Source organism: Saccopteryx leptura, chromosome 10 (genome assembly GCF_036850995.1).
Source record: "Saccopteryx leptura isolate mSacLep1 chromosome 10, mSacLep1_pri_phased_curated, whole genome shotgun sequence".
In the NCBI taxonomy this organism is placed as follows: domain Eukaryota; kingdom Metazoa; phylum Chordata; class Mammalia; order Chiroptera; family Emballonuridae; genus Saccopteryx; species Saccopteryx leptura.
The window spans coordinates 8,128,574-8,237,369 of record NC_089512.1 but is presented as its reverse complement, the minus strand read 5'-3'; the positions used below and the strand labels follow the sequence as shown (position 1 = coordinate 8,237,369).

The following is a 108,796-nucleotide window of genomic DNA, read 5'->3' as shown; positions in this document are numbered from 1 at the left end:
CCTCTCTCTGACTCACTGTCTCTGTAAAAAAAAAATTAAAAAAAAAAATTAAAACATAAACATATATATTGTGTAGTCTTTATTCAATGACTTATCTGAAGTTCTTATATAAGTCTTTTTCTGCTTATATTGTGCCTCCACAACCTGTGTTCTACATGTGTGCCTGTGTGTGCATGTGTGTATGTTTAATCTTTGGAGCTCATGTACTAGAGCTTGTGAAATGCTGTATTGCTGGGTAAAGGGCACAACCAGGGCAAATATAGTAGATTTTGTTGTTGTTGTTCTACTAGGTGTTTCAGCTTGGAGCTAACTTTTACACTAATACCTCAGCCTGGTGGTTCCTGGACCACTCAGTGTAAGTTTGAATCCCCACCCTGTGCATGGTTACAAATTCCCATAGGATCTGTGCCCCTCATCCCCGGGCAGTGTCCTCGTTATTTCCCCACGTCAGTGGTGAAACTTTTTCTAGCTCCCCTCTTCAGAGATGAAGCCTTCAGGATACCAGCTTTATGCAGGCAGGGAGTCCCATTTTCCATTTCCTCTTGGGCACGGGTCAAAGTCTTATTTCTCGGACTGCGGTGGACCTATCAACGCTCAAGGGTAACCTCCTCCCACACACCTCCCCATCTCTAGCAGCCACAGCCAGCTCATGCGCTGGCCACTCTGGTTCTCACCTCTCCAGCTGCTGACAGTTCCCTTTCTTTCCTGCAAATTTAGCTTTGCATTGAAAAGAATGTTATATTTTAACCAGCATCTGTTTGTAGAAGGGTCATCTGTCACATCGTGGAACTAGAGGTCCCTTCATGGGTGATTTTGATAGATTAGCTCAGCAGAAACCACTTTCTGGAACAACAGGCCCAGTTGAGTGGACACGATGCCCCCAGCTCCCTGTCATGTTGGAAGCATCTGCTCCTGTGAGGAGTTTGTGTGGAGGGTGATCTACCAAGCACCATTCTGGCTTATTCCTGCGGCTCTGCCCAGAGAGATGATTACTTGTTTCAGTTTGTGCCAAAACTGACCAGGGAGGCCCCTGTGGTGACAGATGAGCTAGAGACAAACGTGACCAGCTGCCATTGCCAGCAGCCCCCACCTAGGACTGGCGGGCCAGCAACTCTACGGAGGGGTGCCCAGCATGCCAGATGCCACTCCGGCCAGTGACGGGAGTGAAGGGGAGGGGGATTATCAGTACCACCAATGTCTGCTTCCTGTGGCCCCGGCAAGATGATGCATCCCCTGAGCACCATGTCCTGTTTCCTGAAATGCTCCCAAAGACCCAGGAACCACAAACAAGTCCTGGTCAGAGCAGGGACTGTCAAGAAGGGAAAGAATTGGAACTCTCTGCCCAAGGCCTCAAATAGCGGGGAGGGGACCAGGCCCTGGGCATACCTGCCTCTTTGGCCCCAATCCAGAGAAATGTAAGAACTGACCAGCAGGCCTGTGGTGCATACCATTGTGCTGGTCAGTGACAGTCCCCATGTGTGTCACCCGGGGAATGACTCAGGAGACTTCAAAGCTGCTCTGGAAAGCCTTGGCATAGCAGAAGCCTCTAAAAGCTGTTTTAAGACCATTATGTATTATTAGTCAATGAAAGAAAGAGAAAGCAGCTGGTACACCTGAAACTAATATAAAATAATACTGAATATAAACCGGAGTTGATAACATTTTAAAGAGAGAGAAAAGGAGCCGGCAGAGGCCTCAAGGAAAGCCTCTCTACTTTCTCTATTTTTTTTTTTTTTAATTTTTCTGAAGCTGGAAACGGGGAGAGACAGTCAGACAGACTCCCGCATGCACCCGACCGGGATCCACCTGGCACACCCACCAGGGGGCGACGCTCTGCCCACCAGGGGGCGACGCTCTGCCCACCAGGGGGCGATGCTCTGCCGAGACCAGAGCCACTATAGCACCTGGAGCAGAGGCCAAGGAGCCATCCCCAGCGCCCCGGGCCATCTTTGCTCCAATAGAGCCTCGGTGCGGGAGGGGAAGAGAGAGACAGAGAGGAAGGAGAGGGGGGAGGGGTGGAGAAGCAGATGGGCGCTTCTCCTGTGTGCCCTGGTCGGGAATCGAACCCGGGACTTCTGCACGCCAGGCCGACGCTCTACCACTGAGCCAACCAGCCAGGGCCACTTTCTCTAACTCTAACGAAACCCCATCCATCTGCTCACTGACAGCCTGAAGAACAGAACGATGGGGTCTTGGATTGGACAGACGCCACCAATCCATCTGGTGCAGGTTCTGCAGGCTCCTCATCAGACAGCCTCCCACTGTGGGGCCCCTGCTGCCAGCTTCACGGTTGGACTGCTTTCATGTTAAGGCTCTTCTAATTTTGAGATTAAAAATCTGCCTTGCAGCCATTTGGACCTAGACCCAGTCCTCTGGTTGCTGAGGAAGCAGGGCCTCCCACCTCCCCTGGCTCAGGAAGACAGAGAGGATGCTCCGAGGGGACCTCTAGTCCAGGGAGCTGGAGAACCAGGGTCCCGCAGACTGGCTCACCCCCAGGATGTGCACGCCGGCAAGGAAACAGGCTGACCGGCGGGACCCAGGCCTGCTGGGAGGAGCCCGGCGGAGCCACTGGTCCACTTTCTTACTGAAGGTTCAGTGTTGACCCCATGTGCACATAGGAAAGACATTGTCCCAGACAGGAAATAAGATAAAGTTCTTCTTCGATAAGCACTAAACATCCAGACTACAAAGTTATTTTATCTTGTCCCTGCATATAAACAGTGCATTTACACCGAAAGTGTTCTGTGAAGATAAGGAAGGGTGTCCTTTGCAGGGTGTGCCCCCTGGCAGGCAGGCAGGCCATTGTGTCTTCCCTGGGCCGGGCCCCAGCCTTGGTGGAGACCGGGTGGAGCTCCGTGCAGGTGGCCCAGCAGCTGCACGGGAGCGGGCAGGAGTTGCTGGGGGTCTTCTGCTCGAAGGCACTGGAGATGAGTCCCTATTTTCTATGTGCCTGCTGGAGGCCCATCATGCATTTCAAGTAATTGTGCTGGACACAGAAAAGGGGAGAAAACGGGAATCGATTAGGAGGTGTGGACTTAACAAGGACTCAGCAGCCATGCCACTTATATCCACCCCATCGTTCTTCCTGCAAACACCAGTGTCAGGACAAGAATTCCCCCGGACTAGCCCCAATTCTGTGAGAAATAATGTTCCATTCTTTCATCCTAAAGAAAGCATGTAAAACTGCTTTAAGCCCTGGCCAGGTAGTTTAGTTGGTTGGAGTGCAGTCTGGACATGCCAAGATTGTGGGTTCAATCCCCAGTCAGGGCACATACAGGAATCAACCAATGAATGCATGGATAAGTGGAACAGCAGATCAATGTTTCTTTCTTGCCCTTCCCCTCTCTCTCTAAAATCAATAAAAAATAAAATAAAATGGTGTGGTAGGCATATTTCAGAGAAGACATGCATGCCCTGGCCAGATAGCATCATCCTGAAGTGCACAGGTTGCCAGTTCAATTCCTGGCTGGGACATATAGGAACAGATCCATGTTCCTGTCTCTTTCTAAAATTAATAAAAATAGACATTAAAAAAAGAAGACATGCATGTTTCAGGGGCCCACTTGAAAATTTGTAACAAAAAATTAGGTTCAAATAGAAAAAAGGGTTCTTCTATCTCCAAAGGGGTGGGGGCCTGTGTACACTAAAGGGCCCTCTTTCTGTAAATGAACTAGATGTTCGTGAATCCTACTCTTTTTTGCACTGTGAGGCTCCCAGAAAGTAGGAGGAAACTGAGCTGAAACAGAAACAGTGGGCAGTGAGTGAGCAAATGCTAAAACCAACTTGGAATATGGAGATAAATCTTAGATTCCCCACAGGGCTGGGGAACTGAAGCCAGAGCTCTCCCATTAACTGGAATTCCTTTTATTCCCCCATTCTTTATTGCAGTAAAATACAGATAACACAAATTTTACCATCTTACTTATTTTGAAATGTACAGTTCAGTGGTATTAAATACATTCCTAATGTTGTACATCCATCACCACCATCCATCTCCATACTCTTTCCATTTTGTAAACATAAAACTCTGTCCCCATTAAACAATTACTCTCCATGCCCCTCCCCCCAGCCTCTGGCAACCCATTCTGCTTTCTGTCTCTATGCTTTGACTACTCTGAGCACTGTATCTCATATAAGTGGAATCGTTCAGGATTTGTCTTTTTGTAACTGGCTCGTTTCACTTAGCGGCTGCACCCTTTTGCATTCCTACCGACTGCACAGGGTTCCAGTTACTCCACGTATTCACTAACACTTGTTATTTCTGTTCTCTGACAGTAGTCATGGGTGTGAGGTGGTATCTCACTGTAGTTTTGATTTGCCTTTCCCTAATGATTTGTGATATTGAACATCTATTCATGTGCTTATTGTCCATTTGTATGTCTTCTTTGGAAAAATGTGTATTCAAAGTCCTTTGCCCATTTTTGAATTGGGTTTTGTATTTGGGTTGTGGAGTTTCAGGAGTTGTCGATATATTCTGGATACTAGTCCCTTATCAAGTTGGAATTCCTTTTTCTTTTTAAGATTTTTAAAATTTGATTTTTAGAGAGGAGAGAGAGAGAGAAGGGAGGAGGAACAGGAAGCATCAACTCGTAGTAATTGCTTCTTCTATGTGCCCTGACCGGGCAAGCCCAGGGCTTTGAACCGGTGACCTCAGCATTCCAGGTTGACACTTTATCTACTGTACCACCACGGGTCAGGCTCAAGTTGAAGTTGGGGTTTTTTTTGTATTTTTCTGAAGTGAGAAGCAGGTAGAAAGAGACAGATCCCGCATACACCTGACCAGAATCCACCCAGCATGCCCACTAGGGGGTGATGCTCTGCCCATCTGGGGCATTGCTCCATTGCAACCAGAGCCATTCTAGCACCTGAGGTGAGATCATGGAGCCATCCTCAGCGCCCGGGCCAACTTTGCTCCAATGGAGCCTTTGGCTGGGGGAGGTGAAGAGAGAGAGAGAAAAGAGAGGGGGAAGAGTAGAGAAACAGATGGGCATTTCTCCTTTGTGCCCTGGCTGGGAATTGAACCCGAGACTTCCACATACCAGGCCGATGCTCTACCACTGAGCCAGCCAGCCAGGGCCCTCAAGTTGGAATTCTTTTTTTTTTTTTTAATAGAGACATAGAGTCAGAGAGAGGGACAGACAGACAGGAACGGAGAGAGATGAGAAGCATCAATCATCAGTTTTTTGTTGTGACAACTTAGTTGTTCATTGATTGCTTTCTCGTATGTGCCTTGACCATGGGCCTTCAGCAGACCAAGTAACCCCTTGCTCCAGCCAGCGGCCTTGGGTCCAAACTGGTGAGCTTTTTGCTCAAACCAGATGAGCCCACGCTCAAGCTGGTGACCTCGGGGTCTTGAACCTGGGTCCTCCACATCCCAGTCCGATGCTCTATCCACTGCGCCACTGCCAGGTCAGGCTGCTTATGTTGAAGTATTAATCCCCAATGTGATGGTGGAGTTATCCCAATTTATCCACAGGGGATATGCTTTAAGACCCCTGGTGGATGCATAAAACTGAAGATAGGACTAAACCCTATGTATGTATACTATGTTTTTTCCTATACTTAAAGGAAGCACATTACGGCTTCTCTTTGGCATATCCAAATTGCCAATATCACTACTCTTGTTCCTTGGGGCCATGATTAAATATACAAGGATTACTTGAACATAAGCACTGCAATGCCATGACTGTTGATCTGATAACTGGTATGGCTACTAGGTGACTAACAGGTGGGTAGCATATACAGCGTTGAGACTCTATAGACAAGGGGATGATTCACGTAGGCTGGCTCAGCACTCACCAGCCATGTCCAAGCCTGGCCACGGTCTGTGGGACCCCTGTTGTGCCCAGCCCAGCCCCCAGACTCTGGAACTGGTGGAAGATAGCCCCTGACTCTGGGTGACTCTGCATATCCCTGAGCTGGCATATTCCCCCTGCACCTCTCTGAAGTAGAGAGTGTGATCCTGAGTGTCCTGGCAATGAGATCTGGGAGGCCCCGCCTTCCTGGACACGAAGCAGCCCTGACTTACCTTCTGTTCTGTCTTGACTTTGGCGTTGTAGAAGGAGATGGAATCAGGGCCCTCAGGCAGCATCGTCTGCTGCAGCTGGCTGAACTTGTCCTGGTCATCTTCTCCCTAGGGGAGGCCCGACTCAGGACTGTCCCTTTCCCTCAGCACTGTCAGGATTCATGCCGACAAGGCCCGTGGAGAGCATGAGGGCAGCCCCTTACTGGGTCTGCAATCCCCTCCCGTGATAGCTCACAACCTCTCAGGCCTCTGCTTGCCAGCGTCATCACAGACACCCTGTAACTGCTGTCTGGGCAGGATGAGCCACGCAAAAGGGCAGCAGCAGTAAGTGGGGTCATCTGTGTCCCCATCCTTGATAACTGGGCACAGACCTGTAGCTTCCCACCTGCTTGGGAGCAGCTCGTACACTGCCATGTCCGTGGGGAGAAGAGAGGATGGGGGCACTGCCCACTGCCCCATGCTCACCCATCACCCCCACCCCTGCCCGGTGCTACTCACCAGAGACACAATCCTGCTGACAGGCACCATGCCCGGCCGGATGCTGCTGCCCGGCTTCAGTGCCACCTGCATGTCCTCAGGGATGAAGAAGGACTCATTGTACCAGATATCAAACTCTGCAAGGAGGAAGGGAGACAACAATATGAGGTGTAGAGGAGTCCCTGAGGAAGCAAGTGAAGGTTGTGTATGCCTGTCATGGGTCCGCCTTCTGTCACTTCCTGTTCCAGGGACTCACTCTTTCCCATCTCTGTCTCCTGCCATCAAAGTCGTGGAAACAGATCTCTAAAGCCCCTGCCAGGCCCCTGCCTCTGCTAGGAAGCTTTGAAGTTGCTTCTAGGACCCAGGTGGCAGCCAGCCCTGTGCCTCTCAGAACCTCAAGTGGCCGGCCAGCCTTCCCAAAGGACGCACCGGTGAGCAGGCGGTGGCGACACTGGTCCACCAGGTGCTGGCAGTACTGGATCTCGGCCCTGAGGTCGCACAGGCCCTGATACTCAGAACGGTACTGCTTCTTGAGGTCTTGGAGCTTCAGGAGCAGCAGGAATTCCTCCTCGTCGATGATAACCAGCCCCTGTTTCTCATACTCACCTGTAGGGAAATGCAGGGGCGGGGAATGAGGTGCCCCGCTGCAGTAAGGGGGGACGGCAGCCCAGGAGGGGAGCGGAGCGTGCCGGCCAAGTGCAGGGCGGGAGACGAGAGGAAAGGTGGGCAAAGCACAGGGTGGCCAGGCGGCCAGGACGTGTCTCACGGGAGAGGGAGCTCAGACCAGAGGGCCACACTGGCATTTCTAGGACAGACAGGAGGGGTGGGCAGGGGAAAGCATAGAGATGTCTCATGCTCCACACTTACTTTGATCTTAAACCCCATTAGTCAAAAATACTCAGTAGCACCTTTATTATACAGATGTTTACCTTTTCTTGTCAGTTATATACATGGACTGCCATCACTGGCTAGTTCCCCAAGACACTTGGGCAAGGTTCCTTATTAATAACAGTGCATGTAAACCCAAATTTATTTATTTACTTATTTACTTTTTATTTCAATTTTAACTTATTAGATGACAATCGTTAACCCCATATTTCAAATTATCTTCCTGATGATTTGAGCATTCATCAGCTACTTATTTTTTTTATGACTGAGAGAGGGAGAGGGACGGATAGGGTCAGACAGACAGGAAGGGAGGGAGATTAGAAGCATCAATTCTTCATTGTGGCACCTTAGTTTCTCATTGATTGCTTTCTCATATGTGCCTTGACTGAGGGCTCCAGCAGACTGAGTGACCCCTTGCTCAAGCCAGCAACCTTGAGCTCAAGCTGGTGAGCTTTTGCTCAAACCAAATGAGCCCGCGCTTAAGCTGGAGACCTTGGGGTTTTGAACCTGGGTCCTCCACGTTCCAATCTGACTCTGTATCCACTGCACCACCGCCTGCTCAGGTTCAGCTACTTTCTTGTTAGAGACAACTAGGTGTGTGTATCATACTGAGTAGCTATCAGAGGCTCCAGGACTTTCTGTTAGAGACAATTAGGTGTGTGTATCATACTGAGTAGCTATCAGAGGCTCCAGGACTTTCTTGTTAGAGACAATTAGGTGTGTGTATCATACTGAGTAGCTATCAGAGGCTCCAGGACTTTCTTGTTAGAGACAATTAGGTGTGTGTATCATACTGAGTAGCTATCAGAGGCTCCAGGACTTTCTTGTTAGAGACAATTAGGTGTGTGTATCATACTGAGTAGCTATCAGAGGCTCCAGGACTTTCTTGTTAGAGACAATTAGGTGTGTGTATCATACTGAGTAGCTATCGGAGGCTCCAGGAGGAGAGGAGTCAGTTGTGCTATTAGTCATCTCCTCTACTCGAGGTCACTCTCTTTGTATGGACCTTTTAAAGCAGTAGTCCCCAAACTACGGCCCACGGGCCGCATGCGGCCCCCTGAGGCTGCACTTCCGGAAGGGGCATCTCTTTCATTGGTGGTCAGTGAGAGGAGCATAGTTCCCACTGAAATACTGGTCAGTTTGTTGATTTAAATTTACTTGTTCTTTATTTTAAATATTGTATTTGTTTTTTTACTTTAAATAAGATATGTGCAGTGTGCATAGGAATTTGTTCATAGTTGTGTTTTTTTTTATAGTCCGGCCCTCCAACGGTCTGAGGGACAGTGAACTGGCCCCCTGTATAAAAATTTTGGGGACCTCTGTTTTAAAGTCTGTCAGTTCAATGAGGATAGTTGGGTTAAGACAAAAGAACATGGCCTGACCAGGTGGTGGTGCAGTAGATAGAGCGTGGGCCTGGGACACTGAGGTTCAAGGTTCAAAGCCCTGAGGTCACTGGCTTGAGCGTGGGATTGTAGACATGACCCCATGGCTGTTGGCTTGAGTCCAAAGGTCACTGGCTTGAAGCTCAAGAGGGAAAAAAGAGACAGTGATTTGTTTTTCCACTTATTTATGCATTCATTGGTTGATTTTTGTATGTGCCCTGATTGGGAATCAAACCCACAACCATGGCATATCAGGGTGATGCTGTAACCAACTGAGCTACACAGCCAGGGCCTGGCATGAGAAATGGTCTTAGTGACAGTGATTTCCTTGGCCCTCTGGTATACCCATTCTCATTTCTTTCCTTGGTTCTCATGCCTTGACCAGCACCCCTACCCTAATCAGACCACTATAGGCAGTGAGGAGAGCACACCAGGACGGAGGTACCTTGTGGGGGTCTCCAGCTACCCTTCTACCTGGAGAAGCCTCTACAAAGCCATGGCAGCAGTGCATCGAGATGGGAGGCCTAGCACCTGGTTCTGAGATAAAGCAATAATGGGGGGCCCACAGGAAGAAGCTGGCGGACAGGGAAGGACTGAGGCTCCCCAGGGCTGCGCAGGGCCAGTGACCCAGGGGTAAGGGACATACCCAGCAGCCCCATGTGGCCTCCCTCCAGCTCAGTCCTCCAGTGCCCAAGGCTGTCCCATTCGGAGCAGGATGACTCGGGTCCCGCAGGCCCCAGCCATCTTCCCATCACGTTCACCTTGCTTCTCCCTCAGTGACTTCTGGACGTTTAACGCCTCCTTGGCCGCGTTGATCTCGCGCATGATGGCATTGATGCGCTGTGTAGTCTCGCTGGCCCTTTTCCTCCGCGTGTTCAAGATGGCCTTGTTTTCTTTGAAGATGCGGTTGATCTCGCTACCTCGTTCATTCTTAAAGTCCTCAAAGGCCACAGGCTTGGGGGGTGGGGTGCTGGGCCTGAAGATGGGGAGGGGGCAGCAGCTGTCTTGGAGCCACCAGGCAATTCACCTTTCTTCCCTGGGGCTTTGTGAGCCCCACCTCCCCGACGGGAGCTACCCTGTGGGGCTCATTCCCTCATCTCTGTGTCACTCAGCACACTACGCGCACGCACGGGACCTCTGAAGAAAACAGGGAAAGCAAGGGAACGTGTAACAAACAAAACAAAGCAGACCCCTCACTACCTGTCGGCCACCGCACTTTGGCGTATCTCTTTCAGGGATTTCTTTGATAGATTTTTAAATGTTTGAGGTTGTGCGGCATATATATATAATTTTACATCTTACTTTTTCTCTCAGAGCATTCTTTTTTTTGTGGCAGAGACAGAGAGAGTCAGAGAGAGAGACAGACAGACAGGAAGGGAGAGATATGAGAAACATCAATTCTTCGTTGCGGCTCCTTAGTTGTTCATTGATTGACTTCTCATATGTGCCTTGACTGGGGACCTACAGCAGACCGAATGACCCCTTGCTTGAGCCAGTGTCCTTGGGCTCAAGCTGGTGAGCTTTGCTCAAACCAGATGAGCCTGTGCTCAAGCTAGCGACCTCAGGGTCTCGAACCTGGGTCCTCCACATCCCAGTCCAACACTCTATCTACTGTGCCACCACCAGGTCAGGCTCAGAAGATTTCTTTTTTTTTTTTTTTTAATGTATTTATTTATTTATTTTTTACAGAGACAGAGAGTGAGTCAGAGAGAGGGGTAGACAGGGACAGACAGACAGGAATGGAGAGAGATGAGAAGCATCAATCATTAGTTTTTCATTGCGCGTTGCAACACCTTAGTTGTTCATTGATTGCTTTCTCATACGTGCCTTGACCACAGGCCTTCAGCAGACCGAGTAACCCCTTGCTGGAGCCAGCGACCTTGGGTTCAAGCTGGTGGGCTTTTGCTCAAACCAGATGAGCCCATGCTCAAGCTGGCAACCTTGGGGTCTCAAACCTGGGTCCTCTGCATCCCAGTCCGACGCTCTATCCACTGTGCCACTACCTGGTCCGGCAGAAGCATTCTTTTGTGCTAATAAAACCTCTTCAAGAACTCTAGTTAGTGAGATGAGAGATTTAGTGCTGGGGCAGGGTTAGGGACTCATGTGCACCTGACTGTGAAAGGGATGGATGGAGGGAAGGAAAGAAAGATGGACACATGATATAATAAGTACAGTAATATGCTAATTGCAAAATCAAGGGGTAGTCACTTTTCCACTTTTCTGGATGTCTAGAAATGTTCATAAGCAGGGGTAAAAAACAGTCTTCACGTACATCCTTGTACACTTCAAGGGCAGAGATAATATTTCACTTAGAGCCCTTTTCCCTAATGTTGGCTATTCAGGTGTTTCCAAAAAAAAAAAAAAAAAGGCTTTTTAGCTTTTCAAAGTAATGATGCAATAAACATCTTCTTGCATAAATCTCTGTCTACATTATTTATATATAAATTATCTAATTATTCCCTCAGGATAGATTCCTAGAGACTCAGTTACTCACTCGCCAGGGAAACGGTGTAGCTGGAGGAAGGGGCCTAATACCTTGAGAATGCTTTGCTTTTTGAGTTTCTTATTCCAAAAATATATAAATTTAATCACTAAAATAAGTGCTATCTGTCAGGTCTAGGATGATTCCGTGTATACTTGTGTATCCCGGTGGCTCCTGACGTTGGGACGTTTTGGATGCTTAGAGTCCCCATGTTTCTTCTTTTTGAACCGTGCTCCTAGTTTTTGCCTGTTACCCCCTATTTTATGCGCAGGTGCTCTCTGCGTGTTGAGGATCACACTCTGGTTATGGATGGTCTGGTGCAGGAGCCAGCGTTAGATGGTTACCTGAGCGGGCGTGTTTCCTCCTTCGGGGAGTCCGAGGGAAGGGTTTCAATGTTGGAGGTCTCCCGGTCCCGCAGAAGCATGTCTTTGACATCCCCGTCCTTGGAGCTTGGGGTCAGCTGAGTCTTGGAGGGGGAAAGATCCATGTCCTTGCCGCTCACAGGGCTGCTGGCACCTTCTTTTCTTGCCCAGGAGCTGGAAGGAGAAAGTAGGGAGACACCAGGGCTCCGTCATGGGCGGGGAGGTGGCCGCCATGCTGACTGGAGTGGTGTTCTCAGCCCTCATACATTAGAAGCCCCACCCCACTCAGCCTCTATCTTGATCAGATACCTAGGCCACAGGATAAAGAGTATGACCCTAAGCCATGCAGATAGGGCAAAAGAGGAGAGCATCCCCCCCCCCTTTTTTTTTTCCTGAAGTTGGAAACGGGGAGGCAGTCAGACTCCCGCATGCGCCCGACTGGGATCCACCCGGCATGCCCACCAGGGGGCGATGCTCTGTTGCAACCAGAGCCATTCTAGCACCTGAGGCAGAGGCCACAGAGTCATCCTCAGCGCCCGGGCAAACGCTGCTCCAATGGAGCCTTGGCTGCTGGAGGGGAAGAGAGAGGCAGAGAGGAAGGAGAGGGGGAGGGGTGGAGAGCAGATGGGCGCTTCTCCTGTGTGCCCTGGCCGGGAATCGAACCTGGGACTCCTGCACGCCAGGCTGACACTCTACCACTGAGCCAACCGGCCAGGGCCCATTCCCCTCCTTTTATGAGAAGAAGGAACGCTCCCTTTAGCGTCTCAGGAGGAGACACCTGGGAAGAATGGGCCATCTCCAGGTTTGAAAGCATGAGGACCTGTGGGGTGGACCATAGGCTCTCAGGAGCCTCGTGACTACTGTGCTATCAGTCACACAGGCATCTCTGGGAAGGAGCGCACAGCCTCCAGCCAGGGCAGGTCCCATTGGTCTGTGGACCAATGGGGAAGCAGGACAGGTCTTCCTGCTGCTCTGACCAGTCCACGGCCTACTCTCCCCACCTACACCAGTGCCCATGCCAGCTCCCAGGAAAGTGGCCGCCTGCCCTCTCCAAGTGATGGCACACAGGCCCTCCCTCCCAGAGAGGCACATCTGAGGCCTGAACTGACAGAAGGCTGCCCCCAGGTCTTTCCATTGACTCCTCCTCTTCATTTTCTTGCAACAAGTGTGCTGGGGGCTGGAGGGTGAAGCTCCCTCCATCTGTTATTGCGCTGACTACCTGGCAGCAGAACAGAGAGGGCTGGGGTATCGCTGCCCTTCCTGGAGTGCGGGAGGCGGCAGGGGCATCAGCAAGCCCTGCTGCCCAGCTCTACAAGCAGTTTCGGCCTGCATCCTTTCACAAGTAACAGTAACAACAGACACCTATCCTCGTTCCCAGGTGCAGGGACTCCATTCACTCACTTGTCCTCACGACAACCCCAATGACTTCGATGCTATTATAATTATTCCCACTTCAGAGATGAGAAACTGAGGCACAGAGAGGCTCTCATGCCTCACGCAAGGTGACCAGGTGACCCCTTGGGTGAAAAGGCACAGAGTAAGGGGGCGAGCGTGGCATCACCTGCAGAACCTGTTCTCTTGTCCACTGTAGAACACACGAGTGTGGCTTAGTGAGGGTGGCCACTATGTGAGCCTTGACCCTCTTCCCACCTGGCACACTCAAAAGAGTCTAGCCTGAAAGGTGAATTTGGGTTTTTGGGTGGTGTGAGTGCTAGTCAGCTGGGAGGTGGGATTTCTCCATGAAACTCTACAGGGCGACTGCTGGCCTGGCTTCTCACTTCAACTCTCCTGCTCAGCAGTGATTCGGCCTTGGAAGTGACTACCCCTCTCTGAGCCTCGATTTCCTCATCAATAAAATGGAGGTGTTAGCTCCCCTCTCCTGGGGTTGCTGTGTGGACCAGGGCGGCCAGCCTCAGCCCAGGTCCCACAGATGTCACAGTGATGACATGCACTGTGACCACATAGTAGCTCAGATGCCAGGGGGAAGAGGGAGACAGTGTGCCCTCCCTTCCACCAGCTCAGGAGGGCCAGGTGCTGGCCAGGCAGAGCAGCAGGAAGGGCACTTACCTGAGCTGCTCTCTCAGCGCCTTCCTGGACTTGGCCTTCTTCCCGGGTTTGGCAGAGAAAGCAGCGACCCCGATCCCGAAGCCTTGGCCGTCAGGCTCGCCCACGAGGTGACCGTCAGCGTCCATGAGCCCTGCCTGGGTAGAGGCCAGACGCAGGGCTGAGGGTTAGAGCGAGGGTTTGGGCCCCTTGGGGAGACAAGTAAATATGGGCTCAGGTGAGCATGTCTAGCTCGCATCAAGATGTGGCTGCCGCCGCTGCTGCTGTTGGCTGCAGGCTGTCCCCAACAAATCTGTCTCTGCCCAGCCCATCAAATGGCCACGTGCCACATCAACTCCGCTCACTGGTCTGGCATTTCATTTCATACCTGAGGATCCTAAGGCCTGTTCCCAACCCAACTCCAGGCATTGGTTTTGTTTATTATTAGCCTTGTTTCCAATTTTGGAGATCATTTTTAATCACGTATGGTTACTCTTGCAGAGGTCACCCCATACTCATCCTGGTATTACCTTTCTCTGTGACAACCCTAGATCATCTTTATGCAGGACACTTGCTGCCTGTGGAAAGGTCTGGGGATAAAAATCTGACGTGAATGCTGTCAGCAAGAGGCAACCGTGCTTACCTTCTGGACAGCAGAAATGGTTGCAAAGTCATTCTTGTCTATGAGGGTGTACTTCCGGCGCAAATTGGATTCCACTTCCTGTTCCTGTTGGCTTGGGAGAGAGAGTAAGAGAATACTTCATATCTGGGGCCACGCTGAAACTACTAGAAAAGAACTGAGTACGGGAGTTAGATGTCGTTTGGGTGTGGCCCCTTGTGAAGGAGCCAGGCCCTTACCATGAACCATACCAGATAAAAGAAGCTCATTCTATGTCCCTGAATCCCCAGTGTACACACCCCTTGTCAAGCCCCCAAATCTGCAGGGCCCGCCCTATGTGCCAGGCACATATGCTCCAAGGTGACTTTAACAGGACTGTAAGCCTGCACTGGGGTGGGCCACACTTCCCCACCTGAGTTCTGTCTCTAACAGGCCCTTTGGAATCATGTGACCAGCTTCTGTGACATCACCCAGCACAGGCCACTCAGGCTACAGGTATGTGTGTACTCAAATAAACCACAAATGCCTCCTGAGGTGGGGCTGGGGGAACAGGGAGTAATCGTGATGTCTTGGCCATGTTCAGGGCATCCTGTCCAGTTGGTAACCTCAGGAAACATCCACTAGGACGGCCTCCTCTCTGAGTGGCCCTGGAATGGAGGGCTGTCCACCAGGCTGCCCCCTGGAAGGGAAGGGCAGGAGGATCTGAGCTCAGGGGCAGCGACTTTCAGGGACACCGGGGCCCAAGCATATCCCGAGGACTCTGAGCTGTAAGTCAGGCGGGTAGGGAGGGTCCCCTACCTCAGAACCACCCGGAACTGGTTGAACACCTCCTGGATCTGTCTGAGGTTAATTATCTGGAGAGAAGAGAGCAAAGCAGAAGTCAGACCACAGCACCAGGGGACCGAGGCTGTGTCTGTGTTGGTAGATGTGTTAGGACCCCTGCACTGGCCCGTTGACAATGTCTCAAGAACAGGGAAGCTGCAAACAGCCTCTCAACAAAGGGGCAGTACAAGCCCTTCTCAAGAACAGAGGAACACCTGGTAAACAGCTTTCTAACCAAGTGTTTACTGAGGCTATAAAAGTCACCTTTTCTAATGAAGATTTCTAGGAAATAAAAATGACTCTAGTTCTTAAAAATACAAAGAAAAGCTTGACCAGGCGGTGGCACAGTGGATATAGTGTCGGACTGGGATGCAGAGGACCCAGGTTCGAGACCCCGAGGTCGCCGGCTTGGGCGCAGGCTCATCTGGTTTGAGCAAAAGCCCACCAGCTTGGACCCAAGGTCGCTGGCTCAAGCAAGGGGTTACTTGGCCTGCTGAAGGCCCACAGTCAAGGCACATATGAGAAAGCAATCAATGAACAACTGAGGTGTCGCAACGAAAAACTGATGATTGATGCTTCTCATCTCTCTCGTTCCTGTCTGTCCCTATCTATCCCTCTCTCTGACTCTCTCTCTCTGTCTCTGTAAAAAAAAAAGTATGAGGAAAAAAATACAAAGAAAAAATTTAAACGTGTTGTCCTCAGTTCTCTCCTGCTTCCACAAGGTTCCACTGCACACCTTTCCGTGTGGGCACAGACGTGTACATGCCCGTGGCTGGAGGACAGCCATCGGCCTCCCCTCGTCCCTGTAACCCACAGGAATGACCACACCTTTCCGTGTGGGCACAGACGTGTACATGCCCGTGGCTGGAGGACAGCCATCGGCCTCCCCTCGTCCCTGTAACCCACAGGAATGACCACACCTTTCTGTGTGGGCACAGACGTGTACATGCCCGTGGCTGGAGGAAGGCCATCGGCCTCCCCTCGTCCCTGTAACCCACAGGAATGACCACACCTTTCCGTGTGGGCACAGACGTGTACATGCCCGTGGCTGGAGGACAGCCATCGGCCTCCCCTCGTCCCTGTAACCCACAGGAATGACGTCTGACCAAGGGTCAGCCTGGGGCTGCTCTTGCTGGGGGTTCAAGAAGAGCCCACCCCTCAGCTGTCCCAGCTGCCCACAGTGATGACAGGACAGGGGTCTGCCCATGCAGTTCCCTGATGAAGAATTGCTGGCCTGCACGATAAAAACAGAATTGCATCTCACTCCCTGATGCTCCTTCCCTGTGTGGCTTCCTCCTAGGCTCACTCCAACATGGGCCCAGGGGGTCTTCCTTAGAGACAACCAGCATGACTGTCATCCTTCACCGGCCTTATTCCACCTGCCACAGCCCGCACCGGAGGTGCTTCAGCTGCGTCCATCCCAGCTCAGTCACTCTTCCCACTTTGTAGGCGAGGTACCGGAGTGCGCGAGCTAGGGCATTTTGTGGTCACTCAGCAAGGAGAACGCTTCGCTGGGACTCCGTCCAGAGCAGCCCGGCTCCAGGACCTCCTGTGTGCTCTAGGCTAAGGTTAGGCTACTGGCCGTGCTGGGGGGTATCCACGACCTTTTACCCCTAAACACGTAGCTGAGGCTCTGGTGGGCTGAAGGGAGGCTGAGGCTGAGGGTCCGCCACCACCCACCCCATGCCCATTGCACCCCCGAGGTGTGAGGTTCCAAGGCCAGCACAGCGCAAGTCGGGGCGTGCCCGGGACAGGGAGGCCCAGGGCGCTGGACACGGTGCGGCCAGGGAGGGTTCCTTACGTCAATCTCGTCCAGCGTCCCATCCAGGAACCTCCGCACCTGGGAGTGGATCTCGGCAATCTGGTTTTCATCCATGGGGTCGTAGTTCACAAGGGGGCGGTTGGCCTTGGAGGAGGATCAAGATCATGTCCGTAAGCTCGATGCACCTGAGCCCCCGAGTAGGAGGCTGTCTGAGAACCGAGGTGGGGAGGTTGGGCACAGGCCCTGGTTCCTAAACCAGCCCCATGCCCTTCACCATCAGGTCCTGGCAGAGAGGGCCTGACTCACAGGACAGGTGCTCTGGTCAGCGACGGACAACTGAGTCACTGAGGGAAGCAAAAGCCCCCAATGTGGGCCTGCTGCTCCAAGCAACGGGGTTCTACTGGAGGATCCGAGGACGAGGGCCATGGGAGGGAGGGCTGTCTCTGTCTTGAGGCCCCTCTGGACCATGGGCATCAATCCAGGCAGACCACTGGAGGACCCCTCCCCGCCCCTGCACTGCTGGCTCCTGGCTGCTTCCCCTGCACACCCCGAGCCTGCCCCACCTCCCCTGACCTTGACTCATCGTGTCTGCCCCTGTATCCCAACCTGCCAGGCCCCATCGTCCCGCCTACTGCCCATCTCTGCTCCCTGACCATCGGATACCCCTGCCCATGAGGCAGCCCGGGCCCCCCAGTCTCTGTCCCCTCTGTCTCCCTGACTATTTGGCCCCCTACCCATCTGGCTCCTGTCCACCCAGTCCTTCTGCCTCCAACCCGAGTCCCTCTAGCATTCTAGTCTCTCCCAGCCCCTTACCAGGCTGTCATGGATGGCTAACTCCTGCTTGAGCAGTGCCAGCTCCTTCTCCAGGTTCTTGACCATTCGCTGCCAGGGAAGCACAGTTGGTGGGGGCAGGGAGGAGAGTCAGTGAGGCCGCCCTGCTTCTCCCACTTCCAGCCCACAATTCTCTACCTGCTCAGACACTCTAGCCCTTCCTGGTGATCCATGGCCTAGGATCTCAGCATCTGGACAATGCCCTCCCCACTGGTGACTATTTCCCAACTGGGCGAGTTTAGGGCCTGAGGGGCCTCAGCAGTCCCTGGCCTCCGCCTCTTGCAGCAGAGAGGACTAAGAACAGAGTAAGCACAAGCATCCCTAGAGCAATCTCAAAACCCAGCTCCCAGGAGCTCTGGGCACACTTCCAGCACACCAGGATAATGGTCCTCTCAGTGCAGCCCACGCCTCCAGGAAGCCCTCCATGCACAGCCGTACCTTCCGCCCTCACCCTGCCCAATCACTGCATAAACCCATCACCATTCCCACTGATCATCATGTGTGTCACCTCCAATTTTTGGCTGCTACCAACAATGCTGTAAGAACATCTCTGTACTTATATCTCTGGGTCCTTACAGGTTTCTGTAGGATAACACGGTGTCCTCTGTGTCTCTGCGTGATCTGCCTCCCATGACCTTTTTCCTACTGTGCTCCACTCTCCCACTAAACTAGCACACCACCAGCTCCGCCCTGCCAGCCCCGCTGCCCAGCACAGTCCTCTCCTAGGCATTTTCATGGCTCCCTCCTGCACTTCCTTCAAGGCTTTGTTCAAAAGCTTCTAAATTAGGCATACTTCAATCGCCGTATGGAAGACGGCCCCCAACGCCCACACCACTCTTTAAAATGTCGCTCTAATTTTGTCAAGGCACGTATCACCAGCATACCCTAGAGCACTGCTGTCTAATAGAACTTTCTATAATGATGGAAATGTTCTATATCTGTGCCACAAGCCACTTACAGCTATTAAGCACTTGCAATGTGACGAGTGTGATGAAGAAAGTCAATTTTAAATTTGACTTAATTTTAACTACTTAACCACTTGCACGAAGTGGGTACTATGTTGAACGAGCAAAGCTTTAGAACAAACCTATTTTGGTTTTTAAATGTTTTTAAAGAAAAATTGCAAAAAGATTAATTAAGTAATTTTTATAAATGTATGTTTAAGGTATACACATGATGCTTTTATATACAGATACATAATGAAATGAGTACACAGTCAATCTAATTAACATATGATGGTATCTCCTCAACTAGTTAGCATTTTTGTGTGTGGTAAGAGTATCTGAGATCTACTTTCTTTTTTTCCTATTTTCTTTTTTTTTTTTTGACAGAGAAACAGACAAACAGAGGAACAGATAGGGGCAGACAGGAAGGGAAAGAGATCAGAAGCATCAATTCTTCATCACGGCACCTTAGTTGTTCATTGATTGCTTTCTTATATGTGCCCTGGCCAGGGGGCTTACAGCAGAGTGAGTGACCCCTTGCTCAAGCCAGCAACCTTGGGGTCATGTCTATGATCCCACACTCAAGCCAGCGACCCTGTGCTCAAGCTGGTGAGCCCACACTCATGCCAAAGACCTCAGGGTTTCAAACTTGGGTCCTCTGTGTCCCAGTCTGACACTCTATCCACTGTGCCACTGCCTGGTCAGGCTGAGACCTATTTTCTTAGCAAGTTTCCAGTATACATTGCAGCATTATTGACTCTACTCACCATGTTGGACATCAGATGCCCAGAACTTATTCATCTTATTACTGAGCATTTGTACCCCTTGACCAACAACACTTCCCCATTCCTCAACCCCGGCCAGCACTCCTGGTAACCACCACTCTACTTTCTGCTTATATACTTGACTTTTCTATATCTCACGTGCAAGTTGGATTATCATGCAGTTTTTTGGGTGTGTCTGCTTTATTTCACTTAGCATAAGGTCCTTCAGGCCCATCCATGTTGCAAATGGCAGGATCAGGAATTGACCTGTTTCTTATGTGTATTATATCTGTCTCTCCCACTCCCAGCGGACTGACAGTTCTTCAAGGACAGAGATTGGTGTTTTTATTTGTATACTAACGCATCCCAAGTGCTTTAAAAAGTGCCTAGCTCATAGTAAGCGCTCTATAAACTTTAGGTGAATGGGTCAGTGATATATTTCCAGAAACAGAATTGCTAAGTCATTTTACAGTTGATAGATACTGTCTGAGTGCCTTCCGTGTAAGAGACACAAGGGACTTGATGCTGAGACCCTTCACCATAAACGACAGGGCTTCTTTTTTTTTTTTTTTTTTTTTTTTAAATTTTTTTTTTTTAATTTTATTCATTTTAGAGAGGAGAGAGAAAGGGAGAGAGAGAGACAGAGAGGGAGAGAGAGGAGAGAGAGACAGAGAGAGAAGGTGGGAAGGAGCTGGAAGCATCAACTCCCACATGTGCCTTGACCAGGCAAGCCCAGGGTTTCGAACCGGCGACCTCAGCATTTCCAGGTCGACGCTTTATCCACTGAGCCACCACAGGTCAGGCATGGCTTCTTTTAATTGTCAAAAAATGACCACTGCTGGCCGGTTGGCTCAGCGGTAGAGCGTCGGCCTGGCGTGCAGGGGACCCGGGTTCGATTCCCGGCCAGGGCACACAGGAGTAAGCGCCCATTTGCTTCTCCACCCCCACCCTCCTTCCTCTCTGTCTCTCTTCCCCTCCCGCAGCCAAGGCTCCATTGGAGCAAAGATGGCCCGGGCGCTGGGGGTGGCTCCTTGGCCGTTGCCCCAGGCGCTAGAGTGGCTCTGGTCGCGGCAGAGCGTCGCTCCGGAGGGGCAGAGCATTGCCCCCTGGTGGGCAGAGCATTGCCCCTGGTGGGCGTGCCGGGTGGATCCCGGTCGGGCGCATGCGGGAGTCTGTCTGACTGTCTCTTCCCGTTTCCAGCTTCAGAAAAAATACAAAAAAAAAAAAAAAAAAGACCACTGGAGGGCGCCCTTGACAGCTGGATGCAGAGACCAAAGCTGTGACCAGTCTACAGCAAGAGGTGGCAAAAGCCTGGAGTCCTGGATGCTCAGTGGCAATTCAGGACACAAAGCCTTATAGTCAAGGCACATGACCAGGGTCTATTCTGCCTCTGCCCCTCTTGGTAGCACAAAGATTGTCTCCTTAAGGTGGGTTTCCTATGAGGTGACCAGGAGAGGCTAGTTGGCCCCCTCCCAGCTGAGTGGTCTCAGCTCTAGAAAATGCCTCATGTCCCAGCTGGGGAAAGTCTGGCTGAACTGTTGGGGGTCTCTAGCTGGATGAGTCTGTCCAATGTGGCACAGAGAGCCAGGGTTAGACCACTGGGCCAATCAGGTGATTGAGAAAATGGGCCATCTGCTCCCAAGGGTCCCCAGCCTCCATGTCACACCCTGGAGCATGCATGCCACTTCTAAGGCCTGGCAGGTTTAGTGGCCTCCACTGACTCTCTTCTATGGACTGGAGAGAAGCTGCTTAAAAACAAAGGGCTGGAGCAGCAGAGCCCACGGAACAGGGTCTGGCAGCACCACCTGGCTGGCCAAGCCTTATAAAAAGCAGAAGCATTTCCTGGATGGGCTCAATGCCTTGGAAATAGCACAGACTCACAAAAGTTCCCTGATGCTCAGGTGCTTTCATCAAAACATAATGAGGGTAAGTCCAGCACCAGGCTAGGAGCAGCCCTCAGCCTGGAAAGTTTCCCTATTGCTACCCCACTACAGCCTGCAGGTGTACTTCCTCTTGGCAAAGGAGGGTACCCCAAGTTTCTCACCTCACAGAATCACAGCCTGACGGAGTGGGAGGGTCACCCGAGGTCATCAGTCCAACCTTCCTAGTTCACAGATGAATACCGAGGCTCTGAGTCTGAGCAACGCCCCATGTAGAGCTGGTGCCAGAGGTGGGTCAGGAACCCAGTCTCCTGCCTTACGGGCAGCCCCACCAGCCAAGGGAATTCGCAGGAGCTATTCCACCCCCTTGAAGACAGGTGTCAGTACTGAAGATGGTCCTGGGAACAAGCTGAGAGCACTGGCTACAGTCTAGGAATGGTGGCAACCAATATAATTCTCCATGTCTCTCTCAAGAATTCGGGCTTATTAAAGGAAAATGCTTATCATCAGGATTATCAGCACCTTCATCTTTCATGACATGGAGATGTGGTTGTCCAGGACCAACAATGCAGATTTCAGAACAAATATTACATTAAACAGCCTGACCAAGTGGTGGTGCAGTGGATAGAGCATCGGACTGGGACGCAGAGGACCCAGGTTCAAGACCTCGAGGTCGCCTGCTTGAGCGCAGGCTCACCTGGCTTGAGCAAAGCTCACCAGCTTGAGCGCAGGGTTGCTGGCTTGAGCAAAGGGTCACTCAGTTTGCTGGGGACCCCCGTCAAGGCACATATGAGAAATCAATCAATGAACAACTAAGGTGCCACAGCAAAGAACACTGGGGAACAATTTTCTTTTTCATTTTCTATTGCATGAGGTTTTAGAACTGTTTCTATATATTTCTGCATTGCTGATTCCAAATCTGAAATCCGTTTCTTTGTTGCATGCTCTAGTTTTTATGCAATTTTAATTTTTTTTGTTACAGTTAATGGCATGCATTTTTTAAAATTAATTTTAATGGGGTGACATTGATAAATCAGGGTACATATGTTCAGAGAAAACATCTCTAGGTTATTTTGACATTTGATTATGCTGCATTCCCATCACCCAAAGTCCAATTGTATTAAAAATATGGAACACTTCACGAATTTGCGCGTCATCCTTGTGCAGGGGCCATGCTAATCTTCTCTGTATCGTTCCAATTTTAGTATATGTGCTGCTGAAGTGAGCACGCATGCATTGGTTTTTAAATTGGAGTTAAAGGGCAACGACTCTTGGATTGAACATAACCACAAGGCAATTAATGTTTTACAAACATCACTTTTACATAATTATAGTTGTTTTTAAATGTAAAAAATTATTATCTGATAAAAACACCCTCTTATTTTGTTTTAAGATTGAATCATGGCTTCTTCAAGTAGGCGTAAATGTAAGAATAGTCCTGACACCTTCTGTTATATATGTGGCTGTTACACACTTCAACGTCAAAGGTGCAATATTTCATCATTTGTGACACATGCATGTATTGTCTATTTTCAAGTTCCCCTTGGCGATCAAGACAAGAATTGGGCTCCTCATATTGTGTGTCATGATTGTGAGGAAATGCTTCCTGACTGGACAAAAGGAAAATGCAAAGGAGTGCCTTTTGGTATTCCTATGGTTTAGCATGAACCTAAGGACCACAGCAGTGACTTTATTTCTGTCTGATCCATACAGAGGGTATCAGCAAGAAATAATGGCATATGATTGCATATCCTAATATTCCTTCAGCAATACGACCTATCCCACACTCTGAGACACTCCCGGTTCCAGTTTTCAATGGTTTTATTTCTTCTAAGGACGAAAAAAGTGAACATGGTGATCAAGTGTATTTTGATAAGATGCATGAGGAAATGGTTGTAGAATCTGAAGGGTCTTCTTCTGATGCCAAGCAGTCATTAACCCCTCAGCAGTTTAGCCAACCCGAATTGTATGGCTTAGTAAGAGATTTGGGCCTAGTGGATCAAAAAGCTTTGGTACATATATACTATGGAATACTACTCAGCCATAAGAAATGATGACATCAGATCATTTACAACAACATGGATGGAACTTGATAACATTATACTGAGCGAAATAAGTAAATCAGAAAAAACTAAGAACTATATGATTCCATACATAGGTGGGACATAAAAATGAGACTCAGAGACATGGACAAGAGTGGGGGGGTTATGGGGTGGGGGGAAGGAGAAGGAGGGGGTTGGAGGAGGGGAGGGGCACAAAGAAAACCAGTTAGAAGGTGACGGAAGACAATTGGACTTTGGGTGATGGGAATGCAGCATAATCAAATGTCAAATTAACCTAGAGATGTTTTCTCTGAACATATGTACTCTGATTTATCAATGTCACCCCATTAAAATTAATTTAAAATTTATTTTTTTTTACGGAGACAGAGAGAGAGTCAGAGAGAGGGATAGACAAACAGGAATGGAGAGATGAGAAGCATCAATCGTTAGTTTTTTGTTGCATATTGTGACACCTTAGTTGTTCATTGATTGCTCTCTCACATGTGCCTTGACCGAGGGCCTTCAGCAGACCGAGTAACCCCTTGCTTGAGCCAACGACCTTGGGTCCAAGCTGGTGAGCTTTTGCTCAAACCAGATGAGTCTGCTCTCAAGCTGGCGACCTCGGGGTCTCGAACCCAGGTCCTTGGCATCCCAGCCCGATGCTCTATCCACTGTGCCACCGCCTGGTCAGGCTATTAAAAAAAATTTTTTTTTAAAGATTTGGGCCTATCAAAGAAAGCAGCTGAGTAATTAGCCTCCAGGCTTCAAGAAAAGAATGTACTTCACTGGTCAGTTAAAGTATCCAATTTTCCAATTTCAGGAAGCGTGAACAAACTTTTGTGGACTTTTTTCTGAAGACAAACACTTTGTTTACCATCATGATATCAGTATAGTCTTCTCAGCCAGCTAGGTGTTACCACTTACAGTCCAACAGAATGGCGGCTATTTCTTGACAGCTCTAAACGGAGTCTGAAATGTGTTCTTCTACACAACGGTAATGTTTATGCAGTGGTTCCAATTGGTTATTCAGCTCATCTGCAAGAAGATTATAATGACATAAAAATTGTCCTCGACTTTCTGAAGTATGAGGAGCATAACTGGATCATTTGTGTGGATCTTAAAATGGAAATTTCCTGCTAGGACAACAGAGAGGTTTCATGAAGAATCCTTGCTTTCTGTGTTTGTGGGACAGCCGAGCTCAGGAGAAACACTGGACACAGAAGGAGTGGCCGAAATGTGAAGCTCTGGAAGTAGGGATGCAAAATATTGTGAATGAACCTGTAGTTAATTGAGACAGGATCATTTTCCCCCCACTTCACATCAAACTTGGCTTAATGAAGCAGTTTGTTCAGGCTTTCAACATATTATTTCTGTTTTTCCTGCCTTGTCTTTGAAGAAGATAAAAGCAGGTGTATTCGATGGACCTCAAATTCGAACCCTCATACGTGACAAAGAATTTGCCAGGAAGATGAATAAGGAGGAGAAAGCAGCATGGCAGTCTTTTGTGGCAGTTACAAAGAACTTCCTTGGCAACAAAAAAAGCAGAAAACTATGAACTTCTCGTTCAAAGGATGCTGTTGGCTTTCTGTGACATTGGATGTAACATGAGTGTTAAGATTCACTGCCTGAGCAGTCACCTTGATAAGTTTCCCGAAAATCTTGGAGCTGTTAGTGATGAGCAGACTGCTGCTGGAGCATCAAACGAGATTGTCCTCAACAAGTACACAAACACAAGAGCTACAAACACAAATTTTTGTCTGAATAGAATTTAAATAAGTTTTGTGCAAATTTTATGATTAAAATAAATGTTTTAATATGTTCTATTTAGAAATTGTAGACAAATTCTGATGCAATCATATATTTTAGTGTATTAGTGTATTTACTGCATTATATAAATTATTATGATGCCCAAGAAGACATTCTACTTCATTATGTCAAACTAAATGTCGAAAAATTTACAATAAGATGAAAACTTAAAATCTTGAATTGCAAAAAAAGTGTAGCTTACAGAGAAAAACTAATGTCAGATTTGAGATCAGCACACTAGAATTAGGTAAGAACAAGTGTTTTTGTGGATGCAACAAAAATTTTGTTCCCCAGTGGAACTGATGCTTCTCATCTGTCTCCCTTTCTGTCTGTCTGTCCCTATCTGTCCTTCTCTCTCTCTCTCTGTCCCTGTCAAAAAAAAAAAACAAAAACAAATAAAACCCTTAGTTATTCCTCGGTACCCACAGGGAATTAGTTCCAGGACTCCCCATCCCCATGGACACCAAAATCCCAGGATGCTCAAGTCTGCTACATAAAATGGCATAGATCAATGCATATAGTTGGGTCTTTGTATCCACAGACTCCCAATTGCAGATAAAAAAAATAAATTAGCCTGACCAGGCGGTGGCGCAGTGGATAGAGTGTCGGACTGGGATGCGGAAGACCCAGGTTCGAGACCCCGAGGTCGCCAGCTTGAGCGCAGGCTCATCTGGTTTGAGCAAAGGCTCACCAGCTTGAGCCCAAGGTCGCTGGCTCGAGCAAGGGGTTACTCGGTCTGCTGTAGAACCACGGTCAGGGCACATATGGGAAAGCAATCAATGAACAACTAAGATGTCACAACGAAAAACTGATGATTGATGCTTCTCATCTCTCTCCGTTCCCGTCTGTCTGTCCCTATCTATCCCTCTCTCTGACTCTCTCTGTCTCTGTAAAACAAACAAACAAACAAAAAACCTTAAAAAAAATTAAATTAAATTAAAATTTAAAAATTACATTAAACAGCAGGGAGGTCCTTCCTGGCAGGCACAACGCCCACCCAGCCAGTTTCACAGGTGGTAATGTGATTGTCCTGAGCTAAGTAAGAGAACATCAAGTACGAAAATAAGAAAAATAAATAAACTTAAAGCTACAGAAAAGGATAGCAATTAACACCATGAAACTAAATCGGACCACCCCCAAATCTGAACTTGACAGCATGCAGCCGTATTGGCAATTGTTTTGTTTTCTAAGAAATAAAACATTTCAGATAAATGTGAAGTCCCTGTGTACCCCAGCCCACGTCCATTCCCCCTGTCATCCCAGAGGGAACTTCCGGCCCCATTTGATTCTTGTTACTACCGCATGCTTTTTCTTCTACTGCACACACACATACACAGGTGGTACCCCTCTTAGGATGGTTCGGCTGATAATTTTTTGACATTATGATAGTAAAATAGCGATGCATGTTCAGCAGAAACCAACTAGGCTAAACTATGATGTTTGGTAGGTTAAAAGCACTAAAAAAAATTTTTCCCCCCATTAATTTGAGGTGAAGGGAAGAAGGAGAGAGAGAGAGAAGCATTAACTCATTGTTCCACTTGTTTGTTCCATTTATTGTAGTTGTGCACTCATTGGTTGCTTCTCATGTGCGCCCTGACCAGGGATTGAACCCACAACCTAGGTATACCAGGACGATGCTTTATCCACTGAGCAACCCTGCCAGGGCCAATGCATTGTCCACTTATGATATTTCCAATTTAGGAGGGTTTATCAGGATGTAACCCCATTGTCAGTCAAGGAGCATCTGTATCCATGAATGATAATCAGTATCACTTTGCATGTTTCTTTCTGTTTTAAGGTTTTACAGAGGGAGGAGAGGGCAGGGTAGCAAGAAATAGCTACTCATAGTTGCTTCACTTTAGTTGTCCATTGGTTGCCTGTCCTGTATGCCTTCACCAGGCAAGCCAGGGCTTCAGAGCCCAGCAACCTCAGCATTCCAGGTTGACGCTCTATGGACTGCGCCACCACGGGCCAGGCTGCGTGTTTTAATTCTTGGTGTAGATGTTAGATGCTATAATTTGGACCACGTCAGTCCTCACGTGAGATCATCCATGCTCACAGTCCTCGTTTTGGCTCTCTCCCTGCACAAGTCATTTCTCTGCTTTCCTGTTAAAGACTACTGATCACATTCCTAACTTTTTTCTATTACAATAAGCAGTGTGAACACTGTCTTCTGTAAATCTCTCTTTCAAACAATTTTTTAATTCATTAATTTTAGTGAGAGAGGAAGGGGGAAGACAGAGAGAGACAGGAACATTGATTTCTTCCTGTATGTGCCCTGACCAGGGATCAAACTGGCAATCTCTGCGCTTTGAATTGATTTTGTAACCAACCAGCTATCTGGCCAGGGCTCTTCTGTAAATCTCTCTCTCTCTTTTTTAAAGATTTTATTTATTGGTTTCTTTTTTTAGAGTGAGAGAGAGAGAGAGAGAGAGAAAGGTGTGGGGGAGGGAGCGAGAAGCATCAATTCTTCATGTGCTTGACCAGGAAAGCCCGGGGTTTTGAACCTGCAACCTCAGTGTTCTAGGTCGATGCTTTATCCACTACACCACCACAGGTCAGGCTTGTGAATCTCTTTACACACATAGCTGAGAATGTCTCTAGACTAGATACATAGAACCGACAGATGGATCCGTAGAAGTGAGCAGAGTGCTAGCTTAACATTCACTGAGCATTTACAACATGAGAGCACTGTGCTAAAAGGTTCCCACCTACGATCCTATTCTTCACAACATGTTTTTTGAGAGTGGCTTCTATTACTCCCCAAGTTCACAAATGAAGAAACTGAGGCTCAGAAAGAGTAAGTCTCTTACTGAGGTTATACAGCTGATGAAGGACAAGCTGCTGAGCCAGGAAGGCCCAACACAGGGGCCGGGACAGCCCAGAGCAGGGGCCGGGACAGCCCAGCGCAGGGGCCGGGACAGCCCAGCGCAGGGGCCGGGACAGCCCAGAGCAGGGGCCGGGACAGCCCAGCGCAGGGGCCGGGACAGCCCAGAGCAGGGGCCGGGACAGCCCAGAGCAGGGGCCGGGACAGCCCAGCGCAGGGGCCGGGACAGCCCAGAGCAGGGGCCGGGACAGGGGCCGGGACAGCCCAGAGCAGGGGCCGGGACAGCCCAGTGCAGGGGCCGGGACAGCCCAGCGCAGGGGCCGGGACAGCCCAGAGCAGGGGCCGGGACAGCCCAGAGCAGGGGCCGGGACAGCCCAGTGCAGGGGCCGGGACAGGGGCCGGGACAGCCCAGAGCAGGGGCCGGGACAGCCCAGCGCAGGGGCCGGGACAGCCCAGCGCAGGGGCCGGGACAGCCCAGAGCAGGGGCCGGGACAGCCCAGCGCAGGGGCCGGGACAGCCCAGCGCAGGGGCCGGGACAGCCCAGCACAGGGGCCGGGACAGCCCAGCACAGGGGCCGGGACAGGGGCCGGGACAGCCCAGAGCAGGGGCCGGGACAGCCCAGAGCAGGGGCCGGGACAGCCCAGCGCAGGGGCCGGGACAGGGGCCGGGACAGCCCAGCGCAGGGGCCGGGACAGCCCAGCGCAGGGGCCGGGACAGCCCAGCGCAGGGGCCGGGACAGCCCAGAGCAGGGGCCGGGACAGCCCAGCGCAGGGGCCGGGACAGCCCAGCGCAGGGGCCGGGACAGCCCAGAGCAGGGGCCGGGACAGCCCAGCGCAGGGGCCGGGACAGCCCAGAGCAGGGGCCGGGACAGCCCAGTGCAGGGGCCGGGACAGCCCAGAGCAGGGGTCGGGACAGCCCAGAACAGGGGCCACGACAGCCCAGAGCAGGGGTCGGGACAGCCCAGAGCAGGGGCCGGGACAGCCCAGAACAGGGGCCACGACAGCCCAGAGCAGGGGTCGGGACAGCCCAGAGCAGGGGCCGGGACAGCCCAGAGCAGGGGTCGGGACAGCCCAGAGCAGGGGCCGGGACAGCCCAGAACAGGGGCCACGACAGCCCAGAGCAGGGGTCGGGACAGCCCAGAGCAGGGGCCGGGACAGCCCAGAGCAGGGGTCGGGACAGCCCAGAGCAGGGGCCGGGACAGCCCAGAACAGGGGCCACGACAGCCCAGAGCAGGGGTCGGGACAGCCCAGAGCAGGGGCCGGGACAGCCCAGCGCAGGGGCCGGGACAGCCCAGAGCAGGGGCCGGGACAGCCCAGCGCAGGGGCCGGGACAGCCCAGAGCAGGGGCCGGGACAGCCCAGCACAGGGGCCGGGACAGCCCAGCGCAGGGGCCGGGACAGCCCAGAGCAGGGGCCGGGACAGCCCAGCACAGGGGCCGGGACAGCCCAGCACAGGGGCCGGGACAGCCCAGAGCAGGGGCCGGGACAGCCCAGCACAGGGGCCGGGACAGCCCAGAGCAGGGGCCGGGACAGCCCAGAGCAGGGGCCAGGATCCTTCATGACTGAGCTGGTGGTCCTCGAAGTGCAGCCGCAGAACAGCAGCAGCAGCAGGGTCACTGGGGGACTTCTAGAAATGAGAATCCTCAGGCCCCACGCCAGACTGACACCATCAGGAACTAAGGGGATGGGTCCAGGGACCTGTGGTTCGACAGGCTCACAGGGTGATTCTGATTCCTGCTCAAGTCTGAGAACCAGCTCCAAGCTCTGTTCCCTCCTCAACCTCCAAACCATGGCCAAGTCCCACAGAGCCAGAGGGACTGTCATTTTCCTGCAGGACTGAGACTCTGGAAAGTTTAACTGGTTTGTCACGAGCTGAGGGCATGCACATGCTCCTGTCTGCAGAACTGTGATTCCGTAGCATTTTGAAGGAAAGCCAAATGATCAGTGCATGTGTCTACTTTACTAGATGTTGCCAAAATGCTCTCCAAAGTGGCTGTATCCATCTACTCTGACCAGAAATAGAGGCATTCCTGTTGCAGGACATCTCGCCGCCATTTGGCATTGTCAAAAAATTCTAATTATTGCTAGTCTTGGGTGAAATTCCACTAAGGTTTTAAATCACATTTTCCCAAGTAATGGTAATGCTGAGCATTCCCTCTAACTGGTCAGCTCTGCTTGCTGGGAGGGATTACTTAGTCTGGGAGGCAGGCGGTTCTGTGGCCACATACCCAGTTGAGTCTGAGACACGGTCCTCACTGCTTTAGCTCTGAAACAGTTAGCTTTGGGGAGCTTTCGTACAGAAACCCGGGGTACTTGGCAGCCCTGAAGCCCGACATGTGACCTGGGTGGAGGTCTGGCCTTGCCCTTTCACCTTAATGGCAGCCCCCAAGGGGGTGTCCAGGGACTCTGAGGACCCTGGCCTACCCCGGAATGGAAAGGGACTGACCCAGGATCGCATCTTTGGCTGAGGCAGGAAGGGAAGCCAGCTCATGTGACCCAGGCAGCAAACCCACACACCTTCCCCATGGTGAGAGGCCCGCCCCTAAGTCCCTGAGTACCTCAGCATCGTGCTTTTCGTTGATGGCAGGCTCAGTGGTGACCAGCTTCATCCTGCTTGCGAACCGCAGTGACGAGAGCTGAAGACAGATCAGACAGACCTCTATGTTTTTGGCCAATTGCTTATGAGCAGAGACATTTGCAAAACAGGTAAAAGGAGTCTACGAGGAATAACAAGTCCTTGCCTAGAGAGGCGCCCCCGAGTTGGACTGCAGGGTCTCCTGGGCCCACAGAGTGATGCCAGGGGGGTCTTGCCCCAGTCCCTCTGGAGGGACAGCCAGCCAGGGGCAGCTAGGGCTGGGCGCCCACAAGGCAGCCGCACAAGCAGGTGCTGGGGAAACAGCCTTCGTGCTGCCCACGGCACTGATGTCAGGGGGCTGGGCAGCGGCCTCCCTGCAGTGGGAGCAGTCAGCGGTGGCAGCAGGCCAGCCTGTGGTCCCAACCTCTGCCATGCTGGGCTGACTCAGGGCACGGAAACAGGGAAGCAGATGTGGAGGGGGGATGGGTCACCTAGAAGTGGCCCACAGGGAGGAATGCATGGGCTCTTTCTCGGGGCAATCTGGTCTGGTGGGTAAGAGCTCTGCCACTGGCCAGCGGTGACCTCAGACAGATCCTGGAGCTTCTCTGTCAAGTTGGGAGACCTGCCCTACAGGGTCGCCGGGAGCCTTGGTGAGGAGGTGTGTCATGTGCTCTGGGCAGAACTGGCCCACAGAGAGCCCTCAGGGAGAGCCTCAGTCATTACAGTTGAAGTTGCTCCCGCGTGGGGTGAGCTCAGACTCCCACTCCAAGCACAGAACTCCTGTAGACACATGGAGCGCCAACGCATAAAGCAGCACAATCCATGACAAGAACTGTTTTAAAGCATTTGGAGAAGAGAATCATTAGCTTCCACAACCCCAATATGTCTTTGTCCCAAGACCCCAAAACCCCTCTAGCAGCTCCTTGGGACTCTGTGGGCTCAGTTCTGGACATAGATCTCAAGCGGTGTGGGCCCAAGCTTCTGGGAATAGTAGGTACCAGGAGAGTTGCCTCCTCTTCAGGGACCATCTCTGGGGTGGGGATAAGGGCACAGAGGCCTGCCACTGTCTCAGAGGGCATCTTTCTCTCTCTTTTTTTTTTTTATTCATTTTAGAGAGGAGAGAGAGAGAGACAGAGAGAGACAGAGAGGAGAGAGAGAAGGGGGGAGAAGCTGGAAGCATCAACTCCCATATGTGCCTTGACCAGGCAAGCCCAGGGTTTCAAACTGGCGACCTCAGCATTTCCAGGTTGACGCTTTATCCACTGCGCCACCACAGGTCAGGCAAGGGCATCTTTCTCAACAGGCAGCCGAAGGCCCAGTGTTCATATGGCTCCTCTTGGGGTTCAGCCATGTTTTGTGACACCCTGAGAGCAGGGAGTTCCTGGGGCCGTCCTCTGGGGATGCTGCCTGCACGTATGGAGCTCCCATCCCTGGCCTCCCAAGTCCCAGGGCACTTAGCAGGAGAGCTTCCACTAGAAGTTGGGACAGCCCCTAACGCATGAAGCTGGGAGGCCCTGCCGGAGCACTTTGCTCTGCAGGGTCCCTGGAAACGATCTAAGTGGATTACCCAGATGACTGAAGCTTGCCCTAAACATCCACATTTTAAAAGCAAAATGCCCAGGAGAGCTTTCCAAACCTGATTACGGTGGCTGGCCCTTCCGAGGAAAGAGGGAGCCTGGGCTGGTTAGCCTCTGGTTCTCATACACTTCCCCCCTTCCTAGGTCACCTGTGTCCTGCCGCTGGGTGAATCTCCCCGAGTCACAACTCCAGCCACAGCCCTTTTCTACTCAAACCCTATGACAACCACAGTCACCTGCACAACAGCCAAGGCCTCAGCCGGGACAGCAGGGCCCATCCAGGCCCTGCAGCGTCGGCTTCCCCTCCGTCCTGAGCCCTCCCCTGCAGTGGCCAGATGGTCCTGGCATGGGCCACCCCTTCAGGCCCGCCAGACGCTCTGCCAAGAACACCGCTGCCTTCCCTACCACCGAGCCAGCTCCGTGCCCACCTTCCTCACCCCAGCTTCAGGACACATCCGCCCTTCCATCCCTCACCCCGCCTCTGAAGGACCCCTCCATCTGGGCCTCTTGTTACTGAGGGCCATGGTTGGAATCTCGGAGGCCCAAGGCCATGAACGAGTCATCTCCACCAGGCTGCTCCCCCACCATCGCCAACGCTTTTTATGTGGCAGATACTTAATATCTATCAGCTCATACCAGCTGTATAACCGTGCCGAGAACCCTGAGTTACTCTCAAGATTTTTAAACACGTGTGATTATAAAGAACAAGGAGTCAGCTGCCCTCAAGTCCGGCTCACGGGAGCAGCACCCCGGGGAGCCCAGTCTTGGTCCATCAGAGTCGGTTTTCAACCTGATCTTGCTCAGGCTGCCACGCAGAGCCTGCTTCCTGCTCTGCCTGGTCCTCGGCACGGCCTCCGCCCCTGGGTGCTTGGTATTTGGATTCTGGCTGGGCACCCCTCAGCAATTTGGGCTCAGACTCACCCCGGGATCCCTCCTCTCTTGACCATGTGTATGGCTTGTGTGCCAGCTGAGCCAGCTGCGAACCAGCCTCGCCCGGCCCTGGCACCCACCAGGAGAGATACCAACCTGACTGTAACTGGCTGTCTTTACGTACCGTCTCTTCTACCTGGGCAGCCTCTCCATAGATGTTTGTCACAAGGACCATATTGCAATTTCCCCCTGCAGAAAGCAGGACAGAAAAGGGTCATGAATCATGTGGGCTTTCCATCAAGAGGTTCCTTTGAGGATGATGAGGGTCTGTTAGGAACTGAATGTTTGTGTGCCTCCCAAATTCATATGGTAAAGTCCTAACTCCCAACTTGATGCTTTGGGGTTGGGGCCCTTAGAAGGTAATCAGGTTTAGATGAGGCCATGACGGTGGGGCCCCAAGATGATGCAATTAGAGCCCTTAAGAAGAGAGAGACCAGAGCTCGCTCTCTCTTTCCAGCCTCTTTCTCTCCTCTCTCTGCCATGTGAAAACAAAGTGAGAAAGCAGCCATCTACAAGCCAGGAAGAGAGTCCTCACCAGGAACCATGTCTACCAGACCTTGATCTGGAACTTCTGGCTTCCAGAATGGTAAGAAATGTGTTTAAGCCTCCCGGTCTGTAGTGTTTTGTTGTAGCAGCCCAAGCTGGCTAAGATAGAGTCAGAGGACAAACCAGCATGTTTGAGGCTGGGAGGCAAGAGGAAGAGGAAGAGGAACAGAAAGAGGAAGAGGAACAGAAAGAGGAAGGAAAGAGGAAGAGCTGCCAGATGTACCTCAAAGAGGAGCCGAGGGAATGGTGGTGGGAGGTGGCCTCCAGGAGGGGCAGGGGCAGGGTTTGCTCGTGGTAGCACTCAATTAATAATCAGACACCGCCTGACCAGGCGGTGGAGCAGTGGATAGAGCATCGGACTGGGATGCAGAGGACCCAGGTTTGGGACCCTGAGGTTGCCAGCTTGAGCGTGGGCTCATCTGGTTTGAGCAAAAGCTCACCAGCTTGAACCCAAGGTCACTGGCTCGAGCAAGGGGTTACTCAGTCTGCTGAAGGCCCGCGGTCAAGGCACATATGAGAAAGCAATCAATGAACAACTAAGGTGTCGCAATGCGCTACGAAAAACTAATGATTGATGCTTCTCATCTCTCTCCGTTCCTGTCTGTCTGTCCCTGTCTATCCTTCTCTCTGACTGTATCTGTAAAAAATATAAATAAATAAAAATAATAATAATCAGACACCAATGACTGTGTCATCAGGCCCAACACAAAGTCCTGGGACACAGGATGACAAGTCCCCTCTGTCAAGGAGACTATAGGGGAAGGAAAGGTCTTCAAGGCAGTGGAGGGTTCTGCCAGCTGGTTTAGGGATCAGAGGAAATGGGAAGGTATCCCCAGCAGAAGCTTAAAGCTCAGGCCAAGGTTCTGAGGGGTGAACAGCACGACATGTTGGAGCTGAAAGAAGGGGGCACTGTGCCTGATTCTGCCTCTTCAGGTGCGTCTGAGGTCACTGTGAAAAGGCTGCACGTACGTCTGTGCCACCAAGAAGGAGTACTCCGTTATCCCCAGCAGCACGTATGCCAAGGCCTGTCCCTCCTCCCTGTGCACCAAGCACACCCTCACCTAGTGAGTCCTTCAGGGCGTGTGTGAGCTTGCACTGCCGGAAGGGGATGTGGTCCCGCTTCTGGTCCGCGAGGGCGATGATGGCCTGCTCCAGGAATGACAGCGACTTGTTGATGTAGGTGGCTTCCTTCAGGACTCGGCCCTCAGACTACAAACCAAAGGTCAGCTCTGCTTCAGACCAAGTGGAGAGGCTGCTCACGGAGAACACTGCAGGTCTGTGGCCGGGCCAGAGCCTCCTTCCCAGAACCCCAGGGTTTTCTCTCAATGCCAAGGGATGGTATTCTGTCCTGGGCTAATAACATAGCGTACTAATACTCAAAGGAGCACTCATACAAATACTCAGGAGTGCTCGTGTGAATACTTTTTTTTTAGTTAACAGTTTTTTCATGTATTTTCCCTCTTGGGCATTTTAACATATCTTTTTTTTTTTTTTTTTTTTTTGTATTTTTTTTTTCTGAAGCTGGAAACGGGGAGAGACAGACAGACTCCCGCATGCGCCCAACCAGATCCACCCGGCACGCCCACCAGGGGCGACACTCTGCCCACCAGGGGACGATGCTCTGCCCCTCCGGGGTGTCGCTCTGCCACAACCAGAGCTACTCTAGCGCCTGGGGCAGAGGCCAAGGAGCCATCCCCAGCGCTGGGGCCATCTTTGCTCCAATGGAGCCTTGGCTGCGGGAGGGGAAGAGAGAGACAGAGAGGAAGGAGGGGGGGGTGGAGAAGCAAATGGGCGCTTCTCCTATGTGCCCTGGCCAGGAATCGAACCCGGGTCCCCCGCACACCAGTCCGACGCTCTACCACTGAGCCAACCGGCCAGGGCCTTAACATATCTTTTGAAGTTGCATATGTTAATTTCCAATGTTTGGCATTGGAATTTTAATGAGTCCAATCATAATAATCCTTCAGGCCCTGGACTGTTGGCTTAGTGGTAGAGCATCAGCCTGGTGTATAGAAGTCCCAGGTTTGATTCCTGGTCACAGGAGAAGCACCCACCTGCTTCTCCACCTCTCCCCCTCTTGCTTCTCTCTCTCTCTCTTTCTCTCTTCCCCTCCTGCAGCCATGGCTCAATTGAAGCAAGTTGGCCCTGGGCACTGAAAATGGCTCCATGGCTTCCGCCTCAGGCACTAAGAAGAGCTCGGTTGTTGAGCAATGGAGAAAGGCCCCAGATGGGCAGAGGATCGTCCCCAAGTGGGCTTGCCAGGTGGATCCTGGTAGGGATGCATGTAGAAGTCTGTCTCTGCCTCCCTCCTCTCACTAAATTTAATAATAATAATATACTCCATACATAAAAGTCAAAAAGACTTATATACATTACCTTGTTAATTAGCCACAATTCTGACTTTTAGATAGGGGAGAGCTTATTATCAAAAAAACAATCAGAGAGGTTAAAAGATTGATTTTAATATATAATAGAGCTAAAAATAGAAATCATAGCTTAATGCTCTTAGTCTAAGGAACTCTCTCTTTTTTAATTTGTTAATTATGTTTACAAATTAATATGTTAATTATGATTGACATTCAATATTATATCAGCTCCAGGTATATACTCTTGTGAATACTTATGCAAACACTCACACTTATACACAGAGAAATGCTAAGCACCAGCATGAAGCATTTACTGAGCACTTACTGCGTGCCAGGCGCCTTGCTCAGAATTTAGGGGCCATGCTCTCATTTAAACTTTACAAAAGTCCTGTCAGGTAGGACCTGCCTCTGTGTTGCAGGTCTTCCACCTCTGCTAATTCTGTCCCTCCAGCTCTTCAGGGTCAAGCCCCACGTGCTCTACCGTGCCTAGTTCAGGACTGTGCTCACAATGACGGGTGGCCCATGGGCATGGACCACTACACCAGAAACGGGGCCGTGGCTTGGTGAGAAGGAACCTCCTGCCCCCCACTTACCCCAGACTTCCCCAGCCTTTCTGAGCCGGCTAGATCCACCAAGTTAATTTTGGAAGTGATGTACTTTTCATCTGATAAGGTCCGCGAATGGGCCTATGAAACATCCAAACAGAGATTAGACTGCAGCTTCACAGGGAGAAGCTTCAGACTGGGCGGCACCATGGACTTGACCACCAATCCCAGGCTATTCAAAGAGCTCACACGTACCTCCACGTAGATGGTGAAAATGCAGTGCGACCTGGATGAGTTTTTGTTCATCGTGTGGGAGGCTATAATCCTATTGGTTTCTCCCTTAAGAAAAGGCAAAATGTGGACATTTTGAAAAATTTACAGAACAAGGCACTTGGGTCATTTTAACTATACCAACAGCTACACAAGTGATCTCATACCACTGCAGTCAGCTGGGCCTCCCAGGCAAATCTCACTTATAGACTAGCAGAATGGGAATGGAGTCTAGACCTATACTTTTTTCTTTTTTTAATTGATTTCAGTGAGAGAGGGGGAGGGGGAAGGAGGAGAAAGAGAAAGAGAGAGAGAGAGAGAGAGAGAGAGAGACAGGGACACTGAGCTGTTCCTGTATGTACCCTGACTGGTGATCAAACCAGCAACCTCTGTGCTTCAGGATGATGCTCCAATCAACCGAGCTATCCAGCCAAGGCCTAGACCTATACTTACACCCACTGCTAGGGATGTGTAAGTATGTATAGCTTTCTGAAAGGGAAGTGGCAAGAAGAGTTAAGTGCCTTCAAAATGTTCATAAAGCCTGACCAGGCAGTGGCGTAGTGGATAGAGCGTTGGACTGCGATGTGGAGAACCCAGGTTCGAGACCCCGAGGTTGCCAGCTTGAGCACAGGTTCATCTGGTTTGAGCAAAACTCACCAGCTTGGACCCAAGGTTGCTGGCTTGAGCAAGGGTTACTCAGTCTGCTGTAGCCCCACGGTTAAGGCACATATGAGAAAGCAATCAATGAACAACTAAAGTGCCACAACAAAAAAACTGATGATTGATGCTTCTCATCTCTCTGCGTTCCTGTCTGTCTGTCCCTATCCATCCCTCTCTCTGATTCTCGCTCTGTCACTGTAAAATAAATAAATAAATAAACATCTCCCCTGATTTATTAAAAAAATGTTCATAAATATTGAATTTTTTTTTTTTTTTTTTTTTTTTAGAGAGGAGAGAGAGTGAGAGAGAGAGAAGGGGGAGGGAGGAGCAGGAAGCATCAACTCCCATATGTGCCTTGACCAGGCAAGCCCAGGGTTTTGAACCGGCGACCTCAGCGTTCCAGGTCGACGCTTTATCCACTGCGCCACCACAGGCCAGGCAAATATTGAATTGTAATCAACCCCCCCATATCCAATAAGTAGGGAATGATCTATCTGTACAATGGAATGCTATGCAGGCAGGAAAAATGTTGGCAAATGGGTTTTGTTCTGTTGGTTTTTTTTTTTCTTCTGAAGTTGGAAACAAGGAGGCAGTCAGACAGACTCCGCATGCGCCCGACCGGGATCCACCCGGCATGCCCACCAGGGGGCGATGCTCTGCCCATCTGGGGCGTTGCTCTGTTGCGACCAGAGCCATTCTAGTGCCTGAGGCAGAGGCCATGGAGCCATTCTCAGCGCCCGTGCCAACTTTGCTCCAATGGAGCCTTGGCTGTGGGAGGGGAAGAGAGAGACAGAGAGGAAGGAGAGGGGGAGGGGTGGAGAAGCAGATGGGTGCTTCTCCTGTGTGCCTGGCCGGGAATTGAACCTGGGACACCTGCACGCCAGGCAACGCTCTACCACTGAGCCAACTGGCCAGGGTCTGGCAAATGGTTTTTAATAACAGAGAGGCAGAATCCAAAATCATATCAAGCTGACTTGGATACCACATTAAAAGAATCATACACCGTGACCAAGTCAGACTCACCCCTGGGATGCAAGGATGATTTAACATAAGCAAGTCAGTCAAGGTGATCCACCCCATTACCAGAATGAAGGACAAAATTCTATGATGGTCCCATCTAAGAAAGGCAAAGCATTCATAGAAGAAAGAATAAACAGATGTTGCTACCAAGATGTTCATATTACTTCTTGGTAGGGGTTTATAGGTCATTTTTACTTTTTTAAACAGGTCTGTTCTTCCATTTTATTTTATTTTATTTTATTTTATTTTATTTTATTTTATTTTTATAGTGTGCTATTTTAAAAAATTTGAACATGTACTATTTTTAAAAATTTGAGTCTTGGCCAGATGACTCAGTGGATACAGTGTCATACTGGTGCGCCGAGGTTGTGAGTCAGGGCATGTACGAGGAGCAATCAATGAGTGCACAACTAGGTAGAACAATGAGTTGATGTTTCTCTCTCTCTCTCTCTCTCTCTCTCTCTCTCTCTCTCTCTCCCTTTCTCAAATCAGTGGAAATGGTTTTTTTAATTAAAAAAAATCAATAATTTGTATTTTAAAGGGACAGCAGGCCCTTGCCTCTAATTCACAGGATTGGACCCTAAGACCAGAATACACTTAAAAGGAGGTATGGTCGAAATGGCTATTTTAAGAGAAAAAAATGCCCCTGAGAAATGCTATGAATAAGCCCCAAAGCAGTGATGCCATGGCCCCCTGGAGAGCGTGGAGCACCCAAAGAGGAGGGAGGTCCTGGGCTGACGCTCTACAGCCCTCTCACTGTAAACCTGTCCCCCAAATACAGTGACATCCACAGAGAGAACAGGGGTCACTTCACTTTTATCCTCCAGTCCCCTCTTTCTGAAGTGCCTTCTTTCCTGTCTTTCTGGTGTCCATTAAATAACCTCTGAAGGCCACAGTAGTGTCCTTTCCTCCATGAAAAGTCTGTGCTGATTGCCCTCACCCAGGCCCTCAGCCATCTAGGAGCCTGTCTCTCCTGGAGCACAGGTCACACTGTGTGCCCTCTCCCTTCCCCCTCCATAATGAGCTTCTTTTTTTTTTTTTTTTTTTTTTTTTTTTTTTACAGAGACAGAGAGAGAGTCAGAGAGAGGGACAGATAGGGACAGACAGACAGGAACAGAGAGAGATGAGAAGCATCAATCATTAGTTTTTCATTACTAGACCTTAGTTGTTCATTGATTGCTTTCTCATATGCGCCTTGACCGCGGGGCTTCAGCAGACCGAGGAACCCCTTGCTCAAGCCAGCGACCTTAGGTCCAAGTTGGTGAGCTTTTGCTCAAACCAGATGAGCCCATGCTCAAGCTGGCGACCTCGGGGTCTCGAACCTGGGTCCTCCACATCCCAGCCCAACGCTCCATCTACTGCGCCACCACCTGGTCAGGCCATAGTGAACTTCTTTAGGCCTCAGAATTGTCCTTCTACCGTCAGAGTTCTGCCAAGATCAAGCCCTAGAAGGCATCAAGGTTTGAGGGGTTATTGCTGATAACAAAATGCCTGGTTCAGCTCTTAATACGAGAAACACCCAAACTCGAGCTTCTGAACAAAATCCACTGAGCGCCTGCGTGCAGGGCCCTGCGGTGCAGCCAAACTGCCTCATCTTGATTGGTGCAGCCACCATGGAAAACAGTGGGGGGTGGTCCTCAAAAAAGAAAAAACGTTACTACCATATGACCCAGCAATTCCACCTCTGGGTATTTATAAAATAAGTAAGTCATGAGATACAAGGTACACCATGGTGACTATAATTAATAATATCATATTGCATATTTGAAAGTTGCAAAAAGAGTAGATCTTAAAAGTTCTCATCAAAAAATTGTTGACTATGTGTGATGACAGATGTTAACTAGACTTATTGTGGTGGTCATTTTGCAATATGTACAAACATCAAATTGTTATGTCGTATACCTGAAACTAATATAATGTTATATGTCAATTATTTTTGATTTAAAAAAAAGAAAAGAAAGGCCTGACCAAGTGGTGGTGCAGTGTGCAGAGTATTGACCTGGGAGGCTGAGGTCCCAGGTTAGAAACCCCGAGGTCGCCAGGCTCACCAACTTGAGTGCGGGGTTACCAACTTGATCATGGACGTGATCCCATGATTGCTGGCTTGAGATCAAAGGTTGCTGGCTTGAAGCCCAGGATTGCTGGCTTGAGCAAAGGGTAACTGGCTTCCCCCCATGTCCCCATGGTTGTCCCCCCCCCCCTAATGTGCAGCAGCTATGAGGAAGGAAGGAAGGAAGGAAGGAAGGAAGGAAGGAAGGAAGGAAGGAAGGAAGGAAGGAAGGAAGGCAGGCTGATCTCATCTGATTCTCATAACCTTTTGGGTTAAGGTACTGCTAGTGTCCCCACTTTTACAGATGAGCAAATTGGGGCTTGGAGAGATTAATGATTTGCTCAAGAAAAAGTCTTCCTGGCTTGAAAGAAAATCAATTCCAAGTCCTACACCTTTTGAACTGTATCTCAGCAGCCATACAATGGACTAAGTATTCAGAAATCTTCCTACAGCAAAACACCTGAAGATGACAGACAGAATATTTGAAATTCCCTTTTGAATGCATAGCTGAGACTGCAAGAAAGTAAGGGAAACACCCAGGAGTCCAGACACAAAGCAGGAGTGGAATCCCACCGGGAACTGCAGGCAAGAAGCACAGCTCTGGCTGCCCTGAGGACACCTGCAGAACAGGCTGTGAGGCAGCCCTTGCTGGATTTCTTGGAGTTTCTCTGAGCAATGAAATCAAGTTATAAAGATAACAGATCAAGAGAATATCTCCTTTTTCCAGCAGAGTAATTTGCTCTTCACATTCTAAGGGTGGTAGACCTGGAGTCACTTGTGTCCTCCCCTGACTCACTCCACTCCCCAACTTCTCCATCCAAACCATCTGTTCCCATTCAAAAGGTGATAAAAATCTTCTTCTCCAGAGCCAAATGCTTAGATTCCAAGGTAGAGACCTTTCCCAAGAGAGGATCTGCTTACAGTTCAAAACAAAGGCATGCTCTTTCTCATTCTCCCTCTCTGTCCCTACCTGCCCTCTCCCTCCCAAATCTTTCCCTACCCCCCCCACCACCACCAGAAGGGAAGAGGACTAAGAGTACCAGCTCCTACAGAAGCTCTGAGATGCATAATTTTGGGATTCCTCTGCAGTACTATGGACATCTGACATCCCTGCACCCCGCTGTCCCCTCTGAAAGCACATGCGACTTCCGCCGTCACTGTGCTGCTCTGTGAGAGACTGGAGTGTAGGAAACAGCGCTACAAGACTAGTAGAGCCACTGTTACCTCTGCTAGGCTCTGAGCGATAGAGACCTGATTTCTGATTCGGAGGCCTGGTGTTCCTGCTTGTGTATGTGTGTACATACACGTGTGGGAGGGGCCCTTCCTGGTTCTGGACTCAGCGCCTTGTAATCCAACCACGTAGGTGAAGTCAGAAAAGCTTTGGGTCTAGCCAAGGGAGGCATCTGATAACCCCTGCCCCTGAAGTCTGTGCCCTCTGGCAAAAGAGAAACAGAGGCAAATCTGCTGCAGAAAGTGGAGAGCAAGAAAACTACTTCAGAACAGGAATTATCTCTGAATAGAAGGGATAAAATAATGTCTCCAAGAGTTCACAATCGCCTGACCAGGCGGTGGCGCAGTGGATAGAGCATCGGACTGGGATGCGGAAGGACCCAGGTTCGAGACCCCCAGGTCGCCAGCTTGAGCGCGGGTTCATCTGGTTTGAGCAAAAGCTCACCAGCTTGGACTCAAGGTCACTGGCTCGAGCAAGGGGTTACTCGGTCTGCTGAAGGCCCAAGGTCAAGGCACATATGAGAAAGCAATCAATGAACAACTAAGGTGTCGCAATGTGCAACGAAAAACTAATGATTGATGCTTCTTTTTTTTTTTTTTTGAAAATTATCTCTGAATGGCGGTATATCACTAAGTTTTGTTTATTTAAATTTTCTGCATTGTTTCTTTCTTTTTTTTTTTTTTTGTATTTTTCTGAAGCTGGAAACGGGGAGAGACAGTCAGACAGACTCCCGCATGCGCCCGACCGGGATCCACCCGGCACGCCCACCAGGGGCAACGCTCTGCCCACCAGGGGGCAATGCTCTGCCCCTCCGGGGCGTCGCTCTGCCGAGACCAGAGCCACTCTAGCGCCTGGGGCAGAGGCCAAGGAGCCATCCCCAGCGCCCAGGTCATCTTTGCTCCAATGGAGCCTTGGCTGCGGGAGGGGAAGAGAGAGACAGAGAGGAAGGAGGGGGCGGGGGTGGAGAAGCAAATGGGCGCTTCTCCTATGTGCCCTAGCCGGGAATCGAACCCGGGTCCCCCGCATGCCAGGCCGACGCTCTACCGCTGAGCCAACCAGCCAGGGCCTGATTGATGCTTCTCATCTCTCCGTTCCTGTCTACCCCTCTCTCTGAATCTCTGTCTCTGCAAAGAGTTCACAATCACAACCTCACCCGAACACGAGTTTGGACATAAGTATATACTACTCATAAGCTCTGACATTAAGATAAATATTTGATTTAAGGAGGCCCTGGATTGGTAATGTCCCCTAGGTTCCTGAAAGGAAAACAAAGATACTAAGGACATTAATCCTTATTTAGTTCTATACAATAAATGCCCATGATTTAATGTTAAGTAGCGGGGAAAAAAGGGGGACAATTTAAACTACATAAAGAAAAAACTACACAGGAAAGAAAAAAAACACTAGAGGGAAATAAACTAAAATATACATTATTGTTGCCACGTGTAGAAAACAAATGAGTGAATTCTATTTTTTATTCCTATATTTTTTAGCACTACCTGAAATTGTTATAATGAGAATATATTAATTTTCATTCTGATTATCAAGGTGAAAAACAAAGAAGAAAGGAGTGAGGAAAAAATAAAAGAAAGGAAAGGAGGGAGGAAAGAAGAGAGGAAAGGTAAGAGGGAGGAAAAAACCCTTAGGCTCGATCATCTCACCTCAAAAAGGAGGCTGAATGCATCCTCCTCCTGGTTTGTGAGGTGGACCGACAAGCCTTTAATAGAGACCCCGTGAGGGTTTTCCACGATGGTCACTGGTGTGACTGAGGGTCCGATATAGGGCAGAGTGGACAGGAGATCAAACAGGCTCTCATTATAGATTTCCAGGTAAGAAACACGCACAGTGATGGTATGTGTGGGGCGTTCCTCGATCATCCTAAATACCTAGATGGGGAGATTGGACACAGTCACCAACAGCAGAGCTGCAATGACCAGCTAGTGTTAGGCAGTTCTAACCCCAGGGCGGAACACCAAGAAGTGCAGTAAGAAAATCCTTGTCCTAAAAGAACTGACAGTCTGGTCGGTGTGAAAGACCAGGTCATCATCATCAACAATGATTATAATTCTTGGTCCACTCGGTGATATTTATTATCGTCTTGTTTTTTGAGGCCTGACTCACAGCTAACAGTTGTACAGCTCCAGGGAGCAGAGGCACGAACAGAAAGGACTCTGGAGTGAAGATCTCCTGTTTTAGGGGGTCTCACCAGATATAAGCCTCTTTCACATCCATGAGTGCATCCCATGCTCCTAACTCCCTGTGACTGAAGCAGGGCAGTACCCATCTGTGGGATGTGCCAGACCATAAAATGATTTGTCTGTGGTCACTCAGTCAGTGTGGGAAGAAGCGAAGCCAGAACTCAGCCTTCTCCACTCTTGTTACCCTCCCCGGCCTTCTCAGCGGGTGACTTTGGAGTTGTCCTTGCCCCTCTCTGGACCTTAAGTTTCTGATCTGTCAAATGCAGGGTCGGGCCCGATGACCCCCCAGGTCCGATCCTGTTCTAACAGCCTAGCTCTGTGCTGTCCAGCAGGACAGACTCTAGCCACAGGTGTGTCTAGTTCTGCCGAGCACTCAGAGTGTGTCTAGTGCAAACGAGGACATGGATCTTAAACTTTGCTTAATTTCAATGAACTGAAATTGAAATTAAAAAAACTGATTCTAAACTCAGTTATTGGTAAACTCAAGTATGTTTGCAACAACTTGGTTTTATCAATCTTTATCAACTGGAAATTTTATGAAGGAGACACACAGATCAAGTATCTCTGGTGAATATTGATTGTCTGTATGGAAATGTGCCGTTAAGTGTAAAATACACACCGGATATCAAAGACGTCGTGTGAGAAAAAGAATGTAAACTGTCTCAATAACATTCGTGCTGACTACATGTAAAAATGATATTTTGGATATACTGAGTTAAATAAATTATATTATTACAATTAATTTCTCATGTTTTACTTTTTATTATTTATTTATTTATTTTTATTTATTGTCATGTTCCTTCTTATATGGATCCAAACTTATCCTGGACGATGAGTTCTGGGTTGCCAAAGATTTGCTTTTCGCACCTGTGTTTGTTTTTTTACTGTTTTAAACGTGGCTACTGACAAACTCAAAAGTGCATGTGTGACTTGCATTGTATTTCTGTTGGGCAGCACTGGGCTAGACTCCTCACGTCTAGGATCCTGAGACACGGAAGCTCAAACAGGACGTGCTGTAAAGTCATAGCGTGGACGGCTTATACCCCCGAGGGACACCCACACTCCTTACAGGAAGGACAGCGACATACAAGAAGCTCAAGATGCTTTGGGGGGAAAGCCCTTTGCCTCCCGTCGCCAGCGGGTCCTCAGAGAACCCAGGCTAGCGAGCCCCAAAGGAAGGCCCTTCCGTCCTGTCTTTTGCCTCCCGTCGCCAGCGGGTCCTCAGAGAACCCAGGCTAGCGAGCCCCAAAGGAAGGCCCTTCCGTCCTGTCTTCAGTCACACTTCCCAGACCCCCAGCGCAGACTCAGACAGACCTGGGGGCTGATGTCGCTCGGCTTCCTCCCAGGGCCCTTCCTGGGGCCGTGGGGATGGAAGCCGGGGCAGGCCCGTGAGGAAACGCCGCAGCGTCCATCCACATCCCCTCGTTAAGCCCAGGAAGGAACATGATTCACATGACAGGTTCGCAGAAGCCAGCGAGTAGGTCCCACTCCCTTTCACAAATGAGGAAGCAGGCTCGGTGTGGGCATGGGTGTGGGCCAGGCCGAAACCCGAACTCCTGGTTTCCTGAGGCCTCTGACACACTGACACACACCCAGCCCACCATGTGCATCCTGTCTCCTCTGAAGGCTGCAACTCAGCTATCCCAGCGGCTGGCTGGGGGTCGACAACATCTATGGGAGAGAGAGGGGATCTGTGTGGCGCCCCGCCCCGGCCCGCTCTCTACCTGCTGCAGGGCCCGAGGGAGGATCCCCCGGTGCTTGTAGCTCCCCGTTGCCCCCGTCATGGTGTATGTCTTGCCGGCTCCCGTCTGCCCATAGCACATGATGGTGCCTGCAAACATTTCAAAACACGACTGGGTGACCTCCAGGAAATTAGCTCTAAGGATGATAGCTCTCCCGGCCCCCCGTCACGTCCAGAGCCAGCCAGGCCCCTGGCGTGAAGACGGCCATCAGAAGCCGCCAAAAATATCAGCAATTCCTGCCATGGAGGGCGGGCGGGCAGGGAAATAGGAACACAAATGATCATGTCGTACTCGACTGTTCCCTCGACCAAGAGAAGATCTGAACCCAGGGTTCCGAGGAAAGCAGGGACTCCCAGGGAGTAAGAACGGGGAATTTTCCTGTGAAGATGGGGAGATAAGAGCGCTGAATTCCAGCGCCCTTCTTTAGTAAGCCATGAGCAGCCAGGGGCTCTCTGGGGGGCTAGTCAGGCAGGAGGCAAGAAGGGCTTTCAAAATCCCCAGGAAGAGATGGGAGTGGGAAGGGCATTTCCTGTTACTAGTGAGAGTTCTTTGTAGACTGCAAGCTCCCACAGGACCAAACAGGGCTGCTGGTTGATCCTATGCTACTTGCAGAAACAGCCCACCAGGACCAGGTCCTGATCCGGGCCGCTGCGCCCTCCGGGCCGACTTTCACTCACAACTCTCACATCCTTTGGGTCCAGCGTCACCGCCAGGCTCCAGGACACAACCACAGGTCACCCCGGGCTCCAGTGCCCATCTGCTCTTCCTCCCAGCTTGGGCGGCCTGAGCCAGATCCCATCCCCAAGTCTTCTCTGTTTTTCTCTGTGTTTTTCTGTTTGTTTTGCATCTGGGCATTTCCACAGCAGATCCGCCTGGGCAATGATGTGCCATGGAAATCAGTGTTTGCCTTTGCCTAACAGATGCTTTACTTCCTGGGATTGGTAGGTTTTACCAATTATAAGGGGCCTTAATTCAGCATTTGAGCTGAAAGTCAGAAAGAGTGTCTATTAACCCGACACAAAGGTGCAGGAAGGAGTCACTTCCGCTGGGACCGAGAATCCATTGTGGTTCCAGAGCCCCTGGGGCCCAAGACTTATAACCTCCCAGGGACTCAGCTTCTCTGTCTCTACCTCCTCGGACCCACATTCCCTCAGGGTCCATGGGGACCACACTTCCCTTACCACAGGGCGTGATTACAATGTCTGAGCATCTACACTCAAGGGACTTTTAAACAGACCTAAAAGTTGTAAACAGAGTACATTCTAGCCAGCAGCCACCATATGGGCAAAGTCTATAAACTGTGATATATTCTAAGGCTTTTTAAATTTTCAAAAAATTTTAAAACATACCAGAGGGAGAGGGGGTGGGAGAGAGGTAGAAGAGGGTAAAAGGGGGAGAAAAAAAGATTTAAAAACAATCTTACATGGAACAAGTTTATAAAAATTTCCTTATACTGTAAAGCTTTTTTTTTTTTAATTAATTAATTAATTTATTTATTTATTTATTACAGAAACAGAGAGTGAGTCAGAGAGAGGGATAGACAGGGACAGACAGACAGGAACGGAGAGATGAGAAGCATCAATCATTAGTTTTTCATTGCGCGTTGCAACACCTTAGTTGTTCATTGATTGCTTTCTCACATGTGCCTTGACCACGGGCCTTCAGCAGACCGAGTAACCCCTTGCTGGAACCAGCGACCTTGGGTTCAAGCTGGTGAGCCTTGCTCAAACCAGATGAGCCCGCACTCAAGCTGGCGACCTCAGGGTCTCGAACCCAGGTCCTTCCGCATCCCAGTCCGACGCTCTATCCACTGCGCCACCGCCTGGTCAGGTCTTTTTTTTTTTTTTTTTTAAAGATTTTATTTATTGATTTCAGAGAGAGGCAGGAGAGAAAGGGTGTGGGGAGGAAGCCATCACCCCACAGTAGCTGCCTCTTGAATGTGCCCTGACTGGGCAAGCCCGGGGCTTCGAACCAGCAGCATCAGCATTCCAGGTCGATGCGCCATCCGCTGCGCTACCACAGGCCAGGCGAAAGCTGCTTTTCATTTGTTAGGAAATCAAACTCTACTCCTGTTTTCAGTGATACATTTATATATAATCCTATACTAGAATATGAACGGTAGATTATGCTGATAAAATGAATGGAAATAGCTCCAAGCAGGTAGCCTCGAGAAAAATGTTTGGACTCCATTAAATTCATCATAAGGGATATGAAAGAGTGTCTTTGCCCTGGCCGGATAGTTCAGCTGGTTAGAGACTTGTCTGATATGCCAAGGTTGCAGGTTTGATCCCCAGTCAGGGTACATACTGGAACAGATGGAAGTTTCTGTCTCTGTCTCTCTCCCCCTCACCTCTCCCTCACAAATCAGTAAGTAAAATAAAATATACATATTTTTTAAAAAGGGCATTATCTTGAAAACTATTATCTGAGATATTTGAAACAGGATAATAGCTGAATCCCCATGACTGATAAAGAGCCAGGGTCATTCCTGTGAAGGGAGAGTCCAGGACATTGGACTAAGCCATGCCCACAATGTCACCAAGCAAATATCAAGAACACAGAGACAGACAAATAAACAAACCCAAGTTAGTAACCGAGGTTATATTTTATTTTATCCACCATATAATACTCGCACCTCTTCCTCCACAAGGGGCTCCACAGGTTCTTAAGTTAAACAGTTAATTAACTAAATTACCATTATAGCCACTGAGGGCCTGAGACACCACATCCTTCGCAACTGTCTCATAAACCAAGTCTTGGGAGGCGTTGTGGAGAACCCCATCCAGCTTGAACGACCAGTCTGTCTGCTGGTTATTGACAACTCCTCGTCGAGTATCCTTTTTTAAGTGAATATCAATGGTCTAGGGAAAGAGAGGGAGAGCGCGTGAGAGAGGGAGATAAACGGATGTTTGTTAGGAAACTGGGGTAAACATCAATCACCGACGGCGTGATCCGGTGCAAACAGAGGAAGCGAGCCTGAGGAAAACCAGGACTCCCATGTGTGGGCCGACAGTCCTGGTGGTTTCCTTGGGACGGGAGAAGGAAGCTCCTGCACGGAGGCCACACAACCCTTAGGCTGGCAGGGTCAGGAGACTGGAGCCCTTTCCAGTTTCGGTCCGTCTCTCCCTAGTTCACAGGGTGGTTCAGGTTCCTCGTCTATGATATGAGGTCCAGCACACTTATCATGTTCTTACTAAACCAGCTTTAGATATAGTCAGTAAACACAGGGAGGCCTTAGATCAGACAGAGAGAACACTGGACTTGGTGACAGAGGCTGGGCTTGGGCTCCATCTATCTCTCTGGTCACTGGCAGTGAGGTCTCCCTCAGCACGGTGCTGGGCACCTACTCCCACGGACACACTCTGGCCAATGTGAATAATGATGAAATAACAACTGCAGAACAGGCTCTGGTCTTGTCCAACAAGGTTACTCACTGCTATTAGAGGAAAGCGAGGGTGCCTGCCTATTGGTAAGCAGCTGATTTTTAGATACAAAGATTTCTTTAAAATTTTTTAGATTTTTAGGTCCCTCCATAGCAAGTCACTGTGGCAGCAGCTGGTTTAGGAAAATGATGATTTAGGTCAATGGTAGATTCTAAATCTTTGCAATGGGGACTTCTGATGCAAACAGATTCTTGTCCGAATCTTATACAGGCTGCCCTAACCCGGGAGTCAAGACAGAGCCACAGATAGTAAACTAAGGACGAGAGAGAGGCTCAGTCCATTCACACATTAAATTGCTCTGTGCAGCCTGATCTCTGGTGGCATAGTGGATAAAGCGTCGACCTGGGAACACTGAGGTCCTTGGTTCAAAACCCTGCACTTGTCTGGTCAAGGCATATATGGGCGTTGATGCTTCCTACTCCTCCCCCTTTATCTCTCTCTCCTCTCTAAAATGAATAAATAAAAAAAATTTAAATTGCTCTGTGCTTCTGTGCTCTCTGAAACTCCGTCCGGCGGAGTGCACTGAACATTTTCCCGGCTGCAAGGACTGTTGAAGCTTGGGCAGTGTGCCCTTGAATTCTTTTCTTTCTTTTTTTTTGTATTTTTCTGAAGTTGGAAACGGGGAGGCAGTCAGACAGACTCCTGCATGTGCCCTACCAGGATACACCCGGCATGCCCACCAGGGAGCAATGCTCTGCCCATCTGGGGCGTCGCTCTGCTGCAATCAGAGCCATTCTAGTGCCTGAGGCAGAGGCCACAGAGCCATCCTCAGCGCCCGGGCCAACTTTGCTCCAATGGAGCCTTGGCTGCGGGAGGGGAAGAGAGAGACAGAGAGGAAGGAGAGGGGGAGGGGTGGAGAAGCAGATGGGCGCCTCTCCTGTGTGCCCTGGCCGGGAATCGAACCTGGGACTCCTGCACGCCAGGCCGATGCTCTACCACTGAGCCAACCAGCCAGGGCCCCTTGAATTCTTTTCTTAAAGAATGTCTCGGGAAAAAAAAAAGAATGTCTTGGTGCTGCCCACAGTAGATATACAAATGTTCACTGAAGGAAAACATCCAATACTCAAGCTATCCTAAGCCTATCACGGGCTTCAGAAAGATTCTTAGGACCGTGATGAGGACAGAGGGACAGATAAACCTTTCCAGTTCTCTTGGTAAGACTTTCTCCCGCTGCTTTGGTGCGTTTAACACTAATCAGCTTGGCACACGCTCATCGCACCCCCTCGGGGAGATTATGGAACAGAAGATCTGGTCACCAGAAAGTTTTATGAGTATGGACAAATGTCAGTTTTTCTGGGTCATGTACAAGGATAAAGACAAAGTTATTAACCAACAGACAATTAAAAATGAAAGTTTCATGACATTCCTCATCAACAGCATTGCAGGGGAACTGGAGTCCAACTGAACTTTTCCCAATTCTGTCTTGGTCCTTAAAAGGAAATGGTGGGACAGAGAGAGGCCCAGGCAGGTGAAGGCAAGTACACTCCACTTACTTTGTTGTCATCTCCGTATCTGATCATTTCATGAGCAAAGTCATCAGTGGGTTTGACACGGACAAATGCATGAACTTTTTTCCTAGTACTCATTTTAGCTAAAAAGAAGAAAATAGCAACATTTTCAGTAGTCATCATTAAACGATACTTAGAGGGGAGGTGTCATGCATCAAGCAGACGGGAACGGAGTGATGTACAGTCCACAATTTCCTGTCCCACTGGGAGCCAGTCTTCTTTTCCCCCCTCAGCACTTCAGTGCTCTCCCCACAGGCTCAACACATACGTCCCTTCCTACTTGACAGGCTGCCTCACCGCTTTCCACCAATGACCCTCCTAAGAGACTGAACTACAAACAACGCTCCCTTTTGTGGCCTAATCTCAGAGGTGGTTTCTAGCCATGTTCTGTATCTCAGTCCACTTATGCTTTGCCTCGTTCATTATATTTTCCTTGGAAATACTATGAAAAGCCTTAAAACTACTTCTTTTCTTCATTAACATGTTTTACTTCATATGCAGCATTTTCTCTACCTCCATCAGATAAACCTAGATCAGAAAAGAGATCCCCTAGAAGTATATTTAATTTAGCCCCTAATCAAATACTCTTTCTTCTCTGGCATGAGACTGACAGAAAAATCACAGATAGTCCCCTCCTTCCTCTTCCTCTCCTAAAACCTAACTATATTCTCACCATTTCCTTTCAGGCAGAAACAGATGTGTGTGTATTCCTTCATTCATACAATCACAAATAAGTGCTATGAATAATAAAATTCTAAAATAAACATTTGATGCAGCTTCATGGAATAGATACAAGTGATAGGGTGGTGATTTAGGTGAATGGCCTTCCTATTAAATAGAGTTGTCCTACAATGGAAAAGACTTTCTCAAGGTAAGGACCATAAGGGGAGTTAACTGACCTCTAAGATCCTGTCCAAACAAAGTACGAACATTTTAAAAAGCTAAACTGTAGCCTGACCTGTGGTGGCACAGTGGATAAGGCATTGACCTGGTGCTGAGGTCACTGGTTCAAGGCACATATGAGAAGCAACTATGATGAGCTGAGTAAAGTACTTAACATTAGGCCCTGGCCAGGTTGCTCAGTGGGTAGTGTCATCCAGGGGTACCGAGGTCATGGGTCCGAGTCCCTGTCAAGGGAAGTATGAGAAGCAATCAATGGTGCACAACTAAATGGAACTAAGTGGACACCAAATTGATGCTTCTCTCCCCCCCACCAAATCAATGGAAAAAATCAAAGTTAATTATTGCACTGTTTATTTATTTATTTATTTTGAGAGAGAGGAAGAAGGAGAGAGAGAAAGAAGCATCAACTCATTGTTCCACTTAGCTGTACACCCATCACCCATTGATTGCTTCTCCTACGTGTCCTGACCCGGGACTGAAGTACCTCAGGGTTGAGCTGCCACCCTGGTGCTGTGGGAGGATGCTCTATCCACTGTGCCACAAGGCAGGGCCATTACTGCACTTTTTAAAAAAGCACATTAAATAAAGAATGTTAATATTTTACATGTATTATCTAAGAGAGTTCAATAAGTGTTTCAGGATAAAAATAATCCCATGTTTTATTTATTTATTTATTTATTTTTTTCTGAAGCCGGAAACGGGGAGAGACAGACAGACTCCTGCATGCGCCCGACCGGGATCCACCCGGCACGCCCACCAAGGGTGATGCTCTGCCCACCAGGGGGCGATGTTCTGCCCCTCCAGGGCATTGCTCTGCTGTGACCAGAGCCACTCTAGCGCCTGGGGCAGAGGCCAAGGAGCCATCCCCAGCGCCCGGGCCATCTTTGCTCCAATGGAGCCTCGGGTGCAGGAGGGGAAGAGAGAGACAGAGAGGAAGGGGGGGGGGGAGTGGAGAAGCAAATGGGCGCTTTTCCTATGTGCCCTGGCCGGGAATCGAACCCGGGTCCCCCACCCGCCAGGCCGACGCTCTACCACTGAGCCAACCGGCCAGGGCCAATAATCCCATGTTTTAAAATAGTAACGTTCCTCCACATTTCTAGACACAACTTGTGATAACCACTTGAGTTCCTCTGACAATTATATTGACTCTCATCAAATGTCATTAAAGATCTATAGAAACAAGTTAAATAGAGATAGGCCCTGCCATTTCCTTTTAGTGTCAATGATAGGGACATAAAAACTCTAGTTATAAGCCCTTCAGATGTCAAATCAAATAGCAAGTTACTTTCTTATTTGCCTATTATATATTATCTGTCCACTTCTTAAGTTCCTCAAGTGATGATTTCATGGAACTCTTGTCTACCATGGAATCATTCAGACCGTTTAATTTTTAGAAAATGAGTATGGAAGGTATTTAGGTGAGTAAAAATAATGGCTTGCCCAATTTCAGTCCTGAAATCTTTGTCTGCGAAATCAATCTTTAGAAACAAATAGTCACAAGTAGCTCCAACATGAATCCCAAACTGAGGAAACTGAAAAGAACTTCTCAATCTCCAGGTTCACTTTGATCTAGGCTATTGGGAAGTTGGGAGTGCAGGGACGTGTGTTTTCATCCAAGCAAACACTCTCAATCTCTAAAGTTCTGGGAATCATTCCCCATGCCAGTCTGAGAGCCCACCCTCCTGCCCAGGGTGCCTCCTGAAAGGTACCATAAAGTAGTGCAGCCTCTGGCAGTAGGTGCCTAGGCCTTACTCCTGGCAACCCCCAACCACTGACAGTACAAGGGCAGCACAGGCTAGCTCTAAGCAGCACCCTCCCCTGAGCCTGTCCCTTCTCTGCCCTGCAATTTGCCAAAATGCACCTGCACACGCAGTCACCCTATCTGTGCTTCCCAAGGCCCTCCCCATGCTCACACCATGGGTCCCGGCATGCCTTTTCTATTACCTACAGGAATAGAGTCACTGAGTCTGTGACTCAGCAGCTCCTCAACACCCAGACATTTGGGGACCCCATGCCATCTAGCACTTACTGAAATGTTTGTTAATGTTCTTACACCACATTACTTGAGTGGGTTTCAGCTTCCAAATTAAATTACAAGATGCTTGAGGAATAAAACTGCCTTTTATCTCTTTTGAATCCCCCCATCAGTGTCCAGAACACTGAGCAGGTGCTCAAGAAATGGTGGTTGGTGGTGATAGTCATGGTTGTAAGTCAGAGGGTAGCTGAATCTCCATATGTGGGTCCATCTTCCAGCACTATTGAGAGAGTCCCAAGGGGCATATGTTACTCCCTTCCCACTCCAAGCCGTAGGCCCACAGCCTTTCCTGAAGGACACTTGGTTTCCAAGCACCACTGTCAAGAAGCCTTGATCAGCCCTATCACTATGCCCTCCCCTTTAGTAGGGTCCTTCTCCCACATTTCCTTGTGGGAAATGTCCTCTTCCAAGGTCCTACCCTTAGATATTTCTGGTATAAGTAAGTGTATCTCTGAGTGGCCACCAGGAAACCTCTTGCTGTAGAGGTTCGCGGTTTCCTCGTTTGTTTTAGAGGTGGGAATGGACACAATTGCCACCAAGCAGATATCTGAAGGCTCGATAAAAGGATAAGGAGCATATGCTGGGACAGTAGGCACTAGGCGAGTCCGTATCTTCCAGCGCTCCTGCCCAGACCAGGGGCTCTCATGGGAGACATTCATAGCCACCAGAGCTTCAGTAGCATCTGAATCGCCCCAAATCAGGGCCCAAACGCATGCAGCCTTGGGCTAAACGAAAAACTCGAATCCAGGTATAACTAACCTTTCTCCTTTTCCTCACCCAACATGCCAGACCCCTATGTGGAGTCTGGGAGGCAATGAGCCTTAGAAGCATTCCTGTCCTTCTCTGGAGTAGCTTTCTCGTTTGAAAAACAAAGGGCTTGGACTGGCGATCCTGAAGCACCCTCCAGTTCCAAAACCGTTAAGTGCAGAAGAACCAAGAAGACTTCTGGTTCCCCGCCTCGCTCCCCCTGAACCTCAGGCGCGACGAAGGACACTCGTGGGGACAGGTAACGTTAGACTCGAAGGCCCTAAGCCGCAGCCAGGCAGAAAGGGCCCCCGCGATGCCGCGCCCTCCTGGGGCCGGGTTTCATAAATCAGAGCCAAGCTGGAGGACTCCCTATTGGAGGGGTGTTTAGATGCCAGCAACTGCCCACCACCCGGCGTACACCCCCCTCTCCTACCTCCCTTCACTCCACCCCGGGGGCTCGTGGCCCCTCCTCACCGCTCCGGAAGCAGCAGCCTTCCCACAGCGCTACCACTGCAGCTGCCGCGACGGAAAACCCGCGTGTGCGGCAACCGGGTTGTGTACACAGCCGCCATGGCAACGGGCCGCTTCCGGAGGTTCCGGAAGTAGCCTGGTGGTGGCGGAAATGAAGTTTGTGGTCCTCTGTTGAGATACGAGTAAGGTCAAGGCAGAATCGGGAAAACGGGAGATAGAACCATTGATTCTAGGAAGAATGCAGCAGCCGAAGGCGTGTGACCAGCGCCGACAACTAATGTACCAGCAAGGGAACTAAGGCTGCGTACAAACCAGGAAGCGGGGCAGCAGGGCTTCCGGCGCAGAGCTGTCTCTAACTACGGCGACCGCGCAGGGCCTGCGCCGAAGCTGCCGTCCGCGCGCGTCCGCGCCCCGCCCTGCTCAGTTTAGAGCCGGCCGGCCAGGCCTGCGCAGTCGCGGCGGCGGGGGAAGATGGTGGAGGACGGCGCGGAGGAGCTGGAGGATCTGGTGCACTTCTCCGTGTCCGAGTTGCCTAGTCGCGGCTACGGGGTCATGGAGGAGATCCGGCGGCAGGGCAAGCTGTGCGATGTGACGCTCAAGGTGCCGACGGCTGGGTGGCACGGGGCCGAGGGAAAAGGGACCGAATGGGGAGGAAAGAGGGGCGGGGCCGGGCGGGGACGCGGGGTCTAGCGGGCAGAGGGGTGAGGAAAGGAGGTTGGAGGGAGACCGTGTCGGGGAGAGAGAGGTGGCGAGCGGGAGAGGAGGACCGGGGCTGAGTCGGGAGATGGGCTGGCACGGCTTCTCAGCCCTTAGAAGGAGAGGCGGAGAGGCGCGCCGCTGAGGCCCTCGGAGCGGGAGACATTGGGGTGCCCGCCTCCTTTTCTGTCACCGACTAGAGAAAAGAGACTCGCAGCCCCTCCATCAGGGGAGGGGTGGTGGCCGTCTCTACATTCTGACGGGCAGCGCTGAAACACCTTCTCTGGTCACCGCAGGCGTTTGTTTGTGCCCCTCGAAAGTTAGCTGTGTTGTAGAGGCGCAGGCTTTTCCTCAGCAGTCACTGCTTGTCCTTGATTGTGAGACTACCCCCTTGTCTCTTAAGACCTTTTAAACTCAGCTCTGGAAGTCCTTTGAGGTGGGCAGCGACTCTGCCGCACACGGGGAGGCATCCTACCAGCACCACCACCCAAAAGTCACAGAAAGGGGACGGGTGGTTTGCGTGGAGCGGGACCTTTTAACCACCTGTTCCCTGCCGGCATTCTGAGCTCTAGAGCCAGCCTTCCTCCTGCGCTTGGCGTTTATTCCTGCAGGAGAGGCATGCTGGGCAGCGCCCTGGCCAAGCTGCTGAGCCAGGTGGAGCCCTCCAGGGGGGCAGATGCTGCTGCCGGCCGCATTCCCGGCCCCTGCGGGGCTTTGGAAAGCTCTCAGCACCTGTGGAAGATCTCGTTTAAAAACAAGATCATACAGTACAGAGCTCTTTTTGCTCTTCTTATTTTCTACAGGGTTAAGGAAACTTTTTCTCCCAGGTATGAAAGTCAAACCTCTGGAGATAGTAGAGTAGTAGAATGACTTAGTGTGCCTTTGGAGATTTAAGGATTTGGATTAAAATCCTAGTTGTAACCTTGAGCAAGTTAATTTCTCTAAGCATCAGTTTTACAAATGCAAAAATAGAGATGACTCCTAATCCTCAGTATTAGAGTGAGGATTAAATGGGAACATCTGTGGTACTCTTTGCATAATGCATGGCATAAGTTTTTCATTGCTGTAAATGTTATAGAACAGAAAGAGTTCATCCACCCCGGCACCAGCAGAGCCAAACACTGAACACCAGAACTTTGCGGTGGACAAACATTGGCCATTTTATTGATGAGTGGTGCCACCCAGGAGAATGGGAAGCTAATGCTCAAAAGTCCGAACTCCTCCATGGTGTGTAGGTTACAGATGTTATCGGGCAGAGTCACAAGGCACCCTGGGTTAGGGGTTTGGGGTCATGCTGGGAGCTGATCCATCAGAGGTGAGGTAAGGGTAATGAATCGATTCTTCAGGTCTGGAGGACAGCTCTGAGGTCTGTTCCCAGATCCCTCTGTCTGCTCTCATGGGACAGTAATGGGGGGGGGGTGTTGCTCTGTCTTAGGGCTCAGGAACTGAAATATCACTTAGCTCAAGATATTATCTTTAGTCTGCCAGAGGTCCAATCTTGTTACCAATAGTTAGGTCAGGACTGCTATCTTCTGCTGCACTGAGGGTTTCTGATTATTGGAGGAAAGTCTAGGTCTCAGAGACGGGGGGAATGATTTCTAGAGCTAGGAATTAGAACTACATTATTTAATCAAAGTCATAAGGACCCTTGGTTTCATAAATCCCTCCTGAAGATTAGTTTTCCAGTAGAGAAGTTAAGTGACTTGAGAGGGGGAAGGATCTTTAGTGGGAACCAAGAGGCTTGAGAAAAAATTAGCTGGACTAAAGGAGGCAGAGGAAGTAAATATAAATAAGAGATTAAAATAAAGGATTTTATTTATTGATTTGAGAGAGAGAAGGGGGGGCAGCCAGAAGCATAAACTCACAGTAGTTGCTTCTCGTATGTGACTTGACTGGGCAAGCCCAGGGTTTCAAACCAATGACCTCAGCATTCCAGGTTGATGCTCCATCTACTCCGCCACCACAGGTCAAGCAAGGCAGAGGTTTTCTGACATCGAGATTTGTAAGCAGAAGAATGGTCTGGTTTTGGCAGTAACACTTGGGGTGAGGAGAGATTAGTGAAAAGCAGTAAAAGGGGGAAATTTTTTTTTTGATTAAGATTTAGCCTGGAAGGGTGAGCCAGGGAAAGCTTATGAAATACAGAGAAGCAAAAAAGGCATGCTCGAGTGGGGTGGCCTCAGATGCTTCTACATAAATCAAAGCAGAGCGTCTTGCCTCTGAGTTAATGTAAATATAGCAACCCTTTAGCACAAAAATGGTTTTTGTTCATTTGAAGGGACAAGTAAATTATCAGAAGTAGTTCCAAATAAGGAAATTATCAGAGGTTCTAATGGAGAGTGTCCATTTAAATTGCTTTATTAGTTTCAAGGATCTGGGACATAAAGATCAACATAAAAGCACAGGCTAGAGCTGGAAAGTTCTGTAGAAAGCATCTGCTTCGCTGGTTTTCTAACTACTTTGTAGAGCCTGAGACATAGCCCAATGGCAGTCCTGGTTTGCCAGGCCAAGCAAACCAGGCTCTGTCTCATTTACCTCCCATTCACTAGAGCTGCTCTGTGAAATCTGTTTGGGTCTCTTCCTTTCAAGATAGTGTATCTTTCCCAAAACTTCTGGCGATTCCAGCCTATCTTCCAACTAAAAAGGTGCTAAAAAGCTGGTTGGAAGCCTTTTGTCCTGGGATGGGTTTATTGACTAGTGGGCCTCCCTCTAGGGTAGTAGGCTCTCAAACTTCAGGGGGCATTAGAATCACCTAGTGGCCTCGCTCACTGGACGTTGGGCCTTAGCCCGGAATTTCTTGTACAGTAGGTCTGGCATGGGCTTGAGAATTTGCGTTTTTGACAAAGTCTTCAGTGATGCTACTCCTGATCTGGGCATCCTGAGACCATCAGCTGTGGGGGGATGGACCTGTCATTTTCAGTGAAATATGTTCAGAGTCCATGGATCTTCAGGCTTCTGCCTCGGTGGAGTAAGCCTGCCTGTCACCATTCTAGGAACCTTATGGTGGGAGGGGACTGGGGCTTTTGCTTCTGTATGAGACTCTCACTGCTCCCCAAATGGTGCCTACCACACTCTTGTTTTTAGTGATGCCCCCGTTACCCAGGTCTGGAGTCTAGTTTATCCTGCCCAGAAAATAAACCTCCAGGTTTCTGTTGGGGCAGTGATGGAGCAGTTACTTGCCTGCTGGGGGGGGCGGACCAGTCCTGCCTGTTTTCAGCCTTCCTTAGTGCTCACACTTTGAGAGGAAACCTAAGTGTCTCCAACAGTTAAGTTTGGGAGGGCTCTGCAGTGGCTGGCCGTCTGCAGCACTCCGCGTTCTCCGTCTGAGTCAGTTACTACTCGTTTGTCTGCTTTCCTTCTTCCAAGACTTGGTGACACTTCTAATCACTTTTCAGCTTCTTTTTCTTTGGGAGCTTTGCTGTTCCTTGGTTGTCGGTCTGAGAGGTAGTATGCATAGCACAGACACTTGCCTGACTGCCTGGGTCGGAATCCTGGCTCTGCCACTTATTAGCTGTGAGAACTGGAGCAAGTTCCTTAAATGCTGGTGACTCAGTTCCTTCATTTGTAAAATGGGGATCATCACCTACCTAATAAAAGTGTTAAGGTTTCCATTAGTTAATACACTTAAGATAATCGTGTGGTAGATGCTTAGTAAGTGTAGGTGTTTAAGGATGATAACTAATGGAGTTTCTAGAGGGAATGGAGGTAAATGTGTGTGTTCAGCATGCCAGTTTGAACTGGTTTAGCTTCTGATGAATTCTAGATGATTTTATCTAAACGTAATGTTCAGGCCTGACCTGTGGTGGCACAGTGGATCAAGCGTCAACCTGGAACGCTGAGGTCGCCTGTTCAAAACCCTGGCCTTGCCTGGTCAGGCACATATGGGAGTTGATGCTTCCTGCTCCCCCCCCCCCTTCTCTCTGTCTCTCTCAATCTCTCTCTCTTCTCTAAAAAATGAATAAATAAATAAAAAATAATTTAAACATAATGTTCATTGCCTTCAAAGAATTTACAAACTGCTGCTCTACTTCAGCAGCCTGCATTTTACAGATGAAGACCCAAGCACAGAGGGAAAGGGGCTTGACCAAGGTCACAGGTTAAAGCAGGCACAGCCAGGGCTAGAGGTCCCCAGATGTCGGGTCGAGTATTCTTTCGTGCCTCTTCTGTTGCTGACATTGACTGAACTGATCTCAGTGGCTACTGTGTGAATTAATCTATCAGGTCAGTTGTAATCATTCTTAACATGTCATCGTTTCTGTCATCCTGAGCTTTAAGGAGAGTGTGAAAGTCAGCATTTATATGCATGCCACCTCTCCAGCGTCACTTGCCAACTCTTGGATTTTCTTTTTGGAAATACTTGAAATGTAAATTCCTTGGGTGCCTGTTGGATAATTAAGTTGAGGCATAACAAAAACGGGTAATACATTGGATTTTTAAAAATCATATTCTGTATCTATAGTGACTTTCAAACCTCTTTGAAAAATAAAAGTGATGAACCTCTCCCTGGAAAAATGCACTTACTTACAATATGTACAAAGTTTTGCATTCAGTCCTGAGAGCAGTTCCCCTGAAGCTCATCTTTGGATCTTGGGTCATGAATCCAGCTGAACAGTATTCTGTAAGAAAAAGCCCGTGGTTCTTCTCCTTGGCAAATCATTTTATGTTAAAGGTTAGGATAGTAGTGCACGGACTCTTGGCAACCTATAGCATCAGGCTTGTCTGGGTGGAAAGGCTTAGATCCACGGGGGCTCCCATCCCCTCTCCCAGCAGTTGGTTCATCTCCTCTCCTGTGGACCACCAGGAGCCCGGTGCTCTGGCCACCTCTGTCAGGTTCATCTTTACATCCACGGAGGCTCCCATCCCCCCTCCCAGCAGTTGGTTCATCTCCTCTCCTGTGGACCACCAGGAGCCCGGTGCTCTGGCCACCTCTGTCAGGTTCATCTTTACATCCACGGAGGCTCCCATCCCCCTCCCAGCAGTCGGTTCATCTCCTCTCCTGTGGACCACCAGGAGCCCGGTGCTCTGGCCACCTCTGTCAGGTTCATCTGGGTCTACAATTTGGGCAAACTCCCCTGGTTCAATGAGTGTTCTCCATAACTTCATTTTTATGAGATCTAGACCCACCAAATTTATTATTTCTATCCTCCTCTCACCTCTGTTTGTTTCTTACGTGGAGTGGGTCACCAAACCTGCATACTATTCGTTGACCTATAAGCTTAGAGAGAGAGGACACACACACACACACTTTGTTTTGCAATCGCTTAAAAATGGCTCCTCAAAGATCTGCTGGTATCAGTCTTCCCAGCATTTTCCCAAGGCTCCTGCTGAGACTTTGAACTCAGACCTGAGAATTTAGCCTCCAGGAAGAAATGTCTTACTGTGAAAGGCGCAGTATTCGAATACTTCCTTTTGACCCACTAAATCCACACATTAGCTTCTGGAATCTTGCCCTAATTTGTCACACTGATTTTGTGATGAAAGAGTAGGTGGAGAAGTTCTATCAGGAAGTGAAGTAAGGACTTGTTGATGCATGCCATTTTTATGTTATGTGTAATGCAGCAAGCCACACAGGTATAATTATAGAGCTAGAATAATATTAAAAGTCATCATGGAGGTCCTGTTTCAAAGCCATTCATTTTACAGATGAAAAAACCCTGAGGCTTAGAGATATTAAGGGATTACTTGAGGCAAAAGCTATTATTATCTGAGCTCCAACACAGCTGTTTGTTGGTGGATGCTCTGCTCTTATATCCTCTGAGGGATTGCTCTGTGGCCCTGCCGATGGCGTGAAGCAGAGCAGGGAGCAGACACCATCTGCAGTGTCATCCCTGGGCACGGAGCGGTGATGTATATGTTCAGATGCAGTACTGTTTTGTCGCAGGAGAGAAGAAAGATGCAGTCTTTCTTTTTTTCCCCAAGACATATGAATTCTTTTTTTTCTTTTCTTTTTTTAATTTTCTGAAGCTGGAAACGGGGAGAGACAGTCAGACAGACTCCCGCATGCGCCCGACCGGCACGCCCACCAGGGGCGACGCTCTGCCCACCAGGGGGCAATGCTCTGCCCCTCAGGGGCGTTGCTCTGCTGCGACCAGAGCCACTCTAGCGCCTGGGGCAGAGGCCAAGGAGCCATCCCCAGCGCCTGGGCCATCTTTGCTCCAGTGGAGCCTTGGCTGCGGGAGGGGAAGAGAGAGACAGAGAGGAAGGAGGGGGGTGGGGGTGGAGAAGCAAATGGGCGCTTCTCCTATGTGCCCTGGCCGGGAATCGAACCCGGGTCCCCCACACGCCAGGCCGACGCTCTACCGCTGAGCCAACCGGCCAGGGCCGCCATATGAATTCTTGATTCTTCTGAGTTTGAAATGACACCGTATTGGAAAACTTGTGCTTCTAAATATTGTTCATTCACTGAGTTTTCTATGACTTTTTTCAGGTAGTGGTGCTCATTTTCAGCCTTACGTCTTTTAAATGAGCATTTAGACCTGAGAGGAAGAATAGGTAAAGAACATGCACACTTGTTTGTTTGTTTTTTCATTTTTCCGAAGCTGGAAACGGGGAGGCAGTCAGACAGACTCCCGCATGCGCCCGACCGGGATCCACCCGGCATGCCCACCAGGGGCGATGTTCTGCCCCTCTGGGGGGTCGCTCTGTCACATCCAGAGCCATTCTAGCACCTGAGGCAGAGGCCACAGAGCCATCCTCAGCGCCCGGGCCATCTTTTGCTCCAATGGAGCCTCGGCTGCAGGAGGGGAAGAGAGAGACAGAGAGGAAGGAGAGGGGGAGGGGTAGAGAAGCAGATGGGCGCTTCTCCTGTGTGCCCTGGCCGGAAATCGAACCCGGGACTCCTGCACGCCAGGCCGATGCTCTACCACTGAGCCAACTGACCAGGGCCCACACTTGCTTTTTTAATTATTATTATTATTATTATTGATTTTAGAGAGAGAGGAAGAGAAACACTGATTTGTTGTCCCACTTATTTGTGCATTCCTTGGCTGATTTTTGTATGTACCCTCACCAGGGATTGAACCCCTAATTTTGGTGTATCAGGATGATGCTCTAACTAACTGTGCACTTATAATATGAATTCATATTCATCAAAAAGTCAGTTTCGCTCTCTTTCTTCTTCAAGTTATGTTGTTGGTAATGCTGTTGAATTCGGACATCCATTATATGAATGAGAGAGCTTGATGCTGTGACTTTGACACTGGACCTCCTCCATGGTTACTTTTAATATGACTATTCTAGCTCTATAATTATACTTGTGTAGCTCACAGCATTACACATAACACGTGGGTGGGGAAAGAGCTGGAGGAATCTTGGAAACTCAGTTACCAGCCAAGCAACCTTCATGGGGTTCATCCTGAGACTTCTGGAACTCAGCTGGCTGTCTGGGTAATTTAAGAAGCGTGTGTCTGAAGACGCTTCTTACTGCAGGTGGTTCCTTTATCGCTTTGTACAAGACTCCATTGTTTGCCCCTTGGCCACCCTGGTTCCACCCCTGGCTCATCTTGTAGGCTGGTTAATGAAAAACGAGACCATGTTGCTTTCTAAAGGTGTGTTCCAAGCCCCTCCTAAATTGCCTGCATGCCATCTACTTGCCTTCTTTGGATTTGTTGAGTGTTGCCACTTCATCGCCTCCTTGGTATGGTACCAGCCAGCTGCCCCCACAGTTAGTTGAGAAAGGCCCTTTCTACCCAAACAGCTGATCACATCACCACTTGTTTCCAGTTGGGGAGAATGAACCAATATGTGTGACCCAGGAGTTGGCAAGCATTTTCTGTAAAGAGCCAGATAGTAAATATTTTAGGATTTGTGGGTCATACAGTTTCAGTTGGAATTACTCAGCTCTGGTGTTGTAGTACGCAAGCAGCTGTACACGATACATGAACAAATGGATATGGCTGCGTTCCAGTAATACTTCATTTACAAAAACAGGCATGGACCAGATCCATTGGCTGTAGTTGGCTGACCCCTGTTGTCTATTGATACAGACTTTGTAAAGTTGAAGGCTTTTGGAGTAGGTTACACTTGCTTTATTGTCCAAGCCTAAACTTCTTCAGTTTCAACACAGTATCTAGAAATTGGAAGCATATCTTGTTAAACAGACAGATGAAGCAGAAGTGAAGAACTGCGTTTTTCCCAGCTCAGTGCAGGTGATCATGGGACTATCCTGGTCGGTGACTGATAACCGATGTAGGAGAAGTTACTGTTAAAATATGCATTCGATCTTTAACATCTTGTAGCTCTGCTGGAGCTTGAAAAGACTATTTCCAAAGCATTAACTAAAGGTACCATGCTCCCTTTCTCAGTTGAAGCTGAGGATGCTTAGCTGTTTGCAGAATGGCAGGCCAGAGGAGACCGTGAAGGCTCCTGTGTTCCGGTGCACCTGACCAGCTGTGTTCAGGGCTGTGAAGGTGAGGGCCAGAGTTTGAGCTTTCGGCAGGCGAAGTAGAGCAGTGGTTCACATGTGGCCCAATACGTGTGAGCAGAGTGTGCTGCATATCTGATCAGAACACTAAAATGCTTTCAAAAAATAAGCTCAGGAACAGATATAATGCTACTATGAACATGGTAGCCAAAAGATGCAAGTGATCCCAAGGTGCGTTGATGGTTGAATGAATAACAAAATGGTAAATTTTATGTTATGTGTGTTTTATCACAATTTAAAAAAAAGAAAAAGAGAGAGAGCTAATAAGCTCAATAAGAGTTGTTACCAGGTGGGCAAATGAGCTTGCTTGTAGTGTTCTGTGACTGTGGAGACACTGAAAACAGAATCTCTCTGTTTTCAAACCCTCTGATCAAAGTAAACATTTGATACTAAGGAGTAATCTTTCCTGTTCTTTCACTTTGTAGTATGCCACCCCAGCTGTTAAGTGCAAAGTTTTTTGGTTTTTTTTTTTTGTTTGTTTGTTTTTTGTATTTTTCTGAAGTTAGAAACGGGAGGCAGTCAGACAGACTCCTGCATGCGCCCGATCGGGATCCACCCAGTATGCCCACCAGGGGGCGATGCTCTGCCCATCTGGGGCGTGCTCTGTTGCAATCAGAGCCATTCTAGCGCCTGAGGCAGAGGCCACAGAGCCATCCTCAGCGCCCGGGCCAACTTTGCTCCAATGGAGCCTCGGCTGCAGGAGGGGAAGAGAGAGAGAGGAAGGAGAGGGGGAAGGGTGGAGAAGCAGATGGGCGCTTCTCCTGTGTGCCCTGGCCGGGAATCAAACCCGAGACTCCTGCATGCCAGGCCGACACTCTACCACTGAGCCAACTGGCCAGGGCCAAGAGCTAAGTTTTATTAGCTCAATCCGATAGCTGCACTTCAAAGGGTCACATAAAAGGAACTGACCTCTAGGAGATACGTATTTAAGTGAAGCACACAAGTAGTATGCTCATTTTTCCTATGCTAATTTGTAAAATCTGAATGTCATGTAACCTTAACAGCTATCCTATGGTCCAGCTAATAACCCTGTGATCACATGTCTTCCTAGTAAAGGTTTGTTAGCGTAGTCTACAAATTACAGATGGCTTTCAGATCTGTATTTCTACCTCGTATTTTGCTCCTAAATACTAGACCTGCATTTCCATTCGTCCTGTTGATCCTCATACTCATTATGTCTAAAACGAAGCCTCTTCTCTAATGAATCTTTTCTTCTTTTGTTCTCTGAGGATGGCACACCATCCATCTAGTCATGTAGGACTGAAATTCTGGACTTGGCTTTGGCTTATCCTCTCTCTTTTATGTGTATTTTGTGGCATTTGTCACAGTAATAATTACATAATTGAGTACAGTCTTATAACTATGAAAGCAGGGGCTGTGACTGATTATTTACTGACATAATAGGTGCTCAGTAAACCACTGTCCTAATTTAGACACTTTTTACCTTTTACCTAAACCAGGTTTTGTTTTTAATGTTAGTAACACGCTTACCCTTTAGTTAATGACCTTGTGAATGATCCTGGTGCAGTTAGCGGATTGTTTTTCTTCCATCTCAGCTCCGATCGTGCCATTCTGCTCTGAGTGGCTTCCGTTTCATTCTCATTCAGCAATGTGCTCAGCAGATCAGTCTGGGCCTTGCGTGCGCCGGACGCTGTTCTCAGTGCTGGAACACAGCTGTGAGCAGAGTAGGCACAGTCTCTGTCCATGAGAGCTTTACATTCTAGTGGGGTTGTCAGACATTAAAAAATAAATCGGTAGAAACTGTCCAGTGGCAGTAAGTGCTATGAAGAGAAATAAAGGGGGGGGGTACTGAGAGCACTCTTGTTAGAGGGACCAGAGCCAGCCTCTGAGTAGCTCGGAGTGAAGTGAGGCAGTGATCCATGAGCGTACCTGAAGGAAGAGTATTTGAGAGCCATAAGGCAGGCGCATGCTTCGTATTTGGGGGAAACAGCAAGCTGCTGGTGGGATAAGAATACAGTGATCTAGGAGAAAAGTGGGAGGACCTGGGTTGGAGATGGAGCCCCCCAAGGCCAACATAGTTCCTTGCTTGGTACCATATGACTCAGTAAATACTTGTTGAGGCCTGGCCTGTGGTGGCACAGTGGATAAAGCGTCGACCTGGAACACTGAGGTCTCAGGTTCAAAACCCTGCACTTGTCTGGTCAAAGCACATATGGGAGTTGATGCTTCCTGCTCCTCCCCCCTTCTCTCTCTCTTTCTCGCTCTCTTTCACTCTCTCTCCTCTCTAAAATGAATAAATAAAATACTTGTTGAAAGAGTGAATGAATGAACTAATGAAGGTAGATAGTAATTATTTATTTATTTATTTACGAATGCACATCAGGGCCGGCCAGGTGTTAGGGGTGTGTCTCAGAAAAGTAAGATGCATTTTCTTTTTTTTCTTTTTTTTTTTTGTATTTTTTTTTTTTTTTGTATTTTTCTGAAGCTAGAAACGGGGAGAGACAGTCAGACAGACTCCTGCATGGGCCCGACCGAGATCCACCCGGCACGCCCACCAGGGGGCGACGCTCTGCCCACCAGGGGGCGATGCTCTGCCTCTCCAGGGCGTCGCTCTGTCTTGACCAGAGCCACTCTAGTGCCTGGGGCAGAGGCCAAGGAGCCATCCCCAGCGCCCAGGCCATCTTTGCTCCAATGGAGCCTTGGCTGCGGGAGGGGAAGAGAGAGACAGAGGAAGGAGAGGGGGAGGGGTGGAGAAGCAGATGGGTGCCTCTCCTGTGTGCCCTGGCCGGGAATCGAACCCAGGACCTCCGCACGCCAGGCCGACGCTCTACCACTGATCCAACTGGCCAGGGCCGTAAGACGCATTTTCCATGTTCGTGAAGAGAGCCCAGGTTTTGCGAGCGCCTTCCCCGGCCTCTCCCACACAGGGCTCGCTAATGGGCAGAGCAAGAAGATCAGTTTTGGCTTGTCCTTGAAGGACCTTCTACCCTCTGCGTCACAGGGAAAACTGAGGTTGGAAACTTGTCAGGGAAGTAGGCAGAGCAGAGCGACTCAGCTCTTTGTGGTTTTAAAAGGTGCTCCTACCCGTGTAGGGTAGAACTTGTATTTTTCCCCATGCCTAGACCGTAGGCTATCACTTCTAAGTCAGCAAGACATCTAGGGAGAGCCAGAGGGACAGTGGGGGTGCAGGAGTGGCAGGTGGTGACTGGTGTTAAGTAGGATTAAGGGAAAGACTGCTGATTTAACTGAATCTCTGATTATTCTGAGCTGCTCACAGAAATCCATCACTGCCGTCTGAGAGACGTAAGAGGGAGAAACCCAGGGGTGTCCTGTTGGTGCTGACCGCCATTCCCAGCTGACTTTTCTAGGACTGCCAGCTATGTTCTTGCTATTCCAGGTCCCCCAGACTCGGCCCTCTCTGCATTTCTCCCCTAGTTGCCCACAGTCTCCTCCTGCTGGCTCTCTCTTCATGGCCTGTGTTCTCCAGTTTGCAGCCTTTGCTCTAGTATTCCTGTGGCTTGGAGTATCCATTCGCACCTGCCAGCAGAATCCTACCCATGCGTCAAGGCTCCTTGTGTATTTCTTTTTCTCAAGGGGGGAAAAGTGGCCAAACACACCTTCCTCTGTCCTCCTAGGACACTGCTGTTGTGCCTGTTCGACACGGTCTTGTGGTCACAAGGTTGTACTCCCGTTTCCTGCTAACCTGTGTTTCTGTTAGGCAGACACCCATGCCGTCTTCTTTCTTTATGCTGCCCAGTCATCTCGGGGGGTTGTTGTGTGAACTCCCACCTTCTCATATCCCTGCAGGTGAGGTTATTCTTTCCCTCTTCTTTTGTATCTTTGCCCCCTGTTACTTAGAGTATCGTCCTGGTACCAACAGCATTAGCATTGCCTGTTAGAAATGCAGACTCTCAGGCCCCCCCTCAGACCTGATGAACTAGAATCTGGTGATTCTTCACCCTGTGACAGTGAGGTTTGAGAAGCACGGCCTTGACGTAGCCCTTCCTCCCCATCCGTACTGAACAGAGTGGAGGTGTGCCTGTGTGTTTCCCCTTCTGGGTTGAGTTTCTGCAGCATGGGAAGCATCTCTCTGGCACAGTTGTTGGCATGTGTCAGGTGCTGAGAAGTGCTTGCTGAATTACCCCAGATGGCCCCTGGCATTATGTTTGACATGTTTCTTCAGTCAACATGGTATCGAAGTGCATTTAACTGCCTGGTGTTTTGCTAGGTGCAAAAGATACCCTATTATGAGTGGGAGTCAGCCCCTCTTTTTGGCATTTCAGGATTGGTGGAATAGATAGATACCTGTCAATTAATTATGAGACAAGGCAGAGTGCGATGAATTTGGTATCTGCATAGGTATCACCAGAGGTCTAACGTGACATCAGAGGAATGGCAGTTGTTTCCAGTCCAGAGCTTTTGTGGTGGTTTCATGGACAGGATGATGTCTGATGGGTACCTTGCAGGACGTTGACAGACACTGGGACGAGGCATTCCATGCTGGGGCGAGCTTGTTCAAGGGCCCAGGCATGAAAGTCCCCATACAGGCTGTGTCTTGAGCAGGAGAAACATAGAGGAACACAGGGAAGGTGTGATTGGGGAGGTGGGCTGGATGCAGACTGAGCTTCCGTTCTCAGGGTGAGGAGTCTGGACTGGTAAGAAACATCAAGTCACGTGCTGTGGCACAGTTGGTTGTTACGCAGTGGTTTCTGTGGCCTCTGCCCTCCTGTCTCCCTCTCCTCCCATTCTATCTTGCTGGACATGGGTGGGAGGCAGGGGAGGGGTTGGATGAGGCAGGACAAGCCTGAGTGTTTTAGCTGGCTTTTTATATGGGATTGTAGCCCTAGTCCCTCTGCTTGGATCCTGGTTGTTTGTTTTTCTGCCTGGTGAGCTCCCCTTCCTGTAGTACCTGTGCAAGCCTCTAGCATACATTATAGCATGTGTTATATTGTCTTTTTTTTAGTGCTAGATGGTCAGCCACTTCCTCACCCCCTTCCGGAGTCTCTTTACCCAGTGGGTCCCCCTAAAGCAGAAAGACTCAAGCTCCTTCAATAGAGGGTTTCAGACAGTGTGCCTTAAAATGTCATCAAAACCCCAGACAGAACTCAGTAAGTTTTATTATGCTTGCTGTTTTCCAACTCCACTGGCTTGTGAGGACTAATCATTTCTGCTTATAGTGGAATGGATGAGCGTCCCTCTGCCCATGTTCTGGGCTGCTGGGCAGACTATCCAACATTCAAGATAAAGGACACAGCCGGACGAGGCGGTGGCACAGTGGGTAGAGCGTCGGACTGGGATGTGGAAGACCCAGGTTCGAGACCCCGAGGTTGCCAGCTTGAGCGTGGGCTCATCTGGTTTGAGCAAAAGCTCACCAGCTTGGACCCAAGCTCACTGGCTCGAGCAAGGGGTTACTCGGTCTGCTGAAGGCCTGCAGTCAAGACACATATGAGAAAGCAATCAATGAACAACTAAGGTGTCACAACGAAAAACTGATGATTGATGCTTCTCATCTCTCTCCGTTCCTGTCTGTCTGTCCCTGTCTATCCCTCTCTCTGACTTTCTCTCTGTCCCTGAAAACAAAAACAAACAAACAAAAAAGATAAAGGACACAGCCCTTCCCCCATTTCCTTACCTTCTACCTTGTTAGAAACAGACCTGAACGAGACAGCTATAGCGGGGCTTATTTCAGCTAGGGTTGGGAATGCACTTTATGTTAGCCCGGGGTCAAGCCCTCCACTAACTGGCCCTAAGCCTTACCATCTTTTTCTTGAGCTTTTTACTGCAGCTAACTGAATTTTCAGATAAGGTTAGAGAGTAACCCTCATGCTTTAGAAGTGCCATCTTCCCACCAGCTCTGGCAGTCCAAAGCCAGAAGAGCAAGGTTAAAAAGAAGAGGTGAACTTCACCAGACGTTTTGTCATTTGTATCTCAGATGAAGGACTGAGAGCTACCTTTTAGATGAAATTGACTTTAGAATTCACTAAGTGTGTTGACAATGAGGCACTGTGTTAAGTGCAAGGACACAACCTTTCCTTCCTGTGGGAAGAACATTCCATCTGGATGGGAGACATCCACTAGGGATATATAAATATATATAAATATAATGCATGCTATGCTGTGTGCCTGGAGGCTTGCAAAGGTGCCACAGGAAGGGCAGTACTGACTGCCTGGAGGTCGGGGCAGCCTTCAGAGGAGGACGCATTGGAGTTGGATCTTCAAGGATGAGGAGGAATCACTGGTTAGAAAAACAGGAGATAAGAATCCAAGCAGAGGGGATAGGGCGATTTAGGGGAATTTCCAGCCACGTAGAAGAGGGGAACCGTAGGGGATAAAATTGGTTGGGTATAGTTGGGAGCTAGTTTAGGATTTGGATCTGACTTGTAGGCAACAGAATGATGACTGACATGACAGACTCAACTGTATATGGAGTTATTTTATTCAGAAACTTCATTTGTTGAACAGATACTGAGTGTCAACTGCTAGTAAGGAAACATACAAAGATTGCTTTGTTGATGGAATTCAGGTTTTAGTAAGTTAAGTTATATCAAGCCAGCACCATTTGCTCTTGTCAAGGTTACTGACGACCTCCACTATGTAGAACTGTTCCCTGACCACAGAGATCTCCCTTTGTAGTTATACCCATTCTCCTCCCACCCACCACCCCAAATCTCTAGAAATCACTTCTTTGTTCTCTACTTCTCACTTTTCTTTTCTTGAGAAAGAGAGAAACAGGAAGGGAGAGATGAGAAGCATCAACTTGTAGTTGTATCACTTTTAGTTGTTCATTGATTGCAGCTCATATGTGCCTTGACCAGAGGACTCAAGCTGAGCAGTGACCCCTTGCTCAAGCTAGCAACCTTGGGCTCAAACCTGTAACCTTTGGGCTCAAGCTAGTGACCATGGGATCATATTGATGATCCCATGCTCAAGCTAGTGACCCTGCACTCAAACTGGTGACACTGCACTCAAGCCAGCGACCTAAGGGTTTTGAACCAGGGTCCTCGGTGTCCCAGGTTGATGCTTTATCCACTGCACCCTACCAGTCAGGCTCTCTGCCTCTCATTTTAAGAATGTATTATTACACCTGACCTGTGGTGGCGCAATGGATAAAACGTCGACCTGGAACGCTGAGGTCGCTGGTTCAAAACCCTGGGCTTGCCTGGTCAAGGCACACGTGGGAGTTGATGCTTCCTGCTCTTCCCTCCCCCTTCTCTCTCTCTCTCTCTCTCTCTCTCTCTCTCTCTCTCTCCCTCTCTCTCTCTTTATTACCTGACCAGGCAGTAGTGCAGTGGATAGATCATCGGCCTGGGACATAGAGGACTCAGGTTCAAAACCCTGAGGTTGCTGGCTTGAGTGTGGGATCAAGTTTACCAGCCTCATAATTGTGTTGAGTTAGTTTCTTAAAATTAATATGAGCGTGGAAAATAATACAATAATTAATACATAACAATACAAGAATAAAGTGTTTCATGTATTCACAACTTTAAACCTACTTTTGCCTCATCCTATATACATACACACATTCACATACACCTATATCCAATTAGTTCTGTTTATCTGGAGGACCCTGATTAATACAGTGAGTGACCCAGTTCTTCTGCAGCCTCACCAGCATTTGGTATTATCACTGTTTTTAAATTGTGGTCGTTTTATGAAATGTGTAGTGATATCTCATTGTGATTAAAACAATTATTTTTTCCTTATTGATTTTTAGAGAGAGAGGAAACTTGGATTTGTTGTTCCACTCATTCATGCATTCATTGGGTGACTCCCGTATGTGCCCTGATTGAGGATCAGACCCACAACCCTGGCATATTGGGCCGATGCTCCAACCAACTGAGCTACCTAGCCAAGGCTTATTGTGATTTTTTTTAAGGTTTTTATTTTATTTTATTTTTTTAGTTTTTTTATTTTATTTATTAATTCATTTTGGAGAGGGAGAGACAGAAAGAGAGAGAGAGGAGTGACAGAGAGAGAGAAGGGGGGAGGAGCTGGAAGCATGAACTCCCATATGTGCCTTGACCAGGCAAGCCCAGGGTTTCGACCGGTGACCTCAGCATTTCCAGGTCGACGCTTTATCCACTGCGCCACCACAGGTCAGGCTGTGATTTTATTTTATTATTTTTCCTTTGATTGGAGAAGAAGGAAGAAGAGAGAAGCATGAACTCATTGTTCCACATAGTTGTTTCATTATAGTTGTGCAGTCGGTTGTTTCTTGTATGTGCTCAGACTGGTGGGTCAAACCCGCCCACCAAGCCACCTGGGCGGGGCCCATTGTGATTTCAATTTGCATTTCCTTAGTGGGTCATGTTGATCATCTTTTCATATATATCTTCTCTGTATATCTCTTTTGCCCATTTTTCTCACTGGACTGTTTTTGTTTGTTTTTTACTGTCAGATTTTTAGAGCTCTTTATACTTTTTTGGGTCATGACTCTTATTTGACAAACATGTCAAAAATATATTATTAAGTCCTATTATTAAGTATTATTTGCAATATTTTTGTTGTTATTTGATCACACCTCTGAGTGTGCAGTGGCAGGATTTCTACAGTAACCTACTCTGCCATTTTGATAAAACTGGGGATCTTCTGCTTATTCAAATCAGGGAAAGCCCGTTCCTGCGTGTACAGAAAACATACTCGTAGCTGATCGCCTTTCCTTGGGCTCCTGCAGAGGAAGGACAGGAGGCCCCAAGACAAGCCTTTTAGTGAGAGCCTGCGGACTCTAATAGTAAGCCCCTTTCGTTTCTGTTGTGAACATGGGTGTACAGATACCTCTTTGAAACTGCTTTTATTTCTTTTAGTTATATACCTAGGATTGGAATTGCTGTGTCATATTGTTATTCTGTGTTTAACTGCCAGACTTTTTTCCATAGTGGCTGTACCATTTACATTCCCACCAACAGTGCACAAGGGTTTTGATTTCTACACATCTTTGCTCACACTTGTTAATTTGGGGGGGGGGGGTTGTTTTTTTGTTGTTGTTGTTGTTGATTTTTAAATAGCTACCCTCATAGGTGTGAAATGGTTCCCTCTTGTAGTTTTGATTTGCATTTCCCTAATGACTAATGATGTTTAACAGTCTTTTCGTGTGCTTTTGGCTATTTGCACTTTATGCTTTTTGTTCAAAATTATTTTGGCTATTTCAGTTCCTTTGCCTTTGCGTATAAATTTTAGAATAATCTTGTCTATAAAAATATCTTGCTGGGATTTTTTTTGTGACAGAGACAGAGAGACAGAGAGAGGGACAGACAAACAGGAAGGGAGAGAGATGAGAAGCATCAATTCTCTGTTGCGGTTCCTTAGTTGTTCATTGATTGCTTTCTCATACATGCCTTGACCGGGGGGCTACAGCAGAGCCAGTGACCACTTACTCAAGCCAGCGACCTCGTGCCCAAGCTGGTGAGCCTTGCTCAAACCAGGTGAGCCTGCACTCAAGCTGGCGACCTCAGGGTGTTGAACCTGGGTCCTCTGTGTCCCAATCCGACGCGCTATCCACTGTGCCACCGCCTGGTCAGGCTTGCTGGGATTTTTTTTTTTTTTTCTTGCTGGGATTTTGATAGGAATTGCATCAAATCTTTAAATCCACTTGGTGAGTATTGACAATTTTACTTGAGAGTTGTAACCCTTGAATTCAGTATGTCTTCTGTTGCCGGTGTAAATGGTGTTCTCGTATGGAGTCACAGGGAAAGCATTCCAAAGGACTCATACATGGGAAATTGTGAGGTTTAATGAGGTTGGAAAGGAAGGCTTCCCCTGAGTTCCCAGTGTCTCATCTCTGTTTATTCCACCACAGAAAAAGTCCAGTCTTGTCTTCATTAAGCCCAGTACAAAGACCAGAGTTCAGATAGTGTGTATCATGGTTCAGTCCAGTTTGTCCCTCCCTTCATCTGGCCAGCATAGTTTTTTCCGTTGGGCTCAGGCTGGTGCTGTGCCTAGGCCCACGTTTGGAGCCCCGCTTGGAGCGCATGCTCGGTACCAGGCAGCCATTAGAGAAATATGCTTCTTGGAGAGCATGCAAACTCCGGGCGAGCAGTGTTTTCAAGCCAGAGAAGAGAAGAGTGCTTCTTTGCAAGGCCTGGTGAGGTTGGAAGGTTTTTAAACCACAAGTGTTTTCTGTTACCTTCAAGTAATCTAAGATAATTTACTAATATACCATTATTATAATACTATAGATAATTGATTGTTAGTTTATGACAACATTTAACATATAATTAATATCTATATTATATAGGAATATGGAGACATATCGTTAAAAGTGAGCAGATAACAATAGGTTACTGTTGTACTAGTCCTGCAATGTCATGGTTATTTGAAGACTTACTATTCCTGTTTACATGTGTAAGAAAAAGTAGAAGGGAATAAGTAGGAAGTCGCAGCGCCTCCTGCTCAGTCTCCAGTAAATTTAACCGGAGAACCTGCGGTCCATTTGGATTATAACCCTCAGTGAACCTGTCATTCTTTTCTGTGGGGTTAGTCTACCTCACAGGAAACTGTTGACCTTGGGGGCTGCTAATGAGGATAGAGTTGGGATTTTGATTTCCGTGAATATTTACTGAGCTAGTTAAGGGATGTGCAAGATCCTTTCACCCTCAAGGAGTTTGAAGTCCACTGTAATAAGTAAAAACAGGAGAATTCAGTCCCTGAGACTGAGGCATGACATCTCCAACATGGAACAGTGTTACTCGTCTGAGGTCGGAATACGATTTGGGTTGGGGGTGGAGAGCTGGGCTGATCTGGCCTCGGGCTGGGTGGGTGCTGAGCGAGGTGGCCGATGGGTTGGCACCTGGGGTAGGAAGGTGAATGCTTCCAGGGATCTCCATGCGGCTAGCTCACCTCTTACCTTTCTGTTGGACAAGGCTGCATTATTTGCTGAGGCTAATTAGCACTTAAACTGTATGGGGGGCGGGGTTGGAAGAAAGAGAATAATTATAACTATGATTAAGAAACTGAAGTTTAAAAAGGCATATTGGTGGTGGCAGGCCCATACAGGCCTAATGGCTCCAATATGAATGCCTCTACTGCAGGCTTAGCTCATTTCCTTTTTAAAAGGAGCAAGCATTCTGTAAAGGACCGTTTACCTCAGCGTAGAATTCCACAAGGACGGACAGTTCATACTAGTCGGGCGGAAGGAGTCTGAATACCAGCAGAAAGTCAGGTGTGCTGTGGGCTGGGTGGGGGAGGGGTTGAGGGTCTTAGATGAGTGATCAGCATCTTCTCCTTTCTAGAGAATGTGTTCACTCCCCTCTTCATAGTGTTTGTTCCCTGTGACTCTGGAGCAGAGGTCAGCAAGTTTTTCTGACAAGGGGCAGATAGTAAATATTTTTGTCTTTGCAGGTCATTGGTCACTGTTCCAGCTACTCAACTTTGCTATTGTATGGACATGTCTGTGTTCCAATAAAATTTGTATGTAGACACTGAAATTTGAATTTTATATAACTATTAGCTGTCATGAAATACTGTCTTCTTTTGATTTTTTTCAACCATATAAAAACTACACCTAGCACATGGGTTGCACAAAAAAGAAACAAGAGGCATTTGAGATTTTGGTCCATGGACAAGATTGCTGACCCCTTTCCTAAAGGTCTTAAAAATAACTTATAAAGTTCTAAATTTGAGGATACCTTATTTAACAAGCAGTTTTATTTATTTTATTTATTTATTTATTTTTTACAGAGACAGAGAGTGAGTCAGAGAGAGGGATAGACAGGAACAGACAGACAGGAACAGAGAGAGATGAGAAGCATCAATCATTAGTTTTTCACTGCGCATTGCAACACCTTAGTTGTTCATTGATTGCTTTCTCATATGTGCCTTGACCGCGGGCCTTCAGCAGACCGAGTAACCCCTTGCTGGAGCCAGTGACCTTGGGTTCAAGCTGGTGGGCTTTTTTTGCTCAAACCAGATGAGCCCACGCTCAAGCTGGCAACCTCGGGGTCTCGAACCTGAGTCCTCTGCATCCCAGTCCGACGCTCTATCCACTGCGCCACCACCTGGTCAGGCTAACAAGCAGTTTTATAGCACTTAATAGATATCATGCACTGTTTTAAACGCTTTACAGATAGATGTTAGCTAATTTCATCCTCAGAATAACCCCATGGGGAAGGTGGTAATTCACCTCAGTCTGCAGATGTGTCATTGAGACACAAAGAGGATAAGTAACTAGCCCCCGGTCTCAGCAAGTAAATGGCAGAACCTAGGTTTGACCCCAGGTAATTTAGCACTACAGTACCTGTTCTTAGTACCATGATGTCAATGTCTCTTAAAAGATGTATCATTATTGCCTGACCTGTGGCGGTGAAGTGGATAAAGCAATGACCTAAAATGCTGAGGTTGCTGGTTCGAAACCCCAGGCTTGCCTGGTCAAGGCACATATGAGAGCAACTACTACTAGTTGATGCTTCCCACTCCTCTCCCACTTTCTCTCTCTCCACTCTCTAAAATCAATAAATAAAATCTCTTTAAAAATGTATTATTATTGACTTTCTAGCCTAAAGGAATTTTAGAGATTAATTCATCCCTACTACATCTCCATTAGACTCATTCTTATGCAGGAGCTTTATAGCCTTTATGATTCAAATTTGTGCTCAGTAAAATTATGGATTACTACTTATGCACTTTCAGCATCTCTTGTGACTGTCTAAAAGCTTAGTCTTAAGCCCCACTGATCCCAAGGGTAATCTGTCTGCACAGGCTGGGCATTTAACTGTTCACTTGTCAAAATGTTTTATTTATGTTCATTGTCAAAATGGTTTCCATCACAAAGATTACTATTCTGGGCATCCTTTGCTTTCCTGGGGAACACCTGTCTCAGATTACTCCCAGTTCAGATTTTGCCCTGCTGCCTTTCCTGCTTGAATAAGCCGCTGGTTGAAGCTTGAGCCCCACCTGCTTGTGACCGGGAACAGAATTTGTGGTGTCATGCTACACTATCCTTGTTGATCCAAAGATACCACCAGGACGAGGCTAGAAATGGAAAGTTTCCCAGTCTTTCCAAGGAAGAATGGGAAGGTGTGTGTGTGTGTGTGTGTGTGTGTGTGTGTGTGTGTGAGAGAGAGAGAGAGAGAGAGAGAGAGAAGTCAAAATTTTGGTAAGGCGCTCAGGATTTCTGGTTCCTTTTGCTGTACTCTTAGGCTCTACTCACCAGAAGGGACCTCGGATAGCCTCTGGTGCACGGATGTGCATGCCACAGGGATTCCGCATAGTTATTGCAAGGGACCCCCAAACCCACACGTACACCAGTCTGTGGGCCAGAGAAGTGATGTCCTGTACAGTTACTCTCCCAACGTCGTGTAGGTGTCATCGTGCTCAAGAGGAAAAGCTCTAGTAAGTGTGTGCGAGGCTGCTCTTGTGACCACAACTGCTGCCTGCTGAGAAACCACAGCCAGTTCAAGCTCCTTATTTGCAGATGAGAAAACTGAGGCTCGGGTGAGGGGAAAGAGATTTGCCCGAGTCACACAAAAGGGAACAGCTGGCCTGGATGCTGGCTCAGTTTGTGCCATGTCGCTTGTGCTGTGTCTCCCCTTGGTGGGCACAGATGGAGAGATTGGCACGCATTGTGACTTTTAATGCTATGCTGTACAGTACTATCCAATATTGTCTAATAGAGTGATTTACTACAATTAACGGTTACTAGTATTCATAGTGCTTCTCTTGAGAATCTCAATTTTTTATTTTTTACTCTATTCCTTGCCCTACCCCCATCAGTAAAACCCTGTATTCCAACCTGAAGCATGGTGAAGCAGGCAACTTGTCTGTATCTGTAGTAGAGCTGGCCCCGAAACTCTGAGTTTTCATCTCTGGACCAGGATTCTGTTAATCAGACTGGACTTGTATTTCAGTTAAGTATTTGTATCTTTCTGGAATCCATGGGAGTCCGAAAGACCAGAGTTACAGGCTTTATTGAAAGGAAGAAAGGAACCCTGCCGGGCACTTCTCCCGGGGAGAAGAGCACTGGTTACAGACTAGGGGCGAATTATATAGGGTTTGGGAGAGCCTGAGGGGTTACTGAGGCAAAAGTTCTGGTATGTTTCTTGGAATTCCTGTCTCTGGGGCAATAGTCCAGTAAGGGTCTGACAGATAAGCGGAACATCAAGAGGGCAGTTTGGAATTCACGTATCTATCATATCTTACTCTTTTAAGGCTGTTGCGCTCAGCCGGGTGCAACAAAGCTTTTGCTAAATCTCTGCCCAGGGTTTTGAACCAGCAACCTCAGCATTCCAGGTTGACGCTTTAGCCACTGCGCCACCACAGGCCAGGCTCACGTGTGTTATATATCACTTAATTTAGTGAGGCCAGTGAGGCCCTTCTGAGGCCCTTGTCAGGAAAAGCTAAGAACTCCAGTCTGCTCCAAAGCCCATCCATGCAGTCATTTATTCTTCTGTTCCCCGTTCGGAGCGCCTCTGCCAGGGGTGCACCTGTCGCCTTGAGTCATATCCCATTCGTGGCCAGGCTGGGTAAGTCAGCACAGATCCGTCCCTCCAAACAAGACCCACCAGTGGCAGCAACATCAGCGTGGGCTGTACAGGACACCTTTTTCCCACTGAAATTTCAGGAATTTCGAGTGACTCAGGTGATTTGGTCAAATGATGTTCACAGTATCCATTCTTGTACACCTTTATGTTTGAAATTCAAAACTCTTGAGCAGTCAGAGGGCAAGGAATGATCTCATTTTATAAGATGGGAAGCCTGTCTGAGGTGACGCAGCCAGCCGGGCCTCTGACCCCAGTGGCCGTGCCACCCTGCCTGTGTGGGCGGTGTGCCCCAGCGCCACTCCTGCCCTCACTGCTGGCCCCAGGCGTCCATCTCCCAGCTCCTCTTCTCATTTCCTTTCTTCCTTTCTGCACTTTCCTTCTCCGTCTCCTGTACAGATGCACCTTCTCTCCACTAGTGATCTTTGAATGTTGGGCTTCCTCAGAGCTGTCTTACCCCTTCTTTGCACTCTGGGCTCTCCGGTAGTGATCTCCGCCTTGTCTCGACACTGATGCCTCACAGAAGTGACAATTGAGCTTAAACTCACCTCTGTGTTCCAGACTTATTTATTCATCCACTTCTTACAATATATGTCTGTTTGGATGTCACCTTGGCCAAAACCTGACTTGATCTTCCCCCTGCAGCCTATCCCTTCTCTGTCATTCCTGATCTAAGTGACCGGCACTTCCAGTTCCTGCTCTCCCTGCCTAGAGTGACCTGATAACTTGGAGATCCTTCCTTGGTAATCTTCTCTGGTTCCTCATATTCCTAAAGTAGAATGTAGAATTCTTAAGTGCCTATCCATTCTTCCAGCTTCTTCACATTACTTTCCTTTTCATATCTGTACTTTAATCATGGAGGCCACTTTGATTTTTTAATGTTTATCAAAAGAATAGTATGTTCCTGATTTTTTTCTTTTTAAAATGAGATGAGGAGAGATTGACTCCCACATGTACCCTGACCGGGATCTACCTGGGAACCCTCTTCTGGGGCCGATGTTTGGATCAGCCAAGCTGTCCTCAGCGCCTGAGGCTGATGCTTGAACCAACTGAGCTATCCTCGGCGCCCAGGCCAATGCTTGAACCAGTCGAGCCACTGGCTGCTAGAGGGGAAGAGGGAGAGAAGGGGGAGAGGGAGGGGAAGAGAAGCAGATGATCACTTCTCATGTGTGCCCTGACCAGGGATTGAACCCAGGACATCACATACCTGGCCGACACTATCCACTGAGCCAACCAGCTAGGGCTGATTTTTTTTTCCAAATTAATTCATTCTGCTGGCCAAAGACCTATGTTTTCTCCATTGCATACAGGATCAGCTCACATTATTTACAGTAATATTTGAGTCATGTTATAATGCTGTTTCCAGATGGGGACCCGCCCAGAGCACTCCTGCACCGGGCCAGCCTGTAGTGTGTGAATTCTTGACTTCATGCAGGAAAGATTTCACAACTCGAGTCCAGTTGATTTTGAGAGTATGTTTATTAAAGCTGAGGACAGTGAAACAAAGAAAGGACTTTGGTAGCAGAAGCAATAGGAGAGAGCTCAGGCAGGGCTGCTTTCAGCTCACTGGGAAGGGAAAGTCGCGTGGCAGGAGTGAGCCAACGCGGGGCTGCTATTGGCTCACTGACAAATCAGAGAAAGGGGGCCTTGGAGACAGGTTCAGGGGTGAGACTAGGAGGAGCTGCTGCCCCCTGCTCCTCTGGTTGCAAGTCTCATGGGGACCCTTAGAGTGTTTTTTAAAAAGTACATGCCCAGCCTGACCAGGTGGTGGCGCAGTGGATAGAGTGTAGGACTAGGATGTGGAGGACCCAGGTTCGAGACCCCGAGGTCGCCAGCTTGAGCACGGGCTCATCTGGTTTGAGCAAAGCTCACCAGCTTGGACCCAAGGTCGCTGGCTCAAGCAAGGGGTCAATCGGTCGGCTGAAGGCCCACAGTCAAGGCACATATGAGAAAGCAATGAATGAACAACTATGGTGTCGCAACGAAAAACTGATGATTGATGCTTCTCATCTCTCTCCGTTCCTGTATGTCTGTCCCAATCTATCCCTCTCTCTGACTCTCTCTCTGAAAAAAAAAAAAAAAAGTACATGCCCAAGAGAAGAGCTCAGGCGTGCTTCAAGGATGCTTTGCTGTTCATGATTTTTTAAAGTACAGGATAGTAAAAAAATAAATAAATAAAATAAATAAAAAAATAAAAGTATAGGAGAGTGAAGTTGCAACACATGTGTGTTTAAGTTACCCCTTGACTTTTAGAATGTCATCTTTCTCCCTTTCAAGTGACTTCCTTAACTCTTAATTTTCCAAACAAAGCTGTTAACAGATATTAAAGTTACAGAGACTTAATAACTAAAGCAATATTGAGGAACCCTTTAAGCAAACAGGAACACTTCAGTATGCCTTTTTAAAATTTTTTATTTATTGATTTTAGAGAAAGAGAAAGAACAAAAGGGAAAGGAACATTGATCTGGCCTGACCAGGCGGTGGCGCAGTGGATAGAGCGCCACCCTGGGACGCTGAGGACCCAGGTTCAGAATCTCAGGGTTGCCAGCTTGAGCATGGGATCATAGACATACATGACCCCATGGTCACTACCTTGAGCCCAAGGTCGCTGGCTCAGCTGGAGCCCCTTGGTCAAGGCACAGATGAGGAAGCAGTCAGTGAGCAACTAAGTTGCTACAACTATGAGTTGATGCTTCTTATCTCTCTCCCTTTATGTCTGTCTATCCTTCTCTTTCGCTTAAAAAAAAAAAAGAAACATTGATTTGTTGTTCTACGTATTTATGCATTCATTGGTTGATTTTTGTATGTGCCCTGACTGAGGATTGAAGCTGCACCCTTGGTGTATAGGAATGATGCTCTAACCAACTGAGCGACCCATCCAGGGCCAGTAAGTCTTGTTAAGATCATATTATGCAGAGCTCCTGCTCAGGAAGAGGGTCTGCATCCACTCTTTGTAGAAACCAAGTGATATGAGTACTGAGTCTTTGCTGCAGTTTTAGTGGAAGTGATTTGGGTTTCCTGTTTAAATTGGTTTTTTTCTTAGAAGCCAATTTGGTGGTGTTGTATGTACCTAGGAATTTGTGTGATTGTCCCTAAATGCTTGGTGGACGCTAGTCTTTTACCACCGTGGTTAAGTGGCTGGTGCGGATACACATGCTTATTTAGTGGTAGTGTAAGCACGGGTACTAGGTGTGTGTTGTGTACACAGAGACCAGATATCCTGATCCAGCATGTGTTCATGAGTTTAGCTCTTTTAATTCGGAGTATTTCGTTACACCATAGGTTTATTTCTTTCCTTCTGTCCTGTCTTGGACTTTGAACCTAGCTCTTCCAATATTTTACATTTACTGTCTGATTCCATTTCATTGGTAATACTTCATTATTACAATAAGTACTGTTTCAGAGATGGGTAGAGCAAAATGTGATTAAAGGTAAGGATGTATGCCTGTATGCCAACTAGTCTTAACTTTTCTGACCAACCAGCTATATGTGGCGTATTGAATGTTTCTTATAAATTCTGTTGTACCAGTTCACATCTCTTTGCTACTGTACGCACGGGGAAGGGGAGGGATTTGAGGCAACAGCATAGAATTGCAGATGAGTAGAGAGAATGGCCTTTGCATAGGCCTGTGTTATTCAACATATTAAAACGGGACATATTTGTCCTCCTATACAAGCCATAGTTTACAATGCTAGGTTTATCAGTGATATAATATTTTGATTTCCCATTGTACCTTTTTTTTAAAAATAAACTTTTTATTTTGAGATAGCCGTAGACTCCCATGCAGTTATAAGAAATCATAACAGCGAGATCCTGTTTCCTTAGCCCAATTTCCCCCGTGGTAATAATATCTTGCAAAGCTGTGGTACACCATCACATCTAGGATATTGACATTGATATAATCTGCCACTCTTATTCAGATTTTCCCAGCTTTACTTTTATTGTCTTGTGTATTTGTGTATTTTATTCTGTATGATCTTGTTATGTGTGTAGGTTTTATATTTTTTAATTTTAAAAACTTCTTGCCCTGGCCGGTTGGCTCAGCGGTAGAGCGTCGGCCTAGCGTGTGGAGGACCCGGGTTCGATTCCCGGCCAGGGCACACAGGAGAAGCGCCCATTTGCTTCTCCACCCCTTCGCCGCACTTTCCTCTCTGTCTCTCTCTTCCCCTCCCGCAGCCAAGGCTCCATTGGAGCAAAGATGGCCCGGGCGCTGGGGATGGCTCTGTGGCCTCTGCCCCAGGCGCTAGAGTGGCTCTGGTCGCAACATGGCGACGCCCAGGATGGGCAGAGCATCGCCCCCTGGTGGGCAGAGCATCGCCCCTGGTGGGCGTGCCGGGTGGATCCCGGTCGGGCGCATGCGGGAGTCTGTCTGACTGTCTCTCCCCATTTCCAGCTTCAGAAAAATGAAAAACAAACAAACAAAAAAAAAACTTCTCAGTTAGCCTGACTGGGTGGTGGCGCAGTGGATAGAGCGTCTGACTGGGATGCCGAAGACCCAGGTTCGAGACCCTGGGGTTGCCAGCATGAGCGCGGGTTCATCTGGTTTGAGCAAAGGCTCACCAGCTTGGACCCAGGGTCGCTGGCTCGAGCAAGGGGTTACTTGGTCTGCTGAGGGCTCGTGGTCAAGGCACATATGAGAAAGCAATCAATGAACAACTGAGGTGTCGCAATGCGCAACAAAAAACTGATGATTGATCCTTCTCATCTCTCTCTGTTCCTGTCTGTCTATCCCTCTCTCTGACTCTCTCTGTCCCTGTAAAAAAAACAAACAAACGGAAAAAAAAAAAACAAAAAAAAACTTCTCAGTTGGCTGAGCTGGGAGAAGGTGTTATTTACTGAGTCCCTCTCCAACTCCACAGCACAACCCCCCCCCAATAAGTATTTAACCCTTGGGCCAGTTACCTAACTTCTAAATCTTGTTGTACTAATCTGTAGAATAGAATTCACAGTAGCTACTTGCAGAGAATATAAATGAGAAAATATGTATAATGGGTACTTAGCAAAAGGAACTCAATAAATGATCATCTCATTGTTTTAAGTGATGTTTTCAAAACAGATTACAAATGAGAGTATGTGGGCTTTTTTAATCTTTACACAAAAGTGTTGGATCCCAGGATTGTAGAATTGGAAGGTCCTATAATAGTTTTAGAAGCAGTGAAGGACTCCCTTAGACACTCATATTTTTAAAACTAAAATCTGCTTTCCTGTAACTTCTAGATCTGCACGCATCCATATGATAGGCCTTCTAGGATTTCAGACAACTATGGTGCCCCTTACCAAAAACTCTCTTTTCCAAACTATCTTTTAGCTGTTTCTCATACAATGAATAGCTTTTCCTTTCCCGTCTTAGTCTCCCTCTCCTAGATAAAGACACATTTTTGTTTTCCCCTTAACTGAACACAGAATTCAGATGCAATCTGGCTGGCGTATCCCAAGTTAGGCCTGTCTTCTTTTTAGCTGAGCTTTTTTTGGAAACCAGGTCACCCAGTTCATGCACATACAGCTTGTTCTTTTGGGGTTTTTGTGTGTTTTTTTTTTAACTTTCTAAATGAAAAATGCATAGCAGTTGAACACAGCAAATTGAACATGCATTTTAACCTCCGTTTCCATTAAATCTCAGCCTCCATTTCCACCTGTAATCTTACTGAAATGAGAGTAAGGGGGAGAAAAGATATCAGCAAGTGAGCAGTGAGTGAATGTTGAAGACAGAAAGCATGTGCGATGAACCTGGGGAACCTGGGTCCGGGGCGGGGGGGGGGGGGACAAGAAGAAAGGGGTTTGCGATGCGGAACCCTGGAATAACTCCAGAACGAAGAAACCAAATACGTACTGAAAATAAGATTCGTTGAAAGTCTGGGTGAAAAGCAGTTCGCTGCCTAACATCCTCCCCCACTCTTTTCAGGAGACAGGAGTTTTAGTCTTAGATACGGAACCAGAGGGACACAAAGCATGATTAAGAAGGGGTGGAATGTGGGAACAAAGTTCTGTTATAAAGCAGGATACGAATGTTTGTTGTGATTATGTAAAACCTAGTGGTTAATGAATGGTTAAACACTTCACATTTTGTTTTAAGGGTGCCAAATAAAAAAAGGACAGAGTTCTAAATAGTGAATGGTAGGACCATCTCCCCTTTCTTGTTCCAGGTATCTGCAGGCAGTGGCTCCTATCTGTCTGCAAGTAGATTCTTGTCTGATCACCCTAATGTGAAGTCCACAAGTTGACCCCACACACAGAGCTTTCAAACACCTCCTAAAGGTATGAGCAGATAGCTAAACATCACGAGACAGTTAAAGCAAGCCTCGAACTTAGAAGACAGCAAAACAAATGAGGGAAGAAAAGGACTCTGAGGAAAACAGTAAAAGCAGGGAGGAGAAGTAGAAAATTTAACTACAATATCTTGAGACCAATTAGAGAAAATATTGCATTCATGAAATATGGACAAGATTTTTTATTTTTATTGATTTCTTTTTTTAGAGAGTGTGAAAGGAAGAGGGAGAGAGAGACATTGATTTGTTGTTCCACTTATTTATGCATTCATTGGTTGATTCTTGTATGTGCCCTGAACATAAATAAGATTTTTTTTAAAGGTTTTATGTATTTACTTTAGAGAGTGAGGAGAGAGAAACCGAGAAGAGGAAGAGAAACAGGAAGCATCCACTCCCATATGTGCCTTGACCCTGGGATTTCAAACTGGGGACCTCAGGGTTCCAGGTCGTCGCTTTATTCACTGCGCCACCACAGGTCAGACTGAACAAGATTTTTTAAAAAAGAAAAGGGAATCTTCAAAGAATATGAAAGACCTCTTATAAACTAAAAATATGATAACCAGTATAAAAAACTATAACAGGAAATTATTGGACACCTGAGCAGGTGGTAGCACAGAGGACAGAGTGTTGACCTGGAATGCTGAGGACCCAGATTAGGAAACCCAAGGTCGACAGCTTGAGCGCAGGATCATCTGGCTTGAGTGCAAGCTCATCAGCTTGAGTGTGGGATCATGGACATGACCCCATGGTCATTGGCTTGCGCGCAGGGGCTGGAGCATGGGGAGCTCAGCTGGAGCCCCCCAAACAAGGCACATACAGGAAAGTAATCTGCTGGTTTTCACTATGTCTTGCGGAACAACTTTAAGCAATATTTATATGTATTACTGTGGGGTTTTTTTAAATTATGAAATACTCCCAAAGCATGCAGTCATTTAATGTCCCCAACACTAGTAGCAGAGGAGCACCTTTATTATATGAGGTACTGACAGCATCTAAATCTGATAAGGATACTTGGTATTTAGAAGGTTGTGTGTGTGATCTTGAAGGTTAGTTCACAGGGAATACACCTAAAGGTCAGTGAAAAAGAGGACCTAGTGGCAGAATCTGAGCTAGAATCCTTGAAAAAAGGTGACACAGAGATGAGGTGAGCATCAGATAGTAAGATGCTAGCAGCTCACTAATGTGAAACTTTTTTATTTATTTATTTTATTTTTTACAGAGAGAGGGATAGACAGGGACAGACAGATAGGAATGGAGAAATGAGAAGCATCAATCATTAGTTTTTCATTGTGCATTGTGACACCTTAGCTGTTCATTGATTGCTTTCTCACATGTGCCTTGACCGTGGGCCTTCAGCAGACCAAGTAAACCCTTGCTCGAGCCAGCGACCTTGGGTCCAAGCTGGTGAGCTTTTGCTCAAACCAGATGAGCCTGCGCTCAAGCTGGCGACCTCGGAGTCTTGAACCTGGGTCCTTGGCATCCCAGTCCAACACTCTATCCACTGCGCCACCGCCTGGTCAGGCACTAATGTGAAACTTGCTGAAGGGGGAAAAGACTATACTGTATGTTCTTTCCGAAGAGTAGACAGTTTTTAAGTGGAAATGTTTATGCAGCTTGGAGCTATAAATGGCAAAACTTATAAAGGGAATATCCTTTTGGTAGATAGTTGGAATGCACTTTCTAGAACTCCCTAGGCTAATGATGTGTTGGTGAGGGTTTGATACAAATTGGAGAGTTTGCCTCCGTCGCCATGAGAGCCCTGTGGGCCACACAGAGCACCAGGCAGGCCACAGTCCCCGCCGCCAGCTGGCTGCTGCCAGGGTCATTTTTCTTCAAGAACTCTGGACTCTGTGAGGTCTACCACAGCTGGTTGGTACCCAAGGACTCCCCAACTTTTGTGCCCCCTATACCTGCTCTGTCCTTGATCCCCACATGTGCCCCCTCTTTGGGTTTGACCTTGTTTCTCTTCATCTTTTCCTGTCATTGTGTATTTACTCTTCTTGAGGAACCTACTGTTAGGGGCTTCAAGGTTCTTGGCCAGTTTGTCTATTTCACCTGCCTTCTAATAAACCAGGATCAGGATTAAGTGTTAGAGAAGTCAGGACTTGGGCTTGGTGAGGGAGTCGGGGGGCGGGGTGCAGTGAAGACTGCCATAAAAGTAAAAACTACCACTCACAGCGTTCAGGCTTACATTTCTTAACCATTTTTAAGTGTGTTGTTTACATTCTTTATACACTGAGTACACTGAATTGGAAATTCTCAGGGATCTTCAAATAAGCCTCGGCCGTCATGTGGTGGGATACCTTCAGTGCCCTTCCAGTGGGGGGTGGGTTACACTGTGGAAGGGGCAGGTTGGGTCTTTGTATTAGTGTTCCTCAGTATCTCACTTTGTATTTTACTTTGCCCACAGATTGGGGACCACAAATTCAGTGCTCACCGGATCGTTCTAGCAGCCTCCATCCCGTATTTCCACGCGATGTTTACAAACGACATGATGGAGTGCAAACAGGACGAGATTGTGATGCAGGGAATGGACCCAAGGTACTGACTGCTCCGGCAGTTGGCAGGGGCCTGGGGCCTGGTGCCGCTTGCGGGCCTGCAGCAGCACGCGGTCTCCACAGCACAGGTCCATGCACGTCGTGATTAGTAAACAAGTTAGGACCTCAGCTGGTGGCCTGAGACAGGGCTAAAGTGAGGCGAGTTTTGATGGGTTTTTACTCTATTAGAATAGACATTTAATAGAAGCTAGAGTTGAAGATATGTTTTTCAGCTAGGACAGGTACAAAGGACAGGTAGAAGAGTGGTTCCCTGCACTCTTCTCTGCTAGTCGTTTTAGCAGGCAAAATGTTTTTTCAGATAAGTGTCTTCTCATGGGTCGGGAGCAGTGTTGTCCTTTAGAACTTTCTGCAATGGTGGAAATCTTCTGTTCCTCTCCAGAATTTGCAGCCACTAGTCACATGTGGCTGTGAGTGCATCAAGTGTCATTAGCGGGACTGAGGAACTAAATTCTAAATTGTTTTTCATTTCAATTAATTTAAATGTAATTTTAAATAGCTAATGACTATTATATGGGGCAATGCTAGTCTAGAAGGTAGCAGAAATCATGGTTATTTGATGGATAAGAATATTGAAGCCCGAGGAGGTCAGGCTCAAAGATTATCCCATCTAAATATCTTTCATCCAAGATAGCCCTCCATAACAACGAATAGTATTGGCCTCACACATCATCTAGGCACTTATTTGAAGTTGTCCTTATATAATATATAGAGTCACTTTGTGCTAGGTACTCTTCATGGAAATACTTTCCTGATTTCTGTCTGCAGACTTTGTATAAACATACTCCATAGTATGCCTTTTTGGGCTTCAAAAGGAAAAAGCTATGTTTATATCACTTGAAAGACTGCTGCAAATCTGTGAACTGAGGTTGTATGTTTATAACCTAGGTTGTATTCAGGAGTCCCCTGTACATGTATTGTGGGCCTGGCATTGTTCTGGGGTACTAGGACTTGAACGGCAAATATGCTACACAAGGTCACACAGGGCAGTGACATTCTTGTTGGGGAAGAGACAGTAAATAAACCAGTGTCTTTAAAATACTAGCCAGTAACTGTCACTTGTTGCCTAATCTCACAATGAAAGGAGCTAGGAAGCTGTGGTAGCCTCTGGATGATGGAAGTGAGGGAGAGAGACATCTGAGGGAAGAGCCCTCCAAACGGAAGGGCAGCCGGCACCTGGGCCCTGGGGTGAGAGTATGTTCAGCATGATGGAATAGAGGGAGGGGGTAGAGTGGAAGGTGATGAGGTCAGAGAGATGGAGCGGAGCCGGACCACAGACAGCCCTACAGACAGAATTCGGATTTCATTCTCAGTGTGAATTGGGAGGGAAATGTTGGAAATCTCATTGTGGAAATCTATCCCAAAGAAACAATAATCCAAAAACATTATTTATAATGGCAATAAGATGATAATAGCTATTATGCCTAGCAATAAAGGAAATAAATTAGAGCATATTTACATGCTGGAATTCTATAAAGTAGCCACTAAAAACAATAAACATGAAGGCAGGGTAACAACATGGTAAAGGGCCTCATAAGTGTTAAATATATTTGTACAGTTTACACATGGAGGCAAATAGGGACTGAAAATGAACCTAGACAAATGACCACCATTGACTTGTTCAGTAGTGGTATTGTGAATAATTGCTCTCGTTTTAGAATTTTGTTATTGGAGTATTTGGGCAGTAAAGGCAGGTAGTAGAACGATTCCGGCTTTGCTGAAATAACTTTCCATTCAGATAGGTTCTCAAAGGGTGTGGATGAAACAGATTTTAGAGGGGGGCATCCGTTCTTCGGGTAGTATTGTAGTATCAGCTCACTTACTGCCTGAGTCTCCTATGGGCCCAGACCCATCTCTGAAGAGCATCTCTCCTCTTTCCTCTAGTGCCCTGGAGGCTCTGATCAACTTTGCCTACAACGGCCACCTTGCTATTGACCAGCAGAATGTCCAGTCATTGCTGATGGGGGCCAGCTTCCTGCAGCTGCAGAGCATCAAAGATGCCTGCTGCACGTTTCTCCGAGAGCGGTGAGCTGATGCGAGCGCCGAGCCTGTGCTGGGGACGTGACCTGTTCACTCCTGGAATCCCTGCCAGTTTGCTGGGTCTTTGGAGCACGTAGGCTTGACTGTCTTTTCCACTCATTTGTGAGCTTCTTAAGGACACAGGCTGGACTTGGTTCATCTCCGTGTTCCCACAGAACTTGGAGAAGGAAGTGGCAATCGAGGTGGCCACTCTCACAGGGCACAACAGCTCCACCTAGGGGCTTCGGAGGTCATCACCACCAACACTGGATCCAGGTTGTGTTACAAAGTAGTATCACCTAAAAGATGCTTACAGAAGGATTTTTAGACCAGCGCAGTTTTTTCATGCCCCAGTGATATATTCTTAGTTTCTCTAAGCTTGAGTTTTTCATCTAAAAATGAGAGAATTGGCTGACCAGGTGGTGGCGCAGTGGATAGAGCATTGACCTGGGACAGTGAGGACCCAGTTCAAACCCCGAGGTCGCTGGCTTGAGCCCAAATATCACTGGCTTGAAACCCAAGGTCGCTGGCTTGAGCAAGGGGTCACTGGCTTCGATGGAGTCCCCGGGTCAAGGCACGTGTGAGAAGCAACCGATAAACAACTAAGGTGCTGCAACTATGAGTTGATGCTTCTCATCTCTCTCCCTTCCTGTCTTTCTCTCTTGCTAAAAGAAAAAGAAAAAAAAAGTGAGAGCAATTATTGCTTTGCAGTTTTGTTAAAAAGATTCTGGAGAGTGTATATAAAAGGCGTGGCAAAGAAACGGACTCACTGACAGCATGAAGCTGCTGGATGCTGTTTCTGGATGTCTGAACAGTGAGACCCAGAGAGCCTCTTTCTGTGTAAAAACAGAAAAAAGTGTAAGGTTCCGATATTAGAGAAGTCCCCTCTCCTCAGGGTTAAGCTCTCATTCTGCAACTTCGGTGCCTTCCTGCTGACCAGAGGTGGACACTCGACCAAGAATGGTGGCAGCCGCACCCACCCAGTGCGGCCGGGCGCGACCCGCTCCGGGGACAGTGCCAGGTGGGGAGTTTGACTGGGGCGGTACACCTGTCAAACAGTAACGCAGGTGTCCTAAGGCGAGCTCAGGGAGGACAGAAACCTCCCGTGGAGCAGAAGGGCAAAAGCTCGCTTGATCTTGATTTTCAGTACGAGTACAATTGAGTTTAAAATTTATTTATTAAAAAATGTAAAAAAAAAAAAAAGAATGGTAGCAGCCAGGGGAAAGCAAACCACTTTTCTATCACTTGTGCTCCTTTCCTTCTCTTCTGAGAGCTGCATTGCAGGGTGTGCATTCCCTCTAGGTGCCCAGAATACCGGGTCCAAGTGAGGCAGAACCCGGGAGGCCACCGTCTTCATTTTAAACCTTTACAAGTTGGGTCGAGAGACAGACCTGGTGTCATACAGAGTTTCCAAAGTTGAGGACAAAGTTAGTGTGGCTCTGCCCAGACCCAACCTGAGAATGATTGAAGGTAACCTTCTTTCTTCCTCTAAATTTGTTCTTTTCATTTTTTTTTCTTATGCTCAAGGCTTCATCCGAAGAACTGCCTGGGCGTGCGCCAGTTCGCCGAGACGATGATGTGCGCCGTGCTGTACGACGCCGCCAACAGCTTCGTGCACCAGCACTTCGTGGAGGTGTCCGTGTCGGAGGAGTTCCTGGCCTTGCCCTTGGAGGACGTGCTGGAGCTGGTGTCCCGGGACGAGCTGAACGTCAAGTCCGAGGAGCAGGTCTGTGGGCGCGGTGCGGCCTGCTGGTGGCTGGGGGTGCTGCTCTTTTCAGTCTTCAGTTTCTCTTCTTTATGAACAAAATGAAGATCGTGATGTGTATGCAGTTGTTGTTTATTATAGTTTGTTTTATTATATTCCATTTGAGGTTTTTTTTCTTTTCATGAAAACCTTATACATTTTAGTGTCTAAATAATATTCTATTGGTTTTATCAACGCTGCTTCCCTTATTCTTGGGTGTTCAGGTTATTTCCGGTATTTACTATTAGAAATAATGCTGCATTGAACTGGAAGGAAGTTTTTTTTTGTATTTTTCTGAAGCTGGAAACAGGGAGAGACAATCAGACAGACTCCCGCATGCGCCCGACCAGGATCCACCCGGCACGCCCACCAGGGGCGATGCTCTGCCCACCAGGGGGCGATGCTCTGCCCCTCCGGGGCATCGCTCTGCTGGGACCAGAGCCACTCCAGCGCCTGGGGCAGAGGCCAAGGAGCCATCCCCAGTGCCTGGGCCATCTCTGCTCCAATGGAGCCTCGGCTGCGGGAGAGGAAGAGAGAGACAGAGAGGAAGGAGGGGGGTGGGGGTGGAGAAGCAAATGGGCGCTTCTCCTATGTGCCCTGGCCGGGAATCGAATCCGGGTCCCCGTACGCCAGGCCGATGCTCTACCGCTGAGCCAACCGGCCAGGGCCTGGAAGGAAGTTTTGATAACTTTTTGAAAGAATCTTTTTCTAAAAGAAAGCAGAGCCTTGGGGCCATTGCCAGTGGGTAATTTGCAGTCAGGAGGGGTTTGTTTTTGTTAGGGTGAGAGAAATGACAATGCAGTTTGAGTGCTGGTGGGAATTTTCCAGAAGAGAGGGAAGAACTGGTAATGTAGGAGGAAAGGGAGACTACTGGCTGGGTTGATGTCCTGGGGTAGGAAGGGACGCAGCTGGGGCACAGGGGCTGTGGGTCTGATAGGGGCGCGGTCATTCAGTGCACCCCCAGCGCAGGCGGCGGGGCAGAGTGGGCAGCGAGGTGCGGGTAGATTCTACTCACATTCTCCTCTGACTTGTTTCAGCTGAGAGTAAGGACGAAGGGTTAGAAGTTTGAGGAGAGATGAGTAGGTATGAACGGGGGCTCTAGGAGGAGAGCAAATGGATGATGCTAGGGAAATGGAGAGGGCTTGAGGTTAGCAGTCACGAATTTAGAGTGAGCTCTGTCGTGCACAGCAGGGGGCATTGAACTCACCGGAGTAGAGATTTTTTCTGGGTAAGGGTGACTAAGGGAGATAAGCGCACAGCCGGGAAAGTGAGGGTGCCGCATAATAAGCCATGGAGCCCATGGATGGGAGAGGGGAGAGCAGCTAGGCTCAGAGTGGGGAGACCTGAGAGGGAGGCTGAGGGAGAGGGAGCCCTGTTGAAGGCTGATTGTCATCCATTACTGAGCTGTGAGGATTAGAGGTCAGGTGCTAGTGTACTTAGAACTAAGGAGGAGGAGAAGCTGTTGGCAAAGCGCGGTGTGAGGGATCATACAGTCCTCTGAGGACAAAGGAATACCTTCGTGGGGTGGTCAAGAAAAGCTTAGCTGAGAGTGTAGGGTCCTAGTAGCCAGAGAGGACCCAAGGGCAATCCTTTTGTTTCAACAGAGCCATGGTGCAAGTTGTATTGAGAGTGGCGAGGAAATACTACTTGAGCAGAGGGTGGCGAGCTGGGCAATGGAGGGCTTTGAATGCGGGTGGAAACGCGGACCTGGCCCTGCAGGTGGGGGCGTCACTGCGGCCAGGCCTCTGCTCATTGGTCAGTGGGGAAGTCTAACAAGGTCTGTGGCCGAGCGGCTAGGGAGGTTTGAAGTCACTGGTCCTGGCCTGGTCTGAAGCTGCACTTCAGCAGAAGAAGCCCCAGCTCCGGGAGGCAAGCCTTGAGGGAGCTGGTCCCCACTCAGCTGGTTTCCTTTGTGTCTGGAGGGCTGTCACCCCTGGGTGTGAGTGAGCAGTAGAAAGTGGATTGTGAGCTCAGCAGTGTGGACACTCGCTCTTCCCAAGAGCAAGGATATGACCGGGCGGCTCACGTTTGTGGAGTGATACGTCCGTAAGGGCTGGAGGGTTTTAGAGGTACCATTGTGGCTGGAGCCATTAGGGAAGGTTCCTTGGTGAACATGGATCTTGAGTCAGCTCTTAAAGGGGAGTGGGTTTAGATGAAGAGGAGGAGATGTGGGGACAGTCTAGGTGACAGGGACAGTATGAACAGGGGAAGCAGCCAGCCTGGTGGAGGGAATTCAGGAGCAGTGCGCAGGCGCAGCAGGAAGGAAGGCTAACAGGGATATTGTTGCGATGCAGAAAGGCATAGGTAACATCGACAGGTTTTCATTAGGAAGTCAAGAGGAAAGCCAGCAACTCTTACAGTAACCTAGGTTTGTGTTTTGAGATTGGACCGAATGAGGTAGCTGGGGAAGTGGAGAGAAAACAGTGGATTCAGGAGACAGGAAGGACAGAGTGAGTGACTCAGAGACTGCCTCGGTGGAGGACTTTAGGTTGAGGGGTCCAGGGAGGTGGTCTCTGACTGGGGGGACCGGCTGTCAGAGCTTCTGCTCTCTGTCATGGCAGGTCTTTGAAGCTGCGCTGGCCTGGGTCAGATACGACCGGGAGCAAAGGGGGCCCTGCCTGCCTGAGCTGCTGTCCAACATCCGTCTGCCCCTCTGCCGGCCCCAGTTCCTCTCAGACCGCGTGCAGCAGGACGACCTGGTGCGCTGCTGCCACAAGTGCAGGTGAGCAGGGTGGGCCTGCAGAGGGCGCTGCTGAGCGTCTGCGCAGAGAAGGGAACGTGGCCACCTAGGAGGGGAAGGGTTTGGAGTGGTCAGTCTTAACTCGGGCACCCAGATTGGTTTGCCTTCTGTCTAGAACCTGGAAGAGCCAGCCTCACATCTTGGGCAGAGGAATGTGCAATATGGAAGTATCAAAGCAGAGGGGGTTTCCTCCCCTAAGTTATCTGAGGATTTTGTAGCATCTCCGTTCATTGAGATATTTATGAACCTACAGACATCTGTACTGGCTGCCCTGACTCTGCCTGTACCAGCAGCTGACTCAGTGGTAACTTTCTGGGACCCCTCCCCCTCTTCAGTCAGTGTTAGTCAGTGCTCTGTTCTCGGTGGCTTTGGGCTGCATCTACAGTGATGGGCAGGGTGGGGCATGGGGCCAGCATGTGAAACTGTGACCCAGAGTACGTCAGTGACATGGCCAGAGAGCTGCCGGAACAGCTCAGAAGATGGAAGCCCTACCGGGGGATTGTTACAAAAGTAGAACTGCAGACAAAAGTGTTTATCCTCCTTCAAATTGCTTGTCCTGTTCACAGCGGGTTCTGGAGGAAGTCAGTGGCTTGGTACAAGCGGACTGAAGGTGTGTGTCAGGTAGGGGTAGAGGTGCGCCTGCTGGTTGCTGGGACCCAGTGACCCTCAGTCTCAGAGGTCCTGTTGAGGAGTTTGAGCTTTACTCTGTAGACAGTGTGTAGCCGTTAAATCAAAGGCTCTTAGGAAAACAGCTTGGACTGTAGTGTGGAAGGTGGAATGGAGGGTGGGGCTGGAGGCAGGGATACCCGACAGCAACAGTTGGCTCTGTCGCCAGAGTGCAGGTGAGAGATGGGTAACTGCAGGCCGTGAGCCACGGGGGTGGGAAGGAAGAATGGCCACAGGATAAAGGCTGCACACGCTGCTCCTGCTGCTGGAACCTCCCAAACTCAGCTCATTTAGCCACCACCCTGCTTTCCTCCTGCCAGGTGTGTGCCTGTTAGAAGATACACATCCTGATTCTGTTGGCCAGGGTGGGCTGAGCCTGCCTTGCTCCCCCAGGGTTGAGTATGTCTCAGTAGCTGTGTGCGGTTTCTACTGGATTCAGCTGGGTTCTTTGAGACCATGCTTTCCAGAAGGCTTTGCTTCCCGGGTCCCCCCTGCAGTTGGAAGTGGGGAAGCCAGGCTTGGAAATGCCACTGTGGACCTCACTGGGAAGATACTTCCCGTCCTAGCATCCTGTACCTTATTCCAGGGACCTGGTAGACGAAGCAAAGGACTACCACCTCATGCCAGAGCGCAGGCCCCACCTGCCGGCTTTCCGCACTCGGCCTCGCTGCTGCACGTCCATCGCCGGGCTCATCTATGCCGTGGGCGGCCTCAACTCAGCAGGTACCTTGCACCTCCCCCGTGGCAGAGCACCTGGGACTCTGTGGATGAGGAAGCTCCAAACAGCCTAGCCTGGTCCTCTGGTCCCTCTCCTTGCGTGTCACCTCCCTTGCCTGTCTCCATTTTATGTAATTGTTCTGTAATTAGAACATGTCAGGTATTGACACCATTAAGTCAGAATACCGGAGCCAAAGAGGCCCTTAGAAACTCTTGAGGCCTGTCCCCCTTACCTTACAGATGGGGAAATTGAGGCCCAGAGAACTTTTACAAGTTGATTTTGGCAGAGCAAGGACTGGAACTTGGGAACTTGGGTCCTGGCTCCTGAACCAGCACTCTTTCCGAATATCACATTGGCTGTGGGACAGGCTCAGCCCTGGATAGGACATAGTCAGAGACCCAGTTCTGTTACCAGGCTGATCACATGTGCTCATATGGATCCCTGGATTAGACTGTAAGAATGTCACCGTTGGGACAGTTCTCCAAAGACACGGTGGCTGCCACTCTCCACAGTACTTGTGGGCTCCTGTGATACACTTGACCATCGTGTGCTCTTGGCAGCTCTTGTATCATACAGTCAAGGTTTCAGGGAAGCCCCATGGAGCCCCGCCCCCCTGCCGCCCGGGCACCACTGCACGGCCATAGAGATTTAGTAGAGACGGCAATACGGACACCTGAATCCTGGCAGGATGGTGGCACAGGGCGTGTTATCTCCGGTGTGGAGGCCAGGCCTTTCACTGTCATCCAGCTTTGTGGGAGGTGGCGAGTTGGTGGGCAGTCCTGGAAGTTTTGTTTTTAATTGAAAGTTAATGAAAGGTGGGCACTAGTCTCTGCTGCTCGTTAACCACATGACCTCTAAGTTCTCAGTGGACAGCCTGCGCCCCAGAGCAGGGTGAAGCAGGGAAGGGAAGTCTTTTATTTGTTTTGCACAAAAGCCTGATGAAAGGTAGGCTTGGAATTCTCATTCCTTGCTACTGTGACTGCTGTTCACTGAGCAGTTAGTCTGTGCTAGAACTGCGCTAGGTTATTTACGTATCATAGTCTGTGCTAGAACTGCGCTAGGTTATTTACGTATCACGTCACTTCACCCTCACGGTCGCTCTGCCCTGGAGCTTGTCTTCACTCCAACTGTGAGAGCAGAGGCTGGGGACATAAAGCCGCCTGCCCAGGGTCAAGGGCCAGCAAGTAAAAATGGGCATTGGAACCCTTCCTCTGGGCATGCCTCCTGCTTCAGGGAAGAGGGTATTGATCTCCCTTTATCTCTGGCTTTAAGCAGGCAGGGTACCTCGTTGCAACTTAAAATTACCCTTTCTAGAAAGTGAATGCCTCCCATCTGATTCTGATTTTCCTCAAAGAATTAGGTTTGCCATTGTTGTGGCTGAAATTTGTTAGTGGGCCCTTCCAGCTTGAGAAGTTCTGTGGGAAGCGCCGATAGAATCAAGTTAAACATTCCATATGATCAGTACCCAACAGTTGTGATCTAAACGAGTGGTCTCATTTGTTTAAATTTGAGTAGCAAATTTTTATGCAGGTGATTCCCTGAATGTGGTGGAAGTGTTCGACCCCATCGCCAACCGCTGGGAGAAGTGCCATCCCATGACAACAGCCCGCAGCCGCGTTGGCGTGGCTGTAGTGAACGGGCTTCTCTATGCCATCGGGGGATACGACGGCCAGCTACGGCTGAGCACGGTGGAGGTCTACAACCCAGAGACGGACACATGGACCAGAGTGGGGAGCATGAACAGCAAGAGAAGGTACTCTGTTCCGGAAGCCGCTTGTGCCCCCGAGCAGCCCCCAGGGCGTCTGGGGAGTGCCACGTAGACAAGCAGGGCACATAAGGAAGCAGGAGCCCTGGCCTGGGAATTTCCTGCAGCCGGGCCGGCCACTGCCGGCTCCTCCTGATGGGCGAGCCCCCATCTGCTTAAAGTACCGTGCCCGCCTGGCCCGGTGAGGAGCTCGGGAGACGAGTCATGGACGTGTGGAGTCGTATTGTTAGTTCAGTGCCAGATCAGGCCTGAAGATGTGTATTATGGAAGATTCGGTGAGAGAGAGAAGCTAGACTGGACCGTCGGGAAGATTTCAGGGAAGAGGTGGAATTAAAGTGGAAACGTGAAGAATAAGGAGTGATAAGAGGAAAATCCAAGGTGTTTTTCTTCATACTTTCTTTCCCCCAGGATCCCGGGCAGGCATGTGCTTTCTCTACCCGGGGACCGTGAACCCCAGCAATGTCCTTCACTTCCAGGGCCACACCCTCCCCGCATGCGCACACGGGCACCGGGGAGGTGGACCAAGTCCACATGTCTCTTAACACATCCCTCCATCACTACTTGCTTACTCACATTTCCTGAATAAGAAGTGGGGTGGCAGGACATCCAGACGGTGCCCATTTAACCTTCCTGGTGCTGGAGTGTCGGGGCACCTCTCCTTCCGTGGGATGTGCGGAGTGTTCCCTGGGTTGAGCAGTGGGAGCTCTGGAGTGGGAGGTAGGCTGGACAGGCTCCATGGACTTCCGCCCTCAGTGAGCCACTGCCCAGAGTGAAATGCCCGCCATGCCCGGAGTGGGTTAGTGGTTTCAGGTGCAAGCCTTGTGTTTCTCCCCCAGGACTGACAGAGGAGAGGACAGCAGTGCAGCCCCTGCCCGTTTAACCAGAACAGCGCTACGGAGTCACTTTCACGTGCTGAGCTTCTTGACCTGTGCCCACCTTGAGGGGGGAAAGTTATAGGCGTTGTTTTTTGAAAGGGGCAGTTTGAAATGACTGGGCCAGTTGCTCTTTAAGGAACTTTCTGAGTATTTACCTCACAGATCGCTTCCTCGGGCCATATTGTGGGTTCGCTACTTAGAAGATCATGTGACCACACAAAAAGCTCAAGTGACTGCATGTGTGGTGAGGAAGAAGAGTCAGTGTGGAAGCAAGTCCCCTGCCACATGGAAGGGTCGTAGCTGTGATACACACGCCCTGCCTTCACTGGTGCCTCGAGCCAGGAGGAATCCGCCTTTGTGCCAATAAGAGCAGATTTACAAGGAGTCATAGCTGGTTTGGGGAGAAAAAAATATCTCCGTGAGATCTGCTCATCCTGAGGCAGTGAGCTAATGCTCTCATGGTCCTCCCCCCTCCCCCCATTGCCACTTTGGGGCTCCCTCCGCACTCCTTGGATACTTTGCCACTTTCTGTGGCCTCGAATGACTCATGGGTCCATACCCCAACCGTGGCTGCCTTGTTTCTTTGACTGCGATCAGTTCTTCCTTGTTTGTCTGGGCTGCTTTCTAGCTTTGATGCCGTGGGTTTGGAGAGTTGTCTGGGAGGAAAGTCCTCTCTCCAGCTGTTTGCTCCCCTCGCTCTGGTTAATGCCCTGTTATTAGTAGCATGGGTCCAGCTCCACTTCCTCCCTTTAAATTATAGGCTACCTTAAAATGTTCCCAGTCGCTTCCCTCCTGATGTCCCACACGACTGCCCCGCCGGTTGGTGACGGGGTGTTTTCTGCCCTTGTTCCTTCCTGTCCCGGGTCTTCCCGCTTTCTCTCGCAGTTGAGTGCAGCCCCACCGTCGGCATTTCCCTTACCCCTTCGTGCTCCTTCTTACCTCCTAGTTCATAGTTCAGACTTTTTTGTTGCTGCTGTGTCTGCTTCTGAAAGGATAGTGCCAGGTCCAGTGATTTGTGATCTTCCCACACACAGTCCCTGCCGAAGGCAAGTCCTTTCCCTCTTTCAGACTGGCTCAGGGGGTCTATTACCACATCCCTCAAAGGGACATTGTGTGCGTCAGTTTGATTTGCTGTGTATATTTGAAAGGTGGCAGGAAGCCTGGTGTATTTTATTTTCCTATTTGTCAGACACCCAGGTTTACTTATAATCATCTCCAGTATCAGGTTTGAAAACAGTGACTCGGGAAGCTTGGCGTTCATATTTCATTTCTCCGAGGCTCTGTGTAGAACAGACATGGTTATACCAGACCCTGGGTCTTTGGATTAGGAGAGGTTGGCATTGTGAACAGCATGGGAGTGGGGCCCGTCTCTTAGGTCCAAGCCCGTCTCTTAGGGAGGGGGTGCCTGTCTGGGCAGCCGGAGAGAGGGGCCCAGCCTCCTGTGCCGGGGCTGCCCCCAGGTATGGTGACAGTGGTTCTGCTCCCTAGTAGGGTGTGGCGAGGGTGGAAAGTAGGAAGTGCAGGGTACCTGACACGTGTGTGAGTGCAGGGTACGTGACACGTGTGTGAGTGCAGGGTACGTGACACGTGTGAGTGCGGGGTACCTGGCACGTGTGTGAGTGCGGGGTGCCTGGCACGTGTGTGAGTGCGGGGTACCCGACACGTGTGTGACTGTGGGGTGCCTGACACGTGTGTGACTGTAGGGTGCCTGACACGTGTGTGAGTGCAGGGTACCTGACACGTGTGTGACTGTAGGGTACCTGGCACGTGTGTGAGTGTTCACGGTACCTGACATGTGTGTGAGTGCAGGGTACCCGACACGTGTGTGAGTGCAGGGTACCTGACACGTGTGTGAGTGCAGGGTACCTGACATGTGTGTGAGTGCGGGGTACCTGACATGTGTGAGTGCAGGGTAGGGTACCTGACACGTGTGACTGGAGGGTATCTGACACGCGTGAGTGTGCAGGGTACCTGACACGTGTGACTGGAGGGTATCTGACACGCGTGAGTGTGCAGGTTACCTGACATGTATAAGTGTGCAACAACAGGAGCTGTTCCATCACCTACTGCAACAAATTAGGTCCGTGTCAAACTTGATAGTGAAGAGAGTGGGGAAATCATGGCAACAACAGACGTGTTGAGGGCCTGTGTGTACAAAGCGCTGTCAGGGTCACCCTGATGGAGTGTGGGTCGGGAGGGAGGAATTCTTGCTGAGGGGTCAGGATGGCTTCTTGAGAAGAGCGAGGAATTTCACTAGGGCCTTAAAGGTAAACGAGACCACGAGCACAGCATGGAGGGTCAGCATGAGACATAGGAAGGACTTGGTGGGGGCAGGGAGGGAGCCCAGTCAGGGCGGAAGACACGAGGAGCCTCAGAGCAGTTTCCTTCCCGTCCATGTCCCGCCTTCAGTTAACCACACACCTGGGGTTTAGGCTGTTCTGGAAAGAGGCATCTGCGGTTAAGGTTATTTCCCAGTGAGCATGAAGGTTGCCCCAGAGAGCCTGAGGCCCGTCGGGGATGACAGCTCTGTCTGTTTCAGTGCCATGGGGACTGTCGTGCTGGACGGGCAGATCTACGTCTGTGGGGGCTATGATGGCAACTCTTCTCTCAACTCTGTGGAGACCTACTCACCTGAGACAGACAAGTAAGGACTCCGCCTCCTCCGGGGCCTGGGGCTTGCTGAACAGAATGAAGCATGGCAGCGGTAGTTAGAAATCAGGCTTCTGGTGAATAGAGCGTAGCTTACCCTGTTAGCCCTTGTGTAGTACCTTGCATGTACAGCGGATCCTCAGGTATGACAGTCTTGACGTATGGTATTTCAAGTTTACGATTCTCATGCCCATAACAACTTTGAAAAATTGAGATGTGAGTGTTTCAGCTTTTGCTGTTAGTGCCGTACTTTTTTTTTACATTCATTTTTTTCTGTTACTACAGTACCGTGTACCATGCAGTATATTTATGTCGTTTTCCTTTTTCTGTGGCTTAGTTGTGTTTTTACGTTCTAGTTATCTTACAACTGTATTAGGATAGGTAAGTCATTTAGTCTAGGGTTTGTTTCGACTTACACCAAAATTTGGGTTATGTCACTGTTGTAGAAACAGAACTGTGTCTTAACCTGAGGACTCACTGTAATAGGCATTTAATAACCTTTGGTGAAATGAATGAGAAATTAAATTTTAAAAACAAACAGTCTGCATATATACTGGAAGCATTTATTTAATGTTCTGTTTGAGCTAAATCATCAGCCCATTGTAATAATGGAAACGCAGGTGAAAGGATAAGGAATAGATGAACAGCACTTTCATAAAGTGGGTAGGATATGATTTGAAAAAAATTAAAAAGTTACATGGTCAAATAGTCAAAGAAGTTGGAAACTGATGTCACCCCCAGAGTCCTTATCTCTTCATAATGCAACATTAGCGTTTTGGGGTTTTTTTGTTTTTTGTTTGTTTGTTTTGCATTTTTCTGAAGCTGGAAACGGGGAGGCAGTCAGACAGACTCCTGCATGCGCCCGACCGGGATCCACCCGGCATGCCCACCAGGGGCGACGCTCTGCCCACCAGGGGGCGATGCTCTGCCCATTTGGGGCGTCGCTCTGTTGCAACCAGAGCCACTCTAGCACCTGAGGCAGAGGCCATAGAGTCATCCTCAGTGCCCGGGCCAACTTTGCTCCAATGGAGCCTTGGCTGCGGGAGGGGAAGAGAGAGACAGAGAGGAAGGAGAGGGGGAGGGGTGGAGAAGCAGATGGGTGCTTCTCCTGTGTGCCCTGGCCGGGAATCGAACCCGGGACTCCTGCACGCTAGGCCGACGCTCTACCACTGAGCCAACCGGCCAGGGCCAACGTTAGCATTTTAAAGATGGAAAATTCTGCAGTAAAGAGACATGTTTAGCCTCATTTTATTTATTTTTTTTTTTTTTCATTTTTCTGAAGCTGGAAACGGGGAGGCAGTCAGACAGACTCCCGCATGCACCCCACCGGGATCCACCCGGCATGCCCACCAGGGGGCAATGTTCTGCCCCTCTGGGGCATCGCTCTGCTGTATTCAGAGCCATTCTAGCGCCTGAGGCAGAGGCCACAGAGCCATCCCCAGCGCCCGGGCCATCTTTGCTCCAATGGAGCCTCGGCTGCGGGAGGGGAAGAGAGAGACAGAGAGGAAGGAGAGGGGGGGGTGGAGAAGCAGATGGGCGCTTCTCCTGTGTGCCCTGGCCAGGAATTGAACCCGGGACTCCTGCACGCCAGGCTGACGCTCTACCACTGAGCCAGCCAGCCAGGGCCAACCTCATTTTATATAACACCTAGCACCATCTTATAGAATTATTTTGTGGAGCACTCTTTGGAAAACACTAGCAGCGTTAGCCCCAATTTTTCATTTAAGTAATTTTTTCATGTTATGTAACAAAATATAAGCACATTAGTAGAAGGGATTCATGAAAGTGCTTTTGAGCTAATATTCCATTCATTTAACTAACTTATTATATATCAGGCAGCAAGCAGGGTATCTAAGATTGTAAGTAACCCCCAGTCTGCTGGGTCATAGGTACATCACGGTTGTCCTACCCAGGGGGCCTGTGTCTGGTGCTCTGGGGCACAGAGTGGGGAACGCCTTCATTTCTGGGGTTCAGAGAGAGGCAGGGTTAGACCCGTCATGGATAATGGGTGATGCCCATTTAGTCAGGGAGACAAGAAGAGAATCTCGGAGATAAGGCAGTGCCCGGTGTGATCAGGGAGCGAGCATGGGGGATGCGTGGCAGGGGCAAAGCTGGTGGGTAAACCAGGAGCGAGTGGTAAAGAACCACCTTAGGGAAGTTGGACTGCCTTAGAGGAGACAGTGAGGAGCCACTGGAGGGATGTGCTGCTCAGGGTCCAAACGGAAATGGCCTGATTGCCAGCCCACCTGTGAGGGGCTGTTTCAGTGGTCCAGGTGAGAGGCCAGGAGATGGGGACAAGCGGTGGCCGGGAGGAGAGCCAGCCGGGAATTGGCGACCACATGAACGTTAGAGATGAGGGAGAAGAGGCCAGAAAAATGCCGAGCTTACAAGTACAGCAACTAGGTAGCTGCTGAGCCTTGAACAAGATCTGGCAGTGCAGGGAGAAGCCCACGTGGAAGAGAGGCCTTGTTTGGGCCCTGCTGATTTCAGGGCCTCGGAGAAGAGCCACTGCGAGTCTGAGGCTGGGGGCGAGGCAGCAGCAGAGAAGGCTGTCCACAGGTGGTGGCCGAGGGGACTAAGAAGCAGGGAGGTTGCCCAGGCTGAGAAGGAGCACAGCTCGGTGCTCCCGAACCTTTTTCTGCTGTCTTTGGAGGACGGGGACACCAGATCTCACGCGTTCCCCTCTGCTCTGGCTCTTTCCTGAAGGTGGACAGTGGTGACCCCAATGAGCTCGAACCGCAGTGCTGCTGGGGTGACAGTCTTTGAGGGCAGGATCTATGTGTCGGGCGGTCACGACGGTCTGCAGATCTTCAACAGCGTGAGTCTGGGCTGTTGCTGGGCCGAGGGCACCCACTCCTTCCTTCTTTGAGAGCTATTTGCAAAGGCAGTTTTCTGGAAGAAACTAGAGCCTTCCCATTGCTGGGTAAGGCAGCAGCCAGCAAGGTTTTGGGCCGTATACTGTGTGAGCTCTGAGATTCTGAGCATGGGAACCAATGTGCACCAGGGAGGCCGAGTGTCGCCACTCCTCCCAACCCTGTTTGGTTCTGCATCGAATGCTTCATGAGACCTGGTGGGGGTTCCGCCTACAGTAAGACCAATTAGACGGCAGCGTGTGACTACAGACAGTTGAATTCTGCATAATTTGTTTGAAAGGAAACCTCAGCAGCTGTTTACTGGCGGCTGGGTCCCCGAATCCATCAGGGCTGCAGTGGGAACGCACTCTGGACGGGTTTCGGGAGACCTGCCCTCGCCGGCTCTGTCCCTCCACAGTGGAGCAGCCATGGGCGAGTCCTTCATTGAGTTCCTTAGACAGAATGGAAGGAAGGGGTCCGATTAGGCTCTTTCACCTGTCCCTGTCGGCCCAAGAGCAGAGGGGACAGCGTCAGGGCCAGAGCATGTGCTGGCAGATGTCCTCGTCGCTGGGCGTCCCGCTGGGGTCTGACACTGTGAGGCCTCTGTGCCCACGAGGGCACCCATGCCTGGGCCTTGGCTCTGACTGTCCTGTGCCTCTTTCCCTGCTCAGGTGGAGCACTACAACCACCACACGGCCACCTGGCACCCAGCCGCCAGCATGCTCAACAAGCGCTGCCGCCACGGAGCCGCCTCTCTGGGGAGCAAGATGTTCGTCTGCGGGGGCTACGACGGCTCTGGCTTCCTCAGCATCGCCGAGGTGTACAGCTCCGTCGCGGACCAGTGGTGCCTGATCGTGCCCATGCACACGCGCCGCAGTCGCGTCTCCCTCGTGGCCAGCTGTGGGCGCCTCTATGCTGTGGGGGGCTATGATGGACAGTCGAACCTCAGCTCGGTGGAGATGTACGACCCGGAGTCGGACCGCTGGACATTTATGGCCCCCATGGCATGTCACGAGGGAGGGGTCGGTGTGGGCTGTATTCCTCTCCTCACCATCTGAGACGGAGGATGGGATGTGGTGGGGCAGGGATCTGGTACAAACACAGCGCTTCCTCCCGGGGGCCATCCCTCTCGGGAGAGGCAGTGGCCAGAAGACGGGGGGACATGTGAGCTCGCCAGAGGTACAGTTTTTCCAGGTGCTTAAGTCTTCCCTCACTGTGCTGCCCTTGTGACCTCCAAGTTGAGGTCATCAAGATGCACAGCATGGGACAGAAGCCCCTCTGGGTCCCACAGCTGGTGACACGCGACGGCTTTGCTGGTCCACACATCTCCAGCTCCCACCTGCCACAGCTCTGGGCCACCCCAGGCAGACAGCCTTCCATCTGACACTCCTCGCCTGCTGTCCTCCAACCATGTAGTGGCCAATTTGTGCAGGGTGGCTGCAGCGGCCAAGCCTGTGGGGACGGGGTGTCGTGGACAGGACGATGCGCGCCTGCGTGTTCTCACTGCCGGCGAGGGCGAGGGCGTGGTCTCGGTCAGGGGCCTGGCGGCACGCGAGCAGCTCCTTCCGTCCTGGGCGCAGAGGCTTCTGTCCTCGTCTCTTGGAAGCAGGGTGATCGGAAGCTCTTCCCATGTCTAATTTTGGGATTTTGGTGAGATGTTTTTCATCTTATTCAGGAGAAACAGAAGAAAAAAAGATACTTGAAAGAAACTGAGGGAAATTTAAAGAAACACTTGAAAGAAACTGGAAAGAAAAATACTTTTTTTTTAAAGTGAACATTTTTTGCAAGAAGAAAACATGAACAAATAAAAAGACACTAAAGGGAAATCTGTGTTTAAATAGAAAACCACCCAACATGAGAAGGGCGGTGACCGCCCCCACATTCGGATCCCAGGGTCCTGAGGCCTCGTGTAGCACTTGGGGATCCCTCTGAGCCCCAGCGTGTCTGGAGTCAGTGCACTCGACTGGTCCTGTGGCAAGGTGCTCATGGGGTTTGTCTTCACACCCATCATCAGAGGACTTTTTTAATCGTAGGCTTAGCGAGTCTGCTGAATTACTGCCACTCTTCTAGGTGGGGGCTCCCAGCTGGTCACTGGAGGATCCGGGTGCCCCTGTGGTTACCTCCCACTGCCACCATGGCGCTCACTCAGACTCCCCACCCCACTGTCATTCCTTTCTCACGTGACCAGCAGAAACGGTGGGTCTGGCCAGTCTCACTTGCCCGTCGTCATTCTTAGCTAGCCGTCTCATTGCGATGCTTCCGGGGCACATTATCTGTACCTCCAGCCTCACCAAGGACTTGGTCCTTCCACCAGTCGTGGGCTGGCTTGGTCTGGTAACTTGTCTATCCTGCCAGTCCACACTGCTCCTCCATCCACTCGCCAATTCCAGGGGCCTGGCCTGCCTCCGGCCCTTGGCAGACTGTTTAGCAAGGTGGACCATTACATTCAAGCAAAACTGACTTTATGATACAGAGGACTAAAGGCTGAAAGACTCTTGCTGCTACAAAGAACAGAGTTTATATTTCTTCCTCTGAGCTTAGCAAATGACCTCTTGAAGATACCCCATGCTCCTTCCTCCCCTTCCCTGGATTGAACCTTCATGTAGCACAGCAGGGCCTGAACAGGAGGACACCTTGTGTTACCGATGCACTGGGCAGTGGAGCTGTCCTTCAACTGCTGCTGCCAAAATCTGTTGTTTTACAATGCTTCCAGGAAGACTAAAAGAGGGTACAATTACTTTAGTGCAAGACTGGGTCTTAGGGTCCCGATCTCCACCTGGGTGGCCTCCAGTCCACCGCTGTGGCTCGGAAGTCTGTTCAGAAAGGCACAACGTGGAGCCTGAGACGTCTTCCGCCCTGGTTTACCAGGGTGCAATCGCCATGTATCCAGAGGGGAAGTACCTTTGTTGCCTGCCACTTAGGCGCTGGGCCTCTGTTACAAGCACTTGAAAATGATGTTTTTGTTTTGTTTCTTTTTTAACAACTCAGTCTGAGGGAGTTTAGCCTGAGCTCATGGAGGAGCTCTGACATTCCGCACTCCCTCTTGGTTTGCCTAGAAGTAGACTCGAAGGAGGTAGGGGTCTGTATTTCCTGGTAGAGGGGAGTGTGTCAGCGCTCATCTTATTATAAAAAGCCCCTTGTTTTGTGAATTTGAAGCAGCACTGACAAGCCTGGATTGTGAAGGTGTGAAGAATCCGTTAGTGGGCTAATAAACGGGCCTTGCCTGGTCCTTAGGGTGCTGGCCCAGATTCCGCCACTGGGGTGGTAGATCATTTTCCGTGATCTGCTGCTCTTGTGGCCTGCCTGAGTGCACTCCCACCTCCGGGTGTGGAAGTGACATGCTGCACCTGACAGCGGTTCCAGGTAAGATGAAGCCAGCTCCTGAACCGGGGCCCCGAGCACAGGCGCACCAACAGCGACACTGTCACACTCTTCACAGCCATTCCTCAGTATGATGGTGAATGTTTGCAAATGGCTGGTCTGGCCCTTTGTGTTGAAGCCTTTCCAGTAGCGCTGTGAAAAGAAGAGACATCACCCAACGATATTGTGAAAGGCTGTGACTAGGAGGTAGGACAGATACTCTGCTCTGTGGGCTTGGGGTCCAGCCCAGCTCTGAGCAGAGGACTGTGACCTATGTCCTCGGGCATATCCCCTTAGATAGCACATGGGTTTCATCTGAGGTCAAAGCCAAGATGGTAGCTGAAGATCAGCCTTTTGACTTGGCCACAGAGATGTGAGTAGGTAGAAATTATGCTCCTGCCTCCCCAATTTATTGTTTCCCAGAAAATCTTACTTTTATTTATAGAACGCATGTCTTGTGTTAATAAACCAAAGAGAAATAAAGAGTACACTTCTAATATCTTCTTGCCCTTTCCTGATTTATTTTTTAAGTACATATTAGAAGTAAATTGTATTTTCATTGTAATTCAGTAATAAAAATATATTGGACAAAGTAAAAATATGCATGTGAAAATAAGGAAAAAGCCAGACAGAGCAAAAGCAGTTTGCTGGAAAATACACAAAAGATGTCACATATTTGCTCCCACCCTGACCACCCTTCTCTTGGATTCCCTTTCACTCGCTGCCGTCGGACCCCAGAGCGAGTCCCCAGTGGACTGGCGGGCCTGCTGACGGCCTGGAACCTCAGCTCCTTTCCATACCCCAGGCCCGAGGGGCTTGCTTTGGTGCACATGAGTCCAACTAGCTGCAGTCACTAAGAAAATTCTTTTATTTTTATTTAATTTATTGGGGTGACATTTGTTAATAAAATTTCAGGTTTCAGAGGTACAAGTCTGGAATACATCGTCTGTATATTATGAGTTCACCACCCCAAGTCAAATCACCTTCGGTCACCGTTTGTTGCCCCTTTCCCCTCTCCTACATCACCGGAAGAATTGTACAGCACAGATTCTTTGTAGGTCCCGCCCCAGAGACAGGGCGATGGGGCCCTGGGGCTGGGACACAGCTGGGGCACTCAGGTGTGGGCGTCTCCCCTTGAGAACTCTACTCCTACGTTTCATTTTCACTTTTCCAACAAAAGCGCCTTCCTGATCTGCCTTCCCTAGGTTACACCCTGGTTGCTGGGTTGTGGATATTAAGAGATTCTTCATTCACACTTTTCTTTTTTTTCTTTTTTTTTTTGTATTTTTCTGAAGCTGGAAACGGGGATAGACAGACAGACTCCCGCATGCGCCCCACCGGGATCCACCCGGCACGCCCACCAGGGGGCGATGCTCTGCCCCTTCGGGGCGTTGCTCTGTCGCGACCAGAGCCACTCTTAGCGCCTGGGGCAGAGGCCAAGGAGCCATCCCCAGCGCCCAGGCCATCTTTGCTCCAATGGAGCCTCGCTTCTGGAGGGGAAGAGAGAGACTGAGAGGAAGGAGAGGGGGAGGGGTGGAGAAGCAGATGGGCGCTTCTCCTGTGTGCCCTGGCTGGGAATCGAACCCGGGACTTCTGCATGCCAGGCCAACGCTCTACTACTGAGCCAACCGGCCAGGGCCTCATTCACACTTTTCCAAAAATCAGCTTATGGTCAGGCTTATCCTCTGGGTAATGGCTGTACTTGGATGGCAACTTTATTTGTTCATTTTTTGGAAGGGTATGCCAATTTCCACGTACACCCCACCAGCATGTGTTTCACACATAAGCACTGTCTGCTCTCACTCTGCCTTCTCAGGAGTCCCCACAGAGTAGGCAGCACGGCTCAGGTTAGCATGGAGAAACTGCCTCAGAAGAGCAAGTAACTGAACCTGGTCCAACTGCTGGTGCTACTGTTAACAGCCAGATCTCCATAGGAACGCCAGGTTTGCCTGAGGAGACCAGTGTCTTTGGCCTTTAAAGCGGCTGAGGGTCCAGGCTCCACGCCCAGCGTGGGGAGGTCTGCTGCCTGGCACTGTGATGGACTTCGGAGAAGCAGCCCAGGCAGTGAGGGAAAGAGAAGAAATCGAGTAGATTACAGAACCAGGCACCTCCGTGCCAGAACAGGCAGCCAGGCTCTCTCTGCGCTGTGTTACGGGAGAAAGGCCTGTGCCTGCAAAGTACCACCAGGCCTTTCCACATGGGCTACACCTTTTGCTCAGAACCAGGGAGCCCATCTGAGTGGGCTGGTGACCTTTGGCTATGCGCATC

The 108,796-nt window shown here is 49.2% G+C and overlaps 2 protein-coding genes and 2 non-coding genes across 6 annotated transcripts; 1 reads left to right on the top strand and 3 right to left on the bottom strand.

Annotated features, from left to right (window-relative positions):
- Positions 1-2,212: 2,212 nt before the first annotated feature.
- On the bottom strand, positions 2,213-54,898 carry KIF9 (kinesin family member 9). Of its 2 annotated transcripts, XM_066351897.1 has the most exons (22): positions 54,775-54,855; positions 53,548-53,773; positions 50,601-50,698; positions 48,360-48,525; positions 45,647-45,753; positions 43,386-43,610; positions 36,749-36,832; positions 36,542-36,634; positions 34,644-34,791; positions 33,161-33,225; positions 30,513-30,590; positions 17,676-17,744; positions 16,902-17,006; positions 15,077-15,132; positions 14,303-14,393; positions 13,684-13,817; positions 11,599-11,790; positions 9,534-9,748; positions 6,932-7,108; positions 6,524-6,639; positions 6,029-6,133; positions 2,213-2,986 (listed from the first exon to the last, which is right to left on the bottom strand). In XM_066351897.1, the coding sequence occupies exons 2-22, from the start codon at positions 53,576-53,578 to the stop codon at positions 2,936-2,938; spliced, it is 2,406 nt and encodes an 801-aa protein (XP_066207994.1). In that variant the 5' UTR covers positions 53,579-53,773; positions 54,775-54,855; the 3' UTR covers positions 2,213-2,935. The 2 variants fall into 2 exon arrangements, with proteins under 2 accessions (XP_066207994.1, XP_066207995.1); XM_066351898.1 differs by lacking the exon at positions 53,548-53,773 and having other exon boundaries at positions 54,775-54,898.
- LOC136382646 (U6 spliceosomal RNA) lies at positions 22,404-22,510 on the bottom strand. Its single transcript, XR_010747272.1, has one exon. It is a non-coding gene; the product is annotated as a U6 spliceosomal RNA (small nuclear RNA).
- Positions 44,715-44,844, bottom strand: LOC136382711 (small nucleolar RNA SNORA40). Its single transcript, XR_010747329.1, has one exon. It is a non-coding gene; the product is annotated as a small nucleolar RNA SNORA40 (small nucleolar RNA).
- Positions 54,899-55,241: 343 nt separating the features above from the next.
- On the top strand, positions 55,242-107,027 carry KLHL18 (kelch like family member 18). 2 transcript variants are annotated; one of them, XM_066351900.1, is made up of 10 exons: positions 55,242-55,371; positions 86,996-87,126; positions 89,025-89,165; positions 90,687-90,885; positions 93,465-93,625; positions 94,896-95,032; positions 96,558-96,780; positions 100,207-100,311; positions 103,023-103,134; positions 103,840-107,027. In XM_066351900.1, exons 1-10 carry the CDS (start codon positions 55,243-55,245, stop codon positions 104,224-104,226), a joined length of 1,725 nt encoding a protein of 574 aa, XP_066207997.1. In that variant the 5' UTR covers position 55,242; the 3' UTR covers positions 104,227-107,027. The 2 variants fall into 2 exon arrangements, with proteins under 2 accessions (XP_066207997.1, XP_066207996.1); XM_066351899.1 differs by having other exon boundaries at positions 96,543-96,780.
- Positions 107,028-108,796: the final 1,769 nt, after the last annotated feature.

Coding starts and splice junctions, on each gene's coding strand:
- KIF9 (XM_066351897.1), bottom strand. CDS start 53,578: ATGTGGTGTAAGAACATTAACAAACATTTCA. Junction 15,133..16,901: donor GGACGCTGGACGAGATTGAC/GTAAGGAACCCT, acceptor TCTTCTCTCCAG/ATAATTAACCTCAGACAGAT. Junction 7,109..9,533: donor GTCACTGAGGGAGAAGCAAG/GTGAACGTGATG, acceptor ATTTCCCTACAG/GTGAGTATGAGAAACAGGGG.
- KLHL18 (XM_066351899.1), top strand. CDS start 55,243: ATGGTGGAGGACGGCGCGGAGGAGCTGGAGGATCTGGTGCACTTCTCC. Junction 55,372..86,995: donor TGTGCGATGTGACGCTCAAG/GTGCCGACGGCT, acceptor CTTTGCCCACAG/ATTGGGGACCACAAATTCAG. Junction 93,626..94,895: donor CGCTGCTGCCACAAGTGCAG/GTGAGCAGGGTG, acceptor ACCTTATTCCAG/GGACCTGGTAGACGAAGCAA.